Genomic DNA, 144,179 nt, shown 5'->3' on the forward strand with positions numbered 1-144,179 from the left:
ACTTACCTTCCAACATTCTACCCTTGGACTTTTTGCTCGGAGCTGCCTACCAATTTTACTATATCTGTTCATTTTCTCATGCCTTGACATTGCCTGTTTGCTGAAGACAACAAGAATGTATATATCTACCCACCATCTTGCCATTACCCACCCTTCCCCCAAAAATGATGCCATTTCTGGGATACCTCAGCACCTCTGTAACTCAACAAATATAAACTGAACTTTTTCTCCTATGGTAAGCTTCCCCCAAAGTTTCCATTTCCATTGTTTTTCCAAATACTCATTATCTGCCATTTCTAATCATCTGTCATCGTTTTGGCTCTACATCTGCATTAATTCTAGAATCCAGTCTCATCTCTGGCCACAACATTATCTTTATGAATGCAGTAATTTCCCTGAGTGGCTGTCCTGTCTATAAATGTTCATTGTTTCAGTCTGATCCATGTGCTTTTACAGACTAAATTATCATAACTGTGATCTTCTATGAAGGCTTTCTCAAAAGTTCAGTTGTTTCTTGTAACCTGTCAAATAAATGACCTTCCAATTAAGACTTTCTATGATGGACTACTCATTTTTCCTCACAAATTCCATAGCACACAGCCTAGTGTGACTACTTTCCTCTAATCCAGATGCAAGCCATGTATACTCCCTCCTGCCCTTAATAACCTTCTTGTCCCCAGCAAGAGTAATTTATTGAAATTATCCTTCCATTTTCTAGATAAAATCACAAAGATTTTCATTGTTTGCCTTATCACAAGTCATGTCTTTCTTCTTATACCAGTAACACCAATGGAATCTTTATATTGAAAATTATGATAATCTTTGTCTACTTTCCTGGAGTAGAACCATATATCTATACTTACAGTATGATAGATCTAATGGATTTGGAAGAATAAATGAGAAGACGGTGCAAGAATAAAAGAGGAGTACTAGGATTCAAAAGCCTGCTGTTAAGATTACACCAAGTATTTATTACTTTTGACTAACCACTAGTGTCTGATGCCACCACTCTCATATATCAGAAATAGTGGTAAGATGTCCCAGTATATCTAGAACAAAATGAAGTTGGGTTTCCAATTAAATTTCCTATGCTAAAATTACCAAGACTCGTGACCCACTTTTACAGTTTCTCAATAAATATAGTTTTAGCATGGCAATGATATCTAGACATTACTGAGGGAAAGGCCCTCCACAGAGCAACTGAAGGTTGCTAGTACTTCCTATTTAAAAAAAAATATGGAAATGGCCTTACTGTTTTACTTTATAAAGCTATTTCCTATTTCTCATGAACCTGAAAATACCTAAAATATGAAAGAAAAATTATCTTTAATCCTACAGGCTGCTGAAATTTCTGTGAATATTTGATATATTTTTCTAGGATTCTTGCACCATATAAAAGACTTTGAAGTAGTAAATGTATATGATCCAAGTTATAAGTAAATTGTCAAAAGAATAAATAATTTTAGATATAGAAAAATTTAACACAGGTTTTTGAAAAGGACATCCAGAAATTCATTACAAAAAAACAAACATTGACTTTATGATACCTTTATGCTGATGTGTATCCTGATAATAGTTTTTGTCCCTTTTCTATTTTGAATGATACACCATGCATTTGCATTACCTATAGACATTTGTAAAATAATTTAGAAATGCGTTGATCTTAGCACTATATGCATTTCCTGCAAATAATGGCCTAAAAATCTTGCGGAAAAGTACAGGAAAATATTTTTTGCTACCCTGTAAGTCCAACCCTGCATCTTAAAGGAAAGTCTTGAAATAATACATAAGGGGGAAAGAAGAAAGGCCCTAAGATGTCATGATTTAAGTGTGAAGAAATAAAGATATTCTCTTCTTTTCCTTCTTCCCTTCAATCAGATGTCCCCTGATTCCACATTTTCTACAGTAATGGAATGTAGAAAATCAATTAAAGATAAAAAAGTTTCATCCAAATAAATAAATAAATGTTGTATGAGGTCTAACAATGAATGCTTATATAGACCCTTTTTCACTTATAATATAGGAGGAACATATTCTCCTATCAATATATATATGTAAGTCTAAACACTTACAATGATACCTTGATCATATATGAAAATCTAGAATTCAAAGACTTGTGCATTATATTTTTATTCTATTTTAATTATTTTTTCAAATTCACCCATTCCTGATATCTCAGTAAACATCCTTGAACACATGCCAGAAGTGGAGCTGCTGCATACTCACTTATGCATACTTTTAGATATTTGATAGGTTTGTCTTCACAAATCAACTAACAATAATCTTGTTGATAATGAATGCATTTTAATGTGTTTACTGACCATCTCAGGGTTTTTTTCCTTCCCCCTTTCTTTTGATAATTGTTTATTCTTGTGCCTAGGTTGTCTTCCTACTGGGTGATTCTCTTTTTCTACTTGATTTACAAAAGCTCTTTATAGAGTCATTACTAATTCATTTTAATGCATTTATATTTATCATTTGACTCATAATTTGATTATAGCAGAGGCATGGGTAAAAGTGTTACCACACAAACCCATGAATTTTAAAGGAGTTATTTCTCTTAATTTCCTTAATGGTTTTACCCTTGATGCCATCTTTAGAAAGATATAACCAGTATAATTAAAGTGTTTACCTGTACTTCTTTCTGTTACTTTTATGATTTACTTGTGTACCCCACAGAGGATTCATTTTCAAAGAAAGTGTGAGGTAAGAATTTAAATTTGTTTCTATCCAAATGGTTTGCCAGTTGTCCCACATTATTATATTCATTCAGTATTCCTCAATCTGGTTTAAAAATGTCATATTTTCTGGTTTTTTTTTTTTTACTTTTTTTATTTTTGCCATTGAACTGTGTTGCATATAGTGACATAGATACTAAACTACTTACTTATTATATCTTTATAATAATAAATTTTCATATCTAGTAGGGCAGATCTCTACCTCACCCTTGTTTGTCCTAACATTATTTTTCCCAGATGCACTTTACAGCCATTTTGGTTTAGTATCAATTATGAGCACTTCAGACTGAAAACTGCTTATTTAGTACCTTAAAGTTTTTCCATTTCACACAATTACACATCAACCAAGAGTATGATACCCAATTCTGTTTTGTTAATTCCCAATAAAAATAGTCAGAAATATTGGAATACCCAGGATTCTTTGATCAGTAGATTCTCTTGTTGTTGTAAATCATTTATTTTCAATGAGAAATTCTCATCCTAATCACTCACGCTCCATTGGCTTCATTCTCCCTTTTTAAGTAGTTCTACATGAGAAGGCAAATTATGTTTTAAAAGTTCCTAGTGAACAGAGAATTGAAAGGTGAAGATGTAAATAAGTAAAATGTTTAATTGCATCAGAGTTTCTGTAATGCGTCCATTACACAATACAGTATAGACAATGAGACCCGAGTACTTGTGGTTTGTGGTACAGTGTTCACTGGGCAGTAGACAGGGCATGGATGGGTACTAGTGATGTTAGCTGCTGTAACTTGATCTTTTAAATCTATGCTTCTTTACCAAACAAGTCTCATTCTAACGGACATACCACCAGATAGCCCAGTCATACTGTTCCAAGGATTTTTTTCTCTCTTTGTATAGCTTTGTTCAGATAAGATCTAGCCCCTTGTTACTCAAAGACAACAGCATTATATAGGAGCTCCCAGACCCTACTTTAGACATACCGATACCAAATCTACTTCCCCCCAGGTGTGTACATTAAAGTCTGAAAAATACTGATTAGTCTTTAGTGAATTCATGTTAGAGTTTGGCATACAAACCAATAATCCTGAAGCCCTAATTGCAGCTTCATAAGAGTACCTTACTGTGGCATCCATGCTATGACAGCACTAAGTGCCACATTATGTGGATTGTTAATGAACTATAGGTACCAGTGCCTCTTATTAAAAGGTCAAAATGCAAACCAGATCTCCGTACCCAGCAATGAATCACACACTCTAGTTACTTTTTTTCAAGTTTAAAGACACTGTGTCAAGAAAATGATGAAAACACATTCATACTTGTTCACTGTTTGTAAAATATCTTTTTTCTTTTTCTGCTAAAAATAGTTTAAGAAGGATCTTTCATTTGGCATTTCTTGTCAGGCTTCTGAAGTTGTCATCATACAGCTATCCTATGCTTAGTATGACTAATACAACATGTGCAATAACACTGGTTTCAGTTTTAATAAATTCTTAAGTTCTAAAAAAAAAAGAGAGAAATTAAAGAGTAGCTAAAGAAAGCAACTCATCTAGAAGGGAAAAATGACATGATTCTTAAACAATGTCTTGATATAGGAAATGCTGTTATTTAGTGGATTGGGGACTTTGAAAGTCTGCCAAAGAGTTCTTTGTATCTCTAATTCACTCGGTTGGCTTTCAGAAATACTAACAACTATTGACTAGACTTTCACAGTATGTCAATCTTTCTAAATGAGGAAAGTGGAGGGGAAAGTGGGCTGAACATGTTCTTTGCCTAGGAATGACTATAGGATGTTTGTTGACCTTATATGTTTTTGATCACTTTTTATTTCAAGTGAGTAAGTTCTTCTATGGTATATGAACTAAAAGCCAAAGTTGCTTAAAGTACTCAGGGGGAAAAAAAAGAAAAAAAATACCTAGAAGTGGTCTGCAAATGAAGGTATTTCTTTTTTTTTCTCTCTCTCTCTTTTTTTTATTGTCTTATGTTAGTCACCATACAGTACCTCATTAGTTTTTGATGCAGTATTCCAAGATTCATTGTTTATGTACAACACCCAGGTGCTCCATGCATTATGTGGCCTTCTTAATACCCACCACCAGGCTCACCCACTCCCCCACCCATCTCCCTCCAAAACCCTCAGTTGTTTTCACAGAGTCTACAGTCTCTCATGGTTCATCACCCCCTCCAATTTCCCCCAATTCACTTTTCCTTTCCTTCTCCTAATGTCCTCCATATTGAAGGTATTTCTATCTTTGCAAGTAAAGCATATTATTTCAAAATTTTCAGGGAATGTAGGCACCATGGATTTTTTTGCAAAAACACAGGTCCAGAAATCAGAGACTTTTGTAGACCCTACATTTTAAACTGCCAGAGGAAAAATAGCCACATGGAAACATACTTGTTCTTTTATTATTGCCAGAGAATCTGGCCTTGAACAAATGTTAGGTAATTACAAGGACTATCTGTGACATCACAACAGGGCCTTAGAGTAGAAGGTAGACATTGTCCCTGGAGAAACATGATCTAAGTTCCTTCATATCAAACACTATATTGAATCTCTCTTTCTTAAACTCCATTGTACCTGGCATAATAATTTGTACACAGTAAATGTTTGAGTAATGATTTGTTACAGAAAGGGAAAAAAGGAAAGGTAGAAAGGAATGAGGAGGGAGAGTAGTTAACAATGTTTTATTACATAAATGTGACCTTCTTTTCTACGATGAACATGTCATTTCTGCTTCCCACACACACCCCTGTTACAGACATTGTAGACATTTTCAGTTGGTCACATTTAATGAAGAGATATCTGCAGAGACCAGATTGGCTTGCCAAATTACAGGAAAACGTTAATAGCATGAGGCTCACTGACCTCATTTTCAAGAACAACAAATAAAAAATCCATTCAAAGGAGCAATGTTACAAAAAGATTTATGGAGAGATGAAGATCATGCTCTGGTCACATTTCACAATTCCTTTTGAGTTCTGCACATAACCCACTACTTTTCCTCCCATCAGTTGGGTCATTATCACGGGAAATTATCATGGGATGAAAAATGAGCCTGGATACAAATGGGAACTGGCTTTGAGTTCAGGGATGTTTGTTTTGAAGCCTCCACCTGATAATCCCATCTTCTTTTGATGTGTTCTTGGCATGTGTATGTCTCAGAGAACCTTACTATTAAAGCTGAAAAAATCCCCAGAAAGATTTGGGCACTTTTACTTCCTTAGAAGAGTTATACCATGTTCTCCTTCATAGCATATTGAATAGGTGGATATGTTTAAAAATTATAAAAATGAATCCCACATATAAAATACCTGGAAAATAAAAGGATATAGCTCTGTGTAACTCTAATCCCAGTAGAAGACAGTTCAGATAGAGTATGGCTGAACAAATTTATCATTAGCAAGTAAATTAACCAAGAAAAGATACTAAACCAAGGTTGTTACAAGGAGGAGGAGAAGGCATATATTAAGTGCAGACTTGTGCCCCATGGGAACTCAATACACCTAACATCCTTTTTGCAGAAATGATTATAATCAACATGTTACGTACAACTAGTTAGTGGCTCAGTGTTTCCTTACCAATACTGATGACCAGAGTTGTTACAACTCCATTTCTCCTATCTCATCTCACCAGAATTGGGAAGACTTCAACTGTGCATAAAGGAATAACGTGTACACTAGTGGAAGCTGTACCTAGCCTATGGAATGCCCACCACATCCTAATGTTCTTCTCAGACTGATACGTATACTGTGACCTTCATAACTTCCAGGTGTTTTCCTGACTATACCTGGTATACAGAATACCAATTCACACCAATATTTTCAGCTCTACTATACTGAAAGCATATCCACCAGCTGCCTTGCAGCACCCAGTTCAGGAAAATGGTCTGGGAATGGCATTATGCCTATGCCGATAATGCATCTCTTCAGAGTTCTTTCTATCACAGGAAGAGTGAGTGCCTCATACAGTATGGAAATGTTGTAAGCATGGAATTCTGAGTACTGCATGGAAGAGAGTTGCCCTGGAGAGTCTAGACCCACAGCAGACATTGAAAGAGATTTAGGTTGTGTTAAACCACTGAGGTTTTGGCGTTTCTTACCGTAGTGCAACCTAGATTTTCCTGACTAAACATAGCAGTACTTACCTTTCCTTTACTATACTGTGTTCTGTTATCTAAACCTATACTTTACAGACTTCTGAAAAGTAACTGACAAGAATTTTAAGAATTGTCTGTCTTGATGGAATATAATTTTCCTCTTACATTAAGCAAACCCTTTCATCCTTGATCTCTTTTTTAGGCCCTCAGCAATTATATTAACCCACCTAAATTTTAGGAAGAATATTACTTTGGAGGGAGTAGTGAACATATCTGGGTCCTAACCTATAGTATGTGAATATGCTGGCAAGATTAAGATATTTCAATTAACATGAGTTCTTTTTCCTTGTCTAAGGATTTTTGAATTCAACATTTCAGATATTGTTCTAACATAATTTGTGCTGCCTACTTGCACTCTGCTGCAAAAATGGGTCACTCCCTAGGAACTCTAAGTTGGACCATTTTTACAGCTTTTGATATTAGCAATTGGCTATTCCCTGCTCCTGTGACACTTTGACAGGTTTATTCGAGGATGATAAATTGAATGGGTTCATTCGTATTTCACACACAAATCCCCTAAATGTAAAGGTTAGCAATTCATTTTTTGAATAGAGGGTGGCTTGAGAGAATGTGTTTGCATGTTTTTAAGGGCATCTGGTATTTTCGATTCCCTCAGAGGACTTTCTGAACTAGATATCCATGTTTACTGGGTGAACTCCTTGGGTACTTTTTGTTGTTATTTTTAAACATAGCTTAAAAGAAGCAGGACTCAAGTAGACTCTATTAGTAATTTCCAGTGACAACCCTTTCTCTCCTTTTTTTCTAAGGCTAAATTTATATATATGGTATGGGCATGCAGGGGTGAATCCTGGAAAAGGTCTTCTTTGAAGAAGAATATGATGCTTTATTATTGATTTAAACCAGGTAGAATTGTCCTTAGAATCTTACTCCCTCCAAACTCTGAAAGGCCGTTTATTCCCAAGCAAGATCAGTTGACACAGATATTTATCCCCCCAGGATACCCTGTCTTCACAGCCTGAAGGTGGAACAGTGCACGATCTGGAAAGATGGGACCCATGGTGTCTTTGTGCCTCTCTGTTCCAGCTTCTAACATTGTTGGCACCCCACAGGGAATAATAGGGGGAAAAAGTTTTGATCAAGCTTTAGGTAAAGGGAGTATTTTTATAGTTTTAAGATGAGAGAGGTGGACAGAATTGAAAACATATCTCTTTAATGTTTAGCAAATTATCTTACTCTGAGGTTGGTCTTCACAGTGCTTTTGGTATTTATCATCAAAAAAAAAAAAAAAAAGACTTTGCAGGTGTGATTAAATTAAGGAACTTGACAAGGGAGACCATTCAGGATCTTTTGTTAGGGCTCAATACACAACCTTTCCCAGCTGTGGACAGAGGAGGTGTGACTGTGGGGAAAAAAAAAATGTTCAGAAACGTGCAACACTGCTAGCTTTGAATATGGAAGCTTGGGAACACAAGATAAGGAATGTGCAAAAAGTAGATTGTCTTCTAGAAGCTCCTGAAAGGAACCCATCCTGTGATATCTTGACTTTAACACACTGATATCTGGATCAGATATCTAACCTAGAGAACTATGAGATCATCCTGTGCTCTTTTCAGCCGTAACTGTGTTGTAATTTGTATATGGGCAGTAGTAAATTAATACGTACACCAAAGGGTGGCCAGCTTCAAGAATTCCATTTATTCTACCCTGAAAGCTTTTTTGCGTTATCTTTTTTTGTCAGTTTCACTTCATGGGAGATGAGATTTCGACTTTCTGATTCTGAAGCCCATGTTTGTCTATTTCTTTGTTTTTGTTTTGTCTCCCCTATTTCCTCATTCAGTGTTCAACATGGTACATGAAATTAAGTATGAATTCTAAGAAATTATGCATGATGATTCAGATATTATACATTTGTTCAAAGAGTACAGCAATGCAATGTTTGCACTAAGAGCAGGAATTTTTTAATGTGGCACACCTCTCTGGAATCCTGCTTCTGCCATTTAGTGCCCATGTCAATTAACCAGTCACTAAAATTCTCTGAACTTCAGTATCCTGTGTGTAAACTGAGAATAATATTAATAGTTAACTTCACAGAGTTCGTGTGAGAATTAATGCTTTAATAAATATCTTTTAGAATTTGTTGCACACAGCACTGAGTGATGGTAACTGTTTTTTTTTTTTTAGATTTTATTTATTTATTTGACAGACAGAGATCACAAGTAGGCAGAGAGACAGGCAGAGAGGAGGAAGCAGGCCCCCTGCTGAGCAGAGAGCCCGATGCGGGGTTCTATCCCAGGACCCTGGGATCACGACCCGAGCCAAAGGCAGAGGCTTAGCCCACTGAGCCACACAGGCACCCGGTAACTGGCTTTTGATGGGGGTTATTGTCATATGATTCAGGTTATGGATGGTCATCTCCACCCTTAAGCACATTCCTCCTTCTCAAGAAATGCCTTTGTATATTTTCTGATCTCCAGATAATTCCCTTTATCTGTTCATAATATATCTTAAGTTCATTATCCTTCTTTTCCATCACATACCTTCAGATCCTTTTTTTGAAAAATATTCTATGCTTTATCCTGGCTATGTTAAATACTTGGCCCAGAACTGCTACTTCTTGGTGAATCTCCACCCACACAGGCAAACCCTGAATCCTCTATTAACACAAAGCTTCTGCTGTCTTTCTTATATTTTTTACAGTTTTATAGACCACAACCAATGATAATGGCTATTGCAACATTATGGCAAAAACCCATCCTGCAAACCTGTAGGCAAAATGCCTGGTTCCTCAAGGCAGACAAATCTCAGACTCAGAAAAGTTATGCTTACTTTGATAAGGATGGGGTGTGGGTAATAGTGGAAAAGTGAAGCATCATTTCTGTGATGAGTTAAGACTCTCTAGACCTGGTTTCTGTTTTAAAATCATATTAGCAGACTCTCTTGACAGCCTCAGGATGTGATCCATGTATTATAAATCTGTTATCACTGTGAAGTGCAATGATTAGCAAAGTTCTTTGTGGCTAACTGGAGATAAAGACATCAATGGGATGGCAAATGCAGAGGACTGGGAACTCATTCTCCTTTTCCCTGTAGCAGGGCGCAGAAGCTCTCCCTTCTCTCCCTTGCTATTTATATCGATCTAATACTAATCTTGCAGTTTAAACTGAAAAACACTTACACTTTTGCTGATTAGGCCAACTTGTGTTTAAAAAAATAATTAAAAATATAATATGATTTACATCTAATGGTAGAAAACTGAATTGTAGTAAGTACAGCACAAGGAAGAAGAACAGGTAGGCTTATGAGAAAACCACCCCTCCCTTTTTTTTTTGAGAAAGAGAAAGAGCAAGGGAGGGGCAGAGGGAAAGGGAGAGAGAATCTTAACCAGGCTCCACGCTCCATACAGAGCCAGGTGTGCATCTGCATCTCATGACCCTGAGATCATGACCTGAATGGAAAGAGTCTAATGCTTAACAGACAAGCCACACAGGTACTCCCCACACCCTGCCTTTTTAAGTGAAACCAATCTGCTGAGAACTTTTCTTCCAGTTTAACTTCTGTGTATGGAACAAGTTTTAAGCAAGGGTAGGAATGATCTTCAGAAGAAGTTGGGAGAGGTAATTTATTTATTAAGGTAATAAACCCGTACTCTTCCCATGCTCTTATAAACAGGAATATACTTGGCATACTGTCCTGAGGATTTTGAGTTTGAATCCTGCCAACAATACTTAGAAACTGTGTGACCTTGGAAAATGTAAATAACTGTTATGAACAGTAATCCCCTGTATCAGTAGTGAAAATACTACTGGTTTCACTCAGCCACAGTGAGTGATTTGGAGGGTAAAATAATACAAAGACCATGAAATTTATGAAACATAAAGCAGTCATTTCACTTGAGTTTTGTTATATATAGAAATGGGGTCTTATTCCTGGATCTAAAAGAGACATCCAAACATAATCTTTAATTCTATAGTTGAAGTGGTAGATCTAGAGGTTACATAAATCAACCAGATTTGGAGATCAAGTCAGTGTATAAGTGTATAAGGACATCTATGTTTGTGGCAAAAACACAGTCTCTACCATGACTAAAAACACATAATCATACAGATATGTGCACTAAAAAAACTTAACAAAATTCAAACCCATTCATGACAAAAACACTAAAAAACAAAAGCAAAAACAAAACACCGACAAAAAACCCTAGAAAACTAGAAATAGAAGATGTGATCGTTATTTTTTGGTCAGCTTCACCAGCCATGATGACCAGATATTTGGTCAAACATTCTTCTAGATATTTCTGTGAGGGTGCTTCTTAAATTAGGTGAATTAATATTTAAAAATCAATTTAAAAAATCTGTATATTTAAGAGAGTAGAGGATTCCAGGATGGAATGCAGATAGTGACCAAAAAATAAACAGTAGTAAAAATGTAAGGAATAGGGGCACCTGGTAGCTCAGTAGGTTGGGCTTCTGCCTTTGGCTCAGGTCATGGCCTCAGGGTCCTGGGATCGAGCCCCACATTGTGCACTCTGCTCAGGGGGGAACCTGTTTCCCTCCTCTCTCTCTGCCTGCCTCTCTCCCTGCTTGTGATCTTTCTCTGTGTCAAATGAATAAATAAAATCTTTTAAAAAGAATGTAAGGAATAACCTTACTGAACGGGGTAGGAGAAAAGATGCTGACCTAGGTAAGGTTATAGATAAGTGGAAACTCTAAGACTAAAATTAAAAAGTTATGAAGAAAGTATGTACACACTGTACTCTAGTTAGTATAATTGTTTTCCATGGGGTAGAGTTGATAATCCTGAAACCATTATACATGTATACTGGAATTTAAAAATTAAGTAAATTGATGGTAGATGGTGAGAGGTAGTTTTTTCATTTCTAGAGTGGATCATTCTAGCCTTCCCATCTTGCTTACCTGTAACCTCCCACTGCAACAATGAAAAACCTGTCTCCCACCATCCAGAGTTTGAAATATCAGAATGAAGTTTTATTAACTTACTGCCAATACATATGGAAATATATAGAAATATTTATAGATATATACATATGTAGAGATATGGAAACACATTCTAGACATTTATAGAAATGCTTACAGATTATATAATAATAACACATATATATACACACATATATAAGGTATACATAAAGACAGAGAGGGGGCACCTGGCTGGCTCAGTTGGAAGAGTGCCCAACTCCTGATCTTAGGATTATGAGTTCAAGCCCCACACTGGTTGTAGAGATTACTTAAATAAATTTTTTTTTAAGAGAGAAATAGATAAGTATATACACATGTATTTCCTAACTCTTGTGAACTGAGAGGGCCCAGAAGAAACCATACTCTAGGAACAACAATGAACCTACCTGATACCCAGATCTTGGTTTCCAGCACCATTTTCCAATAAAAGGTACTAGTACTATTTGGAGAACATTCTGACTCTAGGGCTGGAATAGGAAATATACAATACTCAAAAACAAGGAAAATCTGATAAACTGTAACATTCATGAGGAGCCTAATGATACTTGACACTTCATGTCATGTGCTATCTTATATTCCAAGGGATTCTGAAACAGTAAAAGTTGTGATGAAGGAACTGCACCAACTTAAGATGTGAACAGTAAGGGAACCTACATGTGGGATATATTGCAACTGTCTGTACTATCTTCATGACTTTTCCGTAAATCTAATACTATTCTAAAATTGAAAGCTTATACATATCAGCTATGTGGAATCAATCATGTAACTTAAGTTGCCTGATAATTGCTTTCTTATTTTGTAAAATGTAATAATCCCAGGTATGCTGTTAAGGAGTATATACATAAATTCCTTATCACATTTCTTGGCACATCATAGATGTTAACAAATATTAATTATTTTTCCTTCTTTCCACATGAAATACAGTACAGTCCAAAAGACATCCATTTCATCTTTTTAAAGGAATGGCTTTCTTTTATTTTAAAGAAGATCCATTGTTTTCAACAAGAATACTTAATATTATATACTACTGTAAAAATACCTTTTGGAGACTTCTTGGATATGGCAACAACAGCAGTAATTGCAGGGATCAATTGCAGTCTGTCCCTATCTTATGAGAACTTTTTTATGGTATAATATAGACTGCTCATTGTTACAGTTTATCAAATTAGACCATCAGCATTAAACCTGTGATCAGTTCCCTTACTGGGGACTGGAGCAGTAATATTCAGGGACCTATTCATAGTTGACTAAAACTAAGAAGGATAAGTAGAAACTACATAGGGACCAAACACTTCCAGAGAAAAATTCAATTGAGGAAAAACATAAAATAAGCAAAGACAATTTTAAGCATTACGTAGAGAATTTAGGGTATGCAAACACAGTATTCTTTAAGTAAATGGAGTAGTAAAATAATATAGTTAAATAATAGAATAATTATCTAGAAATAATTTCAAACTGCCTAAGGTAATACTATCAGGAGTCATAATAAGGTAGAAATAATTCCATTTAAAAAAATCAAATTTACATGAAGAAAATCCAAGGTAAAACAGAGTCATCAGGTTTTAAAGTTAATTTTTTTCTGCCATTTACTGTAATTAATCTTCTCCAAGTACAGAAAGTCAGTGTTTTATATATGGCTGCCATAAATAGTGGAGAAGTAAAAATACTTACAAAGTAACAAATATAGGAGTAGCCTTAATTTTTAAAAACACATCAACATATTACTTTACTTTTCTTCTCAACAACCACATTTTGAGTCATATTGGGCCCCATTCCCATTTTACAGATCAATAAATGGAGCCTGAGAAAAGTTAAGATTCACTGTCATTCATAATACTTATTGTGAAACCGTGGCATGCACTGTGTGAGGAGCTATGTGTGCACTGTTAAATACTTCTGATGTGTCCCCAACCACTGTACAGTTTACAGGCCACCAGGGTTCAAGATGAACTAATAGAGGGTTAGTGGTTTGTCTGACAAGGAAAACTCAACTCTAGGCTTCTTTAGTTTTATTATTTTGCAGACCACTGTAGCAGATTATTACCTGCCAGGTTAGTGATAACTGTCCATCTGATGTGGTCTCAGGAGAGTACTCTGCTTCTCAAGACTTGGACATGCCAGGATTTACCCTTCTGAACTGTGACTGGAAAACTGAGGACTGTTTTCCAGAAAATGCTCTCTTACTTATCTCTTTTCCCTCTACCCATGGCATCCAGGCAGTGAGGTCAATGGTTTAGGTTTATTACTTACAGAGGACTAACTTGGCCAATTTCTATAGAAAACAGCAGTGCAGTTGAATGTAGTTACTGCAATCATCCCCTTAAATACTAAAATAAGAAAGAATAAATTAATTTATAAGAACTTTTTTTTATAATTATGTTTTGAAGCTCATATTTTTTGTTCATTTTAAAGCATATATTGAAATTGTAACAGTTCATTTGATCTTTCAGATAAACATTTTGGGACAAAAGATTTGCACTTGATATATCAAGAGTTGACCTTTTTAACACATGTCTACATTTATAAAAGAATGGGAAGATATTGACAGTCTCTATGTATTTTAGACAGTCATTTAGCCTGTCCATTATTCCAAATAACTGGTTTGATTTATTTCATTTATATTTGGTTGGTCAATTCAATCAAAATGGTTGAACTATTCCTGACATGCAAGGCAGAAATGGTGTCATTGACTTATTCATGATCATGAGTGTATGGTAAACAACTGAAAGTGGGCTTTATAAACCTTTCACAAACCAGAGAATTAAGTGTCCCCATGGGAGAAGTGGTTTGAAAATCAAAGCACAACCAAGCAAAAAATGTGTTTTGATTTTTAAGTGCAAAGTCCAAATTTGTTTTTAGTTTGCCTCGAAACCTCTTTCAGAGTTTTCCTCCTAAAACTCTTCCTTCCCCTGTGGGATCATACAGAACATGTTTTGACATCTTAGTCATTTCCATAACAACAGATTACAGAAACAAGACAAGCAGTCAAACAAGTAAAATGGTTTGAATTTAGAAACTGTTCTGAATCACTATGAAGAATGATGTGGAATTGTATCCTTCTTGTAGAGGGAAATACTGTGGATCTTTTTTGCTGTTTTGATAATCTGTTGAAGGAAAAACCACTGAGACTTTTAAATGTAATCTTAGCATGCTTTTAAAAATGTTATGTTGTTTCCCATATCTTGATACATTTTAATTTTTCCCCCACCTATCCCTTCTTCCTGCTATTGCATCCCAGCATGGTTCCTGCTAAAGTTGTCAGTTGGGATGTGAATGTTAAATTATCAGGATTGACTTGTCAATATTGCTAAGAGGAAAAGGTGCCAATACTTCATGCTAGCAGTCATCACTCGCATATTAAAAAAAAAAAAACCCTTATTGAAAGCATCTGTTTTATTATGCAAAAGCTGTTCTAAGATAAGTGGCTATTTGCATTTTGTTTTGTTTTGTTTTCTGTTTTTTTTCCTTTTGTTTATTTTTTTAAGTTTTTATTTTAATTCCAGTTAGTTAACATACAGTGTAATATTAGTTTCAGGGATACAATATAGTGATCCAACATTTCTCTGCAACACCCAGTTCTCATCATTCACTCCTTAATCCCCATCACTTATTTAACCCAACTCCAAACCTACCTCCCTTCTCCTAGCCATCAGTTTGTCCTCTGCAGCATTTTTAAAATAAATTCAACATAACCAAAGTGTTAGGAAAAGTAAATGTTGGGTTGAATTTGTTGAAGAAGAGTCAGTTTATTCACAATGGTTGACCCTGCTTGAGTGGGTAAGCAGCCTCAATTATTTCCCCATATGGGGAAGAGCCTGGTCCTAGTGTGTAATAGCCTGGGATTCAACCCTCAGTTAGAAATGTACACACTGACAATACTGACTATAAGAAGGGTACTTCACCTCTTTGAGTCATACTTACTTCACTGATTAAATAGAAATAATAATATTCACTTCCAAAGATTACAGTGATGTGCCTTTAAACCAAAAACTTGAAAAGCTCTAATTTTAGCATTTATCATTTTCCATGGTGAATATATTACACCAACCTACCATTGTAACTACAATGAATGGGGACTTGGGAAGAGAGAAGTAGAATAAAATCTCAAGAGCCAATATGAACCACTTCCAACACGTAAGGTTCTTAGAACTAATGTAATAAGACACTAAGTCTTAAACACCTGGCACAGTAAAAGATATTTAATAAATAGCTTTTACTGTTAATATAATTATTAGCCAAATACATAAAGATAAGTAGTCTCTAGGCATCTCTGATCCAAAAATCAGAACAGAAGGGTTTTTATTTTTATTTTTTAAGATTTTATTTATTTATTTGACAGAGACAAGCAGGGATAGTGGGAAAGGGAGAAGAAGACTTCCCACTGAGCAGGGAGCCTGATGAGGGACGAGGGACTCCATCCCAGGAGTCGGGTATCATGACCTGAGCTGAAGGCAGACACTTAATGACTAAGTCACCTAGGCAATGCCAGAATGGAGGGTCTTGACAGTGACTCAAGTTCTGTACCATCCCTAAATATAGAATATTACTTCCTTGGGTAACTTAGTCAACCCTAAGCCCAAAGTTTTATTTCTTTCTAATTTGAACACAGTGAAGGTGTTAAGCTCGGTGGGTTTCTGATTCCTTCAGATGATATTTCCAAAGTAATGGTCCAGGGTTATCAAAACCTATTGTGTTAAATAAATGCAAGTGGTGGAGCCAGAGCCATCAGAAAATTGAAGATATGATTCAGTGGTTGATAGCTCACTTACTTAACATCACTTTTAGCAAGGCAGGCAATTCTTGCATATAGAATCAGCATGGTGTCAAAATGTATTGGCTAACCTAGGTTTATATGCAGGTTATCACAAACGAGAGCTTTATTTTGGGAACAAATTAATATCCAAACAGCTGTATATAGCTAGAGTGTTTTTCCCTTCTGTAGTGTGCTTGATAAATCATTTATCATGCCAGTGAAGATAAAGTAAAATTTACGTGTCCCACAAGTGTTGTTTTCTGTAGTAAATAATGCTGATTGAACTATGCATCAAAAAAAAATCAAGGTTTATAACCTCTTGGAATACATGCAACTTTCTCTGTATGAAAAATGGAAGGTTATAAATCATAGATAACCACATTGTGCAATAAAATGTGCGAGACCTCCCTTACATTGGATGGAATTCTATCCTATTTATTTGCTTGATTGTATTTTGGCAACTGTAATCTTTATGGAGTAGCTGGTAAGACCTTTCATGAGGGACTCAGCTCCAAAAGTACATTAAGGATTTATTTTAGTCACCTCTAATTCTCTTCTACTTGGGGTGAAGGACTCATAAATATGGATCCCCCACATTTTGAATTGCTCAATGATTTAAGCTGAGAAAAGGAAAAGCCAGCTCATATACCATGAAATTCCATGAAGTCTAGTAAATCAGACTAAGGAAGATAACATTAGGAAATAAGTTGATGATAGCACCAGTTTTTTTTGCTTTTGATTTCAACTGAGAAAAATTTGAATGTAAAAGCTAGTTTTGCTGGAAGAGTCTCTGTGTTCCATAAATATATGGGAGAAAATGTATATTCTAAGGAAAGAATGTATTTTTATCTTTTGATCCTGCCTCTTGATTTTAATAGGCCTGCCCAGAGTACTTAGACAATTAGGACCTCATTAGGAGATATTTGCCAGATGCTCAACATTGTACAAAAACACAAAACAAAAAACAAAAAAACCCACACACAAAAACCCAGATCTCTGCTGAGTATATGCAGGGTAAGATGATAGATAATACATAATCCCAGACCTTTTGGAGTGCACAAATGGGTAAGAAAAGAGGGGAATGTATCTAAAACAAGGCAGAAGACAAGCTTTGCAAGAAAGCTGCTGTCAATGTTGTATAAATACTAAATGTCATCATAGAATCTGGTTTGGCTTTTCAAAGAGTTAACTGATGTGGAGCCATGAAAAATGAGATAGAAATTTAACAAATGACAGTAGGGCAGGAGAAGATTATTAAAGTTGAAGAAAACTCCTAAATGAGGGACATCAAGAGAATTTCTTTTTAAGTTTTAAGTGACAATTTTAGTTTTTTGTTTGTTTTTTCCCCCTTTGACCCTCTCTTGTTTCAGCCCTTTTTTCTGTGACTTGATTCTCTATAGCAGGGGAGGACACCCAACCCTAGATTAGCAGATGCAAAATCAGAAAAGATCTTTGCAGGTTACACTAATGGCCTCAGTATTCAAAAATTAAATCCAACAAGGTAATGGGAGGATCCCATGATTTGATTTAAAAATCCTGTTCCAGAGTGCTCACTTCGGCAGCACATATACTAAAAATTCTGTTCCAGGGACACCTGGGTAGCTAAGTTGGTTAAACATTAACTGGACTCTTGACTTTGGCTCAGGTCATGATCTCATGGTCATGGATCAAGCCCCCATTGGGCTCCACAATGGGCACAGAGCCTTGTTAAGATTCTCTTCCCCCTCTCCCCTCCCTCACTCGCCTCCCTGCACTGACACTTGAAAAAGAGAAAAGTACATAAATTATCAGGGCTCAGCTCCAGAGTTCTTGCACTGGCTCCTGTGTCTCTTGCCTTCCTTACAGCTGCTTCCAGATCCATAGCTGCCTCCGTCTACTCATTCCTTGGGGTTCTTACCTTCTCATGGTGTCCCTGGTTTCTTCCTCACTGATGCTATTTTGAACACCAACACACTGGACCCTGTGTTTTTGTAAGTGTAATATATGTACTTCATGAAGGGAACTGTTGCAGGATAAGAAATTGCCCAGTGAGAGTGAATTCCAAACCAGATCAGACCGAAAGGCTGAAGCAAGGACTTGAACGCAGGGTTAATGAATCAATGAATTAAGTGTAGGAAACAGGTGGGAGCCTGGGTGGCTCAGTGGGTTAAACCGCTGCCTTCGGCTCAGGTCATGATCTCAGGGTCCTGGGATCGAGTCCCGCATCGGGCTCTCTGCTCAGCAGGGAGCCTGCTTCCTCCTCTCTCTGCCTACCTCTCTGCCTACTTGTGATCTCTCTAAAAAAAAAAAAAAAAAAAAAAAGAGTAGGAAACAGGTGATGCGTGGTATGAATGGTATGGCTGAAAAACAAAAAAAAAGAAACCTGCCTAATATTCGTTTCTTTCACTACCCTTCTGGGGCTTTCAAAAGGTTTTTTTGTTTGTTTGTTTTGTGGTTTTGTTTTATTTTGTTTTGTTTTTCTTTTCTTGATTCTACCTTCCTAATAAGTGGGTCAAGGGATTCAGATGCCATAAAGAATGTAAACAGGTTCATTGTTCACTTAAGTGAAACTCTGGCACACAGTGTCTGTGGGAAGTAATGAGAACCTCCTTCACCAATTATCATTATTCTCCCCATGTGAAAAAGCTTTCTTCCTCCTTGCCCGGAGCCTATACTTCTGATAGAGTTTCCAACAGTGTCAAACAGCAAGGCATAATTCCATTACTCCTGGAACTATTCTTACATATTTATCCCTGCTGGTATTTGTGATCTGGAAAAGGTAGTTTGAATACAGATGAGGCTATACGATATGAATATAGGTTTTCTTTGTTTTTTATTGTTTGATCAAATTAAATTCTAACTAAAATAACAAAACTCTATTATAAAATGTCATAGTTCTGACCACAGGTTTGGTCTGGTTATAATGTAGGATGGATCATGTTGTCCTCAGTGCCTGACTTAGGATAATTTAGTGAGATAAGATATAAAAGAATTTTGTGAAATGTAGAGATTTTCACCAGCATTAGGCTCTATTGAGTGGAAGTTGTCCTAGGTTTTGAGATTCAATGGCAAGTCTATTATTTGTGCTAGTAAGATATATTCCAGATGAAGTGAAATGAACAATTTTTATCATCCATTATGCATATGCTTTCAGAGTTTGCCCATGTAAATGAAAGTCTTTGACTTTTATTAACAGGGTCACACAACTGATTAGGTACAGAACGGGATTCTGACTTCTCTTTTCATGAGATTGTAGGGTCTTTTCTTCCTATCTTGAAAATTTCCCCGCTGAATATTTTATAGAGCTTTATAACAATTCCTACTTCTAGAGTACGGTATTCCTAAGAAAAAATATTACTGGTTGAAGTCAAATTATCTACATTATAATATAAAGTTACCAAGATACTGACCCCACACTCAGAATCATATAAGTCTTGTTATTTTAAATGTTATTCAAAGGAAAATTATTGTTAGCAGATGTGCTTTTTAAAATAAAATAACCAAATTCCATTTTGGACTATCCCTCAAGTGGTTATTTTCTTAGTTTGATTTGAGTACTTATACTATGCTTGTATACATCTTCCAAACTTTTATCCTTAATATATAAATGTTGCTTTTACCTTAAAAGTGAATAAGCCAGCAGGAAGGATAAACATTTTTCTCTGTTAAAATACAAAATCTGTAATATCAGATAATCTCATTAGACTGAAACATCATCATGCATAAACATATGGTAAATGATTTTTAATAAAATATGTTAGGATGACTAGAAATATGTAAATAGATAAAAAATAAAGACTATGTAAATAAGTATATACTATGTATTATATATAATATGTAAATAAGTATAGAAGAATAAAATATTATGAAACCATTTCTCATGGAAAATATATGTACAACATATATCAACAAACTTAAGGAATATATACAAATATTAAAATGAATATAAAACTGTTTCCCAGGAAAAGGTAATCATAAATGAATGGCTTTTATAAACATTTTGCTATTTTTGAGATATGAAGGCTAAAATATTTTAATATAAAAATACACATACAAAAAAAGAAAAAATTACCTGTGAGCCCACAATTTCCCTATTTTTCTGTGGATTTGTCTGTTTCTTAGTAATCTGTGAGAATCCTTGATAAATTCTACATATAATTCTTCTGTATTGAGAGTGCTTCAAGGCTGTGGTTTGCACATTTACTCTGTTAATGTAGTGGTTTGCTTAATGAACAGTTCTTAATTTGATTAAGTCCCAATTTATCAGTGTTGTTTTGGATGGTTTGGGCCCCTTGTTTAAGAAATAGTTCCATATTCTAACCAGTGCATTTTTTCTGAATGGTGCTGTCCACTAGTCATATGTGATACGGAAACCTTGAAATATGGCTAGTCCAAACTGAGACATGTACTAAGTGTAAAATACATACTGGATTTTGGAGATGAAGCACAAAATAAGTTAATAAGTTAAAGTCTCAAAATCAGCTAAAGAGCTCAAATAATTTTATTTACTTATTTATTTGACAGGCAGAAATCACAAGTAGGCAGAGAGGCAGGCAGGCAGAGAGAGAGAGAGAGTGGAGGAAGCAGGCTTCCTGCTGAGCAGGGAGCCTGATACGGGGCTCGATTCCAGGACCCTGGAAACATGACCCTCGCCTAAAGCAGAGGCTTTAACCAACTGAGCCACCCAGGTGCCCCAAGAGCTCAAATAATTTTTATATTAATTCTTTCATGTTAAAATATTTTGGTTACTTTATTATATATTGTTACAACAAACTTTACCTGTTTCTTTTATTATTTTTAATGATACTCATAGAAAATTTTAACTTACATACAAGGCTCCTTTGTGGCTCATACTGTGTTTCTTTTGCCCAAAGCTATTCTAAAAGATACTTCATTTTGGATTTTATGTTTAGGTCTATTTACATTTAGAATTTATTTTGGAAATGGAATGAAATAGGTTTCAGGATATGTTTGTATTCATACAGATATCCAAATATGCCAGCACCATTTATTGTAAAATCCATAGTTTTCAGTGAATTGCACCGACACCACTGACATTAATTAAGCAATCACATTTGAGTATGTTTCTGGACTCTATTCTGCTGATCTTTTTGTCTATCTATACTGTATAATGATTGTTTTGATTATTGTAAATTTATACTATATTTAAAAGTCTGGGGCAGCTGGTTGTCTCAATGGGTTAAGCCTCTGCCTTCAGCTCAAGTCATGATCTCAGGATCCTGGGATCGAGCCCCGCATTGGGCTCTCTGCTCGGCGGGGAGCCTGCTTCCCCTCTCTCTCTGCCTACTTGTGATTTCTGTCAGATAAATAAATAATACCTTTAAAAAAATAAATAAAATAAAAATCTGGTAGATTAAGCTTTCCAACTTTGTTCGTGTTAAAAACTGGATTGGATATGGCAAATCACTTACATTTCCATATAAATTATGGAGTTGTAGATTTTGTTTTTTATGATGAAAAAATTTATATTTAGGTTTAACCGGCTGGACTCAGTTTAGATGATCCCAATTTTGTTGGCAACATCCAAAGCATTATAGTTAGGAGCCTGTCAAACATATACCTTCTTCTCTCCATCAGGCCTGATCAAGGTGTTGACCTTGGCCAGATCAATGCCTTACAGCTTCTTTATATCCTGTTTGATCTGGTGCTTGTTGGCCTTGACATCCACAATGAACACAAGTGTGTTGTTGTCTTATACTTTCTTTATGCCTGACTCAGTAGTCAGGAGGAACTTGATTACATAGTGATCAAAGTTGTTTCTCCTAGGGGCACTCTTTGAAGGATATTTGGGCTGCCTTCAGAGATGCAGAGTCTTGGGTCATCGGAACAGAAGTGACGTGCACTTTTGTTTTTTTGTGTGTGTGTGTGACTGTGGACGCCTTTCAGCACCGCTTTCTTGGCCTTCAAAACTTCTGCTTTGGCTTCAGCTTTGGGACAGGCAGGGGCTTCCTTCTAAGCTTTTGGTGCCATCTTCATAAAAGGGTGGAGTTATATTGTTAATTAGGAGACATGTTGCTAAGATTTTAATTGGAATTACATTGAAGCTATAGAACAAGTTTGTCATGGCATTTGGATAATGTTGAATCTTCTAATATGTGTAGCTTGTATACTTTAATTTCATCCAATAATTTACTGTATTTTCCAACACACAGGTTTTATACATATTTTTCATATTTTTTTTCCTTTAGTATTTGATGCTTTTAGTGGCTGTTGTGGATGATATTTTAAATTTTTTTTAATTTGAAGTATATTTGACATGTAACATCTTAGTTCAGGTATACAACATAATGATTCAATATTTATATACATTGCTAAGTAAGTGATCACTACAGTGTAAAGTCTATTTAACATCCATTACCTTAAGTAGTTACAATTTTTTTCTAGTAATGAGTACTTTTAAGATCTACTCTCAAAAAAAAACCCCAAAAAACAAAAAATAAATAAATTTTTAAAAAAGATCTACTCTGTTAGCTGCTTTCAAGTGTGCAGTACAGTAGTGTTAACCACAGTCATCATGTTGTACGTTACCTCCATGTGACTTATTTATTTACACCTGGAAGCTTGTACCTCTTTACCCATTTTATACACTTCTCCCATCAACCGTCTCTGGCAACTACCAGTCTCTTTTCTGTATGTTTGAGTTTGGGTTTTTTGTTTGTTTTTATTTCTGCTTTTGTTTTGTTTTTGTTTTTTAGATCCCACATATAAGGGAGAACGGTATTTGTCTTTTTCTGTCTTATTTTTTCAGCATAATTCCTTTGACATCCGTCTATCTATGTTGTCACAAATGGTAAGATATCATTCTTTTTTATTGCTGAATCATATTCCAGTGTATGTCTGTGTGTGGGTGTACCACATTTCCTTTATCCGTTTGCCCATTCATCCATTGATGGACACTTAGGTTGTTTCCATATCCTGGGTATTGTAAATAATGCAGCAATGAATATGGAAATACATATACCTTTAAAAGTTAGTGTTTTCATTTTCTTTGGATAAATATCCAGAAGTGGATTGCTGGATTATATGGTAGTTCTATTTAAAAGTGTTTAAGGAACCTCCATAGGGTGTTTTACAGTGGCTGTGCCAATTTACATTCCAACCAACAGGGTTCAAGGGTTCCCTTTTCTCCACATCCTTTCCAACACTTGTTATTTCATGTCTTTTTAGTATCTGCCATTTTGACACATGTGAAGTGAAACCATTTTTGACTTGGATTTCCCTGATGATTAGTGATGTCGAACATTTTTTCATGTGTCTGTTGGCCACCTGTATGTCTTCTTTGGAGGAGGGTCTATTCAGATAGTCTGCTTTAAATTGGTTTGTTGTTGGTTTTGTTTTGTTTTCTGGTGCTGTTGAGTTGTATGAGTGTTTTATATATTTTGGATAGTAACCTCTTACAGATATATGATTTGAAAGTATTTTCACCCATTCATTAGTCTTCCTTTTCATTTTGTTGATGGTCTTTTGTTATGCTGAAGCTTTTTTTTTTTTTAAAGATTTTATTTGTTTATTTGACAGAGATCATAAGTAGGCAGAGAGGCAGGCAGAGAGAGAGAAAGGGAAACAGGCTCACTGCTGAGCAGAGAGCCCTATGTGGGGCTCAATCCCAGGACCCTGGGACCATGACCTGAGCTGAAGGCAGAGACATTAACTCACTGAACCACCCAGGCACCCCGGTGCTGAAGCTTTTTTGTTTGATGTAATCTCATTTGTTTGTTTTTGCTTTTGTTGCTTTTCCTTTTCGTGTCGGATTTAACTTTTCATTTTTCTGTTAAGTTTTCAGTTGTTTCTGTTGGTATATAGATTAACAATTGATTTTTCAATTATTTCATGAACATTATATCAAACAAAACAGCAGAATTCTATCTTTAACTTTAATAGTTTGTGGCATAAATATAATTATGTCATCTCTGAAAAATGACAATTCTGCTTCTGTCCCAGTATTTTACAACATATGGAAACTTCAATGCAATGTTGAATAGAAGTGATAGAAGTGGATAACCTTGTCTTGCTCCTTAATCTCAGGGGAAATCATTCATTATTTCACCATTATGTGTGAAGTTAAATATGGCGTTATTACAGCTTCTACTTAAAAGAGAAAAATATTCCCTTCCTTATCTTTTTGTTTCCTTTTTTATGTTGATGGGGTGAAGAATGCTAGTGGATTTTTAGTCAACCTTGCATTATTCAGCTGTAAATTCTTAAACTTCAATAGACTTGTTTTATGATATTGGATACAATGTAGTGGCTTTTAATTTTCCTTCACTGTAAAGTATTTATTATATTTCTCTATATTATGTTGGCTTCATAATATAAGTTGGAAAGTTTTCCCTTCTCATTTTTTTAAGGAATATATTTAAGATTAGTATTATTTCCTCTCTAATAAGTGAAAGAAATAGACAAGATATTGACATTTGTTTCTGATAGGATTTTGGTAGATTAAGTAGAATTGTCCAGTTTTTCATTTTCTTTACATGTCATTTTTGCGTCTTGATTTTCAGGAATTTTTCTCTTTCACTTGATTTTGAAATTAATTGACATAAAGCTATTTATGTCTTTTTAAAATTATCTATAGAATCTACAGTGATGCTGTCTTTTCATTCTTCTAGTCTACATTTTTCATTCTTCTAGTCTACAATTTCTTTTTTTTCTTTTTTCTTTCTTTTCTTTTTTTAGATTATTTATTTACTTATTTGACAGACAGAGATCTCAAGTAGGCAGACAGGCAGGCAAGAGAGGGGGAAGCAGGTTCCCTGCTGAGCAGAGAGCCGCTGTGGAGCTCTATCCCAGGACCCTGGCATCATGACCTGAGCCGAAGGCAGAGGCTTAACCCACTGAGCCACTCAGGCACCCCTGTAATTTATTTTCTTAACAGTTTATCAATCTTTTTTCTCACACACCAGTTTTTAGCTTTGTTGGTTTTCTTCACTTTATATATACATTCTATGTAATAGATTTCTGTATTTATTATTGGTTTGTGTTTTTCCCATTCTATGTTTAATATCATATTTTTTTCTTTTTATTTGGAAACTTAAGTCATATGTTCTCAACTTGTTGAAAACTCTAAACAATGCTTTGGCCACATTCCTTAATTTTCTGTGTTACATTTTTATTACTAAAAATGTAAAATATTAATCTAAAAATATTTTGAAATTTCTGTTGTGGTTTATTCTCTGATCTATAGGTTATTTAGAATTGTGCTGTTTAATTTCCAAATATTGGGGTTTTCCCAGTTATCTTTCTGTTATTAATTTCTACTTTAATTCCATCAAGGTCAAAGAATATACCCCATATTATATTAAGCTGATATATTAAACATATTAGTCAACTGTTTTATATCCCTATTAATTGATTTATGACTCTTTTATTTATAGTGACAGTTGGTTGGAGAGAGTTTCCATTTTTATCTTATCTATGCCATCTTCGTGTTGATAGATACTTTGAAGGCATAGAACATTTCGGTGGCTCCCCGCCCCGCCCCATTTTTTTCTGTCAGCACTATAAGCATACCATTACATTGTCTTCTGTCTTCTGTAATTTCTCTTGAAAAGCCATCTATTAATATTATCATTTTGACTTTGAAGATTGCTGGTGATTCTCAATTTATGTTTGAATGTCTTCTTTCATTGAGAGTTGTGGTATGTAGAATATTAAGATGGCTTCCAAGATTACCCAGCCTTGGTATATCTGCTTTGCATAGCCCTGGGCCAATGAATATGATGGATTTTACTATTGTAACTAGCATATGTTATATGGCATGATTTACTGTGAGAAAGGGTGATTCACGTGAACCTAATCTAATCGTAGGAGTCATTTAAAAGCACAGAGATTTTTCTGGCTGGCTGCAGAAAGGAAATTCAGAAGTAAGCACTCTGCACTGACTTGAAGAAGGCAAGCATCCACGTGGTGAAATACCAATGGAGAGGGGTTGCCTATAGGAGCTGAGAGTATTCCCAACCAAGGGGTAAAGCAAAACTGGGACTTCATTTGTATAACCACAATAAAATAAATTCTTTTAACAACCAGTAAAGTTGGGAAAGTATTTTGAGCACCCAAGTGACAACCTGATTTCAGTTGTCCCCCAAGTGACAACCTGATTTCAGTTGTCCCCCAAGTGACAACCTGATTTCAAATAAGATCCCAAGCAAAGAGCCTTACCATGCTGCACACTGACTTCTGAAGTATAGAACGATGGACTCATAAGTGGATGCTATTTCAAACCACTAATTTAGGATTGTATTTGTTATACAATAGTAAATTAATAAAATTGAATTGTTTACTAAGATTTTTTTACTAAAAGTTAATAAAGAAGTTTATTTAGTCTTCCTTATTTATTCAGTTTCTTACTACCTTTAAGAAGAGATATATAGATATAGATATAGATATAGATAGATATTTCAATGTAATCTGATTTTTGTCTAGTTAGTAGAGCTGTGGCTTGTAATGTTGACTTGCTATTGCTTAATACATTTTATAGAAGAGCAAAAATCTATCTACTGCTTGTTTTCAAAGCATATAAATAAGAACTTGAAGATGATTACTCACTCATACCCAACCCACCACATATCCCACCTCTAAACTAAACTACAGAAAAATTGGGAATTATGCAAAATACTTAGCACATTTCTTAAGGATTTTCTCATGCTTATATAAATGTAGATTGATAGATGGATAAATCATTGAAAAAATTATTACTAGAAAAGCTAATAGTAATAGAATGAAAGTGAAAATTTTGGGAAATGATCAGGTGAATTGAGAGGTTTAAATTAAAAATTGTTATCATAGATACAAACTAAATGATGAATTAACATCCTAAATTGACCATGCCAAGGCAAGTGTATGTTTTATGTAGAAATCTCAGTCATGAATAGAAATCTTTGCCAATTCAATGAATAAATACAGAACTAGCACATATAAATATATTTGGAATAGATGTGTAAGAGAAATAAGGTTTCTGAGGTTCTCTTGAGATGATGTAAATAGCAGTGTTATCTCAAAATTGAGCCTAGTGGATTCTTAGCATAAACACCACTATTGGTGTAAGATAGATACCAAGTAGTACTAAAAGTCATTGACACAATATATTGCTCTATCAAGAAAATTTCAACAGCTTGGGTGAAAATGACCTAAAATCCTTAACAAATTGATTTTTTTTAAGTTGTACCTCAATGAATAGTTGTCACGTTTATATTAAAAGTAACTGTGCCTACAATATATTATTCACTGCATGAACTTTAACAAATTTTGTTTTGTCATTGACATGCTAAAAATAACACACTTAACCTGTGTGTCCTAGAATTCACTATGAGAGAGAAGGAAGGTATTCATTTTTCTTAAAAAGAATTTTTTTTGTACAATCCACTCTTAGACTTGCCTATCCCAGAAACTCTGTTGAGTTTTTACTATGTGGACAATAGTTGCTAGTATTGGGCTGCAGAACTTGAAAGACATTTACATAGATCTTGACTTTGAGGAGGTTTTAATATGTGGTTGGTAATATCAACAATTAATTACAAATAGGAACTATAGGTGCAGATATTGTTAGGAAGGAAAAGTCTATGATGTGATGAGAACCTGTATCAGAGTAACATAACTGAGTCTTAGGGTGCAGGAAAGGACTTCCTGAAGAAGTAAAATTTAATCTGAAATTTAAGGGGGAAAAAAAGTGATATTATCAAGGCAGAGAGCAGTGGCATGATCATGACAGACAAAGGAACATCATGCCGAGGTCTTGGTGGTCTTGATGTGGGGAGTAAGGGTGAAACCTTCAAAAAACAGCAAGAAGGGCAGCACTGAGTATAAACAGGGGACCATGATTTAGAGAGTTTGTAATTCCATTAAGTACCATGTTGTGTGGTTCCCTAGTCCAGTGCTATTCAAAGTGTGATGTATGTAACAGTGTTGGTTTCTGAAAGGTTAATAACTCATCTACAATGAAATAAATACAGTAATGGGGAGGAGGGATTTGGAAACTTTTATAACAACTTGGCATATTAATTTTGTTTGTTGAAAGTGATGAGAAATGACTGGAATTTCTATTTTATATATTGTTTTGTGACATATAATTTATTAATTTCTTTAGTCAATTTCTTGATATTTATGAAATTAATTCACAGTAGATTTTTGTTTTGTTTTGTTTTTTTAAAGATTTTATTTATTTATTTGACAGAGAGAGATCACAAGCAGGCAGAGAGAGAGGAGGAGGAAGCAGGCTCCCTGCCGAGCAGAGAGCCCGATGCGGGACTCGATCCCAGGACCCTGAGATCATGACCTGAGCCGAAGGCAGCGGCTTAACCCACTGAGCCACCCAGGCACCCCCACAGTAGATTTTTTTAAACTGTCTTTTTTTGGGGAGAAACATTGCCCTAAAGTAATTATAATTTTCCCTAGGCAATGTTGATAATTGAATGAAACTGGTCAGCTAATTGTAGCAAATGAAATAAAAATTTTTACCTTCAAGGTACTTTGCAATTTATAAGACACTCCATTTTATAAAATACAAATACAGTTTTTGATAGTTTTACACACCTTCTGAGTTTGGCAGGATATATACATGATCTAAGTTCACCCTTCTGATAAAGGACAGAATCTGTCATTTTTTTGTTGTTGATGACTAACCTAAGGGCTTTATGTAGGAAATCTCTGTAATCTGATCATAATCACACAGTTCTTATTAATTTTCATCTATCCCAACTCTTCAAGAGCTGCTAACAAGTTGAAAATTTACGTGACTGGAGGTATACCCTTCCTTTCCTCAAGTTACTCACTTTCAGAGTACTGAATATCTCAAATGTGCATTGGGGCTTCACACCAGGAAGAAGGGAAAAAAGAAATAAATTGTCAGCACCCAAATGATTGAGAAATAACAGTACAAACTTGTCTTCTACTCCCTTTGAATCTAAAATCCTACAGTCTTTTATTCATAGATAAAAAGTGTGTCCTTGATTAGCAACCAAGAGATTAAATCATTACCTATTTTAATACAGTGCACCAATTATGTTTTACCTCTCCAAGGGTATGGAATGAGGGAATTTTCGTTGTTTATCTGTGTAAAGCCTTTACTCAATAAACAGCCAGAGAAGTAAATTTTATTTAGGGAATCCCTGTAACACTTGGACTTCACCTCAAAGTTAATACTGCATTGCCCTGGCATCTTGTTAAAAACAATGAAAGAAAACAAGCAAGTTTAGAAACATAGAAAATGATAACCCATGAGTATGAAGAAGCAAGTAGAATAGGACCCTTCTGATATTTCATTCCAATTCACCAATACTTAGGATGCAAACCTAGAGTCTGCATCCAATAATATCTCCAAGTAGAAGTACCTACTTTAGAAGGAACTACACAATTCCTCGATTACAATATCCTTGCTAAGAGGTGACTCTGTAGAGTCATATAGAGATGGGTTCATCTTCTGGAATCTATCACTAGATAGACATGCAATCTTGGAAAATTGTCAGTCTTCCCTAAACCTTCATTTTATGTTCATAAAATAGAAATAATAGCTTCAACCTTACAGTCTAATTGAAGTCATGCATGTAAGACTCTTATACAGGAAGAGTTATATTAATATTAGCATTGTTGATGTGGATTTCTTTATTATCTCAGTAATTTTTCAATTCTAAGTCACCTGTTTTTCATATCTCTGAAATCAGGATACATCTTATGGTCACTGGCATGTCATAGATTGACAGCTTTTTCTTCTCTTAGCACTACATAAAACTATTACTTTTAATTTTGTCATTATGATTGTCATTATTACTGGAAGTATAGTATTAAGAAACTACACGGATCCTTTTAGGCTATGGGGGTATTAGCTAGACAGTATATTGTGAACAGTTTATTATTTAGTAATAAATAGGTGCTTTAGTTGCTTAGAACTTCGGAGCAATGTGTCTGAATTTACGGCTCACATTTCATGTGCTAACATTTACTATGTATCAAGAAGACTGGAGTCTATTTTCCTACCATGAATTAAGTAGTTTGACAATTATATAATGAGTCTTATTGCTGGATGCAATAAGAATACAAAATACAGGACAGGGTTTCTACCCTTAAGGAATATTTTAAAGAGAGGCACATGTCTGCATATGACATATAAGCTAAAACAGTTTTATAATCACAATAGCGACTAAATAAAGAATTGCAAAAATGTCCGGGGGTGGGGGAGGTGAAATTACATACATGGGTAAACAACTTCAAAAAACTTCGAGTGGAGGCTCTGTATGCTCATCAGAATCACACAGTTTTAAACCTGGAATAGATACAAGAATCTAATCAGTGCATGAAAATAAAGGGTAAGACATCTGGTCTAGTCAAAACACTTTAAGATGAGGGCCAAGAGGCTAAGAGCACTGAGTGAGATTCACAGTGCCATCTGAATTGGAATTGAAGACCAAGAGAGCAAACCCCCATCTTCTGACTCTAGATCCAGAATAAATAAATAATCTCATGAGCCACAGAACAGATATTATGGTCTCTCTCTATATATATCCTATATAGTAAGGATATTGATTTGGTAGACATGATAGAAGAGGTGGAAGGAAAGGTGGTCTTTAGCTGTGTAGAATGTCTAACTAAAACGGAATTTTATTACTGAAATGAAGAATAAAATGAGAATGGATAAAGGAAAGATGCTAGGAGTCACCCAGAGGGCTTTGGGGTTCTGCCTCAAATTGGAGAAAAGAGGTGTCATTAGATTAAAGCATGTGAAATTGCTGATTTTTGTATGTTTTTAAAAAAAATGGCTCGAGAGAGGAAGATGGCAGCAGAGTAGGAGGGCCCAAGGCTATTCTTGCTTCTTGTTCCAGGAACACAACTAGATAATTATCAATTCATCCTAAATACCCCAGAAATCAACCTGAGGACTGACAGAACAAACTCCATAACTAAAGAAGAGGCCATGTGGAAGAAGGTAGGAAATGCAGAGATGTGGTTTGGGGGAGAAACACATCACAGGTGCTGCAGAAGGGAGGAAGCCATGGTAATGGAGAAAGGCAAAAAAGAGGAGCACACAGGACAATGTTTTGTGAGTTCCTGCAATCAGTAGGTTTTAAAGCCTGTAGTTTTAAAGGGCAGTGGGCTTAGATGGCATGGACCCCAGAGAGCACTGTGCTGCTCCTACAGAGAAGGCAAGCAAACAACCAAGGGGCAGACAGCGGGGATCTGAAGAACACTTGGAGCACACAGGGAGGAGATTATTTGCTCTTCTCAGAGCACATTTCAGAGAGGCAGTATTCACAGAAATAACTTTCCAGGAAAAAAAAGAACTGGTCTACAGCATTTCCCTCCTCATCCCTCAACATAAACACAGAGCTACCTTGCAGGAAGCAGCAGAGTGTCAGACTGGTTCTCTAACTTGCTACTTACTCTAAGCCCCTCTCCCTCCCAGCTCCTGGTGGGACTGCTCTTCTCAGTCAAGCTTGCCTTGCTCCCAACAGGGTAGGTCCCTCCCCCAGAAAAAAACAGCTTCTACCTATGCCCATACCATGGTCTCCTGAGCAGAGAGTTCTGTGCAGCCTCGGTTCTGGTGGTAGTGGTGTCAGGCATCATTTTGCAATCAGCCTAGAGCATACCTAGTTAAAACTCTCCACATTTAAGCCTGGGAGCAAACCCTGCCCATAGCAGGCAAGGAGAGTCTCTGCAGATGACTAGCCTAAAAGATAGAACAACCGAAACACATGTGGAATGCATATAGCACATAGCAGAGACACTTCCTGAAGTACCAGGCCCTGGGCAGTCTGACTTCTTCATAAAGCCATTATTTTCAGGAACATGAGACATAATTGGGTTTTCTTTTCTTTTTTTTTTTTTAATTAATTTATTTATTTTCAGAAAAACAGTATTCATTATTTTTTCACCACACCCAGTGCTCCATGCAATCCGTGCCCTCTATAATACCCACCACCTGGTACCCCAACCTCCCACCCCCCCGCCACTTCAAACCCCTCAGAGTGTTTTTCAGACTCTATATTCTCTCATGATTCATCTCCCCTTCCAATTTACCCCAACTCCCTTCTCTCTAACACCCCTTGACCTCCATGATATTTGTTATGCTCAACAAATAAGTGAAACCATATGATAATTGACTCTCTCTGCTTGACTTATTTCACTCAGCATAATCTCTTCCAGTCCCATCCATGTTGCTACAAAAGTTGGGTATTCGTCCTTTCTGATGGAGGCATAATACTCCATAGTGTATATGTACTACATCTTCCTTATCCATTCGTCCGTTGAAGGGCATCCTGGTTCTTTCCATAGTTTGGCGACCGTGGCCATTGCTGCTATAAACATTGGGGTACAGATGGCCCTTCTTTTCACGACATCTGTATCTTTGGGGTACATACCCAGGAGTGCAATGGCAGGGTCATAGGGAAGTTCTATTTTTAATTTCTTGAGGAATTTCCACACTGTTCTCCAAAGAGGCTGCACCAACTTGCATTCCCACCAACAGTGTAAGAGGGTTCCCCTTTCTCCACATCCTCTCCAACACATGTTGTTTCTTGTTTTGTTAATTTTGGCCATTCTAACTGGTGTAAGGTGATATCTCAATGTGGTTTTAATTTGAATCTCCCTGAGGGCTAGTGATGATGAACATTTTTTCATGTGTCTGATAGCCATTTGTATGTCTTAATTGGAGAAGTGTCTGTCCATATCTTCTGCCCATTTTGTGATATGATTGTCTGTTTTGTGTGTGTTGAGTTTGAGGAGTTCATTATAGATCCTGGATATCAACCTTTTGTCTGTACTGTCATTTACAAATATCTTCTCCCATTCCGTGGGTTGCCTCTTTGTTTTGTTGACTGTTTCCTTTGCTGTGCAGAAGCTTTTGATTTTGATGAAGTCCCAAAAGTTTATTTTCGCTTTTGTTTCCTTTGCCTTTGGAGACATATCTTGAAAGAAGTTGCTGTGGCTGATATTGAAGAGATTACTGCCTATGTTCTCCTCTAGGATTCTGATGGATTCCTGTCTCACGTTGAGGTCTTTTATCCATTTTGAGTTTATCTTTGTGTATGGTGTAAGAGAATGGTCGAATTTCATTCTTCTACATATAGCTGTCCAGTTTTCCCAGCACCATTTATTGAAGAGACTGTCTTTTTTCCACTGTATATTTTTTCCTGTTTTGTCGAAGGTTAATTGACCATATAGTTGAGGGTCCATAGCTGGGCTCTGTACTATGTTCCACTGGTCTATGTGTCTGTTTTTATGCCAGTACCATGCTGTCTTGGTGATCACAGCTTTGTAATAAAGCTTGAAATCAGGTAACATGATGCCCCCAGTTTTATTTTTGTTTTCCAACATTTCCTTAGCAATTCGGGGTCTCTTCTGATTCCATACAAATTTTTGGATTATTTGCTCCAGCTCTTTGAAGAATACCAGTGGAATTTTGATCGGAATGGCATTAAAAGTATAGATTGCTCTAGGCAGTATAGACATTTTAACAATGTTTATTCTTCCGATCCAAGAGCATGGAATGGTCTTCCATCTTTTTGTGTCTTCTTCAATTTCTTTCATGAGTGTTCTGTAATTCCTCAAGTACAGATCCTTTACCTCTTTGGTTAGGTTTATTCCCAGGTATCTTATGGTTCTTGGTGCTATAGTAAATGGAATCGATGCTCTAATTTCCCTTTCTGTATTTTCATTGTTAGTGTATAAGAAAGCCACTGATTTCTGTACATTGACTTTGTATCCTGCCACATTGCTGAATTGCTGTATGAGTTCTAGTAGTTTGGGGGTGGAGTCTTTTGGGTTTTCCATATAAAGAATCATGTCATCTGCAAAGAGAGAGAGTTTGACTTCTTCATTGCCAATTTGGATACCTTTTATTTCTCTTTGTTGTCTGATTGCTGTTGCTAGGACTTCTAATACTATGTTGAACAAGAGTGGTGAAAGTGGGCATCCTTGTCTTGTTCCTGATCTCAACGGGAAGGCTGCAAGCTTTTTCCCATTGAGGATGATATTTGCTGTGGGTCTTTCATAGGTAGATTTGATGAGGTTCAGGAATGTTCCCTCTATCCCTACACTTTGAAGTGTTTTAATCAGGAACGGATGCTGGATTTTGTCAAATGCTTTTTCTGCATCAATTGAGAGGACCATGTGGTTCTTCTCTCTTCTCATATTAATTTGTTGTATCACATTGATTGATTTGCGAATGTTGAACCATTCTTGTAGCCCAGGGATGAATCCCACCTGATCATGGTGGATAATCTTTTTAACGTGCTGTTGGATCCTGTTGGCTAGGATCTTGTTGAGAATCTTAGCATCCATATTCATCAGTGATATTGGTCTAAAATTCTCCTTTTTGGTAGGGTCTTTGCCTGGTTTGGGGATCAGGGTAATGCTGGCGTCATAGAAAGAGTCTGAAAGTTTTCCTTCTGCTTCAATTTTTTGAAACAGCTTCAGGAGAATAGGTGTTATTTCTTCTTTGAAAGTTTGGTAGAATTCCCCAGGGAATCCTTCAGGTCCTGGGCTCTTCTTTTTGGGGAGGTTTTTGATCACTGCTTCAATCTCATTATTAGATATCGGTCTGTTCAGGTTGTTGATTTCTTCCTGGTTCAATTTTGGTAGTTTATAGTTTTTCAGGAATGCATCCATTTCATCTAGGTTGCTTAGCTTATTGGCATATAACTGTTGATAATAACTTCTGATGATTGTTTCTACGTCCTTGGTGTTAGTTGTGATCTCTCCCTTTTCATTCATAATTTTATGAATTTGGGCTTTCTCTCTTTTCTTTTGGATTAGTGTGGCCAATGGTTTATCGATCTTATTGATTCTTTCAAAAAACCAGCTTCTAGTTTCATTGATACGTTCTATTGTATCTCTGGTTTCTACCTCATTGATCTCAGCTCTAATCTTGATGATTTCCCTTCTTATGTGTGGAGTTGGTTTGATTTGTTGTTGATTCTCCAGTTCTTTAAGGTGTAGAGACAGCTGGTGTATTCTGGATTTTTCCATTTTTTTGAGGGAGGCTTGGATGGCTATGTATTTCCCCCTTAGGACCGCCTTTGCTGTATCCCATAGATTTTGGACAGAAGTGTCTTCATTCTCATTGGTTTTCATGAATTGTTTCAGTTCTTCTTTGATCTCCTGGTTGATCCAAGCATTCTTAAGCAAGGTGGTCTTTAGCTTCCAGGTGTTTGAGTTCCTTCGGAACTTTTCCTTGTGATTGAGCTCCAGTTTCAAAGCATTGTGATCTGAGAATATGCAGGGAATAATCTCAGTCTTTTGGTATCGGTTGAGTCCTGATTTGTGACCAAGTATGTGGTCTATTCTGGAGAAGGTTCCGTGTGCACTTGAGAAGAATGAGTATTCTGTTGTTTTAAGGTGGATTGTTCTATATATATCTATGAGGTCCATCTGGTCCAATGCGTCATTCAATGCTCTTGTTTCTTTATTGATTTTCTGCTTCGATGATCTATTTCTGAGAGAGGCGTGTTAAGATCTCCTACGATTAGTGTATTCATATCAATATGACTCTTTATCTTGATTAACAGTTTTCTTAAGTAATTGGCTGCTCCCATATTGGGAGCATAGATATTTACAATTGTTAGATCATCTTGGTGGATAGTCCCTTTAAGGATTATGTAGTGTCCTTCTGTATCTCTGACTACAGTCTTTATTTTAAAATCTAATTTATCTGATATGAGAATCGCTACCCCAGCCTTCTTTTGAGGCCCATTGGTGTGAAAGATGCTTCTCCATCCCTTCACTTTCAGTCTGGGTGTATCTTTAAGTTCAAAATGGGTCTCTTATAGACAACATATGGATGGTTTCTGTCGTTTTATCCAATCTGCAACCCTGTGCCATTTTATGGGCACATTTAGGCCATTCACATCGAGGGTGATTATTGATAGAGATGTTTTTATTGACATCGAGTTACCTTTGAAGTCTTTCTTTCTGTAGACTGTCTCTATATTTCTGTTCAATGCTATTCTTAGGATTTATCCTCTTTTATAGAACCCCCCTTAATATTTCCTGCAGTGTCGGCTTGGTGGTTGCATAGTCTTTTAAGCCTTGCCGGTCTTGGAAACTCTTTATCTCTCCATCCATTTTGAATATCAATCTTGCTGGATAAAGTATTCTTGGCCACATGTTCTTCTCATTTAGTGCCCTGAATATATCTTGCCAGCCTTTTATGGCTTTCCAGGTCTCTGTGGACAGGTCTGACATTATTCTGATGGGCTTCCCTCTGTGAGTAAGGAGCCTCTTTGCCTTGGCAGCTTTCAAGAGATTATACCTACAATTATAATTCCTCAATTTGACTATCAGGTGTCGTGATGTTTTTTTGGAATGTATAATCTTGGGTGGAGACCGTTCAGCCTCTAGTACATGAACACTGGTTCCATTCACGAGATTGGGAAAATTTTCATGAAGGACTTGTTCCACTGTATCTTCTAGACTTCTTTCTTTCTCCTCCCCTTCATGGATTCCAATAATTCTGATGTTGGAATGCTTCATGGCATCACTTATTTCCCTGATTCTGTTTTCGTGGCTTCTAAGTTGTTTGTTCCAGGATTCCTCCTGATCCTTTCTCTCTATCTGTTTATCTTCCAGATCACTAATTCTGTCTTCTGTCTCAGTTACCCTAGCTTTGAGAGAGTTTAGATCAGATTGGAACTCATTGAGAGCATTGTGAACCTCCTCCCCGGTAGCTTTAAGCTCTGCCCTAACATTGTGAACATCCTGTCTGGTCGCTTTCAGTTCGGCCCTAATCAATTCCATTTGGTCATCCATGGCTTTCTCCAACCTAGCTATTGCCTGGATAATTGTTAGCCTGAATTCTCTTTCCGACATATTGTCTATGTTGATAGCCATTAGCTCTGTTGCAGAAGGTCCATCCTCTGTAATTTTCTTCTGTTGGGCATTCCTCCTCCTAGTCATTTTGGTGGGAGATGACTGAACAGATGTAGCTGGATTTATCAACTGTGGTGCAGTCAAGTTGCACCCTGGAACACTTCTAAGCAATCAGGATTCCCCACCCAAACGAGAGACAAAAGAAAAGAAAAAAAGAGAGAGAGAGACAGGAAAGAAAGGGAAGATGAAAGAGAACGTTCCGGCCAGATGGGCCCGAAGGTCAGATTTATGAAGTAGACAAACAAAAAGAGACAAAAAGACTGATACAAGTATATGACAAGAGAAAAAAATATATATATGCAAATAAAGGAAGAACCTCATCAAAAAGAACTCCAAGTGTAAGATTTATATGCTGTCAGGACAAACACAAAAACACAGAAACACTGGTGGAAGAAGAAGATGGGAGAGTTCTTATAAATTTTCAGTGTGTGCGAGGAAGGTTGTTTTGATTCTTCCTGGATATATCTTGATATCTTTGTTAAAGGACTCAACTTTCCTAAGATAAAGGGGATTAAAAATTGGTTTACCTATAGGGATAGTATTGATTGGGGAAAGGGGATTACTTTGAAGTTTAACTCCCTATGAATATTAGAGGATAAAAATAATAAGGAATAAACTAGACTAAACTAAACTAAAATTTTAAAAAAAGGAATTCAAAAAATAAAAATGCAAAAGAAAAACATAGGTGTATGTATCAAAAAGTTCAGGTTAGAAGGGTATTATGGAATTTGATGTACTGTACAGCTCGCTGTGATGGTAAATAGGATAAAAAAATTACCTATGTGTAAAAAAAAATGAACTGGAATAGTGGGAACGAGTGAACAATACAAGTTTTCCTATGAAGTAGTGGTTGTTCTCTTGTAGTCCTTTTTTTTTCTTTCTTTCTTGGTTTGTTTTCTGGGGGAGGGGCCTGCCACCTGGGTTGTCAGTCAATAATGTTTCCTGAGTTAAGTCCTCCAGCCCCCCTCAAGGGGGTGGGCTCTGAGGAAACTGGTTTTTTTTCAGACTTTTGTTCTCTGGCGGTTTTTATGTTTGTTCACTTTTTTTTTCCTCTCACCTTGACCGCCTTTGATGGTTTTTGTAGTTTTAGAGGAAAACAAACCGCACCCTGATCTCCCTCTCAGAGAGAAGCCTCAGTCTGGGTGCAGAGCCTAAATAAGTTCCCCCTTGGCCCCTGGCAGAGCAGATTCCAAGTTTCAGACCCTGGGGGCGCAGGATCTTTTGTTTATACCCAAAGCCAAGGCAGTGGCGGCTTTCTGGGAGCTCCCGACTGCCAGAGAGGTTCCAAGCAGGGATCGCACACTGAGATTTTGCCGCTGGCCCGGGCTGGGAGTACCTAGTCTTGCTGGGTCTAAGAGTGCCCGGCTTGCGCGCACCTCTTTCAGTGGCCGCTGTGGGTCTCGAGCACGTCTCGGGCACTGAGAACGGGGTACAGGTCCCAGAGCACCTAGCTGAGCTTTTGCGCACCTCTGTCAAGGGAGAGTTTGGGGCGCGCAGCTTAGGCTTTGAAACAATGGCGCGGGTCAAAGAGCGCCGGCGGGGCCTTTGTAACTCTCTCAGGGGAGCATGAGGGACGTGCGCGCGTATCTCAGGCTTTGTAGTAGGGCTCGCGCGTTCTGCGACTGGCGTGGCTCCCATCCCCTCACAGGAGCCAGAACCCATGCATTCTTGGGTGCTCTGGCGCCTTAGGGACCGAGACCTGGTTTCTCCACCGCACTCTGTCTGCCTTAGCGCAGGGGAGGCTGTCCTGGGACCCGGGACTTAAGCAAGCCTGTCCCTAGCCGCCCGATTCCCACAATTTCCCCCCACGATCCTTTGCTCTTTTGGAGTGCTTTCAACTAGTCTCCAAGTCAATGCTGGTCCCCAGATGCAGGGCACTCTCGCTTGTATTGGGGTATTACTTTCCAACGGGTCGCCTCTGGTGGCTCCCTCCCCCTTTTGTTTATCTTCTGATATCAGTCCGCCTTCCCACACCGCTTTACCTGCCCACTGGCGTCTTCTGCCCCTGTAGAGATCCAGGCGTGTGTAATTATGATCTCAGGCTGATTTCATGGGTGAATGGAGTTCTTTAGTAGGTAATCAGCTCACTTTGGGGTACCGGCTGAAAAGGCACCTCCTCCTACACCCCCGCCATCTTGTCCTCTCCCCATAATTGGGTTTTCTAACACATAGAAGAAGGCGAGACTTCGACAAAATGCCCAGACAGAGGAATTTATTCCAAGTGAAAAAAAACAGGACAAATCCATAACCAGAAATCTAAGTAAAAAAGGATATAAATAACATGCCTGATGGAGAACTTAAAACAGCAATAATGAGGCTATTCACTGGACTTGAGAAAGAACAGAAGACCTATGAGACCCTTACTACAGAGATAAAAAAGAGTTTTAAAAAGTCAGAGATGAAGAATAGAACAAACAAAATTGGAAAAAGGCTTGATTCAATGAGCAGCAGGCTGGAAGAGGCAGAAAAACAAATTAGGGACCTAGAAGACAAAATAATGGAAAATAATGATCCTGAACAAAAGAGAGAAAGAATAATGCAATGCAAGAATAGAAAAAAAGGAGGCAGAAAATTTTTTTTCAAGAAATGAGAGCTTCTCCTAGTTTGGGGACGGAAGCAGACATCTGGATTGAGGAGGCACAGAGAATGCCCATCAAAATCAACAAAAGCAGGCCAACACCAAGACATATTATAATTAAATTTGCAAAAGGTAGTAGTGAAAAAGAAAAATCTTTAAAGTGGCAAAACAAAAGAAGTCCTTAACTTGAAAGGGAAGACCCATAAGACTAACTGGAGATTGCTCAGCAGAAACTCAGCAAACCAGAAGGGAGTGACATGATGTATTCAGGAGAGAACAAAGGCAATAAGACAAAAAAGGATCAGAGAAAATCTTCAGAAGGACAAAACAGATAATAAAATGGCAATAAATATATACCTATCTATAATTACTTTAATGTAAATAGAATAAATGCTCCAAAAAAAGACATAAAATGTCAGAATGGATTAAAAACAACAATAACAAAAAAACAAACAAACAAAAAACAAGACCTATCTATATGCTGCCTACAAAAGATTCATTTTAGACCTAAAGACACCTGCAAATTGAAAGTGAGGGAATGAAAAACTTTAATCCCACAATGAATGTCAAAAGGAAGCTGGAGTAGCAATAGTTATATTTAACAAACTAGACTTTCAAACGATGACTGTAACGAGACAAAGGGCACTAAATCATAATAAAGGGAACAATCCAACAAGAAGGTCTAATTGTAAATATTTATGCACCAACATGTGAGGACCCAAATATGTAAAATAATAGCAAACATGAAGGAACTAATTGATAATAATACAATAATAGTACATGACTTTAACACCCTACTTACATCAATGGACAGATCATCTAAACAGAAAATCAACAGGAAACAATGACTGAATAACACACAGGATGAGATGGACTTAACAGACGTATTCAGAATATTCCATCCTAAGAAAGCAGAATAAACATTCTTTTCAAGCATACATGGCACAATCTTCAGACTATATCACATATTAGGTCACAAATCAGGTCTCAACAAATACAGAGTAATGATTGAAATCATACCATGTACCTTCTCTGACCACAATGAAGTCAACCACAGGAAAAAAAAATTGGGGAAGACCATAAATACAGGGAGATTAATTAAATAACTTGCTACTAAGCAATGAGTGGACAACTAGGAAATCAAAGGAAATTTTTAAAAAATACATGGAAGTAAATGAAAATGAAAGCACAGTGCTCCAAAACCTTTGGGATGCTGCCAAAGTAGTCATAAGAGGGAAGTATATAGCAACATAAGCCTACCTGAAAAGCAGGAAAAATCTCAAATAAACAACCTAACCTTACATCTAAAGGAGCTAGAAAAAGAAAAACAAATGAAGCCTAAAACCAGTGGAAGGAAAAAATAGTAAAGATTAGAGTAGAAATAAGTAATATAGAAACTAAAACAAACAAACAAATCAATGAAACCAGGAGAATAAAATAAGTAAAATAAAAATAAAATAAAATAAACTTGATAAACTTTAGCCAGAGTCATCAAAAAGAAAGGAAGACCCAAGTTAAAAATAAAAAATCATAAATGAGAGAGGAGAAATAATAACAAATACCACAGAAATACAGTCATCAGAGAATATTATGAAAAACTATATGCCAACAAATTGGACAACCTGGAAGGAATCGATAAATTCCTAGGAACATACAAATTCCTAGAAACATACGAAAACTGAAACAGGAATACAAATTTTGAAGAGACAGATAACCAGCAAAGAAATTGAATCAGTAATCAAAAAACTCCCCAAAAACAAAAAAGTCCAGGGTCAGATGGCTGCACAGGCAAATTCTACGAAATACTTAAAGAAGAGTTAATACATTTTTTTCTCAAATAGCCCACAAAATGAAAAAGGAAGGAAGAGTTCCAGATCCATTCTATGAGGCCAGCATTACCCTGATACCAAAACCGGATGAAGACCCCACTGAAAAAGAGAACTACAGGTAAATATCCTCGATGAACATGGAAGCAAGAATTCTCAATTAAATACTAGCAAACTGAATTCAACAATACATTACAAAAATCATTCACTATGATCAAGTGGGATTTATTCCTGGGCTGCAGGGGTATTTCAATATTGACAAATCAATCAATGTGATACCCCACATTAATAAAAGAAAGAATGAGAATCCCATGATCCTTTTAATAGGTACAGAAAAAAACATTTGATAAAGTGCAACATCCTTTCATGATAAAAACCCTCAACAAAATAGGTTTAGAGGGAACATATTTCAACAAAACAAAGACTGTTTATGAAAAACCCAGTTAATAAACAGTTAATATCATCCTAGATGGGGAAAAACTGAGAGCTTTTCCTCTACGGTCAGGAACAAGGCAAAGTCGTCCACCCTCACCACTTTTATTCCACATGGTAGGAGAATCCCAGTGACAACAGTCAGACAAGAAAAAAAAATAAAACAAATAAAAGGCATCCCAATTAAAAGGAAGAAGTGAAACTTTCACTATTTGCAGATGGCATAATACTCTATGTAGAGAACCAGGAAGACTTTACCAAAAACTGCTGGAACTGATACACAAATTCATTTAAGACACAGGATACAAAATCAGCATACAGACATCTGTTGCATTTCTGTACACCAATAATGAAGAGACAAAGAGAAATCAAGGAACAAATTCCATTTAACAGTTGCACCAAAAACAATAAGATACCTAAGAATAACCCTAACCAGAGGTGAAAGACCTGTATTCCAAAAAGCATAATAAATGAATAAATAAAAACACTGATGAAAGAAATTAAAGAGGACACAAAGAAACGGAAAGACACCACATGCTTATGGATTCAAAGAGCGAAGATTGTTAAAAAGCAGTCTACAGGGGAGGCCTGGGTGGCTCAGTCAGTTAAGCATCTGCCTTTTGCTCAGGTCATAATCTTACTCCTTGCTCAGTGGGGAGTCTGCTTCTCCTTCTCCCTCTGCCTGCTGCTCCCTGTGCTGTGCACTCGCTCCCTCTCTCTGACAAATAAATAAATAAAATTTTTTAAAGAAAGCAGTCTATGAATTTAATGTCATCCGCATCAAAATTTGTATGGGACCACAAAATACCCCAAATAGCCAAAATAATCTTCAGAAAGAAAAGAAAAAAAAAGAAAAGGAAAGCAGAAGGCATTACAATTCCAGACTTCAACTTATTTTACAAGCCTGCGGTAATCTACACAGTATGGTAGTATGGTACTAGAACAAAAATAGACACATAGATTAACAGAACAAAATAGAAAACCCAGAAACAAACCCACAAGTATATGGTCAATTAATAACTTTTACAAAGTTGGAAAGAATATCGAGTGGGAAAAGGTCTTTCAACAAGTAGTGTTGGGAAAACTAGACAGCAACCTGCAAAAGAGTGAAACTGGACCACTTTCTTAAACCATACGCAAAAGTAAATTCAAAATTGAATAAAGACCCAAATGTGAGACCTGAAACTATAAAAATCCTAGAGGAGAACTCAGGCAGTAACCTATTTGACAACAGCTGTAGGAACTTCTTTCTAGGTATGTGTCCTGAGGCAAGGGAAACAAAAGCAAAAATAAACATCAAAATGAAAAGCGTCTGCACAGTAAACAAACAACAAAACTAAAAGACAATGTATGGCAATGGGAGATCTTCGCAAATGACATATCTAGTAAAGGCTTAGTATCCAAAATGTATAAGGTTATATAGATTGCAACACCCCCCAAATTAATAATCCAATTATAAATGGGCAGAAAACATGAACAGGCACTTTTCCAAAGAAGACATACACAAGACCAACAGACACATGAAAAGTTGCCCCAAATCATTGATCATCAGGGGTAGATAAATCACAATTACAATGAGGTATCACCTCACACCTGTCAGAATAACTAAAATCAGTAACAAGGGAAACAAGGTTGGAGAGGGTGTGGAAAAAGGGGAATCCTCTTGCACTGTTGTTGGGAATGCAAACTGGTATAGCAACTGTGGAAAACAGTATGGAGGTTCCTCATAAAGTTAAAAATGGAAGTATCCTATGATCCAGCAATTGAACTACTAGGTACTTAAGAATACAAAAATAATAATTCAAAGGGATGCATGCACCCCAATGTTTAAAGCAGCATTGTCTACAATAACTAAATTATGGAAACCAAGTGTCCCTCGACTGATGAATGGATAAGGAAATGGTGATATAGATATTAAATAGAATATTATTCAGTCATAAAAATAAATGAAGTCTGGCCATTTGCAATGACATGGATGAAACTAAAGAATAATGCTAGGCAAATTAAGTCAGTCAGAGAAAGACAAATACCCTATGATTTCACTAATACGTGGAATTTAAGATAAAACAAAGAACAAAGGGGAAAAAAGAGAGGCAAACCAAGATACGGACTCTTTTTTTAAAAACATTTTTTACTGAAATTCAGTTAATTAACATAAAATGTATTAGTTTCAGAGGTACTATTATTAGTTTTCAGAGGTCTGTGATTCATCAGTCTTATGTAATACCCAGGGCTCATTACATCACATGCCCTCCCTGATGTCCATCATGTAGTTACCCCATCCCTCCACCCTTCTCCCCTCCTGCAACCCTCAGTTTGTTTCCCATGATTAAGAGTCTCTTGTGGTTTGTCTACCTATCTGGTTTCATCTTGTTTCGTTTTTCCTTCTCTTCCCTATTCTTAAATTCCACATATGAGTGAGATCATATGATAATTGTCTTTCTCTCATTGATCTATTTTGCTTAGCATAATACCCTCTAGTTCCACATCCATATCATTGCAAATGCCAAGATTTCTTTTTTTTTTTGATGGTGGCATAATATTCCATTGTAAAAAAAAAAAAAAAAAAAAAAACAACTCTGTACTTTTGGTGTATCACATGAAATCATAAATACCTAGCTATTTTTTAAAAGATTTTATTTAAACCAGTCAGTTAACATACAATGTAATATTAGTTTCAGGGGTACAATATACTGATTCAACACTTCATACAACACCCAGTGCTCTTATAAATCACAGACTCTTAACTATAGAGAATAAACAATGGTTACCAGAGGGTGGGGAGATGGTTAAACAGGTGATGGGGATTAATGAGGGCAGCTGTAATGAGCAGTGGGTGTTAACTGATGGGAATTTAGATAAAAACTTAAAAACTTTTAAAAAATGGCTAGATATTGATGATTTCATGTGGTGCATTGAAATATAAAGTTTCAGAAGAAAAATGCTGAGAAAATAAAGTAGATTTATTAGTACCTGCCCTCTCAAATGACATCATTTTGTTTTTGTAGTTAGAGACAGAACATTAAGGAGGTGTCTGCATGAACGACTCTGTGACTCACAGAAGAGAACAGAGTCCAGATTCTCAGCTCCAGATACAACATGAGCTGCAGAATGGGGGAGGTCGGGGGAGGGGGGAGGAATGTTCCTTCTAATTCTATATGGAACCAGCATCAGGAGAGAGCTCTCAGCACAGACATGGATATTCCCATGTAGAGCTTTAAGAGTAGTAGCAACAACACCAAGTGGCTTTGAACAGAGTATTTAAACATGGGAAGCTGAAAGAGTATCAAAGTAAATACTAAGAGTTTCAGAAAGCCCATAGGGGAACTCCAAAACAGGTGCAGTATCCTCAAAGAGCATGAGGGAGTAGGAGACATTGCATTTGAATGTTGATTATTACTATCATTGCCAACATATCCTCATCTACATATTCGAATATACTCAGATCCTGTCTCTCAATCATAATCACACACACACCCCCCCTCATACAAGACAGGAAGGAGATATACCCAAATGTTCTGAGTGTTTTGTTATGTTTTTGCATGGTGAAGATTACAGGTTTCCATTCTTTTGCTTGCCAGTATTTTCTATATCTTATGCAGTGAATATACGGTATTTTTAATCTTAAACTATATATATATAAACATATCAAAAGAGATGTACCTACCATTACAGGATTTTTTAAATTCTAATTTTAAAAATACAAAGGCTTTATCATAAAGACTATTCTAACATCTAAATTTCTGTTCAGATTTGAATGCCACTATATCCTGATCGCATTGAACATAGTTAGGGAATTATACCTGCCAAGTACATTTACAATTTTATTGCTGATATACATTCTTCATGCTAATCTACAGGAAGCATTATTGCCACCATATTTTATAAGTAATGCTCTTATTTGTGACAATGTTGAGTTCAAATGTAAGAACTTAGAAAATATTTTAGTTTTTAAATTTTTCTCCTAAAAATGCTGCCTTTGGTGCCTTGTAAATATCTCAATAACATTTTATTTTAGCCTTTGCCTCAGACAAACATTGGAAAGTTCAAGAAAGCCAATTAGACAGTCTCTGTTATATTTATAGACTGCTTATAGCTACGGTGTGCATGCTTTATCAACACCTTGGTCAGATAAACAGTGAAGCTTTATGTATTCATTCAATAAATATATATAGTGAGCATCTACTATAAGCATGCAATAATGACCCTTATTGAAAAAGAAAATATATATTTAAATGGAATTCTAGCTGTCTAGAACAAGGAGAAATAGCACAGTATGTTAAGAGTACAGAACTCAAGAATCAGTCTTTGTGCTTTCCAGTATTGGTTTCATCATTTACAGATGGCGTGTGAATTTGAGCATATTACTTGACCTCTGTGTCCCTCAGTTTGCTTATCTGTAAAATGGAGATAATGTTATCTCCATTGGTGGGTTGTTACAAGAACAAATGAGATAAATTATGTGTCTTGCATATAGTAAAATCTATGTTATAGTTTTATTTCCTTAAAAGGCTTAAGTGTTTGTCAAATTTCTATACAGACCTGCCTTATTATCCATGAGAAATATTAGTGATTAGAGAAATGAGGTTAAAGAATCATGACACTTCAGAGCTGGAATAAAACTTAGTGACTTAACCAAACCCCATCAAGGTACAAATGAGGACACAAGGACCCAGAGATACAAAGTCATGTAATTTGTAAGTTTCCAAGCATGATTAAATTACAGTTTTATGGTTTTCTGATCATTGTTATTCCAACAAATGTCAATTGTAAGTCCATCCATTCATTCATTATACATATTTTTCTTAAATACAACACTTCCTGGGATGCCTGGGTGGCACAGCTGGTTAAGCGTCTGCCTTTGGCTCAGGTCATGATCCCACAGTCCTCGGATTGAGTCCTGCACTGGGCTTCTTGCTTAGCAGGGAGCCTGCTTCTCCCTCTGCCTGCCACTCCCTTTGCACATTCTCTCTCTCTCTCTCTCTCTCTCTCTCTGGCAAATAAAAAAAGTAAATATAGGAGCACCTGGGTGGTTCAGTGGGTTAAGTCTCTGCCTTTGGCTCAGGTCATGATCTCAGGGTCCTGGGATTGAGCCCCCGCATCGGGCTCTCTGCTCAGCAGGGAGCCTGCTTCCCCCTCTCTCGCTGCCTGCTTCTCTGCCTACTTGTGATCTCTCTCTCTCTCTCTGTGTCAAATAAATAAGTAAAATCTTTAAAAATAAATAAATAAATATAGCACTTATTGTATGCCAAGCATGATGCTAAATGCAGATGACAGAAGAAATCAGATGGTTTACTTTCTAAACTTCTAGTATCTGGTGGGATAAAACATGTGAATGCTATGGACTGTTAGTACATGTGCTCTAATAAAATACATGTTGGTAATAGTGATAGTATAATGGAGACAGTGAACAATTCCATCTAAGAATGTAAAAGGTTTTACAAGATAAGACTTGATTATGAACGCTGCTTAAGAATTCAGAAAGCCGGAGCACCTGGGTGGTTCAGTCGTTAAGCGTTGGCCTTCAGCTCAGGTCATGATCTCGGGGTCCTGGGATCGAACCCCACTTTGGGCTCCCTGCTCAGCAGAAAACCTGCTTCTCCCTCTCCCACTGCCTCTGCTTGTGTTCCTTCTCTCGCTGTATCTCTATCAAATAAATAAAATCTTAAAAAAAATAATTCAGAAAGCCCATTTGTGTGTCTAAAGCATTAGGTATGAAGAGGAAAGGAATCAGTAAAAGATAAATGCAAGAGATACTTAGCGACCAAATGGTGAAGACCTTATATTCTATTATGTATAGTTTTGGTTTCTTTTCTAGAGCCTTAAGAAGAGAATAAATTAAATGGAAAAGAAATGAGTATTCAAACACAGAAGTAACATCATGTAAAGGAGGAAAAAACTGGAGTTCAGATTAAAAGGATGAACTATATGTAACCCAAAGTGAATGGACATGGAAATCAGAAACAAACTTCATAAAATTATTTTATTTCAAGGACTTAAGAATCCTTGTTCTAAAGGCATCAAGCAGAATAAAAAATGTTAAGTTCACTTAAAAAAGCAAAAAGAATGGGTTATCATGATCCTACATTTCTGCAATAGTAATGTTTACAAAACAAGAGGCAAGGTCTGTAGATGGTTATGATCTACAAATAGATCATAAGGTTGTGATCTACAAATACTCTACTCAAACACATTATCACTAAAGCCTGAAGGCAAAATAAAATGAAAAATCTTGGATATATAAAATGCAGTCCTGAAAAATTTTCCCAAGGGCACATTTCAAGTAATCCAAATATGAATCAAAATAAAGAACACAAAAATAAAAAAGTAATAGTAAAGGAGAGAAGACCAAAGAGGAGCATTAAAGCAATTAAATTCAAAATGAGTGCAAAATATTTCTGTTGGTATGGATATAAAATAGATCTTGTCTTAATGAAATGAGGAAAATGTAATATCTGAATATGATCAGATAATCAAGCAAGTATATAAAATAAACTCTAAATCATACAAAAAACAAACCCCAAAACAAAACCTAGTAGTTCAACAATGCTAGAGTAGAGATGGGGAAGGAGGAATTCATTCTGACCACATATAATTGTATACAGTATATAATTGTACAATTTTACAATTGTATAATTGTAAAAATATAATTCATTCAGACATATATAATTGTAACAATTAGTAGAATTAAGAGAAATCTGTGCTAAAAGATGGCATGACCACCACTGAATAACTAAACATTTTTTAAAGCTGAATTTATTGCTTGTTGTAGTAAAGAATGTTGATGCCCAGCCACAATATTTCCAGAGTAGACTACTGACCATACGTTGGTGTTCTTAGAAGGTATGGAGTTCAGAAACTGCTGGATTTTCAGAGATATATGTGGATTGACATCATCACTAAACACATGGTTACTTGGGTGAGATTGCTTTTGATTGCTGGCAGTTGGTGGCATGTATATTAGAGTGAATCTGTTTCAGACTGGCTGACTTCTGGTAGCAAGAGGCTGACTTTGGTATTTCAGCTTATAATATGTCATTGATTGAACAGCTCTAAAACTGATGATTATACTACTTGTACTATGAGTACCAAACAATCCATCTTTTCCTAAGTTTGTGGGAATTTTTTATTCTGTCTACCACATTCTTAGAGGGAAAAAATTAGATTGAAAATCTCAAACATATCAAAGTATATAAAACAGAAAACATGAAATAACATGACTGAACATATATTTGTCTTATTTTCTTTTGTAATGAGATAAATATTCTTATTAACAGAAAAATTAGTCTGATAAGGAAGCTCCAATTCTGGAAATGACAGATAAGGTTGTTTTGTATTAATCCTGTGATCATTAACATGTATACTTCTGCACAATTAAAATAAATTTCTAATAAACAAATTCAGCTAAAATAAAGTGAAATAAAGCTACCAATAACCAGACAAAAACAGGCAGTAACTTGGAGAACAAAATGTGTGAGAGAAAGAATGCTACATCTAAGAAGCTTTCTTCTTAAAAGCATTTCCTGCTTTCTACCACAAAATGAGCTTAGAATGCAGACAAAAATTGGATGAACAGATAGAGCTTGGTACTACCAAAATAACTAGAAATCGAAGGAAATTCCTGGAAAGGAGGAAGCCACAGAGGGGAAACCCAAACTCTGCACATAACTCCTTTAGATTCTTGGATGTTATTTGAACATGTGTATACAGAGGAAGGATTCAAGAGCAAAGAAAGCAGTATATAGGAGGCAGAGATTTCAGCACTGGTTCTAGGAAGACAGAGTTTCTAAATCGAGCTCCTTCAGGTTAGTATTGAGCACTGTGGGCTTTCTTTTAACACCTTGGTCAGGTTATATCTTACAAGTTAGACCAAGACTAGGAACTATATACCTTACAAGTAAAAATAAAACAAAAATGTACCCATTATAATTAAATCTAAAGCCAAACCCCTACGGGATCAAGGTGATCTACCAATAACTTAACTGCCTGCAAATATGAAACTCTGTGTTCTTTAGAGGTGGGTAAGATACAGAGGTTCTACAGTGTATCATTCACAATGCCAGTTATACAATAAAACATTACTATACCTACAGAGTATGAGAAAAATATGGCAAATGATTGGAGCAAAAAGCAGTCCATAGAAATTTCCAGATGTAGAATTTAGTAGCAATTGTAAATATATTTAAAAATGTATAAGAGAAGCAGACAGAATTAATAAAATGATAAGAAACCACATTAGAAAAATTATGCTATTGAAAGTCAAATGAATATTTCAGAATTTAAAAAATACAGTATTTGAAAAATACTTATTGGATGGACTTAACCATAATGTGTACACATCAGAAAAAAAGGATCATTGAACTTATGGAAAGGTCATTAGAAATTAAACAGAGAAAATAAAGATTGAAAGAAAAAAAAAAACAATCTTGGGGACATGTGGGACAATATCAAGCAATCTAACTTATGTGTAATTTAAGTCACAAAAGGATAGAAAAAATGGGGCAGAAAAAATATTTGAAGACACAATGTCTGAACATTTTCCAGATTTACTGAGAAATATGAATTTCAAAAATTCACAAAGTTCAGAAAATTCCAAGTAGCAAAAATACAAACAAAAGCACATCAAAAGCAAAAATGCCAAAAAGCAAAGATAAAGAGAAACTGTTAAAAGCAACCAGCAATAAAAGAAACATATTTCTTTTGTTCATAATGTGAGAGGGTACAGATAATAGTTGACTTCTCATTAGAAACAAAAGAGTCCAGAAGACAGTACAATAACATCCTTAAAGTGCTGACAGAAAGGGAAAAAAAAAGAAAAGGAAATCTATCAACATAGAATTCTATATGCAGCAAAAATAGCTTTCAAGAAGAGGTGAAATTAATGTAAGATGAAGCTGGGAAATTTTCCACCAGCATAAAAGAAATGCACTAAAATAAATGCTAAATAATTTTTCAAGCTGAAAAACTAATAATACCAGATGAAAAATCATGTTTATGGGAAGAAATGAATAATACCAGAAATAGCCACATATACAAAATTAAATGACTATTTTATTATTTTGAAAAAATATATTTATAATAATTTGGGGGTGATTTTGTAACATATAGAAGTAAAATACATGAAAACAAAAGCACAAAGATAAAAAGGGGAACAAATGGAGTAACAGCCCAATTGTATGTGAAGTAGTGCAACCTGAATTCATGGTAGTCTGTGCTAAGTTAAGTATAATTTAAACCATATCCCTTAAGACAGAAAGGATAGTTAAAAAGTCATTTGAAGAAATAAAATGTGATCATAAAGAAATACTCCATTCATCCAAAATGGGCAAAATAACAACAATAACAGCAATAACAACAACAAAAAAAAGGGGGGGACGAAGAGAAAAACTAACTACATTTAATGTAAGTAGACAAAAGATTCTTTTCAAAAATAGTGATTCTCAAACTCAGCAGAAATATAAGAAACCACTTCTAAGCTATCTACAAGTTACATGATTTAAATATATTAACACAAATTTGGAAGAATGAAAAAGTATATACCATGAAAACATTAAGAAAGCTGGTGTGTTTTTGTTTATAGCAGACAAAAGTCCACTTCAGAACAAGAAATGTGAAATTAAGAGACTATTTTCATAATGATAAATAGGATCAATTCATCAAGAATGCATAACAATTCCAACTTTGTGTGCAATTCAGAACAGAAATTCTAAATATATGAAACAACCTGACAGAACTAAGGGGAGACATAAACAAATCCACAATTACATATGGAGGTTTTCACACTTCTTTTCATTACTCATGAAACAAGTAGAAAAAAATAAATTTAAATTAGAAGACAGTGAAGATTTAAAAAACAACATCATCAAAATAAGCTAATTCATAGTTATGTAAGTCATAGATAAGATGTAACATTTTAAGGTCTTGGATGTGAGACTTATGAGGTGTCTGAGAAGGAAAGGGTACTCAGAAGTGCATGGAGCTGTGTTGGAAGGGTACAAAAGTGGGCATGAAATGACATGTTCAAGGAACACCTCCAATGCACAGTAGAGATAAATATGGAAAAGTAGGTGAGGATGTCTGTAGAATCTGGCATTAGAGAACCACCGGAAATTTTTTTTTAAGAAGGCTGAGTCATGAACAGATCTTTTTAGGAAAATATGGAGGACCAATGGAAGGGAAGAAGCTGGGACCAAAGAAGTACCCTTTACAATACACATACCTTTAAAGTGAGCATGCAACAGTCACTTTATTCGACCATAGACATGCCATAAACTGTGCCTCAATAAATTTCACAGGATGGAATCATGTAGTGTATGTTTTCTGATGACATAACAAATTAATAAACAGTAACAACAACAGATATATATGTGTGTGCTTAATTTCCAAATATTTGAAAATTAAGCAATATGCTTTTAATTGTCAGGTCAAAGCAAATATTCCAAGGAAGTAGAAAGAAATACATTTTTTAAAAAGATACAGATTAACCAGTAAGATAGTTGACATCACTTATCATCAAGATAAGGCAAATTAAAACCACAATGAGACACAGTTTCCTCAGCGACTACAATGGCAAAATTAAAAATATTGATAAAAATGAATGTTAACAATGTAAGGTAGTGTTGCATACACTTGTAAGAATTACTTTACACTCTTAAAAATAAGTGAAAACCCCAGAGGTTTCAATAATGTGTATTTATCTATCACTATTTACCAGATTAAAAACTAAAACAGAAATTTTAAAAACTACTTATTAATGCATTTCAAATTATAGTAATGAGCCCAGTAAATGTTAAATAACACGCCTTTGAAAAATTACTGTTTTCCAAAATAAAACCATTTGGTGACAAACGTGATGTACTTTTATATTTTTATAAATTTAACATATGGCTTAATAGAAGCTGCATTCTCATATTTGTTTCTTCATTCAGTGTATTATGACAAGCTTTGTGGTCTGATGTAAGGAAGGAAAATCCAGCCTCCAACAGTGGTACCTGGCTAAGACAGTACAAAGAGCATGAGATCTTGATCTCAGGATGATAAGTTTGAGCCCCATGCCAGGTAGACATTACTACTATAAATACATACATACATACTTTTAAAAATCCACAAATTTATTTAAAAAAAAAACAGAAAATAAAGAAATGTAGTTGGAAAAGGAAAGAGTGTTTTTAAATGTCTTTTAAGGTAATTGGATATTCTTTTATACCATACCAAAACTTGAAATGTAGTAATATCTTCAGTGTTAGTTACAGTATGGAATAGAAGCCATACAGTGTTGGCTGAATGATGGCTTCCTAAAGGATATATTTATGTCCTAATCCCTGGAGCCTGTAACTGTTACTTTCTATGGCAAAATATGTGGTTAAATTAAGGAACATGAGATCCTTGGGTAATCTTGGATTATCTGTGTGGACCCTGAATGCAATCACTTGTATAAGAGCATGGCAGAGAGAGGTTTGAGACAGATGATGTGTTGATGTGACCATAAATGTAGAGGTAGGAGAGATTTGGCCACTAGCCAAAAAACCTCTGGAGGTACCAAAAGCTGGAAAAGTCAAGTAATGGATTCTCCCATAAAATCTTCGGAGGAAGTTTGGCCCTGCCAACACCTTGGTTTTGGATTTCTGATTTCTAGAACTGTGAGAGAATACACCAAGTTTTTGGTAATTCTTCACAGCAGCCCTAGGAAACTGAAATGCATATCATAAACTTTTCACATTCTGTTACATTAAAATCCATCATCTGTCTTGAATTTGAGTGGATATTCCATTCAAGCATGATTTAGTAATGTCATATATTATTTTTTTAAGAATTTTATTTATTTATTTGACAGAGAGCAAGATCACAAGTAGGCAGAGAAGCAGGCAGAGAGAGAGGGGGAAACAGTCTCCCTGTTGAGCAGAGAGCCCAATGCAGGGCTTGATCCCAGGACGCTGAGATCATGACCTGAGCCAGAGGCAGAGGCTTAACCCACTGAGCCACTCAGGTGCCCCAACGTCATATATTATTTAGAAAATATTGGTTTGCTGAGTTATAAAGATCTTCCAAACATTGACACATTTCGTTATGTAATACAAAAAGTCATGTACATTAATATCACCATCAATCTTATCAGATACATCTTTAAATATTAGGAAGCTGGTACACACGCATTTTTTAAAAAATCAAATTTTTGCTTAAAAGCTCAACTTTTATCTCCGGTAACACATACAGTCAGTTGTTTTCCTTGAAGTGACAGACACACTTAGTTAATTTTTGAAAACTGTCTAACAAATATCCAATCTGAATAATAATAGAATGACAGTCATTTTTTCAAGTAAAAATGTTATTCCATGAAAAAGTGGCCAGCTTCCCTGGCAATTAAAGTATTTTTTGTCAAAATAGCCCTCGTACTTCCAAAAGGCAACATTTATGATTTGTGTGTTCTTCCTATTTTGTCACAGAGAATATTAAAATGAAGTGTACTAGAGAGTCACCATTAGATTAGAGAATTTTACTGCTTCATCCAGGGCATCGTTATGTGATAATAACAGATTTATGCTGTTTTTTGTTTTTATTTTGTCTTACTGTAAATAAATGGCAATGAAGGAAACAGTGACTGCCTGTACAGTTGGGTGCCACAGTTCCATTATACTTCAGTGAACGACAGATTTCTTTCCTGTACCACCCTCCCATAGCTTTCCTTCCAAAAGTACAAATTTCACTATAGTGGGAAAGACAAATCACATACTAGTATTATTATGGAAGTATTTTTGACCTTTCAGACCTTATAAATGGTTTTCGGGAAACCCCCAGGAGTACAAATCCTCCACTACAGTAACTGCTGATGCACAGCAACTGGTTCCCTTACACATGGAATTAAAAGTGGTATAACCATTTTGGGAAATTATGTGGTAGTTTTATAAGCGTTAATTATATACCTACCCTATTACTGAGCAATGCCACTCTGTGTAATATACCCAAGAGAAATGAGTTCCTATGTCCACAAAAGACTTGTTCAAGAATAGTCATAGCAGGCTCTTATTCTTAATAACTAAACCCTGGAAATACCCTAATTGTCCATTGAAAGGAAAATTGGTTTAAAATCATGATGTACCTACACAATGCACTCCTCCTCAAAAATGACTAAAATGACTTACTGATACAAGCACCAAAGTAGATGAATCTTGAAAACAGTATTTGGAGTGTCATATACATATTTGTAGTACATACATTATATATATATATATATATATATATATATATATATATATATATATATGGTAAGGTTAAATTTATATAAATCTTTACAGCAGGAAAAATTAACATTGATTAAACCAAAATAGTGTTTCTTCTGGATAGTGAGTTGAAGTGGAAAAGCACATGAGGAGGAAGTTTCTGCGGTAATAAAAATGTTTTTTCTTGAATGTTGTTCATTATACATCTGACTCACCAAATTATGTATTTAAGAAACACATGTAGCACCATATGAGAATTATACTTCAATGTAGGTGCTTAACTTTAGAAATTATTATTGGAGGGGCACTGGGTGGCTCAGTGGGAAGCCTCTGCCTTCAGCTCAGGTCATGATCTCAGGGTCCTGGGATCGAGCCCCGCATTGGGCTCTCTGCTCGGTGGAGAGCCTGCGTCCCTCCCTCTCTCTGCCTGACTCTCTGCCTACTTGTGATCTCTCTCTGTGTCAAATGAATAAATAAAATCTTTAAAATAAAAAAAAATTGTTTAAATTATTATTGGATATAGTTTAAGTGGGCATACAAACACATATACATAAACTCTGTACTTTCAGAAACATGCATGGACAAAACAAAGCAAACTAGACAGATAATAAGGAGCAAGGTGGGCACATGGATATGATACAAATGTAATAAAACCAAAGCAGGAATTTCAATAACAATATGTAAGTGGAGGAAGTAGAATTCTAGGTAAGCTTTTAAACAAGTAAAAATGTGCCTTGTTAGAAACATAGCAGTCCCCAAGTATAAAACTTTGATAAGAATTTAGGAATAACCTGTTGTCTAAATATATAAAATAAGTGCTTCAACGTGTAAAGAGAATTAGAAACATAGTATAGGATTTTTCAGTATAACCTGTCAGCTTTTGATGAAATAAACAAGAAAAGGTGCAATTACTTTGTGCCTATGCATACTAAAAATTCAAGCCACAAGATACAGGAAGTAGAAATAGTAGTAAGCCTTTAAGCGTTTAACCTAGGGTTTAGATACTTAAAACATATACTTAGAACCAGCCAGAAACAGAAATTTAGTTGAAAAAATTTTACATAGTTTTTGATAGAGCAAGTAAACAAAACACTGGTCTGAGTAATCTATTAACAGGATATATTTTATGTGTAACAGTATTTCACATCCTAAATCTTCTATAAGTACTGCTCCTTCTTTTCAAGAGCCAATGGAACATTTAAAATGATTGCTCATATATCAAGCCATAAAGAAAACACCAATAAATCCCTAAAAGTAGAAATAAATCCAGCCACATTCACTGCAATTTACTACTATACAACTACAAACTAATAACAAAAGTTATATCTTAACTTGATTTATTTTAAGATATATACCTTCAAAGCAATTTTCAAAATAAAGAACATGCTCCTGTTCCTGTATATTGCATTTATTGCACAACACAAAATATGAATTTTGAAAATAAACCTAAGAAACAAAAGGACTCAATTCAAAAGGAAAAACGGGCATTCATCATTGGTTTGAAAATGGTATCTCTTACTTTCTCTAAGGTAACTCTTTGTCCAAAAGTTGATTCTGCTGGTAATGCAAATTTATTTTGCACAGATAAAAACAATGAGGGAAACTACTTAAACTGATTAGACTACCTGATTCTGGTGAATTTTCTACCAACTTTTGACTAAAATGCTTTGAAGATATTGAAAATAATTAATACTCAAGTTTTAAAATTCTAAGACGGAAGTCATTTTAGTGCCAAGACCTGAAAGTATCATTTGATCCAAATTCTAGTTCCAAATGTTTGATAAGCCTAGGATGGGGGATAAAATTATAATCATTTATGACCCACTGATTCTATGATGGTCTAAGAGTAATGAAGTCCCTTTTACCTTTCTTTATTACCTGGAGCCCTTAATAAAAAAACAAAGCAAAACAAAACAACAACAACAAAAAAACCAGCAAAAATTGTACCAACAAACAGGACTCAGTTGTTGTGTTTCTGTTGCATACACAATGATCTGGATCATCTACAAGCATGCGATGACTAAAGACCAAAAATAAATAACTGCAAGGTGAGGGCATCTGTGAAGCCATTTTGGACCTGGGAAGTACAATCTTATGAGTACAGTGCTGGGTAGCCTGCAAGGAAATTTAGGAAGTTTTCCATATTTAAAAAGTGTGACAGGGAGCCTGAATGGGAGCAAGATGAAGATCTCATCTCAGTCTAACACAAAAGCATTGGAATGATTGACAACAATGCACTTAGACAAGTCTTCTATTAGCAAACGGCAGACTCCTTGCTCTCCCATCCTTTTTGGACAAGTCAGCTGTAAAAAAAAGGCCAGCATGGTGTCTGTGAAAACAAAATACCACAGTACACAAGAAGAGAAGCATAATCTGGAAACTCAAAGGGATATCCCCCAGAATGATTTTCTAAGGAGTGTTAGATAAAACTGGCATCCTCTTTTGGCTGCAGGTGGAAATACTCTGAGAGTAGCCACGAGGGTTTTCAGACTATAGGTTGAGCTGAAATGGAAAGTGATAAGGGAAGGTTTTCAGGGAATGAATCTTTGCAATAAAAGAATTTGAACTGGTGCCTGAACAAAATAAATTTCACAGTATGGAAATAAAATCATTGATTTGGAGAACCATCTTCAAAGGAGCCACCAGAATGCAGAGTTAGGATGAAGAAATTTAAAATAAATATCCACTAAAGATAACAGAGTTCACTAACAATAATTTTGTGCAGCATGTGATCTGTAGTACACTATATAGATGAAAATGATGAGGCTCAAGGAATCTAAATCACTACCTTACAAATGGTAGATCTGTGCTTTTGAACCCAACTTCATAAATCAGTGGATGGATGAGTGAATGAATGAATGAATAAGATAGATACTTTGTAAAATGGATAATAATATTAAAAATCTAAGAAATATTAAGAGTGGAAAAGAGAACAAGAATACTTGTAAAAGAAACATTAATAAATGTTATTATTAAAGAAAACCTACATGTGCTGGGGAAAACCATAAATCACATATTCAGGTGAATCCATTTATAAAGAAAATCTCTCCTAGGTACAGCAGAAAAAAAAATTGTATTAGATTATTTTTTGCTTTATTTTGAACTCTTTATTTTGTAAAAAAAAAAAAATGTAAACCTTAAAGTTGGAAAAATAACAATATTCATACACCCTTTGGCAATTTTTTGTTTGTTTGTTTGTTTTTTTAGAATGACAATATTGGCCTTTAGCCTCCCAAAGATGACCAAAGTAGAATGAATCTAAGGAAGGATCCTTTCATTTAATAGTATTTTTTTTAAGATTTTATTTGTTTATTTGACAGAGATCACAAGTAGGCAGAGAGGCAGGCGGGGGTGGGGGGGGGGAGCAGGCGATGCGGGGCTCGATCCCAGGACCCTGAGATCATGACCTGAGTCGAAGGCAGAGGCTTTACCCCACTGAGCCACCCAGGTGCCCCGGCAATTGTTTTACCACATTTGTTGCAGGCTTCTTTCTCTCTCTCTGTCTCCCTGAGTTTCTCTTAGTCCCTGTTGGTCTCTTTCTCTATCTCTACAAAATGGGTCATACCTTCCCTTCTATAAGCAAAGTGAAATAAATGATCAAATTCAGGAAATTCAACAGAAATAATACTGCTAATAAAGTCCTTATTAAATTTCACAAATCATCCTTTACAGGACTTTTTCATCCATTTATGCCAGGAATGGCTAGCAATCCCTGTACCAATGGATGAAAGATTACTCCCAACTTGGCTGTGAAAGAAGAGAAGGCAAGGTGGTCAACTCTCAGAGACTGAGACCCTTGCTCTTCTTCTGCACCTGCTTTTTCAGGATAATCACGAATCCTTATCACTGTTTCTCAATCACCTGACGTGAGACAAGTGGTTTTACTGGAACTAGGAGGATCTGTTTACAGGAAACAGGCTAATCTGTGTGTTCTAAGAGTTCTGCTAAATACAGCCTGAGGACAATGCATACTTCTCTCAGATCTCAGAGCTGTTTTGGCTAAGAAAGCATGGGAAAGGCAACTCCCTGGGGCATTCCGAAGGCAGAGTGGTCAGGCAGGCCCAGGCATTGAAAGGCCTATGCCCTTCTTTGAAACCTTCCTTGCCCTCAGCGGCCTCCATGTTACATTTTAGCAAGCCAGGTGTGTTTTGGCTGATTCCATGCTCTACCTTAATCCCAACACCTGTATCAACTAATCTAGTATCATATATGGCATTTAGGTATCACGGTTCTTTAGCCTTTAACATGGAAAAGTTTCTCATTCTTTTTTGTATTTCATGACACTGAGATTTGAAGACCATGGTTCCCGTGTTTTTGTAGACTAGTCCTCACTTAGGGTTTTTCTGAGGGAGTACTATGTAAGCAATGCTGTATCCTTCTCAGTGAATCACATGAAGACGTGACTGTTACCAGTTTGTCTTATTATTAGTGATGTTGACTTTGACGTCTTGGTTAAAGGTGGAGTATGCCAGATTCCTTCACTTTAAAGTTACTCTTGTCCCTTTGTAATTCATAAGTAAACAAGGCATTGATTTTTGAGACTGTATAAATAGCCTCATTTTTTGGTTGTCATCCTACTAAAGAACCAGCTTGTCACCCCTATTTACTTTATTTATTTTTGAATTTATCAGTACTTTCATGGATCACTTCTTTCTGAAGGGTTTTACTTCATTACTCTTACCCATTTTGTGGTTTCCGTTGCCCCAGATTGGGCCAGTGGGAGCCCAGTCAGCTACCTCCATGCTAGTTTACCATTTATCTACTGGTACTTTATGAGTCTTATCTATGCGCACATGCTGAACTTGTAGGATTTTTTTTTTCTTTTAGATTTTTTATTTATGTATTTGACAGAGAGAGAGAGAAGGAGGGAGAGTTCACAAGTAGGCAGAGAGGCAGGCAAAGGGAGAGGGGGAAGCAGGCTCCCTGCTGAGCAGAGAGCCCAATGTGCAGCTCTATGCCAGGACATTGAAATCATGACCTGAGCTGAAGGCAGAGGCCCAACCCACTGAGCCACCCAGGCGCCCCACTTGTGGGGTTTTGTATTGACAACTTTATAGTTTTGAGGAAATTTGACTTACAATGTTTTTTGAGTTTTGTGTACTAAGAAGCCCTTGCCAACACCCAGGTTACAAAGATTTTCTCCTACATTTATTTCTAAAAGCTTTATAGCTTCTATTTTTACATTCAAGTCTGTTAATACAAGCTAGTATTTGCGTTTAGTGTGTTTAGTGTATTTGTGTTAAGGTTCTAGGTTATTGCTTTCCTGAGGATATCCAGATTTTTGGCCCTTTGTTCTTTCTCCCACTGGATTGTTTTCAGATCTTTATCAAAAATATCTAATGGATATATAAGTACATACCCATTTCTTAGCTCTCTATTAATTTAATCCATTTATTGATCCATGTACCAGTAAAATAATGATCAGTTCATCCTATGCTATCGTTAATCTTAAAGTTATGTAGTATAGTCTTCAAGCTTTGTTCATCTTTATCAGGACTGTTTGGCTAATGTAGGTCCTTAACATCTGAATTTTTAAATAAGGTTTTTTTGGGGATTGTGATAGGGAGTACCTGGAATATATTGATCTATTTAAGGTAAAATTGATATCTTAAAAATATTTTGCCTTTTAAATCATTACCATGGTTATATTTCTCCATTTTTTTTTCTAGGTGTTCTCAATTCCTTTTAGTAGATGACTAAGCCAGGTACTACATGTGTTTTGTTAAACTTGATCTCCTATGGGTGGTATCTAAAGTTTCCATCATCCTTAGCCAGACTGCTGGCAGCGTGCTTGCTCTAAACATGCACATTTTGGGGGTTCAGCCTGGCATGTCTGTAGAGCTAATACACAGACTCAAGGGCTCCCCTTTCTGCATATCTCCTTTGTAAGACTATCTTCTGACCTTGGGAGAGATGTGATTGTCTCAAACTCTACCTACCAATGCTTCTTGGGAGAAATTTTGGGTTTTCTTATAGAGGTGTTTTTTTTTTTTTTTTTTTTTTTTTTTTTTTTAGGATTTTATTTATTTATTTATTAGAGAGCACATGATTGGGGGAAAGGGCAGAGGGAGAGGGACAAGCAGATTCTGAGCAGACAGCCTGACGCAGGCCTCTGTCACAGGATCCTGAGATTATGTCCTCAGCTAAAGTCAGACACTTAAATTTCTGAGCCATCAGGCACCCCTCTTTTGGAGTTTTAACTGCCTGTGCAATGCTGACAGTGACTTATCCGTAGACTAAAAACTGTAACCTCCAGAAACTCACCTTGTGCTCTTATTATTTTTTTCCAAACGTCAGTTTCCCTCTAGACTATCATAGCTTTTGTTCACTGCTCATTGTCTTCATGTCATTGTTTGTATTTTGTCTAGAGTTCATGGTCAGTGTCTGCAGGAGCATTACTTCTACATAACTTACTTGGTCCTGCCACTTGAAGTTCAGTTTTGAATTATGACCCTATAAACACACAGGGGAGATGTAAGAGAGTATGTAATTACAGATGAAAGCAAAGACAAGTGTCCTCAGGTTTCTTTTCTACAAAACAGAAATGCTACAAAAGAATGGATTTTCCTCAGAATTTTCAGTGAATATCACATACACCTAAATATGCATATCCAGTTTTTTTTTTAAAGATTTTATTTATTTATTTGACAGACAGAGATCACAAGCAGGCAGAGAGGCAGGCAGAGAGAGAGGAGGAAGCAGGCTCCCTGCTGAGCAGAGAGCCCGATGTGGGGCTCGATCCCAGGACTCTGAGATCATGACCTGAGCCGAAGGCAGCGGCTTAACCCACTGAGCCACCCAGGCGCCCCTGCATATCCAGTTTTAATGTCTTTCCTGGATGGCAGGATTATTGAGTGTTCTTTGATATACATGGACTTTGAAACATATCTGCCACTGACACTTTAGGAAAAAATCACTAGCATTTTGCTACCAAGTGTGGGGCAACTCTCAGCTGCATTCACAGGACTGGCAACGTTATTAGAATGCAGAATCTCAGGCCCTATCCTAGATCTAGTGAATAAGAGATTCAGTTTTAAAAATATCTCTAAATACTTCACACCCACTTTAAATTTGATGAGCACTGCTCTAGCTGTATGATATTTTAAATTTTAGGGTATGAATGTCATTTTTAAAATATTACCATTTATTTACCCAGTTTAGAAGTCAAGTGAAAATCATCTGAAATGTAAAAATTATGCATAAGGATACAATGCTTATCTAAAAATTGAGAAAAATGAACCCAGCATTAGGAAAAAGGATATATAGTTAGTCACTGAAATTTTACTTACGAAGATTATGATGGTATGGTAAAATATTTGTTATGTCATATTGAACCATAAAGCAGGAAACAGAAGAGTGTATACAATAAAATCTTAACCTCAGAACAAATAATAATCACAGAAAAAATATTGGATGTGAACATTCCAATATAAAACTTCCCAAATATGTGTGCATATTGAAATAAAAAATACAATTTGAGTAACTAAGGAAATGTTATCAATAGAAAAGTTACAGAGGATATATAGGATGCATATATTTCTTTAAGCCTTTTACTTCATGCAGATTATATCATTCTTCTTTAGGTGCTATTTTCTTCCTTCCTAGCCCAAGGACATAGTATACACATGACTCATTTTTGATGAAATAATCAGTGAGAGCTAGTGACTGAAGCGTTCTCTGAATTTTCAGTTGCTTTGTGATAAAAAGTGAATTCTACAACCACTCTGTGTACCATTTCTCATGTTTGGGTAATAATAAAGTTTGATATGTACAACAGAGCCACTTTATAAAAGTTAATGAGCCTAGGACCCATGAAAATTTTAGAGCCTGAAAATGGAAAAGGACTGTGTGAATAAATACAGCAAACCTGTAGCCTGAGTCCTAGTGTTATAGAAATTTCCTGCTTAAAATGTTTTCTAAAACCTCTCCAAAGTAAAGGTAAGTTTGTATTACCCCATAAGGATCATCTGCCAGCATACTCTTTATCCTTGGAAGTTCATAATCTTAGATACTAAGGATTATACTTACAAGGTTTATGGCTCATGACTAGTTTTCTAACACTATTTTCTTGTTGTGGTGGGGGGGTTTTTTGTTGTTGTTGTTGTTGTTGTTGTTTTTAATTTGAGAGAGAGAGAAAGAGAGAGAGCACCTGAGTGGGGGGAGGGTCAAAGGAAGGGGAAGAGAGACAGAATCAAGCAGACTCCACACTGAGTGAGGAGCCCGATGTGGGGCTGTTTCACAACCCTGAGACCATGACCTGAGCCGAAACCAAGAGTCAGACGCTTAACCCACTGAGCCACCCAGGTGCCCCTAACCTTATTTTCTTTGTTAACATATTGTTACTGATTTTTATTATGTTTACAAATTCAGTCTAAGCCTTTTTCTTTTCTTCTCCTCTCTTCTTTTTTGGAATCACAGACATCAATTACGGCCTACTCCACTGTCAATTACAATTACTGCTTGCTGCTATGCAAGTACAAAAGATCTAATTGTTACCAATTTGCAGTTCCAATTACCTGGCTATGTCCTTGCCTTAAGGTATCTCATCTTAGTGCCAACTATGCAGTTGGCAGGAAAAGGGGATTTTATAGGATTTTTCTTAATATAAATATGAAAGGGTGAATCATTGCTACTGTTGTGATGTTCCCAAATGTACAGCAGTTCAAGTCACTAAATGTCGCATAATCAAAACCATACAGCTTTTTATCCTGAGAAGCTCTCTGGTCTGTTTTATGGGTATTAGCTATATAGCTGCCAAGTCCATTTCTAAGGAAGCCATATTGCTTAGTGTTTAAGAGAACTTTGCAATCAAGCAAACCTAGGTAACATATACCACCTTTGTGTTGTGAGAAGAATTAGTTAAAACATCTGTGCCTCAGTTTCTTCATTCTTTCTGTTCCTCTGACATGCCATGTTCCTTCATGCCCCAGGACTTCTAATCAGTTTTTCTCTCCAGAATGGATCCCTCTCATTATGTAGATCTCAGCTCAAGTGGTCTCCATACTTAAAGAAATCTTCCCCAAGAATTCTCTCAAATGTAGCTTCTCTTCTCACCCATTCTACCCACTTCGTGTCTATTCCATTTTCCCTTTTTTATTTTCTTCAGACCTATCTGAGAATCTTTTATAAGAGTGATGAGACACTTTACTATCTCAAAGTATGTTATCAATTTTGTTTTTTTTCTGTCTCCACCACTCACTTCTCAAGTTAGTATCATAAAAGTGGGGAACTTACACATCTTTGCTTTGATATCCACTGCTCATTCCATTGAATATTATAAGGGAAAAAAATAGTTGCTCAATAAATACTTGAAGAAATATAAAACAACGGGCACCTGGGTGGCTCAGTGGGTTAAGCCGCTGCCTTCGGCTCAGGTCATGATCTCAGGGTCCTGGGATCGAGTCCCACATCGGGCTCTCTGCTCGGCAGGGAGCCTGCTTCCTCCTCTCTCTCTCTGCCTGCCTCCCTGCCTACTTGTGATCTCTCTCTGTCAAATAAATAAATAAAATCTTTAAAAAAAAAAAAGAAATATAAAACAAGTGACAATTTTATCAACTTCATAATGCTGTATTTTATTAGTTTTTTTTTAAACTTCTTAATAGAAACCTGGTACGTGTTAAGTACTTGCAAATATGCCAACATCACACATACACCAAATGCTTATGAGTATATATATATATATATATATATATACACACATATATACATATATGTATTTCTGATTCGTAGGATATATACATGAAGTTTCTGGATATTAAACAGTAGAGGACAGTTTTACTGTTGCAGTTCCTCAGATATAACTCTTTTCCTGCCAATTCTTGGCTAGACAATTCTTAAAAGATTCTTAAAAGCACTTAAGAGCTTTTAACAACTTACTACAAAGTTAAGATGAAGAGAAACACTGTATTATCTTTTCTAGTTATAGACTGGCATGTCTATCCCAAGGAGATGTAAGGAAGCTTGGAGATAGTCTTCCTGATTTTGTGTGTGAGTATATATATGTGTAAGCCACAGAGACACTTGTGTGTATGTATATATGTGTGTATGCCACAGAGACACTTTTCAGGTGTTTAGCCTAATATTTAAATTAATCTTGTTCTTGTTGGTTTAGAAATGAGAGGTACTAAGCCTACCCACTGCCCATTTTCTCCAGTCCTATCTAGTTCTCAAAAATATCCCCAGAGAAATCCCAGTTTATAAATCATTGATTTAATCTAATCTTTCCATTTTGCAAAATAAGAACATATGTCACTGAAAAGGTTATCACTTGTCAAGGTCACACATGATTAGTAAATAGATCAGGATTCTTCCCAGAATCCCTAATTCCCACACTCGGGCTCTTCCTATTGTAACTAGATATGACCCTTATATTTGTGTGTACATATGATTTATTTATTCATTCACTCAACAATTTTTTATTGATTGTTCACCGTGTGCCAGATACTCCTCTTGGCTTAGGGAAGAGTGGTGAACTGGTAGCCATAATTCTTTTTTCTTGAAGTGCTTTCAATCTTTCGGGGAGTGAGTCATTAAAAATATATATATTCACACATAAAATAATTTAATTAAATTCATGCAGAGGAAAGTAGCAGAAGAGTCAAGGTCATTGGCAGCCTGAAGTTAATTTTGAATGCAGCTCCCTCACACAATCATTAAACAACAAAAATAACCACATCTTGTTGGGACCTCTAGGCAACCCCCGTGCATGTTATATGTAGAATTCTCTTGTTTAGAGTACCAGAGACTTTTTTTTGTTTGATTTTGGCTTTGTTTTGTTGAGCAAAAGCCTATGGAGGTTGTTGCTGAAGGTGCTTATAGCTACTAAGGGAAAAGAATCCCACAGTTCCAGTGCTGCAAAGAGGCTGTGGGAAAATCAGTTAGGGTTTCTAAGTCCTTCAGCATTTCCAGGCTTTTCCTAGACTCCTGATCCCACCCGGTTTTGGGAACTTGGGAAACTGTGAAGAGTTCAGGGCTCATTGTCCTAGAGACAGAGCACAGTCATTTCTTTTCTACTGCTCCAATGACACACTGGAGAGTGAAGGAAATTTGGGATCTCCTGCTACCACAACGTCTGCTTGGGTTTCCTTTGCAGACTCAAAATTTATGAGTTTTGTTTTTGTTTTTGTTTTTCATCTCTTAAGTAACTGCTTCCCAAAGAAGAGGGCTAAGAGAAGTTGGAGTTCTAAGAGAAGTTGGGGTGCACCCTTCTTTGGAGACCCACCACTAAACAACCTTCACTTCATATCTCATTCTTTAATTTCAGCTCCTGGAATATACGTGATATAGTGGTGTGGCCAGGAAAGGATGTAGAGGAAATGAGAGGTTCCTACTGACAATTTATTTTCAGTTTTTTTTCTTATGCTTTCTCCTCTTTCTGAGTCTTCACTGAATCTTTGTTTGGGTTGTTTATAGAATCCACTTGGTCATCCCTTCTCTAAGGCAACAAATGAAACATATCAGCTACCTTGATAGTGAAGGAAAGTGGGTGAAAAATTCTTAGGGTTATATAAGAACATTTTTTTCCCAACACGTAGTATTTGATAAACATAGAGAAAAAAAAAGTGTGATTCTGCCTAAATTTGGTCTTGCTCATAGACATGCTACAAACAAAAAACAAAAGCATATTTTAATAGGAAAGTTTTGTTATCATGCAACCTAGCTAATAATTCTTAAAATAACATCTAGTAATTAAAAGATTATGGTGATAACAGAGAGAAGTAAAATAGAAAGAAGGGAGAGAAAAACAGACCAGATGAATCCAATAGGGAGCCAAGAAAAATGTGCTGAACATATGGGAATTTGGGATAGCACAAATCTGACATTAAAAAAAAAAACTGCGAAAGAATAAATGATCCTGGGACAATTGGCTATTCATATGAAAAAAGGAGAAAATGGTATCCTTCTGTTACATAATATGCAGATATAAATTCTGGACAGATTAAAGCCCTCAACGCCAAAAAGTAAAGTTTTAAAGCTTTCTTAAGAGAACATAAAAAACATATTTGCAACAGACAAAATAAGAGAAAACATGAAGATGAGAAATTTCACTACATTAAAATTAAAGATATCATAAACAGAGTTAGAAGATAAGCTACATACTAGATGAGATATTTATAATGTAAATAACCAAGAAATAACTTATATCAAGAATAGTGAACAGGGGCACCTGGGTGGCTCAGTGTGCTAAAGCCTCTGCTTTCAGCTCAGGTCATGGTCCCAGGGTCCTGGGATCGAGCCCCGCATCGGGCTCTCTGCTCAGTGGGGATCCTGCTTCCTCCTCTCTCTCTGCCTGCCTCTCCGCCTGCTTGTGATCTCTGCCTGTCAAATAAATAAATAAAATCTTAAAAAAAAAACAAAAAAAAAAGAATAGTGAACAAAACAGTAAAAAAAAAAAAAAAAACCTAATGACCCAACAGAAAAATAAGCAAAGGCTGTTTTATGAAAAAATAAACCCAAATCACCCATCCGCATTTAAAAAGATACATATCCTCAATAATGTTCATGGAAGCTAAACTAAAATTGTAATGAGATACCATTTCATGCCCAGGTTGGCAAAAATTCAAATTTCTGTATGTGCCAGTTGTTAGTTAGTATGCAGGAAAGAGGGAATCTCTCAAGCTTTGTCAGTGAGTGTCAATGGATATAGCTAATTTATAAAATAATTTGATTATACCTAGAAAATGTGAAAAATACACTTCTGCTACAATTGAGATAGGTATGCTTAGATCTTTAACCTAAAACAACTCTTGCATAAGAGTTTAAGGCAGCAAGTACAAGAATAGTCACTTTTGCCTCCTTTTTAACAGCAGAATAATTTATACAGCCTGAAAATCTTTCAAAAAAAGATGAGTAAATAAAATAACATTTAGTCATACTATTGAAAAACATATAAAAATTAAAATGAGCAAGAATGACATGAATTAGAATGAATAGATCTCAAAAGCATAATGAAAGTTGCAAAATAGTTGTGTTCAGTGTGATGCCAGTTTTGGTTATTCAGAAAATATACAGAACAATAGCATGTATTGATTATGGATATGTACATATGTACTAAAGTACCAAAATTTATAAGACGGTGGTATACACCAAGCATCTGATTCTAAGATTTCGCCCATCATCATTCTCCATAAACAGGTCTGTTCTGTAAGGTCCACCCAGAGAGATTTTGCAGAGCAGGTGTGGGGAGGGATGGTAAGGGGGGAGGGTAGGAAGAGATGGGGGAAAAACTCTGGGCCTCAAGTGGTAGTGAACCTACAGTGTTTCATTTCTCTGCAAGCACAAAGCAATTCTGATGCAAACATAGAAAGAAATATACATGTCAAACCTGGACAGTGGATAAATTGACTTATATTTTCATTACAAAAGAGTAAAAGCAGTTACTATATGCCAGGTACTGATTAACTCAATGAATGATCTTTTTTTTTCTTGTGTTTAAAATTTTTCCTACTAAAAATTTCTTTTATCTTTTTCAAATCTTGAAGGATAGATAGATAGTTATCTTTTTCAAATCTTGAAGAATCTTTATTTTCTTTCCTTATATTTAAAATTTTTCCTATTAAAAATTTCTGTTATTGGGCGCCTGGGTGGCTCAGTGAGTTAAGCCTCTGCCTTCAGCTCAGGTGATGGTCTCAGGGTCCTGGGATCGAGGCCCACATCTGGCTCTCTGCTCAGCGGGGAGCCTGCTTCCCCTCCCACAACTGCCTGCCTCTTTGCCTACTTATGATCTCTCTCTCTCTGTCAAATAAATAAATAAAATCTTTAAAAATAAAATTCTGTTATCTTTTTCAAATCTTGAAGGATATCCTCTTGCTTCTGCTCTGTCTCTCCCTCTGTCAAATAAATAAAGTTTTTTATAAATCTTTTATAAATCTTGAAGGATATACCTAGCATGATTTTCAGAAATGGGAAGGAATTTGAGGATGGGAAGGAGAGATTAGTATTTTTATTTTCTATGTCTCTATACCTTTTGAATGGTTACATGTAGTTTACGTTTCTTGGGAGTTAAAAAAGAAAAAGCAAAAAAATAAAGTAATTACACTTATGATTATTGAGTGAGCATTAAAACAGTAAGGAAAACATTCTTACAAAGAAAACCAGAAAGAAGAAGGGCATGAACCAGACACTGTTGGCTGAAAGACAGTATGGAATTGTGAGATTAGTTAAAAAAAAAAAAAGATAGATGATCTCACGACATCATAAATGGGTGTGAAATATGGATAGCTTAACATTTCATGTAAAGTTTACTTGTCATTTGAGTTAGTCATGATCAAAAAGGAAGAAGAGTCTTCAAACAGAATATCTGACAAGAAATGGAGTTTAGAAATTTCTAGAGGGTAAGTAGGGTAGAAGTACGTTAATGGAGCAGTCTTTTATATTTAGCCAAGCAACTTGAAATGGGTCCATTGGGACTGTGGCATGTAATCCCAGTCACGCTGGAAACCTAGATTATCTTGCCCACTGGAATTCCTCCTAAATGACATGTTCATCAAGGAAAAGAATTGACAAAATCCTTACTCCCAGGCCTGCCGTGATGATACTTGGACTCCCACTGAGCCAACGTGAAGTGAAAACTCTGAGAAGGAAATCTGTTAGCATCAATTAAGTGATAAAGCAGTCAAAGTTACTGATAATGTGTGTGAGCATGTCTAACACATTCCTTCTTAATGAGTTGATCTTAGTTAATGCATTAATTATTCCTTTCAGGTCTTGTGCTGTAATGATAACAATGTCCCCTAGAGAAGTACTTCTTGGTCCACATCAGTGTTACTGCAGTAAAAGTAAAAACCAAAGCCATCTTCTGAGTCTATCAAGAGACACACTTTTAAAGTGATTTTAATTCAAGTGATCTCTTCCAAAGTTTCTTCACAAATTCAGATTCGTCGCTGAAGATGATTTTAGGCTTACTTGTCAGCAGGTGTTGTGTACACTGTTGTGGGTCTGCCAGGTATCCATTCTCCTTTCCTGCAAGCAAATAAAGCCTACTTTTATTGAGTTATTTCTCATGGACTTAACTTAGGTGTTTCAGGGTGACTCATACCCGCTGTAGTTCTGTCCTCGCTCACCACCTCCTCAGCTCCATGTGCAGTCCTGTTTGGTGTGCGAGTATGCTCCTCATTTGTCTTACACATCGAGCCCCACAGTCATTCTTTCATATCCTCCAGCTGGGAGCCTGTAAATGGCATTTCTTAGACTGTCGTGTTGGGTGAGTATTGCCAGTGAGAGCCAGTAGGTGGGAAATAAGGAGTGCTCTGCTTCTGGCAAAGGAAACTTCCAGGGAACTATGTATTCTAGCAGGGTGAATGGAACAGAGATCTCCTCGATTGTTTTTACCCAGTGACAGAGTGGCCATGTTTTCGAGAGCAGTGTTTTGTTACACTGACCTTCCCCTTTTGGTTTTCCCAGGTATGGGGGAGGCAATAGTGTCTTCTTGCAGTTACAGGCCCCAGGTCACTTGCCTGACCCCACTACGCATTCTGTCCATGTAACAGTTTCATTGCAAAATGACCTGTATTTTTTTCCACCCAGGCTACTAATTGATTCTAAAAGTAAACTCATCCCACTGCCAGTGATAGGCTCAAGCATGGCCTTTTGTATAATTTATACCAATGAGAATACAGGACATATTTGCTATTGAAGCTTGGAATAACTTTTATTCTATTTTTTGGAACAATTTCTTTCCTGTAGTTTTTTTCTCTGGTTCTTTCTCTAAATACTGTCATGGATTTCATTCCTGTCATTTCATCACCCTCCTGAGGATTAAGTCTATACGCAGATGAAAGCAGTGTCCAAAGACCTCTAGAGAAGTGAATTTTGTCATTCCTGATAGGTACCCTACTTCTGGATTCCCAGGGATGGGAAGCCATAAATGTTCTTATTTTAAGTCATTATGAGATGGGGTTTCTGTTACTTTCTTCTAGCTGACACAGCTGTGACCTACTACATAGATGTCTATGAAAACAGGATCTAGATGGGTCAGCACATTGGCATGTTAAATTGCTCTACCAGTGGACACCCAGTGGCTCAGTCGGATAAACGTCTGCCTTCGGCTCACAAGGTTCTGGGATCGAGCCTGCATCTAGCTCCCTGCTCATCAGGGAGCCTGCTTATCCCTGTCCCATTCCCCTTGCTTCTGCTCTGTCTCTCTCTCTGTCAAATAAATAAAGTCTTTTATAAAAAATTACTCTACAGGTCTCACAGGAAGGACACAAGAATTGTTGTATCCTCCATCTCTGGGGATTTAGAGCCTATAGTGGATTTGAGGGCTTCTTTTGGCATTCACTTGAATTCTAAAGGTCTTTCTTATAGAATGTACCTTGAAAAAAACAAATTGACTACATTTGAAGGTTTGGGATAGCCAATGCCAAATATCCCATCTTTTAGGTAAAGAAGACTGCTCTAGAGTTTCAGACTCAGTGGCTCAGGAAAAGTTTCAGACAGGTATTAGAAATCTAAGGAAGTTAGGGACAAACTTTTTTTTCTTATTCTATTCTGGGGGACTTTAGAGAATTTAAAGCCCAAGGTTTTCTTCTTCTCACCCTGAAATACTTACTGCATTAACAGCTAGACTTTCTTCCCAGACACCCTTCAAAGTTCAAGGTCACACTTCAGGTCTATATCTCTCTCTGAAGCATCTCCTTGATCCTATCAGTCCCTAATACTCTTGATTTCACTTTCTAAATTTCTTTCCATTCAGTCACTTCATCCCAGCCTTTGGCTTTGTGCTAGCATACTTCATCTCACCCTGGGACCACCTCTGTTCCTAAATAATCTTTGGCTTGATAAGTATCTTTCTACCAACATAACTCATGTCTTCATGTTCATTTTATCCCCCACTGACTTTGAATCAAAGTCAAGTCCAAATCACTTGGAATCAGATTCCAACTTGCCTTTCCACTCTTATCTCTCCCTTTTTCTGACCTCTCCTCCAGTTCTAATCCTTACGTCCTATATTTAACTGTGGGAATGCTCATTTATCCTCAGCACATTCACATTTATACCTCTGTGTATATCTGATGCTGTTCTATTTCTCTGGAAAGGTCACTTTACTACATTTAATGAATGGTGATCACGTACACGTTCAAAATCAATTTACTGAAAATTTTCTGTGTGCCGAACACTGTTCAAGGCATTGGGCATCTAAAATGGTATTTGCAAAAAAATAAAAAGTAAAAAATAAAATAAATAAAATAAAATGGTATTTGCTTAGGGCATCTGGGTGGCTCAGTTGGTTAAGCATTTGACTGTTGATTTCAACTCAGGTCATAATCTCAGAGTTGTGAGATTGAGACCAACCTGGGGCTCCGTAGTGAAGCCTGCTTAAGATTATCTCTATCCCTCTCCTCTTGCCCCTCCCCCCCTTTCTCCATCTCTAAAACATAAAATTAAAGTAAAATAAAGTAAAATGGTACCTGTTCATGTGTAACTCCATGGAGAATGAACAAACATATACAATTAAATAAAATATGGTCCAAAGTACTATAATAGAAGTGCGTTTGAATCTCTGTGGAAGTAGGCATCAGATATCATCAATTTGTCTTTCAAAATTAAATCGAAATACTATCACATCATTTGAAGTATGCAGTCCAAACCTCAGACACATTTCTCACATTTCTGTATTCCCAGAGCATTTGACCTGCTGTGCTCCAGCTTTTCGGGGTCAATACCACACTCTAAGCATCAATTTCTTTATCTGAAACTGAGGGTTAGAATGGTATAGACCTGATAGAAGTGTTATAAAGATGAAATAAAACAATCTATCAAAAATGCTTTAAATAACATTCAGTATATTACTAAGTAGGTGTTCAATACACCTTAGAGAGTATTATTTCTCAGCCTACATTATAAACTTCTCAAGGGTAGAGAGTGTATCATACACATTTTGTATTCCCCATTTGGGTCCTGGAGCCCACAGGGAGTAATGCGAAGAAGAAAAATGAATGAGTGAATAAATGAATGAATGAATGCCTCACTCAGTAATGTATAGAGAGCCAGCCTTTTAGAACCGGTTTACACTGTTCTGTGCCTGAACTATTGACATTTTATTTTAGTACAAGAGTTCTTTGCCATTAATCAACTCTTACAGTAGAAAATGACTCTGACTTCAGGGACTGCTAGCAGGGGAGAATGTTAACAGACCTTTCAGTGGCTGCAGTTTCCTTGTTGCCCATTGATGGATCAAGAGCTAATTCCCAAACTATTTTCAAGCCAACCTGGTAAGTACATAATATTTACTCAAGCGACACTAAGCCATTTGGCGTGATTTCAGCAGAGGGAAAAAAAAGGGGCACTTTGAGGAAGAACTTGTGGTATAAATAGGGTTTGCTCATAACTGTATGGGTAGTGCTTCTGTTCATCTCCTGATAGAGAAGCTAGGAAATAGTTCTTTAGAACTCACTCTGTTTAATATTTTGCTTATTCTTTCTGCTGCTCTTAGTGCAGATCTGAGTGACAGTATAATCAGACAGAACTAAAGTATAATCCCAGCCAAGAAGGGGCAGAGGCGATTAAGCTGTATAGATAAAGCAAATGAATTCTAGCTCATCTAAGAAAAAATTGTTTGGGCTGCAAGACAATGGCCACTTTTTTTTGTCAAGCTAGTGGAAGGTTTATCAGTGACAAAGGCTTACTTAGGTTTATTTTTTGAATCTATTTTCCTGCATTCGTGAGGGGGAAATGCTAAGAAATAGAATTCCTATATTCTGTTCATAATGGCTTTCAAAGAGATTTCCATTTTTTAAGATCCATCCCCCTCGTGGATGGAACACTTTGACCTCCCTCAGGCACGTAAGTAAGACAGCAGTTCCTTTTTAATGTTAGGAAAGCAGATAGTTTTAAATTATAGCTTGGTTCATTGCAAAAGGCCCCCTAGAGAATTTGTTTTGAAATGTGGTAATTTGTCGTTTATGTGTCACATCCTATTTCTTCCACTGATACAGGTGACCAGTCAAAGGGTACCTGTCAGAAAGGCCGTTGCATTAAAACTCAAAGAGTAAGGGTAGGGGGTCTGAAAGTGGGAAATGACATGATCTGACCCCAACTCAAAGAAAAGGAGATGGAAAGCAAAGAGCTGGGAGCAGGCTGAGTAAGGGATGGTGGGGAGGATTATGTTATGTGTTTACTCCAGTCACATAGTATCAGAAATGTTTATGACAGTCTAATATAAATGGTGCTGAATTGCTTCAAGGTCTCAAACCAACACCAGCCCTTACAATAATAATGAGATTAATTGAAAGTTTCCTGACCACGAACCAAATTCTTACTTTTAAACTTTATTTTTGGTCCTCATTCTATTTGTATATATCTCGGGATACATCTCTAAAAGATTAGGGTCCTTAAGAAACTGTGCCTTAATACAGTGGGTTAAAGCCTCTGGTCCCAGGGTTCTGGGATCGAGCCCCGCATCGGGCTCTCTGTTCAGCGGGGGAGCCTGCTTCCTCCCCTCTCTCTCTCTGCCTGCCTCTCTGCCTATTTGTGGTCTCTGTCTGTCAAATAAATAAATAAAATATTTTTTAAAAAAAGAAACTGAGCCTTAATATTATTTTTTAAAAAGATTTTGTTTATTTATTTGACAGAGAGAGAGAGATCACGAGTAGGCAGAGAGGCAGGTGGAGAGAGAGGAGGAAGCAGGCTCCCCGCTGAGCAGAGAGCCAGATTCTGGCCTTGATCCCAAGTCCCTGAGACCATGACCTGAGCCAAAAGAGAGGATTAACCCACTGAGCCACCCAGGGCCCTGAGCCTTAATATTATTAAAAAACCTAAATGAAATGATAGTATTTTTTACTTTTTTATTTTTTTAAAGATTTTATTTATTTGACAGGCGGAGATCACAAGTAGGCAGAGAGGCAGGCAGAGAGAGGTGGAAGCAGGCTCCCTACAGAGCAGAGAGCCCAATGCAGGGCTTGATCCCAAGACTCTGGGATCATGACCTGAGCCGAAGGCAGAGGCTTTAACCCATTTTGCCACCCAGACACCCCATGACAGTATTTTTTTTTATTTAATTTTTATTTATGTATTTGTCAGAGAGAGAAGGAACGAGAAAGCATGAACAGGGGGAGCAGGCAGAAGGAGAAGCAGGCTCCCTTCTGAGTAGGGAGCTGGACTCGGGGCTCCATCCCAGGACCCCAGGATCGTGACCTGAGCCGAAGGCAGATGCTTAACTGGGTAAGCCACCCAGGCGTTCCATGATGACAGTATTTCATCAATAACTTCAAATAACCAGTCAGTGTTCAAATGTTTCTGGATGTCTAATGATTTTTTATAAATGTGCTTGAATTAGGATCCAAATTATGATTGGTTGATCTATCTCTGCTGTATCTATTAATCTGTAAGTTACTTCAACTCATTTCGCTTCATTGCCAAAGATCCTCATTGTTGCTACTTAATGAAGCACAGGCCTGGCCAGTGGTAAGGATTAACACATATTTGCAGAACAAAGATACCTCCGCTGCCCTGGTTTGTATTTGGAATATAATTCTTTCCAGAATGATCGCTTTTTGTCTTTCACTTTCCTGTATCCACTCATTCACCTCTTCTACTCTGTCCTAAGTGCTGAAGGGGCCGAGGACACCCCGCCATGCATGCTCGCCAACCTGACGGCCAGTCAGTCTCTACTCCATGCTCCTTTCAAGCCTCTCACCCTTCCCCAGTTCACTGAATAAACCACCGCATGTTTTCCTCTGCAGGCGAGGACACTGCAAACAACTTGAAGGAAGAAACCCTTCTTCATCTCCTTGTGTTCAGCCTAAAACACATTCCATCACAAAGTCCACATGCAGTGAACATTTATAATTGTTGGTTAAAACCATAACTAAGCCTTGTCCAATCGTCATGGACAAGTATGAAGATTAAGGAGAAACGGCCATAGAAAAGTTAGCATTTTCCCTCATGTGTTGATTTTAGTTTTCACCAAATCGGCATTGCCTGTTTGAACAACCGTGTGCTTTCAGTTAAGAATGGCTGTGAGTCCTTTTGCGTCTGTCTTCATGCCGCCGCTTTCTAGCACTGTTTAATTAGTGAACTCCAATTTTACCTTTGCAGAAAGGATGGTATTAAGGAAAGTAGAGCAAAATATGTTCCCACAGTGCCTCAGAGGACAGAGCAGAGCTAGGACTGCAGTTCTAAATTGCAGTTCGCTATAGGACTGCGCAGGAGTAAAAATAAACTTGCAGTCTGAGAAGAGAGACTACGGTTCCATTTCTCATCAATAGTGAAGAGCCCGGGGGCACGTGGTTGGTGTGTCTTGGCTGGTTAAATGTGTGTCTTGGCTCAGGCCATGATGTCAGGGTTCTGGGATCAAGTCCCGCTTTGGGCTCCCTGCTCAGTGGGGAGTCTGCTTCTCCCTCTCTCTCCGTTCCTCCCCACCCCCCATGCTCTCTCTTGTTCTCTCTCTCTCTCTCCCTTTCAATAAATAAAAAAATCTTTAAAAAAAGAAAATAAAAGAAAAAAGTGAAGAGCCTGCCGAAGCATGGCTAAGGAGTCAAGTTTCTGTTTTTGAATATATGTCCCTCTCTCCAGTTACTGCTCTTACTGAGAGTCTATGGCTGGAGACACACTGGTATTGGGCCTATCTTCTGTGGACTTCCCTTACTCCAACAGCAAGCTCCCATCCCAATTAAAGTCAGATCTGTTTTAAAATTCCAAATAGTACTATTATTTTAACTTTCTAATGGAGTACCTGAGATAAGCACTTATATCCCAATTAATACTTAGACTTCTTAAAAACTAAAGCTTCAAGGGATAACTTTTATTTATTGTCAGTTGAGCTGAAGGGTAAATATTGAGGTAGAAAACCCTTCTAGGTAACGAAAATGGAATGCTACTCAGAGATGGCTGACATAAACTGAATTTGGGATTCAGCCTGGGAAAGTAAATATTAATGCACTTGAAAGTAAATATTAAGAAAAAGTATATAAGAAAAAAAAGTATTTAGTAGTAAGAGGGTAACTGAAAAAGGGATGAACTAAAACCCTTTTAGATCCTAATAGAGTTATGAATCATCTGTTGATCTTTCTTCTCTTTTTCCTTCCAAATATCTACTTTGTTTCTTGTTCCTGATTTTCAGAATTAAATTTTAGCCTATGATATGGAATATTAATAGTCATATTAAATATATGAATATTCTTTAAACACCATTTATAAAGATAGTCCTTAAACAAAATGGAGAATGAATAAAATTGGATTCTTGTTGATACAATCTAGTTGTAGAATAGATAGTTTAGTTAATAAATTTACTTCCTTTTTATTGTATTGGGATGAATATATTTGCCTGAATTAGAATGCAATAGTAATTTTTTTTAAAACTCTGGAAAATAAATCATGTATCACTGGCCATTTTTAAAATCAATTCTATAGCATTTAGAGCAATGTTTGTAGGGGATAATATCAGGGCATCTCTCATCTCTTTGCATATTCTAGAGGTCAGTGCCAAGGTCAAGACCAAATTCCATTCTCTTTGTTTGAGCTCACTTGGCCCCCTCAGGGCAGGACAAAATTGCCAGAAGACTAATTTCCCCAGGAGCGACCATCAGCCTGTGATAGATGGGAAGTTGTGGTTAAGTCTACAACTTCCTTGCCCAGCAGTGGGACAAGTCTGTGCTATGTTCTGCACCATCTATCAGAGCATCCCCACTGTGACTGACCTGGAGATACAAGCTCAATGGCCCTGACTTGTCTTTCCCCGCTTCCATGTCTCTCTTCACCACTCCCTTCCTGTGCACTCTGGAATCACCTCCAAATGAACCACCAGTATCTAAAACCTCATCTAAAGGTCTGATTTGGTCAGAACTCAAACTTGGATAATGGTTCTCTACTATTTTGGAGTTCCATCAGAAATGGTAATTCACTAAAGTTGAAATAATAATTTTCTGGCTTCATTTATTCACATTAAAGCATCATAGTTTTGCCATACCAGCATTAGCATCTGCACTATGATTTACTCAGTAGCCATTCTAAGTTAGTTTAAAATTGATTCGCTTTTTAATTTAGTCTTTACTGTGGTAAAATTATGCATGAAATCACATTGTAATATGATAGCAATACATAATTTTTAAATGTTTGCTCATGTATCATCTCAAATGATATCAAGCTTTCCAAAACCCTGGCCTACAGTACAGATGAGAAGCATGCATATTTTCTCTGTTACTGGCTTATGACACCAGAATTCTTAAGGTAGAAAGGTAAAATTTTTTACTAGATGCTTCTCTCGGAGTGTTTGAGAATTCTGCATTTCTTGTTGGATGATTTCATCTAGATTGAAAGTGTCCATCTTGAGATTTGAACTCCTACTCCCCAGGAACCTTATCTAGCACTTCCATATTAGGGTCCAGGGCAATGGGATCAGAAGGGAGAGAAAAATGGGTGATAATAGCAGTTATTGGCGCTCATTATATATCTGTGGCATTTCCTTATGAATATATAAGATACAGGGGCTTCTGGGTTCCCCTCTTGGTTAAGCATCTACTTTATGGCTCAGGTCATGATCCCAGAGCCCTAGGATCAAGCCCTGTATTGGCTCTCTGCTCAGTGGGGAGTGTGCTTCTCCCTCTAACCCTCATCCCAATTGTGTTCTCTCTCTCTCTCAAAGAAATAAAATATTAAAAAAAAAAAAGAATGTGTAAGACATAGAATGCTGATATTTTGGGTTCATAGCCAAAGGACAAAAATTTTCTTCTGCTGTCATATAGCAAAGGTCTTTATTTTTTTGGAAGGAGGGTTTTACATTTAAAAGGATATTGATCTTCATAACACAGTTCAGGACCCAAAGTCATAAAGCCACTTTTCAAAAGAGAATTAGTATCTCATTTTTTTTTCTAAAGAAGCACTCCAGATTTCTTTTAAGTGGCAAAATTTGTTTCTCAGTGATTTAATTGTCATTACTAATTTATGAACCACATGTTGCTTGTTACCAAGAAATCAGATCTATTTAATTCATGAATGATATTATGGCTCTAGTCCTGGAGGGGTGTGTGTGTGTGTCTGTGTATACATGTGTGCATGTGTATGTGTATGAGAGAAACGGTGACAGAGACAGGCAGACAGACAGACACAGAGACACTGAGACAGGGGAGAGGACAGAGAGATGGAAATATCAAATAGAACTATCAGACAGTATTCATTGAAGTCACTGTGAGAGAGAGAGAGACAGAGGGAGAAAGAGAGAGAAAGACTAGGGGAGAGGAAGGAGAGAGAGAGAGAGATCTAAGAGAATCTTCAGACATAATCCATTGAAGTCAGTGTGTGCTGATCTACAGAGAGATGTGCAGACAGGATATGAAATTGTATAGATTATGAACATCTCTGGTTGATTAAATGGAATTGAAATACATTTTCTCTCTCATATTGGAAGAGGCTTAACACTAAAAAACTAATCTTTTCTGAGATAAAGTTCATTAACACAATGATTATTCATTTGGCTTTTATAATGATATTGCTGCTTAATCACCAGAACATTGCTTCCTGTGCTTGGTGGGAACCAGCAGGAAGCACTTGAAGAGCAAGTCTTGCTGCTAATGTGAAGGGAGAGGGAATGGTATTCTCCCTGCTCTTTATTTCAGAAGTACATCACATTCTGCTCAGAAGCCTAAAAGCTCTTGTCGGACAGCATGGGCTTTAAACTCCACATTAAACACGGAATAAAGTTATATAACCCTGAAGGCTAAATCTTTGCCTCAGGTCTGCTGTTTCCCTTTGGGTTACACATGATGTTTCTCCAGGAGGATATTTTTATTATAAACCAAGATTTGAGGTGGTTTTATCTTGGTAGTTGCAGATACTGTGGCACCAAATTTGATATCTCCTTTGACTGTTTAGTTCAGTAAACAAAGACATGAACAAGATAGGACCAAATATAAATCTTTAAAACTGTATCTTTCTTGATGCAAGATGAACCCACACAGTGCACCACTTAATCGAAAAACTGGTATCTTTGTAATGGAATCTAAATGAAAATATAATCATAGGATGTGATAAAGACAACTGTTATAATTTTTGTTTTTATTCACTAAAGATTCTTTTGAATGTAGGAATTGATAAACTCCCTGTAGGGAGCTAAATTATCAACAAGGTGTAAAATGCATAATTATCCACTAATATGCATTGCACAGTGTAGCAATGGTAGAGCTGTAAATTGCAAGCAATAGAAACCAGCTCTGGATAATTTAAGTAGACAACAAATGTATTGGAAGGATATTAACCAGTTCACAAAGTTGTCCAGTGAATCAACTTCAAAAGCTGGGCATAAACAAAGTATGTTGGTTAGGGCTAACACCAACATCATACCATGGAACGTTCTCATCCAGCTTGCACTGGATGTCCATGTGGAACCATCCTGAAAATGTGGCATGATGGCCAGCAAGGCTGTCACTGGCCACTAAATTGGATTCTCTAATGCCTCTGCTTCTTCTGTTCAAAAGCTGGAGAGTCCAGTTCTAGAGTAAGTGTACCAGCCACCTGAGGTGTAATGCACTCAGGTCCTTGCAGCTAAGAGACCAAATGATCTCTGGCCTTACCAAGATTCCCAAGACAATGAGTTTCCCCAAGATATAAGATTAGTTCAAACTTAGCTAAAATGTAACACCTCCATTACCCACCATCATATAAATCTGATAAAATTACACATTCATAACAAGGAGATGCTTAACCTATTACTAATTTAATCATATTATTCAAAGCCTTGTTTACAGTTTCTCAGGCAGCATGACTTGCTGGCCCAAAACCCGCCCATATGTTCCTGCCAGACGCTGTATAATGTTCTTTAACTACCAGCATTAGTCTTTTGGCCTCCTTCAATCTGCCCACAGCCTTTCAGATAAGCAGTCAGAGTTGTACAAAGAAAGGAAACAGAGATGAACAGGTGTAGATAGCATAGGAGATTGTTAAAGGACATTTCAGAGAACTTAGGTGTGCCTTTACAATGATAATTCACATTTTAAAAGGGAGAGATTTATCTTTACAAAAACAGTGCTATAGGTAGGTTCTCCTTATTTCAGTACCCCCTCACAAGAAGAACTAATAACTTTTTAAGATCAAGACTCCACTGAGGGAATTCGAGAACATGGGGGATAAGACGGACACCCCTCTGAGCACTGCAGAGACCAAAACAGACTGCCTTAGAAAGGGAAGAGAAGCAACTGTATATTGGACATTGCTCCTATCCTGCCAAGTTAATGTAGTACCACATGGAGAGGTCTTCCCTGACCCTCTAGTTCCTCCAGGAGAGAGAACCCAGGGAGGACAGGCAGCCCTCACTAACACTGTGGGTAGCACTGAAGTGCACTCTGACTGGGGAGATTGGGGAGAGGATGAGGGGATCTGCCTGATTTAGATCCTCAAACAAAGTTGGCCAGCCCTAGAACCTGGTTCACAGGTAAGGAACTGACTCATAGCCCCATCTACCCATCTGCCGTTGAGAGTGTCTTCTAGTTCCAGATGACCAGAAGGGCTGGTGACAGTTTCTGGAAGTAGTGGTGCCCATCTATGTTCAAGCTGAGAAGTGAGGGAGGAGAGGAGTGCTGATACTCTCCTACCCCCCAGGAAAGCCAGTACCGGGTGTACGGTGTACTAAACAGAAGAAATATAGACATTTTAACAGTGTTTATTCTTCCGATCCATGAGCATGGAATGGTCTTCCATCTTTTTGTGTCTTCATTTTCTTTCATGAATGTTCTGTAGTTCCTCCAGTACAGATCCTTCACCTCTCTGGTTAGGTTTTTTCCCGGGTATTTTATGGTTCTTGGTGCTATAGTAAATGGAATTGATTCTCTAATTTCTCTTTCTATGTTTTCATTGTTAGTATATAAGAAAGCAACTGATTTCTGTACATTGATTTTGTATCCTGCCACATTACTTAATTGCTGTATGAGTTCCAGTAGTTTGGGGGTGGAGTCTTTTGGGTTTTCCATATACAGTATCATGTCATCTGCGAAGAGAGAGAGTTTGACTTCTTCATTGCCAATTTGAATACCTTTTATTTCTTTTGTTGTCTGATTGCTGTTGCTAGGACTTCTAGTACTACACTCTTGAGCAAGAGTGGCGAGAGTGGGCATCCTTGTCGTGTTCCTGATCTCAAAGGGAAGGCTGTCAGCTTTTCCACTGAGGATAATATTCAGTTTGGGGTTTTCATAGATAGATTTTATGAAGTTGAGGAATGTTCCCTCCATCCCTATACTTTGAATCGTTTTAATTAGGAACAGATGCTGTATCTTGTCACTTGCTTTTTCTGCATCAATTGAGAGGACCATGTGGTTCTTTTCTCTTCTCTTACTGATTTGTTCTATCACATTGATTGATTTGTGAATGTTGAACCACCCTTGCATCTCATGGATAAATCCCACCTGGTCATGGTGCATAATCTTTTAATGTACTGTTGGATCCTACTAGCTAGCATCTTGTTGAGAATCTTAGCATCCATATTCATCAGTGATATTGGTCTGAAATTCTCTATTTTGGTGGGGTCTTTGCCTGGTTTGGGGATCAAGGTAATGCTGGCTGCATAGAAAGAGTCTGGAAGTTTTCCTTCTGTTTCTATTTTTTGAAAAAGCTTGAGGAGAACAGGTATTATTTCTTCTTTGAATGTTTGGTAGAATTCCTCAGAGAGTCCATCAGATCCCGGGCTCTTGTTTTTGGGAGGTTTTTGATTACGGCTTCAATCTCATTACTAGATATTGGTCTATTTCAGGTTGTCAGTTTCTTCCTGATTCAGTTTTAGAAGTTTATAGGTTTCCAGGCATGCATCCATTGATTTTTTTTTAAATTTTATTTATTTATCTGACAGAGAGAAAGGGAGAGAGAGAACACAAGTAGGGGTAGGGGGAGAGGGGGAAGCAGGCCTCCCACTGAACAGGGAGCCAAATGCAGGGCTTAATCCCAGGACCTGGGATCAAAGGCAGATGCTTAAAGACTAAGCCACCCAGGCACCCCTTAATATAACAGTTGTTAATCAGGAGATCAAATCAGTAATCAAAAATAACCCAAGAAAGAAAGGCCCAGGATCAGATAGTTTTACTGATGAATTTTACCAAACATTTAAAGAAAAATTAACATCAATCCTTCTCAAAAAAGTGAAAAGGAAGGAATACTCCCCAAATCATCTTATGACATGAGCATTATCTTTTAAAAAAAAATTATTTATTTATTTGAGAGAGGGAGCATAAGTGGAGAGGGACACAGAGAGAGGGAGAGGCAGACTCCCCACTGAACAGAGAGCTTGACACGAGGCTCAATCCTAGGACCCCAGTATCATGACCTGAACTGAAGGCAGATGCTTAACCAACTGAGCCACCCACGGGCACCGAGGCCAGCATTGTCTTGATACAAAAACCAGAAAAGAACATTACTAGAAAAGAAAACTACAGGCCAATATTCCTGATGAATATACATGCAAAAATTCTCAATAAAATACTAGAAAACCAAATTCAGCAGCACATTAAAAAAGGATCATCCACCATGACCAAGTGAAATTTCACTCCAGGATACAAGAATGGTTACGCATACACAAATCAATGAGTGTAATACATGCATTGGTAGAATAAACAAAAGAATCCTCTAATCATCAATAGATGCAGAAAAAGCGTTTATCAGTATGCTGGCTAATTAAACATATAATTAAAAAAAGAAATAAAATTAAAAAAAAAGAAAAAACATTTGACAAAATTCATTCGTGATAGCAACTCCTAAAAAATTAGGAAGGAAGATATCTCAACATAACAAAGGCCAGATATGACAAGCCTAAGCTAGCATCATACTCATTGGTAAAAGATTGAAAGCTTTTCCTCTAAGATCAGGAACAAGACAAGGGTACATGCTCATCATCCCTATTCAGTGTAGTACCAGAAATCCTAGCTAGAGCAATCAGACAAGAAAAAGAAATATGAGTTATCAGAATTGAAAAGGAAGAAGAAAAATTATGCCTGTGTGCAGGTGACATGATTTTATATATAGAAAATCCTAAAGACTCAATTAAAAAAACCATTAATCTAATCAATAAAATCAAAAGTTGCAGGATATAGAATCAACATAAACAATCAGTAGCATTTCTATTCACTAACAATGAAAGTGCTGAAAAAATTTAAAAGATTAATAGCATTAATAATAACATCAAAAACAGGAAAATACTTATGAATAAATTGAAGGAGGTGAAAGATCGCTACTCAGAAAACTACAAGAAATTGATAAAAGAAATTGAAAAAAGATACAAATAAATGGAATGTTATCCTGTATTCATTAATTGGAAAAATTAATAATGTCAAAATGTCAGTAGTACCAAAAGCCATCTATAGCTTCATTATAATCCCTATCAAGATTCCAACAGCATTTCTACAGAGGTAGAAAAAACATTATTAAAATTTACATGGGACCACAAAGATGTCAAACAGCCAAAGAAGTCCTGAGAATGAAAAACAAAGTAGGAGGCATCACAAGCTAACATCCTCAAAATAGTATGGTAGTGTTGTAAAAACTAATACATCAGTGTAACAGAATTGAGAGCCCAGAAATAAACCCAAGTGTATATGATCAAATAATATTTGACAGGGCAGCCAAGAATACTCAATGGAGAAAAGACACTCTATTCAATAAATGGTGCTTAGATGGATATTTGCATGTGAAACACTAGACCCATATTGTTCACCACTCATGAAATTAACTTGAAATGCATTAAAGACTAAAATGCATGGAACTCCTAGGAGAAAATGATCAGAGTAAAGCTCCTTGACATGAGTCTTTGTAATATTTTCTTGGTTATGACACCTAAAGAACAAGCAACATAATAAAAATAAGCAAGTAGAACTACATCGAACTAAAAAGCTTCTGCAATGAAAAAGAAATGATCAACAATGTGAAAAGACAACCTATGGAATGGGAAAAAATATTTGCAAACCACATAGTTAATAAGGGGTAAATATCCAAAAAAATATAAAGAATTCATGTTATTTAATAACAAAAAACAAATACTCCAATTTATAAAAACTGGCAAAGGATCTGAAAATATACATTTCTCTGAAGAAGGTATATAAAAGGCCAACAGGTACATAAAAGGATGCTCAACATCACTAATCATTAAAGAAAGTCAAATTAAAACCACAGGGAGATATCACCTCCTGCCTGTTAGAATAGCCATCATCTAAAAGACAAAAGATAAGAAATGCTGGCATGGATGTGGAGAAAAGGAAACCCTTGAGCACTGTTGGTTGGATTGTGTGTTGATACAGCCACGATTAAAAAAAAAAAATGTTTTTGGAGGATCCTTAACATATTAAAAATAGAACTGCCATAATGGTACAGTAATTCCACCTCTGGGAGAATATCCAAAAGAAACAAAATACTAACTCAAAAAGATATCTGTTCTCTGATGTTCGTAGCAGCATTACTTGTAAAAGCCAAGACATAGAAACAATCTGATGGTCCATCAGTGAATAATGAAAAAAATGAATAGAGAAGTTGTTCATCCTCAAAATACGTTATTGCACATACATACATACATGCATACACTATAGAGTATTATTCAGCCATAAAAGTGAGGAAATCCTACCATTTGTGACAATATGGAGGGACCTTGAAGGCACTATACTCAGTGAAATAAGTCAGAGAAAAACAAATACTGTATGATCTCACATTTATGTGGAAACTAAAAAGAAAAAACAAACACAAGGTAATAGAAAAAGAGATCAGACCCATGTTTATTTACCAGAGGCAGAAGGTGGAGGAAGGTGGTCAAAAGTTCCAAACTTCCAGTTACAAGATATACAAGTCCTAGGATGTAATGCACAGCAGAGGGTCTGTGGCTAACACTGTTTTGTGGTAGACAGCTATGTTGTTAAGAGAATAGATACTATAGTCTCATTACAAGGAGGAAAAATTTTGTTTCTTTCTCTCTTTTTAAAAAATTTATTCATAGGAGAACATAGATGTTAGCTGTATCTATTGTGCTAATCAATTCACAGTATATTTAAGTCAAGCTATCATGCTTTATGCCTTTAACTTATACAGTGGTATGTGTCAGTTATATCTTAGTAAAATTGGAAAAAATTTTCATGATAAAGGGCAATGATATACAAAGAGGTCATTTAGAAAGGAGTCAGTGTCTGTGAGTCTGCTGATCCCCATTTGATCATATCTGAGGCACTTACAAGTCTCATTCACTAAACCTAAATGATTTTGGAACTCATAAAGGAACCTGACGCCGGGGACATGCACTTTCATTATGGTGTTACATTTCATTATTTTGCAAAACCCTGGTGAATGCATTTGACTCCCACAGAGATCAGCTCTGAAAAAGTCACAGAGATGAGAGTGTATAGGCTGAAAATCAGAGAGAGGTCACTGGTGGGCTATGAGAAGCTATGTTTTGACATTTGTCAAGTATTAACAAAACAGTCCACATTAAACTGACATCTATGGATAGTAAAAGGTAACAGCAGGAGCAAATGGGGCATGGATAATCCAAAGCATGAGCTAATGTAAAATTAATTTATATTTGATTAGTAGAGACATTATGTGATTTCTGCAATATCTACTTGCTTTATGTTTTCTTCTGCTTATGTTGTAATTGGGTTCAACTCCCTGAGTACACCTTGGCTAGGTGATGTACAATTAAACATTTTCAGTTTAAGAATGATTAAAAAAATTTTTCTAAGTAGGGGAAATCTTACTCAGGTACCAATTTGTCAGAGTACATACTGTGTGAAATCCTAGAAAGTTTCTTGACTAAGAAAATCTTTTGAGCAGGGACAGATCCGAAATAAGCAGCCAGTAGTGTTGGAAAAACATGCGTATTAAAAGACTTGGGAACATGGTGTTTGGTGATAAGGAATCACTAAATTTAAAAGGAATTTTGATTAGAATTTTTGCTGGGAAACAGGATGTTCTTTGCTTGGGACACACTCTCTAAGCTAGTCTGAAGCAAACATTGCAGGCAGAAATTGCTGCCCTGGCCCTGGGGACCAGATGGAGAAAGAGGCTGCAGTGCTGAGTGCTGACTTAGGCACCACATGAACAGTGATGCTCAATAACTTGTGGAAGATGATGAGGTTCCGTATTGATTTTTCAGTCATATCCAGACCCCCAGATAATAAGGAATGGAGTAGGGCCATCGCCTGAGTGTAAAGGACAAATCAGAACTGACGGCTTCAGGATTTGCATGTTAACATTTGTTTTCCCATTTACATGGAATCTTCCTTTGCAAATATTATCTGTACTCAATTTTCTGCCCATAATTTCAGGTTAACTAAACTTAAACATGATTTAGACCTGAACTTTGAAATAAGGAACAAACACACATTCTACACCTGACTGTAGAGAGTACTTATACAACTCCAGTTGAGTCACTTAGTCTTTCTTGGACTCAGTTCCTTTATTTGCTTAATGAACGGTGGGTGGAAGGCAATTTCAAAATCTAAGATCCCCTTCAGCCATATGAATTCCGCATTTGGAGTATGATTTGTTAGACTTGATGTATCACAAGAGTTTTAGATCAGACTGAAGGAAGAACTTTATTTTTAAGAAGTGTCTATAAGTATGTAGCTAAAGGTTAGAGTTCTGAGCCAAATGACGGAATCATCCTCCCAAAATATTATAGACAGCTAACTATCTTGAAAAGCAGGTAACTAAAATAGGTGAACTTCTGAGATCCCAATTGTTATCTTAGTGTTGTCTTTCTTTATAGGAAAGGAGATGTCTATTTATTATGATTCATGCATTAAAAATTATTTGGAACTTGAGGTGCCTGAGTGGCTCAGTGGGTTAAAGCCTCTGCCTTTCGGCTCAGGTCATGATCCCAGGGTCCTGGGATCGAGCCCCACGTCGGGCTCTCTGCTCAGCCAGGAGCCTGCTTCTTCCTCTCTCTCTTTCTCTGCCTGCCTCTCTGCCTACTTGTGGTGTCTGTCAAATAAATAAATAATATTTTTTAAAAAATTATTTGAAACTCATATCTTTCTATTGCTATAATGAAGAATTAGAAACAACATTTTTCATTTTAAATTATACATTTAGAATAATTCAATGAAAAGTACTGACATTATAAAAAGATTGATAATAGATATGGGCAGGTTTATATAATTAATGGATTAACTATTCAATGGATTAACAGGCTCATCTGAACTTTGCATATCTAAAGCCGTCATTGTGTCCCTTGCCCCTTTTGTATCCTCTTGGTGAAGAAGGAGAAATGCAGTATGACAAATCTATGTCCTGGGAAGGCCAGGTGTTTCTGTTAATAACAGGAAGTTAAATTTGCTTCCTTCTCAGACAATCAATGAAAGTCTCCTGAAGCAGTTAAAAGACCATAATTATGCATATTCCCTAAGATCAATTAGGAAACACAGCTTTCATCCTTTGTACAAACCAACAAATGATAACATATATACACTACCACTACGGGAGACCTTGGAGGCTGTGCATAAATAAGAGACACGTTAGGCCACAGTTGAATCGAAAATTCATTCTTCAGAGCAGCACTCAATCTGAGAGGGTAAAATCTCTGATGTTAGATGATAAACCTGCTCTGTGCAGAATACTATGATGGGATGGTATCAAAGAGACAGGTTTAAAAAAGCTTAAAGTATTCAATAGAAAAGAATAATGGAAATCCAAGTCCAGATTTCTTGAGCTGTTTTCCATCGAACCCAGTCTCTGTAAGATTCCTAACTCACCAGGCAGTCACCTAGACTTTTGTTGCTGATTTACTCTCTCTGAATTATCAAATCTTTGGGTGCAGGAAGGCCAGTGCCTTCAGGCCTTTATACACAAGCATCTGATTATAGAGGCCTTCCCTGACCACCCTTGTGGAAACTAGTAAAACCCTTCACTTGCCTAACCCTGCTTTTTCTCCAGGCTCTTACCACCATCAGTCAAACTATGAATTTGCTTGTTGATTTTTTTTTTCTTTTGTCTCCTCACTCTAGAATATAAATCCTGCAGGTCCATGGACTTTTCTGTTTTGTTCACTATCTTCAGTGGGTAGAATAATGACTTATACTCAGAAATCGCATTACCAGTATTTGCTGAAGGAATAAATGTATATATACATGAATGAGTGAAATTGGTTAATTAGTTAATATTCCTGTATTTATGGGCATGGATGAAGAGCACTTATTTTATTTTAAGTACTTTTGTACTTTTAGGATAAGCACACTTCATTTCTACAATCAAAAATTTTAGAAGTATTTCTGTTTAAAAAAATAAAGGTCAGTGCCCTGCCTTGAAATAGAATGACACAGATGATTCACACAGAGATTCACACATATCATATTTCTAATCAACTTCAGAGAAAATGATTCCAGCTTCTCCACTGAAGTAACCTATTCCATCATTCAGCATCTCCTGTTAAAAGGAAATCTTCTTTTAGTTAATGTTCATTTTCTGTTTTATTTTCTATATGGTCTGTCCTTTTCACCTTTGATAACAGAGATCATCGTATCACAAAAAAATACTCCCAACAATTTACTCCAAAAAATCTTGATAGAATGAGATATATATATATTGAAACCATGCAACAGTCCATAGTAGGGAAAGGTGTGTTTTATGGGGGAAGAAAGAGTTTAATCCAAATGAAACTATTATGTATGTGTCAGGCAAGATATATATTTTTTAAATTTCAGTGAACTAATGAGCAAGAGGATGTCATTTTCTTAGAAGTCTAAGTACTAGTTCATATTTTAGTAAGTAAAATTTTTCTTAGAAGTATTTAACAGTACAGATGTGCATATGTTTATAAAATAAAAAAAAGATACTGTCTATATCCTTGCCTCTACCTTCAAGGAAGATAATGGTGATTTTTCATGATACTATTTTACTTTAAAAAGAACAGGGATATTACTTAATTTTGTAATTACCATGTTTTCACCACTTACTTTTTAAAAGTAGTGACAGCTTAAAGTTTGAATTGTACACATATTCAAATCAAAACAAAATAATGCTCAGAGAAATTACATTCTTTTTTCTCCTTAACGCAAGAATTTCATTTTTACTGTTATACTCGTTTTGGAATGCTAAACCATTATGATAATAAGGATAGATAGATAGATAGATAGATAGATAGATCCATCTATGGCAAGTTGATTTTCATATCTTACAAGAAAAAATTGCTTAATGGACAAGATTTTAGTTAAGTGGGTACATAGATAGATAAGACAGGGATATTTATAGCTAGAGATTTATAACCATATAAATACTTGAAATCTATGTTAGATTTCTAAGAAGACAAATTTTAATAAAAGAATTGTTAATCTTATCTTCAGTATCTTAATCAAATGGAGAAAAATATTTCAAGCTCAGTCATTAGAATAGTGGATTAATGCTAGGAAGAAGATACAGGGAAATTTTATGATTATTTGTAAATGGTTGATATAGCTAAATTTGAAAATAAATGATTTCACACTGTGCTATGCCTAGCTCTCTGAGTAAATAACTGAAGCTTTACAGCAGATTCAAATGCAAATTATCCATGATGCTTTTTGATTTTGTATTAAAAAGTGAGAACTGCATGAGTCCAACTTTTAAATTAGCAAGATTTTTCTCATCAAACATTCAGATATAATAGCCAAAATTATTCATCTACCTTGTAAATTATTTACATATGAAGAAATTATTCTAAAAATCTATTCCCACCAAATGGGTGCTTATTATTATTTCTCTTTATCTTTTCTTTTGCTGCCAGATTTTACAAATCAGAACTGATTGGATGACAAGTAAATATTTTTTGCTAAATGTTTAGAATTAAGATTTGCAAGTGATTCTCAAAAACATTGACTGTACGTAGTTTTTACCGACCAAAACCACTTATAACACATCTTCTTCCCAAAGATAATGTTTTTTTTTTTTTTTAAGATTTTATTTATTTTTTCAACAGAGATCACAAGTAGGCAGAGAGGCAGGCAGAGAGAGAGAGGAGGAAGCAGGCTCCCCACCGAGCAGAGAGCCTGATGCAGGACTCGATCCCAGGACCCTGGGATCATGACCTGAGCCGAAAGAAGAGGCTTAACCCACTGAGTCACACAGGCACCCCACAAAGATAATGTTTCACACCTCTCTCACTAGGACTTGGCACTGTGATTGTAACTTTTACACAGTGTAAGGACAGAATACAAAATATACATATGAATATGGAGTCATTATTTCAACTGTTCATTGTATTATTGTCAGAAATGTTGGGTTGGCTTTCTCACTCACTCCCTATTAAATAGCTGTGTTACTATTAGCAAGTTGTTTCTATACTTAAAGCTGGATCCATATCCTGTGAGTGGGACAGCCGCTAAGATCTGCCTTAACCATTGCTGTGAGAATTAAGTAAAATAGCATATGCAGACCACCCAACATAGTGCTTATACATGGCAGTCATTCAAAAGATTTTAATCTTTTCTCTTTAATCTTTTTTCTTTCTGCAATTGTACTTGTGAGTAATCCACATATAAACTACTCAAAGTTTCTTTTTGGTCTCAGTTTGTTTATTGGTAAAATGAGGATAATTTTTTGTGTCTTTCTATGTGATATAAGCATCAAATGAGAACAAATATATGCATTTACACTTGCATTTGTATGTGTATGTACATATATAAAAATGTTCTGTATAGTATAACAAATTGTGCAACCTTTGGATCATTGAATGAGATGATTTTTAAGGTCCTTTAAAATGTAGATTGTCTAAGGATGCCTGGGTGGCTCAGTTAGTTAAGTGTCTGGGTTAAGCATCTGACTTCAACTCAGGTCATGATGCCAGGATCCTGGGATCAAGTTCTGCATCAGGCTCCTTGCTCAGTGAGGACTGTGCTTCTCCCTCTGCCTGCTGCTACCCCTGCTTGTGCTCTCTCTATCTCTGACAAATAAATAAATAAAATCTTTAAAAAACAATAACATAAAATTTAGATTCTCTAATTCTGTAACATTTATATTAAAGCTTCCTATTCTTGGAAATTGATCTTTAAACAGATTAACTATGGTATGCAAATTTAAACTTATTTGGGGCCATCATTGTGCTTTATAAATGATTCTGCCTCACTATGATATCTATTGGGCATTCAGATATCTTTCAAGTATATTAGAACTTCATGACCATTTGGTTAATACTGATATCTTGGTAGACCTTTCTTTCTTTGGTTCCTCCCATACTCTCAGTGAATATGCATTGCTCTAATCAGATGATCTGAAAAGGCAGGTACCAGACTGGTGCATTAGCACAAATCTGTTTATACTTCTAGAAATGCGATGCACTTATGTAAATACATGAGTGTTTATGTGTTCATATAAATGTAAGAACACATATGTGTGTGGTGCTGTGTGTCCATACATTACATCACTGATGTATTCAGCCCACATTTATTGTGCTGGTATGGTCATACCTAGACTGTATGGATTGAAATCCTTGTTCCATTACTAGTTGTGTAACTTAAGGCAAAAGGTTAACCTCTCTGTTACCCAGTTTTCTCATCTGCAAAATAGGGACAATAACAGTACCTGTTTTAGTCCATCTGTGTTGTCAAAACCAGTCTCCTTGCTTTGGATCCAAAATATAATACAAAGACAGAGTTTTGGATAAAGAGGAGCAATAGCTTTATTGTTTTGCTTGACAAAGGAGGCTGCCAACAGGCTAAGGCCTTCAAAACAACTACAAGCCCCCTGGAGGAAGGGACTGGGGGCCTTTATAGGGAATACAGGATCTAGCCAGTTTTGACAGGAATTGTGTACCTGTGGTCAGCCTCCTTTGTCATGTTTTTAGATAGCAGGTTCCTGAAACAAAAGGCTAGGAAGGGAGGGGGATAGGTTTGTGAAAGAGAGGAGAAAAAGGTTACTTAGTTTAAAATCAAGGTTTGCCAAAGCATTAGTGCAGCCATTTTGATTATTGTTCCACTTAATGATTTTAAGTGGTTTTGTTGTGCCCCAATTCCGAGACCCCCCAAAGATGACCACCAGAGTCCAGAGTCAAAGCCAAACAGCAAGGGTCGTTTATTTCGAGTTCGAACCAGGACCTCCGCGTACTCGTTGCCGGTGACGCTAAGAGGTCCTGAGCTCAGGATCACAGCACTTTTTAAACACTATTTTTGGGGAGGCAGGGACTTAGCATACATCATAGTATCTCGTAACAAATCACTACATACTGCGGGAAAATCAAACAGCAACTCTATAATATGACTGGCGCGCTACAGAGTGGGAAAAGGATGGGAACAGATTATTGGTTAGGTCAAAGGGCTGTCATTCTTCAAACTGCTTGGTTGGCACCGCTAGGGTATGTGTCACCTCAGGATTGGCCAGGGTCTCCCTGTCAAGCCGCGGGGTGCCAGATGGTTATTATCTCTCGTACCCAAAGCTGGGTGGGGGTTCCGGGAGCGGCCACTCTGCTAGGTTCGATTCTGGGCGGGGGTTGTGTGGTTACAGAGTGCCTATAGAAAGTTTGCTGGTAATTTTCCATCTCTTCCTGGGTTAGCAAGCGAAGGTACAGAAGCAGAAATAGCGGTTATGGTTATAATTTAGGCATCTCAGTTTCATTTGTGCTGTTCTAACAAACTAGCATAGACTGGGTGATTTATAAATAACAAAAATTTATTCTGCACAATTCTGGAGACTGGAAGGTCCAAGATTATGGTGCCAAGCAGATCTGGTATCTGGTGAGGGCCCATTTCTTCATAGATGGCTATCCTCTCAATGTGTCCTTACATAGCAGAGAGGGCAAGCTAGTTTTCTGGGGTCTCCTTTATAAAGGCACTAATCCCATTCATTAAACAACACCCTCATGACCTAATCACCTACCAGAGATCCTACCTCCTAATATCAACACCTTGGTGGTTAGGACTTGAGCATGCGAATTTGTGGGTGACAAAAACATTCAGTCCATAGGAATATTTAATTCACAGGTTTTTTGCGAGGAATAAATACATTAATACCAATGAGTCCCTAAGGAGAGCGTGTACCTGGCTTATACATGCAGTCAGTATTGGTTTTTATAATTATCCAGCACCTAATTTTTGCCAGGAACTCTCTTCCATAAGGTGAGCAAAACAAACTCCCTGCCCTTAGACAACTTATAGTCCAGTGGCCAAGATGGAAGGATGCATAGAAATTAAATATGTAAATAAGATGATTTCAGATGGCAAAAAGTACCATGAAGAAGAAGTAAGATGGTCACACAATAGTCATAAAGGTCCTCTCTAGCTAGGATGGTCAGCAAAGGTTTCTGAGGAGGTGATACTTGACTTGAATTCTGCTTGACCAGAAGGAGCCAGTCATGCAACAGTCTAGTGGAGAAGTGATGTGGGGAATATGAAAAGCATATTCAAGAGTCCTCAATCAAGCACAAGTTTTGGAGTTAAAGAATGAGGGAGGAGGCTGTTGTGGTAGAATCATGTACTCAGTGGATAAACTAAATGGAGAAGACAGGTCATACTAACTTAGAAGTTTAAATTATATTTGAAGTAGAATCAGGTATGTGTTTGCTTCTGAGGTAAATATTTTCCCTTGGGATGAAAACACTTGTATGAAGTGGTATCCATTATAGATATGTTGTATATATACATGTGACAGTGACCCTGTTACAGTGATTTTCTGGTACAGTATTACTTTTTTTGTTGTTTCCAGGCTGTGACATTTGTTGTAATGAACCACCTGAGGAAGCTTGGAATCATTCTTCACATGTAAAGCTGAATCTCCCACAGAAAATTCCCCCAGCATCTTTAAATGTTATATTCTAAGGATGATTTAAACCATTTTTTTAAACCTATAGATCGACAGTCATCACTTTCAGGTCCTCGGGGTTCAGGCCATTTGCCAAAATGACAATAGCTCTAAACGTATTGCTATTATTAGTATTAATAGCTCTAATAATATCTACCTGATGACTTCAGTGCTGAATTTACCTCAGGGCTAGTAAGAAGTAATGAACTAAAATGATCATAAAACCCTTTTCAAATATTTTAGGTAATGCTAAATTATTACAAATGAAAGAGTAGATGTTACACATTCCCTATGAAACACCTGGTGTCAGCCAGATAAGAAGAAAGCAACATTAGCTTTGAAAATGGCATTGGAGGTCCAAGGGCTCAGATTATCCCTGAAGTTTATTTTCAAAATCACTGTTACTAGCTCCAGGTTCAAAAATGAAACGGGAATCATTTATCTGAGGATAAGAGAATAAGAAGATGTTACCATTCCAAAACTGAACAATTCCTTATTGGGTTTTGCTGGCTGCTCTTACTTTCTTCAGCCATTCTTTTCACCTGTCAAACAGCATGGTCAAGGTGTCTTCACCTGATGCTCTCAAATAAGCCCATTACTAACAGCTCACTAGCTAGCTAGCTACTGGAGGTGAAGTGTAATAGTGCCTGGTTTATGAAGGCTCTTTGCCTGCTAGATAGGGTAATGAAACAAATAAGCTGCCAGAGCTTGGGACAGTAGAAGTCTGGAGACTTGGTCTCAGCAAAACGAATTCCTGGACGTGAAGACACTCTAAAGCTCCCTGTAAGATGGAATTAGTACTACCTTCCTAGTGCCCATTCCAGAACCCATTCGGTTCTGATGAAGATCAAAAGAAGTAATGTATGTAAAAACCCATCTAAGGAAAAACTCACTGTTTCTTTTAAACTCTCACACTGCTAACTACTATACTGACAACACTTCTGACCTCAGATGAATGGGTTTTCCACAGCAAGCAATTATGAAAATAACTGCCTGGAGTTAGGGTAGACCCCACAGGTGAAGGGCTCATTTCCACCAGACTGCCCCTCCACCACTACAGTAGTGGGTCTTTAGGTTACCCTCACTTCTGTCTGACTTGGCTGCAAATCAGGGGTCCCCGCAATTCCCTCCAGTTTCATTCATTTACAAGAATAGCGTCACAGAACTCAAGGACCCAGGAATGTACATTTACCAGTGTAGTATATAATAAAGGATTGATAAATGATGCAAATGAAGAGCCAGATAGAGAAAGATGAAGGTGAGGCCTGGAAGGGTCAGGAGCACAAGAGCTTCTGGCACTGTGGATTGGGGTGCACCACCCTCTGGCCTATAGATGTTTCCCCAGCCTGGCCACTGTCCAGATCTCCTACTTTAAGAATATTATTTATGGTGGCTTTATCATGTAGGCATTATCCATTATTGTCATATTCCAGCCCCTCTCTCCTCCCTAAAGAAGAAAAGGGAGGAGTGCTGATAAAAGGTGCTAGCTTTTAATCACAACTTGGTCTTTATAGTATGCAGCCCCCATCCAGGAGCCCATCAAGAATACCTTCATTAGAACAAAACATATTTCTATCACCCTGGAAATTCCTAGGGATCTAAGAGCTCTGGGTTAGACACTCCTATCCCCCAGGAAATGACACCAGTTTGGGAGTTCTGAATCTGAAACTGGGTTCAAAACCCAAATATTAGTTAGAACTAGGGATATATGTGTGTGTGTGTGTTTCTTTTCATTTGAAGAATTCTTTGCAATTAATAAATTGCCAAGTGTTTTTAACCATGAATTGTTTATGTAGAATATAGCATTTGAGAGTATGTATGGTCTTAGGAGTCATGCAGTTGCGAGGTGGGTTGTCCAAGAGATTGGCTCTGACACACTCAACAGTTCACATAATTTTTCTCAGTGTCAGTTTTCCCATCTATAAGTGAGAAAAAAAGACTAGTCCTTAGGCCATCGCATTTTAAGAATTCAGTGAAGTAAATATATGGCACCTAGCAGTTTTGCATCTGGACTATAGTATGCAAACATGTTGGAACTTGTTGTTTTTGTTATTGTTGTTACAGAGTCTTAAAGCAGAGAGGCATAACATACTGAGTACTGCCTTCAGCTGTTCACAAAAAGGATTCCTAATAATATGCATCAACTATTAGTGCTGGGGGCTCAAATTTGAGTATGCATTAAAAATGCAAAAATTCCTAGAAATCGTGATTCGTTTGTTGTGGAGGAGCTTAAGAATCTTCACCTTTAGCACACACTACAGGTGATTCTGGTGTTTAAGAAACCATGTCTCAGAGTAAATGCCAAACTTCCCTTTCTACATCCTTCCTAAGACTTTCTGAGCAGACTCCTTACCATCAGGATGTATTTTAGAAAAAGGGCTTGGCAACTGGGTTTGAGTGTGAATGGCATCCTCACTCTTAACTCCAGAAACTTCACCTAGAGCTTGTTTCTGCAATTCGTACACATTTTTAGCTTGTGGCTATCATGACTGAAGTACAAAACTGACCAACTTAAAAGCTTCTTGAATTTCTCTGAAGACAAGACCTCTGATACATTAGAAGTTAAAAATGATGGCTCTTTGACAAAAGGGGACTGGGAGGGCGGCCAAGAGGGACATATATTCATGTGGAGTTTTGTGTAAGAAGAGAAAGAGACCAAAAATAATGAATTTCAGCATCAAGTGTTCTTCATCCATCCAGCTTTGGGTCTACTTTGTTTACTGGTAACAGGAATGCCTGAGATGGGACAGAACTGGAAATAGAAAGTGACTTGGCATGAATGCCATCAGGTTTTACCACGGCATAACGCAGTCAAGATTGCAATTTTAATTTGTGTAGATTGTGACTAGGGCTAGTGGACCCTCAGCTTCTTGCAGTCTTTCTCTTTACCCCACACCATTACTGAAAGTGAACATTTTTGAGTGTTTACATGTATAGGATTAAAACACATTGGTCACATGTAGTATTCACAATTTTTTTTCTTTTCCTTATTTTTTGTTTTTATTGCAGGCAACATTCATTGTTCATTTAATAATCTTTTTCTGGCACATTCATTTTTGGGCTTTTATCAGTAACTTTTTTTTTTTTTTTTTTTTTTTTTTAAAGATTTTATTTATTTATTTGACAGAGAGAAATCACAAGTAGATGGAGAGGCAGGCTGAAAGAGAGAGAGGAAGAAGCAGGCTCCCTGCCCAGCAGAGAGCCCGATGTGGGACTCGATCCCCGGACCCTGGGATCATGACCTGAGCCGAAGGCAGCGGCTTAACCCACTGAGCCACCCAGGCGCCCCTTATCAGTAACTTTTATGTGTTCATGAACTTCAGGTGATCATGCTCACTCACTAGGAGTCAGCCCATGACTATACCCTGGGACTAAGATAGGCACTGAGCCTCAGCCACTCTGCGGCTGTCCATGGAGCCAGACAAGGCATGTCGAAGTCCACAGCTCTGCCTCCTGAAATTGATAAGGCAGCAGGCTAGCCTAGAGCTGGCTTTAGCTCTGGACAAAACTGGGTTCAAGTCCTGAATTGGCTTCATGCCAGCTCTATGACCAAGAGCAAGACACACATTTCTCTCAGGTTGCTCACCCATAAAACATAATAGCAGTACCTAGTTCATATGATTGTTGTAAGGATTAAATGAGATAAATGCTAAATACATGTTCAATATTACTAGTAATGTCTAATAGTGATTATTAGAAGTGCTAATAGTGCTGAACTTCTCTGAGTGCTTATTAATGTGTATCTTCCTGAGCCCCATCCAAACAAAAGATTAGGAACTATTTGAGTGGTTTCTACGTGCACTACAGTTTGAGGTCATGGTTTCTGTCCACACTATACTTTTAAGTCCAACTGAACTTTAGTATTTTGTTCTGACAACACTGACATATGTCACATACCTAGAACAGTACTTGGTACCTAGGAGTCACTCAAATAATGGATAAGAAATAAAGACATGAATTAATGAACATGCATTATTGTTAGTATTTTCCTTCCTGTTTTATTTGTGATTACCTCATTGCAAGTTACTAGACCACAAGAATTTAGACAACCTGTACATCTTAAAACCAGCAGAAATAAATTCTGTATTCTTCTTACTCCTGCATATTTATCATATTTATCTCCCTTACAACCACTCAGAACACTAAGAGGTTAGTACTTTCTTCATCCCATTTCAGGTATAAAGATGCCAAGGCTTGGAAATAAAATTGTCTTGCCCAGGCTTTCACATCATTGAAATTCACAACCAGGATTCTGTCCCAGGCAGCCTGCATTCTGGATGTGTCCTAACACCATGCAAACAAGAATTCAGCATTTTTCCTTCCATGAGGGCAGCCATGGAATGGGGATTGCTTTTGACTTCCAGAATGAGAACAAAAACATCCCAAGTACAGATTCTACATACTGCCAAGTCACTTGTTCATTGAGCATTTCATGAAGAAGTACTGTTTATCTACCTACTCGCCGATCTATTAAGTTTGACAGATATTTATTGAGCCCAGCTAGAAGTGTACAAGATATACAGGGCTTCTGTCTCCACAGAATTTATGCTCCACTAGACAGTATGGCGGTATTGATCTAACCAATTTTTAGTAGCCTTTTTATATATAAAAGACAGAGTCATAATGTTGGTACTAAACATTTTTTTACCTTCATTTTGAAAAAAAAACCCAAATGTCAGAAAATTTCCAGGAATCCTACAAATAATGTCCATATAATTTTCCCTCACAGACTTCATTTATGCTTCATCAGTTATCCTGGTGATGCCCTTTATCTTAAGAGCCTCATCCCAGGTCACAGGTTGCATCCATTTATCATGTCTTTATAGCCGACTTCAATAGAATATTCCTCAGTTTTTTACCCACTTTGACTATGGTATTTCTGAAGATTGAAGGCAAATCATTTTGGAGAAGGTCTCTCAGTGCGGGTTTGTCCAGTGGTTCGGCATCATTAGACCCAGGCTACATATATTGGCTGGAATATCACACAAACACTGCCAACTTCTCAGTGAACCTTGGGCAGTGCAGAGATACTGATGTGTCCCATTGGAGACAGTGTTAACTTGGATAAGCTGATTAAGATGGTGTCTGTAGGCTTCCTCACTGTAATATTACCATCTCTCTGTAGAGAATAAGTATTTTTGTGGGTAGAAACTTGAGATTATGCAAAATCCCATTCCTTATACAACTTTTACCTGTGAGTTACAGCATCTAGTGACGGTTCTTTCCTGAGTTAACTTTTATTATAATAGCTGTCTCATGGTGACTTTCTAATTATGTCATTTCTTCTACATTCATTAACTTGGCATTCTACTCAAAGGAAAAACTTTCTCTCTACTCCCTTTCTTTAATCAATTTATTTTAAGTGTGTATCTAGATTTATTGTGTGCAAATTATTTATTTATTTATTTTTTATTTTTATGTTCAATTTGTCAACATACAGTACTCCCTTTCTTCCTTCTTTTCTTTCTTCCTTCCTTCCTTTTTTTCATTATATTTTGTAGAATCACTTAGTCAATTAATTGTAATCCATTGCTATAATTATTTTTGTTGTTTTTGTTGGTCTGATTGTCTCAGATTTAGCTAGTAGCAGAACTTTCAGTCTGGTTTTTATGTCCTTTTGACATATCCCCATTTTCTTCAGACCTGTCCCTGATTCCTGGCACAAGAAAATGCTGCAGATCATTTTATTCTTTTCCTGCAGCAGCCCATAATCAGCCATTTTCCAAGAATCTCTGATCTTTTTAGTGGATAATTTTTGTTTGTTTGTTTAGAAACTGAGATACAGGTGCTAAATATGCTCATTGCTTTTGAGGTTTTGCTGTACCCAGGCCATCCCAGTGGATACACATGTTTATATCTAGATTTCTTTTTATATTTATAGGTACTGAAGTCATGAATTCACACCAGTATTTCTCATTCCAGTGCAACAAAGAGTGTTCATTTCAGCTTACTCCATTTCCATATTTGTATCTCCCTTCGCCAATTGTGAGAAAACCTCCCGCCATTATCTTTCAGTATATGTATTTATTCATTTCATCTCCTGCCTATATTTGCTAATCTTAAAAATAAAACTACCAGTTATTTAACCAGCAAAAGTGGTTTTGTTTGGGAAAAGCATAAAATTGGAATCTGGGAAAAGTAAGCTATAGTAAAACCATAGGCAGGTCCAACAAAGGAGAAGAACATTATTTTATGGAGAAGGAGAAAATGGAGAGGGATTCTTTTGAATGAAAGTATATTGGAGAAAAGGAAGAATTCAGGGTGGTAATAGTTTCTCATTGGCTGAATTGCAGAAGTTGTCAGTTTCTTGTAGGAATTGCAATGCACATCTTTCCCTTTTGGGGCCTGTAACTGACCATTCTTTCCTAATGAGGATTATTCTCGAGGAGTCTATAATTGACAGTTCTTCTTGTAATTCACATTGAATAGTATGACTCCCTCTTTCAGGCTCCCTTTCTAGCATCCCAAGTCTACTTTGCTAAGGTTTCCCTTTACTAGTTTTCACACAGTCAACCCTTTGACCCCACTTGGATGTTGCACAGCTGAGACACCCTCTTTACTTGAGCCTTGACATGAGACGGCTACTACCCCTGTCAAATACCCACCTCACCTAGGCTTCCTTCCAGGAAGAAAAGGAGAGAAGAGAGAGCAACAGAACAATATTATTGTTTATAAAAATAAACTAACACTGTTCTTTCCATTTATGCACACCAACAAAAGAGCCTAAGGGGTAAAACTTTTATGACTGCTAATCTGGCCCATCACAGCTGTTATTCCAGTAAAAGATGAGAAGTTAGTAATCTCTTCTTTGCCTTGTAGGCTCTGTAAAGAGCTTTATGTGGGATGACTAAGATAAAAACAAAGCATAGCATTGTCTCAGCAGTCCCCAAAGTGCCTAAAGCACAAGTGGTATGGGAGGGTAAATTGTAAATCAAATTCATTACGATCTCATAAGTCATCTGATTTGAATCTACCAATTAAATGACAATCAGTTTTGTTGTATAGTTTTCAGCAATGTCTTTAAATGACAGTACAGGAAGATGGCTTTAGAAGTATAGTTGGGCACCTGTAATTAACCACACACTACATAAATGGCTGCTTGACTACATAATTATATTTGCAATTATTTCCTTTATTCTTTAATTTTAAGTGAGAACATACAAATGTTGGAAAGCAAAGTAGTAAACAAAGTTAGGCTTGGACACTGAGTTTGAGATTCATGATGTTTGGGGACTTAGGTAGAGAATTTTTTGAACCAGGCAAGAACGCTGGACACCAACGGTCAACCAGTTGGCACGAATTTAAAGAAAACCTGCTTAAGTTGTGTGTCCATTTACAAACCAGTTTGTTTTCCCTCTTTCTTAATTTTTCAAATGAAACAAGTTGCTTTTGCTTTAAAGTGAACCAAAAGACTACCCAGGTGCAATTGTCTCCTGAGAGAAGAGAAATGAGAGTCTTCAGGAAAATAAAAATGTTTCATGCTTCCCTTTTATCTTCTGAGAGGTTACTTTTAAAAGTCAGCTCCTGAAGAGAAACAGATGTGTCTAGAAATTAAGTATTCAAAGCCAGACCAGGAGAAATTCTTTTTGCCTCTTATGGAAATGGAAGAGGAAGGTCTAGTTCCAGGAATAATTTCTTTTTCTTCTTTCCTTCCTTCCTTCCTTCCTTCCTGTCTTCCTGCCTTCCTGCCTTCCTCTTTCTTTAATTTTTTTTTCAGCGTTCCAAGATTCATTGTTTATGTACCACACCCAGTGCTCCATGCAATACGTGCCCTCCTTAACACCCACCACCAGGCTCACCCAACCTCCCGCCCGCCTCCCCTCCAAAACCCTCATTTTGTTTCTCAGAGTCCACAGTCTCTCATGGTTTGTCTTCCCCTCTGATTTCCCCCAACTCACTTCTTCTCTCCATCTCCCAATGTCCTCTGTGTTATTCCTTATGCTCCACAAATAACACAGTTTGGTGACTGTGGCCATTGCTGCTATGAACATTGGGGAACACGTGGCCATTCTTTTCACTACATCTGTATCTTTGAGGTAAATACCCAGTAGTGCAGTTGCAGGGTCATAGGGTAGCTCTATTTTTAATTTTTTAAGGAATCTCCACACTGTTTTCCAAAGTGGCCGCACCAACTCGCATTCCCACCAACAGTGTAAAAGGGTTCCCCTTTCTCCACAACTTCTCCAACACTTGTTGTTTACTGTCTTATTGATTTTGGCCATTCTATCTGCTGTAAGGTGATATCTCAGTGTGGTTTTGATTTGAATCTCCCTGATGGCTAATGATGATGAACATTTTTTCATGTATCTGTTAGCCATTTGTAGGTCTTCTTTGGATAAGTGTCTGTTCCTGTCTTCTGCCGATTTTTGACATGATTATCTGTTCTGTGTGTGTTGAGTTTGAGTTCTTTATAGATCTTGGATATCAGCCATTTGTCTGTTGTGTCATTTGTGAATATCTTCTCCCAATTCCGTGGACTGCCTCTTTGTTTTGTTGACTGTTTCCTTTCCTGTGCAGAAGCTTTTGATCTTGATGAAGTCCCAAAAGTTCATTTTCACTTTTGTTTCCTTTGCCTTTGGAGACATGTCTTGAAAGAAGTTGCTGATGTTGAAGAGGTTACTGCCTATGTTCTCTAGGATTTTGATAGATTCCTGCCTCACATTGAAGTCTTTTATCCATTTCGGATTTATCTTTGTGTATGGTTGTAAGAGAATGGCCGAGTTTCATTCTTCTACATATAGCTGTCCAGTTTTCCCAGCACCATTTATTGACTAGACTGTCTTATTTCCACTGTATATTTTTTCCTGCTTTGTCAAAGATTATTTGACCATAGAGTTGCGGGTCTATATCTGGGCTTTCTACTCTGTTCCACTGGCCTATGTGTCTGTTTTTGTGCCAGTACCATGCTCTCTTGTTGATCACAGCTTTGTAGTAAAGCTTGAAATCAGGCAACATGATGATCCCAGTTTTGTATTTCTTTTTCAGCATTTCCTTCGCAATTCGGGGTCTCCTCTGGTTCCATACAAATTTTAGGATTGTTTGTTCTAGCTCTTTGAAAAATGCCAGTGGAATTTTGATCAGGATGGCATTATAAGTATAGCTTGCTCTAGTCAGTATAGACATTTTGACAATGTGTTTTTTTTTCTGATCCATGAGCATGGAATGCTCTTCCATCTTTTTGTGTCCTCTTCAGTTTCTTTAATGAGTGTTCTATAGTTCCTCAAGTACAGATCCTCATAGAGCAATTCAGTAATGTGGCAGTATACAAAATCAATTATGAAATCAGTTGCTTTCTTATACACTAACAATGAAAATGTAGAAAGGGAAATTAGAGAATCGGTTCCATTTACTATAGCACCAAGAATTGTAAAATACCTGGGAATAAACCTAACTGGGAACAATTTCCAAGAATTGTTTTGAAGTGGGGAGCAGGGGAGATGGGGGTGGGAGTTTTTGGGCTAGGGTAGAGCTCTTTAGTATGGTTTGTTTTCAATCACAGTTTCCCTGACAGACTGTTATGTGTGCTAGGCCAAACATCTGCTTTCTCTAGATATTCCCATCATGACATATCCTGAGGAATGTCTAGAACAAATGGGACTTCTTACTGTTTGTTTTGTTTTCTTTATTTTCTTGAGCATATGAGGTTTAATGCAAATATATCTTCTTTTTACTATGGGAATATTTTCTCATATTTAACCAAAGTTCCCTGGATATCAGACTAAAGTCTTCATTGGAAAATTATATCATTTTAAGATAAGATACTTCGAAAGGTAATTTAGAAATGTACATTTATGCAAATTTAATTTAAAAAATACAGAAATCAAGAATCTTGATAATTCATGATGCTTTATCTACTTCTTCATGCATAAAATGTCATAGAAGAAGGAAAGCAATAATTTACCCACTGACATTTTCAAAGATCTCCTTTTACCTATACCTTTATATGTAGGCATTCCCAAAGGTCCCAGGTTCTATGTCCTGATTTTTTCCTCCATTTTGTATCTCTTGTTCCACTCAAGTTTACACCTATTCCTGCACACTGGTTATTTCTGAAATATCACCCTAGTCCAAATATACCCCGTGGAATCCTTCTCCAAAAAAATACATCTCCTGATTCACCAAGAATATAAACTTCCAGGTCAGGTTGGATTTTCTTTGCATGTCCTATCAATTCCTGTAAAATTCTCCAAACCTGTCTTCAGCTTTTTTAGACTGTTTCTACTGACAACATGCTAATTATAACACTGGTCATCTCAAAGATACTTAATGTCTTATCTCTCTATCTTATTTCTATTTATTACCTATGAGATTTAGAGCAAGTTATTGAAATTCTCTGAGCCACAATTTTCTCATCAATAAAAATGGACTTTATAGGAGCCCTCTATATTACTTGGGAGTATATATTACCAGCTACAAGAAAACTGTCTGCCTAAACACGTAGGGAGGTGATTTCATCCCCCACAAGTCATCTCCCAATTGCTAAATACCTCACATTTGCTACCACAGGTAGTATTTTCTAAAAGAATAATATGGTTATTTTTTACAACTACCAGAAGAAAATCCTAATTTTATGCTAAAGTAAGACCATACTTAAGTAAGAGACTTAACTTTCCTAGTCTCTTCTTTCCAAATATTCTGCAATTCAGCATTAACAACAACTAACATTTGCTGAGCATTCTCCCATACCTTGTTTGTTCAACCTAGAATGCATTCCATTCTTATTTCTACTGTAACAGCTCTTTGTGCATAATGCAGCCTTCCACCTCCAACTCAAATAGTGATAATACCATAAGAAGTTTTCCTACTATTGAGCATAGTGGATCACTCACTTTTCTATATTCCATAATGCATCTTTATTTATTTTATCTCTTTAAATCTCTCTGATATTAAAATCAAATAGAATCTAATGTTATAAAAAAGAAAATATATGTTGTTATTCACACACACAGGCACTTAGTAACATTTGTTGAATCATTAATGCCTTAGATTCTACCAGAGTAATAATATGCATCTTCAGATATAGCATTTTAACTGTCTTGTGTTTCTAAGAGTAAGTAAAATTTGAAATGCAAGTAATTTAAAATTAATTTACTTTTTAAATTTGGATAAATCTGGTCAGATTACTGAGAGCAAATAACAGATTTGAGGGGTGTGTGTGTGTGTGTGTACACGCATGTACATATTGGGGGTTGATGTTTTCTGCCTGAACCTTGGCATTAAATAGATAAACCCTAGAAGTAGGTCTCTTACAAGTCAGTGAAAGATTTTCTCACAAATGAACTCTAGCAGACGACTTTGTTTAATCCACATTCAGGTTGGTTTTCTTGAAGACTGCATGGTATTTTCTTGATTTCATTATTATATTAATACAACAACTAATTTTCTTTGTATGCTTTAAATATGTCAGACGTGTACTGAGTGCTTTTCATGTTTTATATCATTTATATATAAACCATAGCTCAACAACCATCAAGGAAATAAAATCCAAGCCATTAACTACAGTCTCTCTAAAAGAAATACCAAAGTCCATACAAATTTTACACATTTACAATAGAAAGCAAAACATCTTAAAACTTTTATTTTCCCATAGTATCAATCTCAGTATCTCACATAATCCTGAGAGATGCTCTCTAAAGACTTTCCATCCCCAGTCCAAACTCTAAAATTCATCTCTCCAAGTCAGCCCAAGAAAGACCCTCATCACTCTTCTCTCCCTTTCTACCTGTGTGATGTTGGACAAGTTATTTGAACTCACTGTGACACCGTTTTCTTATTTATGTAATGAGGATGCCTACTGGTAGTAATGAGGCATGAAGTCAGCAGTAAGAAAAGGTAATCCCGTGCTCATACAATCTGATTATCTACTTCTCCCACAACAGGAAGTCTATCTGGTAGGAAGTGGTTGTTGGCCCTGGTTTGGGAACTCAATATCTGAGCTGCTGCTCTGTAAGTTTCTGGGCTCTTCCCTCATTGCTACAAGATGGTTGCTACCTCTTCAGCCACCATACCCATCTTTCAGGCAAGGGAAGGGAGGAAGAGAAAAATGGCCCTGATATCTAATGTAAAAGCTTTCCCCTAAATCCCCAGCTGAGGCCCACTTACAACTCATTGTCCAGAACTGCCGCATGAGAAGCTTGTAAGGCCAGTGATTTGCTTTGGAACATTGCCCCCAACAAAAGTGAAGTGTTCTTAATGAGAAAGAAGTGGGGAATAGAATATTGAATACATAACTGATAAGGCTTCCTACACTACCTTCAGGATTATCATGAAGGTAAATGAACTAATATAATACCTGTACAATATTTATCAGATTGCCCAGCAAATAGTAGTTGTTTTTAATAATATACCCCCTCTTCCTCCTCTTTTCCCTTACCCTCAGTTTTCTGCCACAAGTAATCTTCTGCTTTTCTAAATGTAGATCCCACCCTGATCTGTTTCCCTTGTTCACCTCTCATTCTTAACCAGTGTGCACAATAGGCACAGCACAGGTTAGGATACAGTACAGAGAATCTTATAAGTAATTGTTTCTAGGAAGGGCAAAGGAGTTTTTGAAAACTCTCCGGGTTTTGTTGTTGTTGTTGTTGTTGTTTCTTTCACACACTCAAAGGAAAAAAAAAAGTGACCTAGGAAACATCATTTAAAATGCTCATTTATTTAATACCTTGAGCTAGCAGATCAGAGTTAAAATTTGTTCTTCCCCAGTGGCAAGGTGAGGTAAAGATATGCATAATAAGACATATTAAGGTCATCAGCAGCGCTTCTAAACTTTGAAAATAAAAGCTTTTTGAAGTCTATAATTAATAAGCATTATGTTAATTAGGGCACTTCAGTCTTAGAGGTTCCCTTCTTTACTTGGGTGAATCTTTGATGTGGAGGATAAGGGGAGTTCTTCTTGACTATTTTTATTGTAAATTTCAGTTAAGCAAAACGGTTGTCTGTCACTACATGATCAGCTTAGTATTCAGATCTCTGTCTTTTAATAAAAAGCCAGACTACCTGCTGTCATCAACTAAAAACAAATCTCCACTATTCCATGGTCGTGTCTTCTTGATCACTCAGAACTGATGCCACTTGATCCTTACCTGTGGAAACAATGTCATGCAAGGTCTTAGGATCATCATTGTTGCCTACAGGGAATTTGAGAGTCATTGCCTAAATGCATGATTGACCCACAATCAATTTTAAGATGTTGATAACACAGCGTATTCACATTCTGATCATTGGGTTGGGTCTTATTACTGAGACCAAAGCCCTGCCCCATAACAGAGTCAAAAAATTTGCTCATTTCTTATGTTTCTCCCATTTATAGGTCATAGTTTTGCTAACCTGGCTAGAAGTAAATATGTTTATTTGTTTTTCTGAGAATATGTCCAGTCTTTTTATTTAACAGTTTAGCCATAGGAATAGAGACCTTCCATTCAACCCCAGCCCTGTGACCTGCTGGTGAACATCTTATAGGCCAAGATCTGACTTGTAAACTTTCTATCTGGCTTTGACAGAATAGCTGATTCAAACTATCAATCCATTGTAAGCAAAAGTAAAAACTGGAAGCATAGATAGAATGCCTATTTGTGGGCATCACACAAGAAGCAATGCAAAGTTATAAATTCTCATTTAAAAAAAAAATAGAAGAACTGGGGTACCTGGGTGGCTCAGTTAGTTAACTGTCTGACTTTTAATCTCAGCTCAGGTCTTGATCCCAGGCTGTGAATTTGAGCCCAATGTTAGGCTCCACTTAAGAAAAATAAATAAATAAATGAACTAGTTCATCTGACTAGAACTCCTATTTCGTTATATCATCATTACTGTGGTTATATTATGGTAATTCACAAAACCTGTTTTGTTCTGTTGGCTTCCTGGTATTACAGACTGATTTGCCTGTGCTCTGTACACTATGCCCTTCCTTATTTTTTTTAAAGATTTATCCAACCATTAGAGAGAGAGAACGTGTACTGGGGGAGGGGGACAGAGGGGGAGAATCGCAAGCTGATTGCACACTCAGCACAGAGCTGATCCTACGACCCTGAGATCATGATCCAAGCTAAAACCAAGAGTTACCCTCAACTGACTGTGTTACCCAGGCACCCCTATGCCCTTAATTATTTATTGAATAACTTCCTATCATCTGTACCTGGGTTTATCCCCAAGCCTGGATTAATTCATCCTAGGTTGGCTGGTGATAAGAATCCTTAAGGGGTGCATATTAAATATATAACTTACCTTTAGAATTTATATTCAGTAGGTCTCAGTTGTAGCCAGTAATCTTTCTTTTTCTTTTCTCTATCAAATGCTCCAGGTGATTCATATCTTTAGCCAAATTTGGAAGCAGTGCCCTAGGTGGTATGATTAATTACTGGTATGATTAATTACCATATCCTGACTTGTCCCACTTCTTTACCTCTCTTTCTGACTAGGTCTACTAGGTATCCTACTTATTTTCAAGGCTGAAAGTTTAAAAAAGAGGTCAGAGGAAACATTCAAGATAATTTCAGTGATACTGGAAGCTTTATTGAAGAATTGATGTGTTTTTTTCACCTCAATGGAGAAAGAGCCATGATATGAGGAAGTAGACTTCTCCAGTGATCTTAGTGTTAAGAAGAAGGTTAATACCCAGCCACTTTGTAGACTCAGTATATTATCAAATACTTAATATGTACAGTTCTCTCAGACTGAAAATCACAATGTTATCACTATTGTATCTGCATTTCTGCTGTGATGTTATGTGTTAGCACCATGTCTCATAACTTCTGTGAGGATAATCTCAAGACTTTGCAAGTGCCTGATTTTTCTTCTCTCTTTTCACATAGAAATGAAGGTAGAAAAGGGAAAGCATAGGTAAAAATGAACCTTGCTGGTACTATTTTGTTAAGGACTGCATTGCTCTTTCATTTGACGAACATTTATCGAATGTTTATTATATGCCAGGCACTGTACAAAGCTGTGGTTTCACAGCACTAAATAAGAGAAAACATATCCTTCCTTACTAGGATCCCCATAAGAATTTATACTTTCATATGGATGGGATGGAAGAGAGATTTCTTTTTAAAGCTTACTTAAATTTTGGGGGCGCCTAGGTGGCTCAGTGGATTGAGTCTCTGCCTTCGGCTCAGGTCATGATCTCAGGACCCTGGGATGGAGTCCCACATCGGGCTCTCTGCTCAGCAGGGAGCCTGCTTCCCCCCCACCTCTCTGCCTGACTCTCTGCCTACTTGTGATATCTCTCTCTGTCAAATAAATAAATAAAATCTTAAAAAAAACAAAAAGCTTAAATTTTTTATAATAGTGTGCGCTAAGATATTAAAGAGAAGTTAAAATAATCATGAGATATTTAATGGAGGGAAATGTAGTTTAGGAGTCAGTGAAAGTTTCTAAGTCATAGTTGCAGCATATATTTTATCTCTGATTTTTAACTTTTTTCGTCAAACAAATGAGGGGGTTCTATTTTGTCACAAAATGGAATTTAAAAAAAAAAAAAAGAGGTTTCCATTAACATGTTATGATTTGAGTATTGCAGGACCAGACCAATTAATGCTCAAGGACAACCTCCAAAGCCAAGATGCTTTGAGCATCACTGACTCTGCTAGAATAACTGTGGCAAAGCCAGCTCTTTTCTTCCTTCTGTTTTGAAACAAGTGGCCAACTGCAGTTAGCTTCTTCGCAGATAGTCAATAGAAATAGATATGAAAACTTCAAAAAAAAAGAGAATGAGAATATCTAGGTAGGCGTATGTGAGATTTTTTTTTTTCATTTTTATTGGCTCTGTTCTAGATACGTGACTCTAGAGAACATCAGAAATAGCATGGTTGATCAGACAGTACCATTTCTGTTTCAACATGAATCCAGGGAGATAAGTTACATTTTTTATATTTCCAACTAGACTCAGTGACTCTATAACAGCATGTGTCTATAAGTAATATTCAGGAAAGTAAAGAAGTTAAGGTTTGCTAATATTTTCTCATGTGCAGTGGTCACTATTTCCATTTTATCAGGCTGTCTTGGACTAGGCTGTATATTATAACCAAGAAATACATATATGCAGTTTCATAGCTATTAAGATTGGTACAGATTTTATTTTTTAACTACCATCTCCTCCAAAAGAAATCTATAACCAAACATAGTTCTTTTGGGGGAAGAGGAAATATATATTCTTTTTACTGAATTTAATTTCCAAAGCCAAAACTCTAACATGATTTAGAATGTGAGCATGAACCTGGAAGCTTGTGATAGCTCTCCTGACAAGCTCAAGTTCATAACTACTACTTAACAACAACAGAGGACAGTGACTCCTTTCCTGTCCTGTAGGGCAGAGGGTGAATGCAAGTGCATACATGCCTGGGTTGATAGGTTAATGTATTAATTTAGCTACTAAATTTATTTATTCACCAATTGGAGGCTGTTGTATTTCAGGCACTGTGTTAGGCAATGTGAACACAGATGAAAATAGAACTGAGGCCTCTGCCATGATAACAGTTGTATTTTGGTCAGTGAGATGGATAATAATGCACTAAACAAAGAGATACATATATTATAATAATTCAAGGGTATGTGATAAAGGAAACAGAAGCAAGTCAATGTAGACACCTTTGGAAAGGCTTGGAGGAGTCACATGGAGGGGAAGGGAGGGGGAGTTCTTTCATGAGTGGTGAACTTTCAGGAAATACTTAAAAAGTGAGAAGAGAAGCCAGCCATTCAGTAGCAAGAGGAAAAGTGTCAGTCATTTGCCAATGCCATGAGATGGAAGAGTGCCATGGGTTTGAAGCTCATTGAGGAGATTAGTGTGTTTGGAGTTTAGGATGGAAGCAGAAGATGGTAGAACCTCAAGTGGGGAAGTAACCAGGAGCCAGATCATTCAGTGCCTCTTAATTTTGTATAGTGCACTGAAAATAAACTGTATAAAATCTTCTTAGCTGTTGGGGATTTACAGAGGATAAAGCAAGAAAAGATTGTAAATGTATGGTTTTATAAACAACTAAGAACTATGACAGTTATCAGTTGGTCTTCAGCCAAAGAAGTAACACTATTATGGTGCTGTGGAGTAAGGGAGATGAGACCTTAGGCAATTATGGAAACTGGTTACAAGAGCTATGCAAGGTTGTTGCCTATATATCTGGCATTGAGCTTAATATGAAGAAGGGCAAGGACAAACTGGAATCTCTTGCACTGGTCTTTCACTGTCTCCACTTTTGATGATGTCAGTAAGGTGTTAGGTGAGGTATATTTATATCTGGCCCAAAGCTCAGAAAAACCAAAGGAGAAGAGGTGGCAGGATCTGCACCTGTGGGTCTGGGTGCTCCCACACCACCAAAGTGAGTTGCTAAGTCAGCAACAGTATCCATGAGCTGCCCTAGTTGATAGCACCCTACACTTGACCTTGAGTATAAAAACTGGCTGCTGCTCCACTTCATGTCCTAAATCTGCCACCAAATTTCTTCTTTTAATCTGGAACCAGACAAGGAAGGGACTTTGGGAAATGTAGTTACAGTTTAGCTAAAGTCTTAAAAAAAAAACAAAACAAAACAAAAAAACCCAAACATGGTATGGAAATCACTTTTAGTGATATGGCTGTACTTTGTGGTTGTGGTGATGAGGGTTGTATGTGAATGTCTGTGTTCCAGGGAGCTTGTTCTTATATAAAGGTGTCTGATTTTTACACGTTCTTTGTTCTCTCATACTATTAGGCAGTAAGCTTTCATATTCATATAAACTTTTATTTTTATAATGCATTTATTATACTGTTAATAATCTAAAAATGACTTTTATACCAACTTTACTTTGAGTTTCATGTAGCTTCACGGTATTAAAGTTAACATTTAAAATGTAAATTATGGAAAACTATGTGCAACAGCTGCATGATAGTCAAGAACATTACAGAATTAGGTCTCAAAAAGTCTCAGAGCTGGAGGAATCTATAGACCTAGTGGTTTTCAAATTATATTTTCACCATAGATGAAAGGGCTTCTTTATGCAGAACCTAAAAATAAAGAGAGAGAAAAAGTCCAACAATAGCTTTGATTGAGGCAAAGGTAGGACATTGAGTGGCACCTGTCCTTTCCTCTCTGTGGCCCCTGAAAGGGCTGTTAGGGAATCAACAGTTTAAATATGTGATCTCTCAAGGCTGCTTCTGTCTCATTCTTTCTCTATTTGAAGCAAAACTCTGTACTTCACTTGCAGCCTCAAGATACATACATAAGATACACCGCACATAAATAGGAAATGGTGGTTTAAGTAAAAAGTTTTAAATGGAGATGGAGAAAATCCTTAGCCCTAAACACCAAATGGCAATACTGCATTAAAATACTCTTTAAAATTGAAGCAGTAATCAATAGTCTCCCAACAAACAAGAGTCCAGGGCCAAATGGTTTCCCAAGGGAATTTTACCAAACATTTAAAGAATTAATACCTATTCTGAAGCTATTTCCAAAAATCAAAATGGAAGGAAAACTTCCAGTCTCTTTCTGTGAGGCCAGCATTACCTTGATCTCAAAACTGAAGACCCCACCGAAAAGGAGAGTTACAGATCAATATTGCTTAATTACATGGATGCAAAAATTCTCACCAAGATGCTAGCCAATAGGATCCAACAGTACATTAAAAGGATAATTCACCACAACCAAGTAGGAGTTATTCCTGGGCTGCAAGGGTGGTTTAACATCCACAAATCAATCAGTGTGATATACTACATTAATAAAAGAAAGGATAAGAACCATATGATCCTCTCTATTAATGCAGAAAAAACATTTGACAAAGTACAGCATCCTTCCTTGATTAAAACTCCACACAGTATACTGACAGAAGGAATGTACTTCAATATCATAAAAGCCACATACAAAAGGCCCACAACACATATTATTCTCATTGGGGGGAAAACTAAGAGCCTTTCACCTAAGGTCAGGAACACAACAGGGATGTCTGCCCTCACCACTGTTGTTCAACATATTACTAGAAATCCTAGCCTCAACAAACAGACAACAAAAAGAAGTAAAAAGCATTCAGATCAGTAAAGAAGCTCTCAAGCCCACTCTTAACAGATGACATGATACTCCATGTGGAGAACCCAAAAGACTCCACCCCAAAATTGCTAGAAGTCATACAGGAATTTGGCAAAGTGTCAGGATATAAAATCAGTGCACCAAAATTTGCATTTTTATACACTAACAATGAGACAGAAGAAAGAGAAATTCAGGAATCTATTCCATTTGCAATTGCATCAAATGGAATAGATTCCTGAATTATCCATATAATATAGATTATATTATATATATATAAGATATATATATATCCATAATATAATAGATTCCTGAATTATCCATAAGATACTTAGGAATAAACTCAACCAAAGAGCTAAAAGATCTGTACTCTGAAAAGTATGAAACACTTATGAAAGAAATTGAGGAAAACATTCCATGCTCACGGATTGGAAGAAAAAATATTGTTAAAATGTCTATGCTACCCAGAGAAATCTGCACATTGAATGCAATCCCTATCAAAATACCATCGACATTTTTCAACAGAGCTTGGAACAAACAATCCTAAAACTTGTATGGAATCAGAAAAGATCCCGAATTGCCAGGGGAATGTTGAGAAAAGAAAACCAAAGCTGGAGGCTTCACACTGCCTGACTTCAAGTTTATTACAAAGCTGTGATCACCAAGACAGCATGGTTTTGGCACAAAAACAGACACATAGATCAGTGGAACAGAATAGAGACCCAAGAAATGGACCCTCAACTCTGTGGTCGACTAATCTTCGACAAAACCTAAAAGAATATCCAATGGAAAAAAGTCTCTTCAACAAATTGTGTTATGAAATTGGACAGCCACATGCAGAAGAATGAAACTGCACTGTATTCTTACACCATACACAAAAATAGACTCAAAAATGGATGAAGGGCCTAACTGTGAAACAGGAAACCATCAAAATCTTAGATTAGAGAACTCAGGCAGCAACCTGTTTAACCAGGGCTACAGCAACTTCTTCCTAGACTCCAAAGACAAGAGAAACAAAAGCAAAAATGAATTATTGGGACCTTATCAAGATCAAAACAATTTTCACAGCAAAGAAAACAGTCACCAAGACCGAAAGACAACCTACAGAATGGAAGAAAATATTTGCAAATATCTTAACAAAGAGCTAGTATTCAAAGTCTATAAAGAACTTACCAAACTTAAGACCCAAAAAACAAATAATCCAGTTAAGAAATGAGCAGAAGGCATGAACAGACATTTCTCCAAAGAAGACATCCAAACAGCCAATAGACATATGAAAAAGTGCTCCACATCACTTGGCAGCAGGGAAATCAAAATCAAAACCACAATGAGATACCACCTCACACAAGTCAGAATGGCTGAAATTATCAAGTCAAGAAATGACAGATGATGGTGAGGTTGCAGAAAAAGGGGAACCTTCTTAGGGTGCTGGTGGAAAAGCAAGCTGGTATAGCCACTCTGGAAAATGGTATGGAGATTCCTCAAAAAGTTGAAAATAGAGCTACCCTACAACCCAGCAATTGCACTACAAGGTATATACCCCAAAAACCGTGATCCAAAGGAGCACCTGCACCCCAGTGTTTATAGCAGCAATATCCATAATAAACAAACTATGGAAAGAACCCAGATGTCCATCTATAGATGAATGGTTAAAGAAGAGGTGGTGCATGTATGTATATCTGTTTGTGTATGTGTATATATATGTGTATGTCACACACACACACACACACACACACACACACACACACATAAAATATTACTAAGTCATAAAAAAAAACCCCCAAATCTTGCTGTTTGCAATGACATGGGTAGAACTAGAGAATATTAGGCTAAACAAAATAGGTCAATCAGGGGTGCCTGGGTGGCTCAGTGGGTTAAAGCCTCTGCCTTCGGCTCAGGTCATGATCCCAGGGTCTTGGGATCGAGCCCTGCATCGGGCTCTCTGCTCAGCAGGGAGCCTGCTTCCTCCTCTCTCTCTCTGCCTGTCTCTCTGCCTACTTGTGATCTCTGTCAAATAAGTAAAATCTTTTAAAAAAATAGGTCAATCAGAGAGACAATTATCATATGATCTCACTCATATGTGGAATTTAAGAAACAAAACAGAGGAACATAGGGGAAGAGGGGGAAATAAAATAAGAGAAAATCAGAGAGGGAGACAAACCATGAGAGACTCTTAATTGTAGGAAAAACTTGGGGTTGCTGGAGGGGAGGGGAGTGGGAGAATGGGGTAACTGCATGATGGACTTAAGGAGGGCATGTGATGTAATGATCACTGGGTGTTGTATACAACTGATGAATCACTGAACTCTATCTCTGAAACTAGTAATATACTGTATGTTAAGTAAAAATAAATTAAATTTAAAAAAATAAAATACTCTGGAGGGGCACCTGGGTGGCACAGCCAGTTGAGATCTGCCTCTTGATTTTGACTCTGGTCTCAGGACGTGATCTCAGGGTTCTGAGATTGACGCTGCATCACCTTGAGCTCAGCAGGGAGTCTGCTTATCTCCCTCTCCTCTGCTCCTCCCTGCACTCCTACACCCAATGCTCCTGCATCTCTCTCTTTCTCTTTCTCTCTCTCTATATATGTATACATATGAAATAAATAAATAAATCTTTTTAAAAAAATACTCTTTAAGCATTTTCCTCCAGAATTTCTTTCTGCCGTAAATCCCTTTTATGATTCCCAACATACTTCTCAAAATTCCTCCTATTGCACTGAGTAACAACTATTATAATTAATAATTTGGTGAAATAAATACTTCTAGTTTAAGCTATCCTCCTAAATAATAACAGCAGTCTTTTGTGAGTGCTTGGCATACTCTAAACATGGTGCTAATTCCCCATTTTTCTTTTCAAAACAACTCTATTAAGAGGTTACTATTATTCTATTCTGTCTTATAGTTAGGGAAATTGAGGAAAAGAAATATTAGTTAATCTGTCCAAGGACATTCAGGTAATAAGTGGTAGAGGATACAAAGCCTAACAAACATAAGGGAGACTTCTCCCTAAGAAAGACCATTACTAGGAGATGTGTTTTTACCAATCAGAATTTCTGGAGGATTTACACTCTACCAACTCAAGAAGATTATCAAAGTTACTTACCAAATAAAACCAGTCACCTCCTGGGGGTTGAGGAGGAATGGACTCATAATGTCTATTGAACAAAAAATACAATATTCCCCATGATGTTCCAGCTGTTTGAAAACCACCAGATCCTCTGACATTCATGTATGAAAGTCATAACTTTTCTTCAGCAAGTCATCAGCAGCCATTTGTTGAACTGAAATGAAGTATGGGAGACTGAGTTTTCTAAAGATATTGCTGACATCTACTATCCCAGAAGCTGTTTTTATAATGCGACTCTGACATCCCTTCTATCAAGAGATGGAGTTCATCTTCCAACCTCTTAAATTCCAACAGGTTTGTGTGACTTTGCTGAAAGTAATGCCAAAGTCTTGCAAGGCTAACTTCCACCTAGCTCTTTTGGGACACTTGCTCTTGGAACTCAGGTGTGATTCTGTGAAGAAATCAAACTAGCCCACACAAAGAGGCCACATAGAGTGTGGTGTTCTAGCCAGCAGCCCAGCTGACAGTCCAGTCAGCAACTAGACACACTAGTGAAGACACCTCTAGATGATTCCTGTCCTGAGGTGTTCAAGCCATCCCAGCCTTTCAGCTACCCAGCCAAGGCCTCAGTCATTGCTGTACCGAGACAAGCAATATGGGCTATGTCCTGTTCAAACTCCTACCTGTCCTGTCCTATGAGCAGGACACCAGATATTTTATGCCACTAAATTTTGGGGTGACCTGATGCACAGCATTAGTAACTGAAACCTATAGTGAGGAAACAGGCTCAAGGAGGAATTGAGCTCTCAGTTCCTAGAACACATACTCAGTACACTCTGAAAGTGTTCACTGAATTTAACTGCCGCATAGCAACAAAGCCAGTAAATCTTGGTAGCACCCTGTCTGTTGCACCACTGTACTTTCTCCAATTAGGCTTAAAAGTAATAAAAAATAAAAAAGGAAATTTTGCTGTACCAGTTATTAAAATCCATGGTAACAGTACTTTTAAAAATATATACTATATGCTTGAAGTTCTTGAAAATTGTTTGTTCTCATGAATAAGTTAAATACTCTTCCAAATATTTAATTTATATTTTTAAAATATTTCTTGGCTTTTTGTTCCCACTCTACATGCCTCCTACATTGATTTCTCACTCCATATTCTATATATTCCTCTCTCCCAGTCAAGAAGTTTTATCCAGCTCTCCTTTCAGGCTTATGTAAGGAATAGGTATAGTGAATATACTTTTTCAAACCTGGCATGCTTCTTGATAACAGATTCTGCTATAGCTCCCTATCTCCACTGAGAATCACTGCCTTATGGCACTGCTTCAGAAATCATTTTTATACTTGTAAAAAGATGAATACTAGCTTACTCTCTATCCAAATTATGATGATTTTCTAATTAGTTGTGTCCAAATTAGCCATCCATTATTCTATCCCAGATTCCCTGCCATCTTCTACTATTTCTGAACAAATATCAATTGTGCCAATGTCTTGAGTAGCGTCGATCTAAACTGAAATGGGTCCAGCTTCCTTAATATCATCACCAACTGTCTTATTAATTAATTAATGATGCTGTGAATAATAAAGTACTAGTGTTGTTAAACCAGGAAAAAAGCAGTAGGCGGCAACAGCAGCAATAGCTCTGACACCAGAGTGCATATCAACTGGCTAGAGGGAGAAGGTGAAAATTCTCCCCAAGGCATAAAGACAAAGCAAGTGGAGAAAGAGAATAATAATTCATCTCTATTGGGGGCAGTGTCCTTGTCTGGAATCTTTGGAGGTGAGATGCTCCCTCAAGTTTTTGGAAGTGGACTTTCTTCATAAGAAATCCCAAGATTTTCACCATTTGGTAATATAATGAGGGAAATGCTGGCTCCTCTTGTATTTGTTCACAAGCCCTTTCAGAGTTTGGGAATAAATGTAATTCATTGGACAGGTCACACGATGAATAGGTTTCATGGTCTCCTCTGTCAGCTTTATGATGCTGAAAGTGAAGGTAGAACAAGAAGAGTGAGTATTAGGGGATATAATACAGTGAGTAATAAGAGAACAACAAAGCCATCCTTGTTGAAAAGAGCTTTTACTCTAGAGTATTGAATGGCAGACTTATTTTTTCCCTCCTCTAGTCCATGTGAACACAATCTGAGAAGACAGTCATTGCCTGAAATGATTGGTGTTATTTTTGAGAGTTTGTCACCATAACCACAAGTATGAGTTGGATTAGTTTGTTTGCTCAGCTGTTCCTGGCCCTGTTCCTCTTTCCTCAAACCAAGCAAAACGAGAGGTGCAGGAATCCCTGGATTCATCAAGTGCCTGATGGAGCCCCGCATTCAGGCCACCCCCCCCGCCACTCATCAGTCTTCATCGTCCTGGCAAGTGGGTAACGTCTGCAAAGTCCATGCTGCCCTGAAGCTGTTCAGTGCAGCCATGCTTTCTGAGGGTGCTAGCTTCACGTGATTAAAGATCTCTGTTCCTTCAAGGAATGGGCTGAAGAAGCGTTAGGGAATGTAGTTGGCAGTTTTTAGTATCTTTCGAAACACGCGCTAAGCTCTGTCTTTACATATATCATTATCCTCTTAAGCCTTGCAATAATTCTTTGAAGTAGATACCATTTTTTCAGTTTACAAGGAAACTGAGGCTTAGAGATGATGAATAATTTGACAAAGGCTAATCAGTTCCTAGTAACTGAACTCTAATATGTAGATGTAGAAGCTTCTTGCCAGTTTTTGCTCACTGTTTTGTCCTCATAGTGTCTGGCTTGACACCTGGCACACGCCAGGCATTCAATATTTGTTGCGTGATTAATGAATTGATGAATAAATGAACAAATGAATTGGCGGTACAAGCATTTGTGCTCAAGGCTCTGATGCCGTGATAGATCCCTGTGACTGACAAAGTAAAGCATAAAAACAACACAAACTACATAATCAACATCCATTGTGAGAAAAAAGAGAAATAGAATCCATTATGAGTTGACCCCATTTGCTGAACTTTTTGAGGTTTATATCTTTTTGATGTGCAGAACAGGTACGTAACTTGTTGGTTTTTCATTCTCTCTTTTAAGTTGTTGTTTTTCCATTTGAGGTGCTGTGACTTGATGGTAGTTATCTGGCCAGAAGAGTTGAGCTAATGTTGTAAGTAAAACATTTAAGTTAAAACTTCAAATATCTCCTCAACTTATAATGAAATGTACCATATGGTTCTGTTTTACTGAAAGTTGGGGCCTAATTTAATGTTTTCCTTTTTCAGCAACAAATTTTATTGGCTTATTCTCAATCATTTTTATGTCAAGAAAACAATCACAACCACGGCAGTATTTTGAGATTATTAGACAGAAACAATCACTTACCTGGGGATAAAAATACTGTTTTTGGTGTGGATATATCATTATTTAAACTCATCAAGAATAAAGAACAGTTGCTTAGCTTTACAATTGTTATGTCATTGTAGGAAAAGCTCAAACTTTCTCCAGGTTTCATCATCCTACTCTTCTATTTAATTTGAATGCAGTTTGGGACAAAATGCTGATTTTCACAAGTTTTAATAGGTATGGTTGAGCATTATTTGGGATGTCTTAAAAATGTCCAGTAAGCAATTTATAAATACAAGGCCAAGTTTTATCATCTGAGAAACTTCGTATCTTCTTGTCAACATTCCTAAGTGAGAAAATTGGGAGGTAGACAGTGTTAAAATTTAAAGAAAATAGCATTTTACAGAGGCAATTCCAGTTCTCTACCCACCTTGTTCTACGTCTGCAGATATATCCAATGGCCGTAGCCTACTTCAGTCTAAGCTATTTAATTAAGTTATAATACTAAAAAATAGTTTGTAATCTTCCCCACCATTTAAATGTATTTCGGTACAATTCTTCCTCTAGACATTAGTCACCATGTAGGCATGTGTCAATATGCTTTATAGTCTAAAGTTGACATTTGTTTGAAACACTGTTGTAGCCTTTTTATCAAAGAAGTGAATCTCTGGCAGACACCTTCAAGGATCTAATAATGCCAAAAGGGAGAATGTGAATGAGGGGCAAAATGACTGTCTTGTCAGATCCCATAAAACGTCACTGTGCATAGAGAAGGATTTGTGTAAAGGAGATACTTCAACTTCTAAACAAAAACTAGGATTTAGAGTGGTTTAGTAATTTACCTGATAGCCACATTGTAGAATCCTTTGCATGTGTATGAAAAAAGTGAGGTGGTCCCAAATCCAGGTGCTGACATGAGATAGTCACCAAGACATATTAAGCTGAAAAGGCAAGTTATATTCACCCAACAAATATTTAAGTGGTTATTATATAGCAAGCACTTCTCTGACTTCTGGATATATCACAGTGCCAACAAAGTCCCTGTTCCCGTGGAACTTACATTTAACCGTAATCCAGTTTATGTAAAAAAACAATAAAAATAAGTGAAAAAAATCTATGTACATCTGAGTAAATCTGTTTATAACTCAGTAGTAAGGATTCTGGAAGAACACACACTATATAGGTTACTTCTGGAGTTGGTTATTTCTGGAGAACAAAGTAGGAGTGAGGAGGTTGTGATGGGAACTTTGACATTGTTTTTGTAATGATGTATTATTTAAATATTTTAAAGCAAGACTGCATTCATGCCTTACTGTGCTTGAAAATAAAACAGTAAAGAGAAAAGTGAAACAAAAGAAATAAGCAGAGAGGAAGCATTTTGCACATAGGGAATAATTTGAACAAGAGTGGAATATGAAAATGAGAGCTAGCAGCTTGTGCAAGTTTACAAGGAATATGCCCTGAGACTTCCTATAATCCTGAAATTTGCCAACAGAGGGAAGTTTCACCCGAATCATGAATCATGGATCTATTGAGAATCACATGTGTTATCTACAGTGTGTAATATCATGTCCCTAGTTTGCTGCCATTTCAGTTTTCAGTGTTTTAGATCTCACTTGATGGAGCTGAAAAAGAAAGAAAGACTGTCTTCTTGAGAGGCAGTGGGAAAGGTAACCAACACTGCTGAACTGAGACATTGCTATTAGGCTGTTGACCAGTTTTGCTACTGGATGAATGCCTGGCTTTGACGATCAGCCTTGTAAGGAATTATTAGAATTACTCTGATTTGTACTTTAACAAGATGACAGATTACTACATATCAGAGTTCTCGCAAGAATAGTTTTAACGATGAATCTTGAATCTGCCAAGTCTCATTTATCTGCTGTTCAACAACAACAACAACAAAAAAAAAAAAAAAAAAAAAGAGGAGGAAGTAGAAGACAGAAAAAAAAAAGAGAAGGCAGGTTGTGTCTGGAAAGTGCACCATGTCTGATTCTGTTGGGTTTATGAAAGTCTCTTATAGGGCTTGGCAGTAGGGTGAAAGTGTGCAGGTACAATTAATAAATGCCCCAGTGCAAAAGCAAGTTAAAAAGTGAAAAAGCATGTCAATCACCCAAGTGATATTGCTAGGCCATGCCCTATGTGAAAACACCTTCATTTCAGTGTTGGAGAGGAAAAACCTATTTCTGGCTTTATGATATTCCATTTTGACCTTTTATTTTGGCATTACTGAAGAGAAGCAGAAGGTGAAAGATCAGATGGTAGTGATAAGCTTCTTATGTACCTGATTAGTGCAGAATTCTTTCTAGCAAGGCTGTGGTCTATATATAGAACTTGCTGCCATGGTGTGCAGAATGAAATAGTCTCTCCATAGTCAGGAAGTTCTGTCGCAGGGCTCATTCCAAAGAGCTTTGCTTGTGGGGGAATTGAACATCTCTGGTAGAAAGTGATATAGTTTATGAGACCGACCCAGGAACAGGGGCTATATGATCTACTCAGTGAGTCAAGATGCAATTCACCATTACTGTGTATTGGAAGGGCCTTATATAAGTATCCAGAATACATGTTTCTAATTGTCTTGTGTCAAAATAAAGGTACCCGAACTATTTCCAAAAACTTACGATTTGGCTACATGGGCAAATTTGCCTTCACAGGGGTCAAGAATTTATGTTCATTTTCTCACTTAAACCATTATAATAAACACGTTTTAAATTTTGATCATTTTTGAAGAAATTATTTTGTCTTGTGGGATAAAATTTATAACATTTTTAAAAATTGATTTTTACAATAGTATCCCACATATAGTATATGGACAATTGGAAAACTGAAAAGAAAACATTTGAAAGGCATTTGGGGATGTTGGAAAAATGACAATAAATAACATTTTATTTTTATTTTTTTATTATTTATTTATTTATTTTTAAAAATTTTATTTATTTATTTGACAGAGAGAGACACAGTGAGAGAAGCAACAGAAGGAAGGGGAGTGGGATAGGGAGAAGCAGGCTTCCCACTGAGCAGGGAGCCCAATGTGGGTCTCGATCCCAGGACCCTGGGATCATGACCTGAGCCGAAGGCAGCTGCTTAACGACTGAGCCACCCAGGTGCCCCAATAAATGGCATTTTAAATGCTCATTCAATATATCATCAAAATTGATGCTTTATGAAAGAAACACCAACTTTAAAACATTGTTTTCTTATCTGGTCCTCTCACTATACAGCACTGTTCACAGAATACAAGGTAATTTTTTACCAGCAATGTGTTATTGAATATGTAACAATTTCCAAATTTTTTTTGTTCGCATTATCAGCACGAACAATTCGAGTCATCAGCCAGCATAACTGGATGAGGTAAGAGAATTGGAAGATCTATTATGTGCTTTGTTAGTATGGGAAGTGCAGATGCATGGATCCATGATCAAAATAGACTGGAAAGCCACAGTAGGGCACTATTGTGAAAGCCTCAAATGTTCCATTAAAATACTTCTTGTGGCTCAACCAGCCTTCTCCTTCCAGATCAGATTTCAGATCATTTATATACAAATGCCTTCACCCAGCATGCTTTCTTGTAGCCACAGGAAAAAATACTCACCTTATACCTTATCTTTTAAAATACTTTTCTCACACAAATCTCCTCAGTAATTTTTCAAATTCTTTTAATTTTGTTTGTTGTTGTTGTCCTGGTAAAGAGAAAGTTTTATAGCATGTGAAAAATAGACAGTTAATGGAAATATTAAAAGGCCTTTAAAATTTGATGGTATAAGACCCCAAGAAAAATAAAACATCTCCTTATTATTATATTGTAAATATCAAGACCATTTCAAAATCATTTCCCTACTGGTAAAAAAAAAAAAAAAGAAAAGAAAAAGATAGCAAATCTCATTAAATATATACCTTTCTAAGGAAATTTCATTTGTTTAAAAAAAATCAGGATACTAAGAAATAGTTTCCTCTTCACCTATCAAAATGTTTCAGCTGCAGTGATGATACTATTTTCTTGATGTGAAGTAGAATTTGAAAGCACTTTATCCTTGCATTTATATAGGACAATATGTCCACTAATGAACAAAGTGATGCAAAAAATGCAACCCATGACATCTTGATTTCACTAGGTTAATGAGAGCAGTAATAAATATTTGTTGCAAATCATAGAACAGATTGTTTTTGTCAGAAATATCTCATGAACTAATAGTGAATTAAACTAAGTATCTTCATGTTCATTCAAGGGGAGAGATCAGACAATTTCCTCAATTCTTTGGATCCCTGCTAAAATGAGAATGTTCACTTGGGACATTCACTGATTAAAACTGGCAGAGAATTTTTCACAACTGTTATTTCAGTTAATTCATAAAGATAGATATAAGTATACAAAATAAAATAAAACAGGTATGTCAGGAGCCTTGACAAGTGACTTGTGTGGAGCTCTTTTCTTTTTCCATAAGGTCTTCTGACTTAATCTAATCATTGGAAAATAATTTTGTTTGTCAAGGGAAGTTTGTGCATAATTATGTTTAAGTCTCAGATAGTTTCCCCTTTAGAGACACATAAAGATTATTTAATAATACATTTCCATACTTCAAATGGAGTAGCATGTCAAAAAGGCAGGCTTGGTGTACAATGGCTTTTCAGAAGAATTGTGTAGTGCTTTTTTTTTTCAATTAAATAGGCAATGTATCATAAGCTCTTACTGTGTGCAACAAACACGCTGTGATAATATGGGACGAAGGAAAGAATAGCTAGCTATGAAGATGAATAAGACTTAGCACTGGTCCCAACTTAAAGGTGTTTGAAACATGGTATAGTTCTAAGAAGAATCACAATGGTTGGAAACTCAGTTCTTCTCATGAAACAATTTCAAAGTGTAAACTCAATTTCCTTTAAGCTGTATTTATGTATGCTTGATAAATTGCGAAGAACCCTGCTCGTTCTGTAGCTTGTTAGCTAACTTTCTTGAAATGAAGACTTCATGAAAGAAACACATCTGTGCTCTCTTTAGTCTGTGTAATGCTTCCCATGCTATATGGGGCAAAAGTCTTAATACAGCAGCAGCGATGATTGATCGATTTACCATATTTATTGGGCACCTACTGTGTTCCAGGAACATGGTATTAAGTTTTCAATTAACTCATTTGCAGCCTATAATCTTCTTACCACTAATTAACTGTTTGAAATTAAAAATAAATCAGCGCACACAGGATATCCTGTTGTTGCTAGTTTCATTCTTTTCAAATTAATGAATATTTGAATATAGCTAGATATCACTGAAATAATAAATTCCAGTTTTTATGCTATTGCAAGTCACATCATTTAATAAATCAATCTTTGGGGGAGATTGAATTAGATTAAGTTGAAGAATGCATCTGTTTGCAGTAGGATACTGAAGATTATTTGAATACATTATTGATATTGTTGCCGATCAAATAGTTGTGATGATTACATCGGGCAGTTGGATTTATTCCAGTGCTGTTATCTTGTAAAGTTACTGCATCCAAATCTAGTTACTCTGCAGTATTTTCTTTAATATACTATTATGTGTCTTTTCCTCCTTCTAACAGCTTTGTTTTGTCCCTGTGTGAATATAATCGAAGGATCAATTTTATTAATCCAGCCCCTTTCCCATTTTAAATGCTTAATTAAATCATCATGAAGTGTACTGTTTTCCTGTGAGAATAAGATTCATTTCCTTAGCCTTTCTCCTCAACATACTAAATCTCTGAAATAGTCACTTTCATAGTATTTCCTAAACTGTATATTTTCCAAATCTATTTTCTTTTCCTTAAGGAATTCCATAATGTGTAATGACCAATCCAATACCTCCTCTAGGTAAGGTCAAATTGGTAACGATGCCCTGAATTTGATTTATTTCCTATTTTGATAGAAAAACAACCAAGAATGCCTACTTTATTCCGGGCCACCTCATACTGCATTGCATTCTTGGAAGTTTCCCCACAATTAGGTTTTAGGTTACCTTAAATTTTATTTTTTGGTCCTCTTCTGACTATCCAGTTGAATATCTTGCTGTAAGCTTGTTTACACAGTTCTATGAATATGTTGGTTGGCCCGTGGTCTAGTAAGCAAGTGCTGCACATCTGTGCCTCCCCTGAAGTCACCATTTCAAAGTAGGAAAAAAGAATGATCTAAGCAAAATTAAATGGCAGTGGGGCACCTGGGTGGCTCAGTGGGTTAAGCCTCTGCCTTTGGCTCAGGTCATGATGCATCGGGCTCTCTGTTCAACAGGGAGCCTGCTTCCCCCTCTCTCTCTTCCTGCCTCTCTGCCTACTTGTGATTTCTGTTTATCAAATAAATAAATAAAATCTTAAAAAAAATTAAATGGCATCATAGAAACCATAGCTTAGTTTCATTTCTGAAGGAATGGCAAGGTTTTTATTTGTTTTTAGTTTTTTTTTTAAGACTCTCTATTTCTTAAGCATTCTTTCTATAGACCCAATCAGTAAGTCCATTTAACAACAAACAAATAACAACAACAACAACAAATTAGTCATTTGGCATTTAATTACTGGAATAAACCAGTACTTAAATATAGTTGTCTTTTTGTGTCCTATATTTATCAATGTAATATTTTTTATGTATGGTCTAAAACAGTCATCCTATAGAACTCTCTTCAATGATGGAAACCTTCTATGCATTATTATTGGCCATATGTGGCTGCTAAGTACTTGAGATGTGGCTAATATGAATGAGAAACTCAATTTTTAATTTAATTTTTTAAAATTCTATTTAGGCCACATGTGGCCAGTGGCTGACAGTACAGAGCTAGTAATTCTGAAATCATTGCTCAAATTGTAATTTTGAGGGGGATTTCTATTTGTCTTTTAAGGAGTAATGATCTTCATCATTCTTTAATATAATCACAGTAGTCCCTTTATTATGAACTTTACTATCTATCTTAAAAAAGACAAATGTTTAAACATTAATAAAATTAGATCTTGACTATATTGCTCAATTCTTAAAACAGCCCTCTATAGTAAGTATTCCTTTAAACCTATTTTATAGATAAACTGAAAAACCAAACTCAGGCTTAGAAAAATATTTTTCCTAAAGTCACACAGCTTTAACATAGCAGGACTTAGCAGAATCCCTGCATTTCTGATTCCAAGTTATAAGATCCTAACAACTCCAAATAGGTATTTTGAACTGCCTGCTGTTTTCCAGACTTTGCTTTGTAGACAATCATAAGACTAGAAACCAAATTTTAAAATTTCCACTGACACTAATTGAGGTCATACATAAATACTTGCTGCAGCTTTTTTCTAGTAAACCCATCCAAAGATCTAAACCAAACACGCAAACTCAAAGCCTACACACGTACATCTATATTCAAAGTCTAAATCAATAAGCATGTTTTAGAACTTCATTCTCTAAAACTTCATTCTTTAAAACTTTTCTTTTTTTTAAGATTTTATTTTATTATTTGACAGAGAGAGACATAGCAAGAGAGGGAACACAAGCAGGGGAAGTGGGAGAGGGAGAAGCAGGCTTTCACCCTCCCCTCCCCGAGCGGGGAGCCTGATGGAGGGCTTGGTCCCAGAACCCTGGGATTATGACCTGAGCTGAGGGCAGATGTTTAAGGACTGAGACTCAGGAGCCCACTTTAAAACCTTTCTCAGTGGACAACACTTAAGCCTGCTCGATTAAAAAAAAAAAAAAAAAGTTGAAACATTTTTATAAAAATCATTTTATTTTATTCTAAAGATTTATTCATTTATTTGAGAAGGAGAGAGAGAACGCATGGTGGAGGGGAGGAGAAGAGGGAGAAGGAGAAGCAGGCTGCTCTCTGAGCAGGGAGCCTGATGGCAGGTCTTGATCTCTTCCCCACCCCCAATGAACCTTGGGATCTTGACCTGATCCAAAGGCAGATATTTAACCAATGGAGCCACCCAGGCGTGCCTGAAACATATTTTAAGTGTGTACATGAGCTAGCAAGAAAGTAATCAACTGCTCAAAAACACAAAAGGGACAGAGGCTTTGCTACTCAAAGTGTAGTCTGCACAACAGCACCCACCACATCAGTTAGTTAGAAAACAAAACAAAACAAAACAAAAAAACCTCAAACACTACTGGAGACCTATTGGAGAATAAGAATCTGCATTTTTCACATAATCTCCAGGGCATTTGATAGGAATTCACTTATAAGATGGTTGTTACTGGGACGCCTGGGTGTCTCAGTGGGTTGAGTCTCTGCCTTTGGCGCAGGTCATGATCTCAGGGTCCTGGGATTAAGCCCCGCATCAGGCTCTCTGCTCAGTGGGAGCCTGCTTCCTCCTCTCCCTCTGCCTGCCTCTCTGCCTGCTTGTGATCTCTGTCTGTTAAATAAATAAATAAAATCTTAAAAAAAAAAAAAAAAAGATGGTTGTTACCTCTGAGGCTTTTGGAAAAGAGGATGATAGGACTCTCATATTTACAATACACACATGCATACATACATACAAAAGAAGGAAGAAAAGGAGGCAGGGAGGGAGTTATCACAAAGGGAAGAAAAAACAGAAATGTTAAGTTTTCTACTACAAAAAAACAAAAGTTCAAGTGAAGGCTGAGGGATATTTTATAGTGACCTGACTTAGAAATCTTTACTGTTTTCAATTTGGTTATGTTTCTTGGTTTCCTAGTAATTAATACCAGTGAGCCTTCGGTGAGTTTTTGTAATCAACGTATTATGAAGATTAATGAAAGGCAGTATCGTCTGGGGGACTGAGTAGCATAAACATTTACCCATCCCCTCTCTAAGAGTCCCCCAATATCATTCCCTCCCTCCTAAATAATTCCATGATATTGGCTTATTTTTCACTCTCTAAGCTTTATTGCCTTTGTCAACTCAATAATGTGCTCCACTATTAAAAATATAATGAAATACAAAATTGGACAATCTTAAGAAAGCTTTTCCATTATCATATGAACATAGAATTTTTCAATGGTATTGAGATTCAAAATCATTGAAAATATTTTGCTTGTTTTTAGAAAAAATACCATATAATTTTATGATTTGTGGTTTACCCCAGTAAATATGGTATTTATAATTAATATGTCTTTATATTTTGCCATTTTGAAGGTGAGCAAACTGTTCAAATGTGGTAATTGGGTATTCCTTGACCTTTATGCTTTGATTCCTTTTGTATTTACCCATCAAGATTCTTTCTTCCTCTTTCATTTTCCAGATGTTTAATACCTTTCAAGGACTATTTTAAACACACATATTTCAGGTTCGAATAACTTCTGTGGTCTGAATTCTTATTAATATGCATTGTATCTATTATCATTTGGCCTTATGCACATACTACACTGAGACATCCTTTCTACTGTCTTCCTTATTATATAATTCTAGTGAGTTTTAGTTTTAGTGTTTATATCTCATCTCTCAATAGATCTGTTCTAATATGCATAGTTCTCTTATGGGGCTCTAACTGTTACAAAAGATGTAAGTCCTTCCCTCAGTTATTATAGGTAAAATATGTATAATACCATTGATTTTTCACTTTTATGTGATAGAACTAGGAAGTTCTTACCATTAACCTAATAAATGTACTATTAAGTGTAACTAAGGTTTGGTATTCTAAAACTAAAATTGAGGTATTGCTAGAGCTTACTGAAGATTTTAATTCAATATTCTGCCATATGGCCCTTGGGAACATTTTGAACAAGGAAATTGGGAATACCAACAATTTTGAATTTGCTTTGTTATCATTATACTATTAATGTTGTCTTGAGTTAGTTGATGTTTTTATTTTCTCCTATCCTTCTTTGTTAATCTACTGTAATAAAGTTATAAATATATCATTATCAATTTAGTTTATTATATTTTATATTAATTCTACAATGAATAGTGTTACATGTTACCAATGACAGGACTTTTACCAATAGTGTTACATGATACCAAAAATTAAACTTTAAAACATAATACATTGCAGTTCAAAACAGAAATTATTAAATCTGGTTTCTTAACCAAAAATACATGCAATGTCCCAAATTTTACTGGATGGACATAGTATGTCCTATGAATTTGTGCTATTTCAGTATCTCCTAAAATGCTATCAAGGTAAATATTTACCTTTATAGGTTTAATTTACATTCAAAACACATAAAACCACAAATTTTTCTCTCATTGGGATGTGAAAGAAGATTCCTACATGTTGCCAGCAACAAATTTATGGCATTTTATTTTTTTCTTTTCTGGTACTTGGCTGCCCATGAGCCTATTTTTCACTGGAAAGCTCCCATGATCTTTTGCTCTATATAAGGTGGAAATGAGAAAATACCTTTAAGAGCCTTGTATATAAATTACAAGAAGGGATTATACTACAGAACAAGAACTAAGCTCAAGGTGCTTTTATCATAATATCTAAAACCATACCATGACTTATTAGGTGCTCCATAAATTTGTACTGGTGATTCAGTCTGATCTCAAGTCCAGGAACAATACCTGCTCATATATTATCTCTATTTCTAAATTAAGTTTGTATTTGAAGGGTAGTGCCTGGATGGCTCAGTCAGTTAAGGATCTGCCTTCAGCTCGGGTCATGATCCCAGTTTCCTGGGAAGGAGTACCACATCTGCCTGCTCTCTGCTCAGCAGGGAGCCTGCTTCCCCTTCTCCTTCTGCCTGCTGCTCTGCATACTTGTGTTCGTGGGTTCACGCTCTGTTGCTGTCAAATAAATAAATAAATAAAATCCTTTATTTATTTTTTAAAAGATTTTATTTATTTATTGACAGAGAAAATCATGGTAGGCAGAGAGGCAGGCGGGGGCGGGGTAGGGGGGGGAAAGCAGGCTCCCCGCTGAGCAGAGAGCCCGATGTGGGGCTCAATCCCAGGACCCTGAGATCATGACCTGCGCCAAAGGCAGAGGCTTAACCCCAGGTGCCCCAAATAAAACCATTTAAAAAAATGATTTATTTGAAGGACGTAGTATCAAATATTTTTTACAGTCATCCAGTGCTCTACTGTACAGTAAGATTATAAAATTTGATGAACTTGTCTGGTTAGGTCAGAGGTGTCGAGTGAATAAAAAGATGATTTAATTTTCCCCACAGAAAGGAGAAATAATCATTGTTTAGATCATCCTCATTTACTTTGTGTAGATTGTGTTCTAAATTTATACTATACATATATAACTATATATGTGTGTGTATATATATATATTAACTATATATGTGTGCGTATATATATATATATACGCACACATATATTCATGGGATTTAAGGTGCAATCTTTAAAAAAAAAAAAGAAGGAAAGAAGGGCAGTAAGAAGGAGGGAGAAAGGGTGAAGACAGAAAGAGAAGGGAAGGAGGGAAAGAGGGTAGAAGTTTTATATCCAAAACACAAGATCCTTTGTTTTATGCATACCAGAGTCACAGATCTACTTAGGACTGTAGTAAAAGGGAAGTGACTCATAGTTTCATTCACTCACAACAGGGATATAAGAAGCATTCTATGTATGGCACTTGAGTCCCAGTCTTTATTTGAAACTAAGATGAAGTCAAGAGTAAAGGCGCAGGCAGCATCCCACAGAGAAATGTATCTTTACCCTAGTGTGTCTTACCAATTAATGCTAATTGGTTTCATTAAGCCATTGCTGTGCTTCTCAAGTGCTACCATGTATAAGAACCACCTGGGCAGCTTGTTAAAATAAATTCTTGACCCCATCCCTAGAAGGTTTGGTGGAGCCTCAAATTTGCTCTTATAACAACTTCCAAACAGTGTTGCTGCTGGTGGTCACATAGAAGTCACACATAAGTAATATTTAAAGTCCTCTGACATGCAAGATGTTATAAATTTTAAGTCTTACCTAAGAGAACAGTTGACTTGGGCATGCAGAACACAATGAGTAGATTATTGTTAATTAATAGTGACTGCTGTTATCAAATATACTATTCTTGTGTAAGTCCAAAACAAGACTTGATCATTTATGGATGCGTAAAGTAGGAAGGAACAGAAAGAAAACAGTCTAGTTTTCATTTTAGAATTTGATGTTACCAAAGTTGTTTTCCTACCCACATCCTCTCAACATATTGAGTATTTAATTACTGCAATAGGTATTTGGAAATGGAATATGTCATATATGTTCTGTAGTGGTATAAACTAGAAAGACATAGAGAGATAATTTTGGTTCTATTTAGAGACAGTGTGGTAAATGTGCTACTTTTTAGAATTCAACATTGCTGTTTCTTAAGGGAAAAGGAAAAAAAAAATCTGAGTATTAAACACTTGTCCCTGGTATTTATTTCACCTTTTTTTTTTTTTTCCCCTGGAAAATGGCCCCAATAAGTTTCCCCAAGATTATGTTAGGGCTTTGTTTTAAGTTTGTAGATGGAAGGAAAGAGTGCCACCTACTGAAGAAGCCGAATGCTGACTCCAACATAGTGCGTACATCTTGGCTGCCCTGATTTAACCTTAGCACCTTAAGGAAAAAATGGTTCAGATCTGCCCATAAGGCATTAATGGCCATTTGGACTTAAACTTCTAAACTAAAGGACTCTTGTTAATTTGTTTAAATCATTGCGGAGTAATTATGTGATATCATTACCCGGGAATACTGGGATGCCCCATCTGTTGAATCCAAGGCCAGAAGAGAGATGAAAATTATAACCCTACCCTCCTGAATCTGCAGAAGGAAGGTAGGAGAAAACACCCAAACCAGAAAAACTCCTGTTTATTCTTTATCAGAAACTATAAAACCACCTCATCTTCTCATCCAGGAAAGAATTTATAATATTCTATACAAATTTAAACCCAGTTAGTGTCAAAAATCCTCCAAATCTGCCTACCTCAGCTAATTAATGGGATTCAGTAAAAACAAGATTCTTCAACTAAAAATCTGATATAACATATAACAAAGGCAATTTGAAATAACTTTTAAGAGCATCGATTCTGGAAATATTACATGGATTCAAATACAGTTCTGCCATGCACTAGCTCTGTGGCTTCGCACACTCACTTGTATCAATTCACACATCTGTAAAATGCAGGTTACAATCTCATAGAGTCATTATTAGAGAAACAAATCATAAAATAAGTGCAAATACCTTGAAAAAGCAGTTAGTAAATGTAAACTACCACTGACATTTATCACAATCTCTTAGAAGTTATGTAACCCTAAGGAAATCCCTGAGGGCGCAAAGCTGAATAAATAGCAAAATGACTGAAAGTTAACTCAGGTGTATTTCAATTCTGAAAACAGAATAAAAATTTTAAAGTCTTTCTTCACATTAAATACAAAGTTACTAACACTATATTCAATGGTTTTTTTTTTTTCCATAAAATCTTGGCAATATGTTGTCAAAATGAAGAAACTATTAATCCTTTAATATGTTTATTTTGTGGGGTCAAAATTGATATAACTGAATGAGAAACTTCACTTTTGCTATTGTCCCACCTCAAACATTACTCGCACAGGGGAGCTCTTTCTTTTAAACACTGAAGCTCTTTTCTTTAAAAATTGAATGATCTAAATATTTTCTGAGGGGAAATTTTCACATTTGCTTATTTTTAATTGAATTGTGTTATATAATATTCTACTTTGTTAAACTGATCGGAGTTTAGCTGAAAATTCATTAGATAAATTATAGGAATTACTTTACCATTTTATAAATAATCCTATTCAAAAACAGGAGATTGAGCGTCTGGGTGGCTCAGAGCCTTCAGCTCAGGTCATCATCCGGGGATCCTGGGATTGAGTCCTGCATCAGGCTCCCTGCTCAGTGGGGAGCCTGCTTCTCCTTCTACCTCTCTCTCCGTCTACCATGAATAAATAAATAAAATCTTTAAATAAATAAATAAAATCTTTTAAAAAACAGGGAGATAATTTTAAAATGGAAATATTACTCTTTAACATAAATATGTGCTTACTGTCAACAATCCAGGTGCTTTCCCAAAAGCAAGATCAAGAGAGAGCTATGACAGTGACTAAGATATTTACTAGATTTCAGGCTATTTGTAATAATGGATAATGCAGCCTTACATGAATCACCATGGCTTCTGATTGGTTCCTTCTTTGTTACCTATAACATACTGTAACATACATTAGCATGGGCTCTGTGTGTGTGTGTGTGTGTGTGTGTGTTGTGTGTGTGCATGTCTCTCTGTGCGTCTGTCTAGCTACAGATACCTAATTGAGAGATAACAGTCTTCAGGGAGCTAGTTCACATTTAGAAGGCTCCCTCCAGTGAAAATCCACACCCAGAGGTAGCTACAATAAAACATTGTCCTTTACATAATTACATAATTGTCCACAATTACATAATTGTGTAATTAACAGTAAGAGTGTTCAGAGTGACCTTTTACTGGTTAGATTGGTAGAGTTCAACAAAAGTGGCCTGTCTGAAAAATTACAGAGATGTTCCCATCCTTGTGCAAACCTGGTGTAAGAATCTGGAAGGACTGGTCTTCTGAACAGTGTCATAAACTGGATGCATAGCTGCTGATCATGACAGTTTTTTACCGTGCCCTGACCAGATGTTTAAACTTCTCCTGCCATTAGAAGATCATTGTGAACATGATGTCATGCAAGGCACAGTTGGAATATCTCAATGGACAGAGAGCTAGGATCTCACTGACCTTGCTGGGAAGGTGGGATGGCTATATTTTTTGCTGGTTTGCTATGAACATTTGAACATGTTCACTCTCAGATGTAGGAAGGAAGTTGAGGCAGGTGGGACCTTTTTAGCTCTTGCCCCTTATCTCTCAAAGATTTTTACCAGTCAGAATCTAGGATTTATGAGCTGTCATACTTGATTAGGTCAGTTAGCAAGTCTGTTAAACATTACAATGTGTAACTATCTCAGATTTAGTTTCTTGGAGGAATTTCAAAAATCTGAATTTTTTCATAACTGCTTACTTATTAAATGGAACTGTCAATCTGATAGGCAGTTTTAGTATTGAGAGCTGTAAGTCAAATGTAAGATTTTAATGTGGTGAGAAGCAAAGTTTGTTTTTATCACATGTTATCCAAACTGGGTATACTTAATACCCTAATAATATCTTTGAGTTTTAATCTATTACTGATTTTATTTTAAATTCTGACAGTTTCACTTTCTAAAAGAAAGCCTCAATAAGACCTTCATGTTTCCAAAGGATCTTAATTGCTGGGTCTTTCTGCCATGTGTACAATTATTTGGTTGGACGGAGAGAGATGGGAGGGGTAGTTAGAGGAGGAAGGGAGGGAAGGGGAGATAAAGATTGAGAGAGAGGTTAGATACAGATAAACATGTCTAGGTCAAGGTAATTAGGCATTACAGGGACCATTCTGGGGTGGATGCTCATGAAAGAAATAAACTGAATATAAGAAATAAGACCACTCCAGCTCTAGGTAGACTTTGTTAGAAGCTGTAGGTACTGGTCCTGTTCTTTTTTTTGTATCTATATAATAATGATATCTATTTTATAATTCGTAAAATAGCTTTTCTGTACAATACAGCTTGTTTTTCATGGTCTTGTAGTGAGGACAGTCAAAAGGTTATTTCTGTGTCTAAATTCTAGAAGAGCAAGCTGAGTCACTGTGGGATTTCAATGCATGCTAGAATTGGGTCTCAGAAAACTTGGACGTTTTCTGATTCTCCCTCAGGGATCATGATCCAATAGGCATGAGCTGGTGTCAAAATATCTTTAGGATCGTTATGCTTCTGTTGCTACTGAGCTAGCCATATTTCTAACTTTATACTTATATATTCATTCAAGAATTAAATTACCATGCCTTATTTCAATTCAGGTTTCTTTCTGGGTGGATTTGAATATTATCTGGCTTATTAACATTACCTCCGTGTAAACTGTGTCTACATTGTAGAGTTAACTATTTTGAAATGACCACTTGAAACACAGTAGGTCAAATCATCTGTACGCTCAAAATTATATTTATTCTTTTATGTGCAGCTTGTTCTGGCAACTTTCATTTGATGAGTGTGTGATTGTTCAGCTGCAGGAAAATGAATACTACTGATAACACATATATCATGTACTTACATTTGGATGCCTTTTACCTGTCAGATTAGACTTTGTTAAACCTAGAACTGTTTGTTTTTAATTAGGATATTCTGTACGTCTCCTGGTGTGCAGCTTTTTTGCTAAGGTCATGAAGAATAAGATAATGAAATGTCTAAAACACTATTAAGTGTGCTAATTCCATTCATGGCGCATGGAAGTCTTCGTTTTAATGTATCAAATGTCGTTTTTCTTCTTTTAAGAAATTATTGTATCTAGTATTTTATTTCCAGAGGTTCTTAACCCTATCCATATGATTATAAAGTCTCTTAAAAGGTTGATTACACAGAACAAGTGTCCCTGAACTCCACTGTTCAATCAAAACTTTTTTGTTGTTACAAAATTGGGGTGGGAATCTGAGTAATTTCTCAGCTTATCCTTTTCCCACATTTCCTGACTGTCTCCCATTAAGAAATAAGGAAGTGTCTTATTTAAAAATTTTTTAAAGACGGTTAATATTCAGTCTTCCTGTCATTTGAAGCATTCTGTATATATAGCAAATTACTTCATCTATCAGAACCAAGGTTCTTTTTCCTCATGTTAGTTGGATCTGAATCTCATTCATCTTTATAATTGGATTTTTTTCTCTTTTCTCTTGGGCAAGCTCTTATGGGTTGAGGGGAAGGAATACAGTTGCTAATCAAGGCCATAGGAGAGCAGCCTCCTGTGTCCCTACACAGGCACCTTCTCCTAAATTGAAGATTGCTGACACAGAGAAAGTCCAGCCTAATGGATGTGGACTGCCTGGATTCCAATTCCTGTCCCACTATTTACCATTTCGGTGACCCTGGACCAATTATTTTATACTTTCTCTGCTTCTTGTTTCTTATCTAGAACAAAGGTGCAATAATAATATTTACTTAATAAAATGTTTCTAGGGGTGCCTGGGTGGTTCAGTCAGTTAAGCATCTGACTCTTGGTTTTGGCTAAGGTCATAATCTCAGGGTAGTGAGATGGAACCCCACATTGGGCTCTGCGCTCTGTGACGGTGGGCGGAGTGGGGGTGGGGGGAAGCCTGTGCTTCAGTCTCTGTCCCTCTGCCCCTCCCCCTCTGTCCCTCCACTTGCTCTCTCTCTAAAATAAATAAATAAAATATTTTTTAAAGAAATGTCTCTAGATAACATTAAACAAACTAGCCATATAAAGTTCTCAGAACAAATATCTGGCACATAGTGTTTTAATTAATGATAGCTAGTATTACTACCATTGTTACTTTGCCACTGCTGAATTCTCTGTATCTAATCAATGTTATTTTCTAAATCATTCATGATATGGCTTATTTGGGCACCATTGGGAGTGTTGCCATATTCTCAAATAGAAAGCAGATGAGAACAATTCAGAACAAATTAGACCTCTGAAGATATGTCAGCACCTTCGCTGGAAACTCATTTTCAAAAAGCCTGCTACTAGGATGCTGCTGATATGGAAGGAGGCATTCTTTGGAAATCTATTTGTTTCACATTGCTTATGTTCTTTTTAATCTGTTTATACAAATATTAAGAAGAATTCTGTTCTAATAGATTAAATTTATCATTGATTTAAGGGGTCAAGTCCATTGCAAGGTGGACAGTACTTCAACAGCTAGAGTAGCACTAATTTTTCTACCTGGCTTTTGACAAAACAGTTTGGCAAAATGGTTGAGCTGAGGGTGAAAGTTTTGTAATTTTGCTGCATGGATCAAAACTTTGATTTTACAACTTTCAAAGGGAGCCACCTCATGTTTCCTCATCTGAAAAATAAGAGATAATGATAGCAGTTATCTATCTTTAGGATTATTGTAAAGAGGTGATGCAGGGGGCACCTGGGTAGTTCAGTTGATTAGGCATCCAAACCTTGGTTTGGGCACATGTTGTGATCTCAGGGTCATGAGATTGAGCCCCACATTGGACTCTGCACGTAGCAGGAAGTCTGCTTGAGACTCTATACCTCTCCCACTGCTCCTTCCCATTCTCTCCTTCTGCCTCAAATAAATAAATCTTGAGAAAAAAAGAAGTGGAGTGGTAGGTGGCTCAATTGGTTAGGTGTCTGCCTTCAGCTCAGGTCATGATCCCAGGGTCCTAGGATGGAGTACCACATCAGGCTCCCTGCTCTGCAAGGAGTCTGCTTGTCCCTCTCCCCCTGTCTACTCTCCCTCTGCTTGTGCTCCCTCTCTTTCTAATAAAAATAAGTAATTTTTTTAAAAGGAAAAAAAAAACAGTGATGTAATAAGAACACTTAAAAGAGGCTCTGGAGGGGCGCCTGGGTGGCTCAGTGGGTTAAGCCTCTGCCTTCAGCTCAAGTCATGATCTCAGGGTTCTGGGATTGAGTCCCACATTGGGCTCTCTGCTCGGCGGGGAGCCTGCTTCCTTTTCTCTCTCTCTGCCTACTAACTATATAAGTATATATAAATAAATAAAATCTGTCAAATAAATAAAATCTTAAAAAAAAAAAAAAGAGGCTCTGGAACACAGTGTGTGTGTGGTGTCCACAGTTATGTCAAGGATGATTTATACTGTACTGAATCTCAATGAGGACCAATGATTCACAATTAGTGGACTATGCCAATCAGTCCACTATACTTAGAGAAGAGAGAGCCTTGAGACTTTCTGTCATCAAATTTACTTAGAGATTGAAAAGAAAAAGGAAGTCCCAAGAACTGAGAAGAATGACCCAGGATTCCAATACCTCTAGTTTGACTACAAATAAAGGTCTTTCACCTATTCCATCCACTGCACTATTATCCGTAATGTGTGATGCAGCTTTATTTGATTTATGTCAGGCTGCTTTAGGCTGCCAGTCAGGGCCTAGATTATGAAAGGACAACAAATGTCAGACAAAACAACTTGAGGACAGAAGAGGAGAGATATCAGGACTTCCAATGTAACTGTTTTTCCAATTTTAAAAATCAAGTAACTTGTCCCCAAAATTTCTTCACATTTTTTTCTATGACGATTTTTCAGAAATTCAAGAATTCAAATACGGTTGTCATACATGGGTTCCAAGATACAGTATCTAGACTTTAATGAAATGAAAATGTAGATTGTCTACACTGCCTCTCATCTTTAAAGCACGGGATAAAAGAATGATCTAGATCTGTGCTATCCATTATAGTAGTCACTAGCCACATGCACTTACTTATTTTATACTTTAAATCAATTAAAGTTTTAAAAGTTTCTCAGTTGCACTGCCCACATTTCAGGTGCTCAAGAGCTGCAAGTGGAAAGTGACTACCATATTGGACAGTTCAGATGGACATACCCACCATCAGAGAAAGGTCTATTGGATGGTGCTGCCCTGGAGCATCTGAGAGATACTTATATAGTTAGTAGGCTAAGGTGCACACTCAGAAGTACCATAGAGAAGTGTTTTCACAAAATGTAAGCTGGGCTTACACTATGATAAACAAAATAATATCCCAAAATATTTAGAGAGTTCAGTCAAATCCAATCATTCTCTGTGCAATGAAGGGTCTATAATTTGTGATATGAGAAATATCTCCTAGAAGAAGGGCAAGAAGGGGGGGGAGGCAGAAACTGCAGGCTCTTAAGGAGGAAAAAGAAGGCAGACATTAAACTAATTCTGATGTAGGCTCACCTGATTTTCTAATTTATTTACAAGAATCTTTGAAGTGTTTTCAACTTTCAGAGTCACAACAGGGGCTTTTCCAATCAATATTTATGTTACTTACATTACACTTGGAAAACAGCTAACACTTTCAAATGCTGATATATGTGGAAGAAGATCATGTTGGCTCAAGACCGCGTCTATCCATGGAAAATATCTCTGTTGATATAATTCCACAGTTCACCATGATGCATTTTAAACAGAAGGTACATTTTTGTCTGCTTAGATTTTATTTTGGCAGTAAAATATCTAATGATTATTCAATTTGGTCTGAAGCATAAAATATCATTAGGAGTTCTGCATAAGTGCTTAAGAATTCAATCTCAACTGCCTATTGCTCTTTACTGTGGATCTAATTAATAACAGTAGTTTCCAGCCTTGAAGTCAGGAAGAAAGATTTGGCACTTTGCCCTCACAATTCTGACCTTTGACGTTAATAATAATCCTTGTATTGGAATTGTTCTTTAGAGTTTGCAAGATGCTTTCAAGCAGAGTTTTAACATAAAGTAGTCTGCTTCCTTCTAAAACGGGCTCATGAAAGAGACAGGAGTTTTAGCCTCTTAACTTAAAAACCTGGAAACTGATGTGTGCAAAATTAAGTTATCTGTCCAGGGATAGAGCAGAACTTGTGTTATTTCTGCTGTGCTATGCTATCTTCCTAAGCATCTTGTAACCTACACCAGTTGCTACAACGGGATTTTGGCCCAGACATGGGAAAGAGAAGGAAGAGGGAAAATCGGCAAAAATGAGAGACAAGATATAACAGTTTATGCTCTTAAAAATAATTAGCGTAAGGATACCAATAAATGCAGTATGATATAATGGGACCCTGAAACAGAGAAAGGGCAATAGATAAAAACTAAGGGAATCTGAAAGAAATATGAACTTCATTTAATAATGGTACATTAATATTGGTTCATTAATTAGAATAAATGAACCGTTATAAGATGTTAATAATAGGGAAAATTGGGTATAGGATACATTAAAATTTTCTGTACTTCTCTTGCAATTCTATGTCAGTCTAAACTTTCCTAAAATAAAAAAGGACTTAAAAAAGTCATTGGTAGGAGTACGTATCCAAAACCTCTCAAGAGTCACAGTGCAAGTCTACAAGTTGCAGTTGGCAACTTGATGAAGGGAGATAGCTTCCATTCCAGTAGAAGTTTTTTTTGTTAATGATGCTACAAAATAGGTTTGTTGAACTAAGACCTACAGGCCAAATTCAGCCCATCGCCTTTTTCAATAAAGTTTTATTATAACATGGCCAGGTTCATAAGCTTACATAATATCTCTGGCTCTTTTGTGCTACTAGTGGCAGAGGTGAATAGTTATGAGAGAGACCACGTGGTGCACAAAATCTAAAATATTCGCTATCCAGTCCTTTACAGAAAAAGTTTTCAAAACACTGGTATAAAACATCAGATTCTCTGCTTTTCATCAACATCTACGTGCGTACCACGTGCCAGGCATTCTTCTATGTGATAGTAAAACAATGGTGATCAATTCAAAGAGTCTACATTTTATGGTACCTCCAGTATAATGAAATAAAGATATAAATATGTAAATAAACAGCACCACTGATGAATCATGCAAAATTAATTCCAACAGCCCTAAGTCCTACCAAAACAGTAAAGTGAACATAGTTGATATAGAGAGAGTTGTTGGGGATTAAACAGCTAATTTAGTTTGGGTATTCATGTAAGTGCTCTGAGACAGATCCTGAATAAAGGGAAGGAACCGACTATGGAAAGATAAAGGGGATGGCAGTCCAAATAGAACGACTGGTACAAAAGAAGCTTAAGGTTCACAGCAAAGAAATTTTAAGATTTGTTTAGACCTCAACTACTTCCAAAGTTAACTGTGACAAAATTAAAATACACATCCCATATTTCTTTTCCTTTTTTTTTTTTTTGCTGTACATTTTTGAAAGGATTACTCAGCATGAATAACCAAGATTTTCATATCCTATGAGAATTTTGCTAATGAAAGTAATGATTACTTTGAAAACATGGAAAAAGCAGCAATAAATGTTACGTATTATAAGATATTTGGCATATTATAATTTTCTGTTAAACTTAAAAATATTTCCCTCCTTATCTATGCCAGATTTATTGAGATATAATTGACATAAACACTGTATAAGTTTAAAATATACATGTGTTGATTTGATACACTTATATAATGCAAAATGATGACCACCACAGCTTTAGCTAACACCTACATCACATACCCTAATTTCTACTTCTTCTTTATGGTAAGAACATTTATGATCTCTCTCATGATAACTTTCAAGTATATACTACAGCACTACTAACTATAATCACCATGGTGTACATTATACCCAAAACTTCCTTATCTTATAACTGAAAGTCTGTACCCCTTTAACCAGCATCTCCCCACTTCCCCCACCCCGACCCCTGTAAACCATCATTCTGCTGTTTCTATGAGTTTGGCTCTCTTAGATTCCACACACAAGTAATACCATATAGTATCTTTCTGTGTCTGATGTATTTCAGTTACCATAATGCCCTAAGGTCTATCCATGTTGTTGCAAATGGCAGTATTTCCTTCTTTCTTTGGCTGAATAGTATTCCATATTATCACACACACCCTTCATCTTCTCTATCCATTCATCCACTGACAGATACTTAGGTTGTCTCCGTACCTTGCTATTGGGAGGAATGCTGCACTGAACATGGAAGTGCAGGGATCTTTTCAAGATCCTTTTTTTCATGTCCACTGGGCATATATCCAGAAGTGGGGTTGCTGCATCACGTGATAGCTCTCTAATTTTGGGGGGAATCTCGGTTATGTTTTCCATAGCAGCTATACCAGTTTGCATTCCTGACAACAGTATACATGGGTTCCATTTTCACATCATCTCCAGTATTTGTTATTTTTTTGTATTTTGATGATAGCCATCCTAACATGTCTGAGGTGAATTTTTTTGTTGTGGCTTTGCTTTGTACTTCCCTGCTGAATAGTGATGCTAAGCACTGTTTTATGAGCCTATTGGTCATTTGTATGTCTTTTTTGGGAACATGTGTATTCAGCTCCACCAGGGCTGATTGCTGAACCCTACTCCTGGAATTCCTGATGTAGTAGATATTAGTGAGGTCTCAGAAATTGTATTTCTTTTTTTTTTAATTTTTTTAAGATTTTATTTATTTGACAGAGAGAGAGAGCCATCACAAGTAGGAAGAGAGGCAGACAGAGAGAGAGGAGGAAGCAGGCTCCCGGCCAAGCAGAGATCCCAATGCGGGGCTTGATCCCAGGACCCTGAGATCATGACCTGAGCCTAAGGCAGAGGCTTAACCCACTGAGACACCCAGGTGCCCCAGAATTTATATTTCTAACAAATTCCCATGCGGTGCCCTGCTGGTCTGGGGATCACATTTTAAGAACTACTTAAACTAGATAACTTTTCTATTTCTAGGGCCATATTAATATCTGCAATTTTGAGGACGAGAATCATTAGGAATTGTGACGTATCAGCAATTTCAGCATCCCCTTTAATAAAAGTTTCATTCTCCCCATGTAGAAAGTTAATTATCAATATATGTGTTACTTGCTTTAATCAACCATGTAAGAAGTAGTGTGAAAGATTTAAAAAAAAAATTGAGATGGCCTATGACACTAAGGGGTCAGAATTTTTTTTTTTTTTTTAAGATTGAGTGATTGATTGATTTGACAGAGACCACAGGTAGGCAGAGAGGCAGGCAGAGAGAGAGGGGGGCAGAGGCAGGGGAAGCACCCTTCCTGCTGAGCAGAGAGCAGAGACCCGGATGCAGGGCTCCATCCCAGGCCCCTGAGATCATGACCTGAGGTGAAGGCAGAGGCTCAACCACTGAGCCACCCTGGCACCCCAAGGGGGTCAGAATTCTTATTTTAGGAATATAGACTTGCTCATTGCCCTCTTTAGATACCCTGCTTATGGGCTGCTGAGATCTTCAGTGTTACTAAGTTGAAGGTACTCTTGAGTCCCTCTCAGGCACACTTGTTTCTAAAATACCTGCTGTGCTGTCAAAGTATAGCTCTCCGAGAGGCAAGTGACTGTCCCTCCACTCCAACCTTAGCCAACAGAAACATTCTACATTAAGCCTCCTATTTTCATTTGC

This window comes from Mustela putorius, unplaced genomic scaffold (assembly GCF_011764305.1).
Source record: "Mustela putorius furo isolate JIRA1106 unplaced genomic scaffold, ASM1176430v1.1 tig00003850_pilon_pilon_pilon, whole genome shotgun sequence".
In the NCBI taxonomy this organism is placed as follows: Eukaryota; Metazoa; Chordata; class Mammalia; order Carnivora; family Mustelidae; genus Mustela; species Mustela putorius.